The sequence below is a fragment of the Blennius ocellaris genome, assembly GCF_963422515.1.
Source record: "Blennius ocellaris genome assembly, chromosome: 9".
Taxonomy (NCBI): Eukaryota; Metazoa; Chordata; class Actinopteri; order Blenniiformes; family Blenniidae; genus Blennius; species Blennius ocellaris.
This window is the reverse complement of record NC_137658.1, coordinates 6706286-6827290: the sequence shown is the minus strand read 5'-3', so window position 1 is coordinate 6827290 and position 121005 is coordinate 6706286. Positions and strand designations below refer to the sequence as shown.

At 42.8% G+C, this 121005-nt stretch overlaps 12 protein-coding genes across 14 annotated transcripts; 9 read left to right on the top strand and 3 right to left on the bottom strand.

The window, feature by feature from the left end:
• Nucleotides 1–6282: 6282 nt before the first annotated feature.
• Nucleotides 6283–26418, bottom strand: slc16a2 (solute carrier family 16 member 2). Its single transcript, XM_080502767.1, has 7 exons — nt 25992–26418; nt 16488–16632; nt 15160–15649; nt 13140–13283; nt 10890–11118; nt 7685–7951; nt 6283–7576 (listed from the first exon to the last, which is right to left on the bottom strand). Exons 1-6 carry the CDS (start codon nt 26413–26415, stop codon nt 7701–7703), a joined length of 1683 nt encoding a protein of 560 aa, XP_080358893.1. The 5' UTR covers nt 26416–26418; the 3' UTR covers nt 6283–7576; nt 7685–7700.
• Nucleotides 26419–36362: 9944 nt separating this feature from the next.
• On the top strand, nt 36363–38259 carry LOC308134285 (LRRN4 C-terminal-like protein). Its single transcript, XM_080501953.1, has 2 exons — nt 36363–36467; nt 37121–38259. Exon 2 carries the CDS (start codon nt 37123–37125, stop codon nt 37912–37914), a length of 792 nt encoding a protein of 263 aa, XP_080358079.1. The 5' UTR covers nt 36363–36467; nt 37121–37122; the 3' UTR covers nt 37915–38259.
• Nucleotides 38260–38935: 676 nt separating this feature from the next.
• Nucleotides 38936–41097, top strand: LOC308134979 (thiosulfate:glutathione sulfurtransferase-like). Its single transcript, XM_080502842.1, has 4 exons — nt 38936–39062; nt 40358–40486; nt 40572–40734; nt 40881–41097. Exons 1-4 carry the CDS (start codon nt 39050–39052, stop codon nt 40933–40935), a joined length of 360 nt encoding a protein of 119 aa, XP_080358968.1. The 5' UTR covers nt 38936–39049; the 3' UTR covers nt 40936–41097.
• Nucleotides 41098–44157: 3060 nt separating this feature from the next.
• top6bl (TOP6B like initiator of meiotic double strand breaks) lies at nt 44158–48408 on the top strand. Its single transcript, XM_080502496.1, has 8 exons — nt 44158–44185; nt 44275–44470; nt 45186–45309; nt 47055–47213; nt 47332–47453; nt 47786–47896; nt 48007–48105; nt 48219–48408. The coding sequence occupies exons 2-8, from the start codon at nt 44288–44290 to the stop codon at nt 48264–48266; spliced, it is 846 nt and encodes a 281-aa protein (XP_080358622.1). The 5' UTR covers nt 44158–44185; nt 44275–44287; the 3' UTR covers nt 48267–48408.
• Nucleotides 48409–49537: 1129 nt separating this feature from the next.
• Nucleotides 49538–55174, top strand: pola2 (polymerase (DNA directed), alpha 2). The gene is made up of 18 exons (XM_080502762.1): nt 49538–49817; nt 50348–50469; nt 50570–50655; nt 50750–50807; nt 50925–51034; nt 51184–51383; nt 51495–51583; nt 51735–51887; nt 52199–52261; nt 52349–52400; nt 52571–52689; nt 52788–52826; nt 52911–52984; nt 53102–53210; nt 53322–53428; nt 54496–54552; nt 54651–54777; nt 54873–55174. Exons 1-18 carry the CDS (start codon nt 49733–49735, stop codon nt 55023–55025), a joined length of 1803 nt encoding a protein of 600 aa, XP_080358888.1. The 5' UTR covers nt 49538–49732; the 3' UTR covers nt 55026–55174.
• Nucleotides 55175–59552: 4378 nt separating this feature from the next.
• zdhhc24 (zDHHC palmitoyltransferase 24) lies at nt 59553–63477 on the top strand. Its single transcript, XM_080502247.1, has 4 exons — nt 59553–59574; nt 59709–60086; nt 60770–61047; nt 61353–63477. The coding sequence occupies exons 2-4, from the start codon at nt 59782–59784 to the stop codon at nt 61643–61645; spliced, it is 876 nt and encodes a 291-aa protein (XP_080358373.1). The 5' UTR covers nt 59553–59574; nt 59709–59781; the 3' UTR covers nt 61646–63477.
• A 6563-nt stretch (nt 63478–70040) lies between these two features.
• LOC308134657 (sodium/potassium/calcium exchanger 3-like) lies at nt 70041–77346 on the top strand (the record flags this gene model as incomplete). The annotated part of the gene is made up of 16 exons (XM_080502429.1): nt 70041–70149; nt 71809–71885; nt 71971–72045; nt 72316–72400; nt 73063–73166; nt 73248–73322; nt 73483–73508; nt 73585–73638; nt 73854–73990; nt 74261–74343; nt 75159–75426; nt 75786–75952; nt 76033–76147; nt 76309–76421; nt 77055–77120; nt 77236–77346. The coding sequence occupies 16 exons, from the start codon at nt 70041–70043 to the stop codon at nt 77344–77346; spliced, it is 1665 nt and encodes a 554-aa protein (XP_080358555.1).
• A 2952-nt stretch (nt 77347–80298) lies between these two features.
• On the bottom strand, nt 80299–88214 carry LOC308134726 (zinc finger protein ubi-d4-like). 2 transcript variants are annotated; one of them, XM_080502500.1, is made up of 11 exons: nt 87928–88214; nt 86310–86470; nt 86076–86183; nt 85675–85874; nt 85106–85198; nt 84661–84745; nt 83995–84129; nt 83282–83413; nt 82426–82538; nt 82227–82308; nt 80299–81946 (listed from the first exon to the last, which is right to left on the bottom strand). In XM_080502500.1, exons 1-11 carry the CDS (start codon nt 87957–87959, stop codon nt 81861–81863), a joined length of 1227 nt encoding a protein of 408 aa, XP_080358626.1. In that variant the 5' UTR covers nt 87960–88214; the 3' UTR covers nt 80299–81860. The 2 variants fall into 2 exon arrangements, with proteins under 2 accessions (XP_080358626.1, XP_080358625.1); XM_080502499.1 differs by having other exon boundaries at nt 82227–82538.
• A 2058-nt stretch (nt 88215–90272) lies between these two features.
• Nucleotides 90273–97020, top strand: LOC308134656 (high-affinity choline transporter 1-like; the record flags this gene model as incomplete). The annotated part of the gene is made up of 8 exons (XM_080502428.1): nt 90273–90456; nt 93684–93797; nt 94134–94289; nt 94849–94997; nt 95197–95340; nt 95756–95909; nt 95993–96210; nt 96463–97020. 8 exons carry the CDS (start codon nt 90273–90275, stop codon nt 97018–97020), a joined length of 1677 nt encoding a protein of 558 aa, XP_080358554.1.
• Nucleotides 97021–97910: 890 nt separating this feature from the next.
• On the top strand, nt 97911–103786 carry ttc9c (tetratricopeptide repeat domain 9C). 2 transcript variants are annotated; one of them, XM_080501866.1, is made up of 4 exons: nt 97911–97986; nt 100578–100902; nt 101803–101985; nt 102641–103786. In XM_080501866.1, the coding sequence occupies exons 2-4, from the start codon at nt 100599–100601 to the stop codon at nt 102796–102798; spliced, it is 645 nt and encodes a 214-aa protein (XP_080357992.1). In that variant the 5' UTR covers nt 97911–97986; nt 100578–100598; the 3' UTR covers nt 102799–103786. The 2 variants fall into 2 exon arrangements, with proteins under 2 accessions (XP_080357992.1, XP_080357991.1); XM_080501865.1 differs by having other exon boundaries at nt 97924–98095.
• A 203-nt stretch (nt 103787–103989) lies between these two features.
• On the bottom strand, nt 103990–115950 carry LOC308134655 (uncharacterized protein). Its single transcript, XM_080502427.1, has 5 exons — nt 115458–115950; nt 115303–115373; nt 108067–108286; nt 106764–106988; nt 103990–106573 (listed from the first exon to the last, which is right to left on the bottom strand). Exons 1-5 carry the CDS (start codon nt 115594–115596, stop codon nt 104073–104075), a joined length of 3156 nt encoding a protein of 1051 aa, XP_080358553.1. The 5' UTR covers nt 115597–115950; the 3' UTR covers nt 103990–104072.
• A 3133-nt stretch (nt 115951–119083) lies between these two features.
• Nucleotides 119084–119857, top strand: map1lc3cl (microtubule-associated protein 1 light chain 3 gamma, like; the record flags this gene model as incomplete). The annotated part of the gene is made up of 4 exons (XM_080502426.1): nt 119084–119194; nt 119270–119325; nt 119423–119529; nt 119668–119857. The coding sequence occupies exons 1-4, from the start codon at nt 119137–119139 to the stop codon at nt 119855–119857; spliced, it is 411 nt and encodes a 136-aa protein (XP_080358552.1). The 5' UTR covers nt 119084–119136.
• Between the last annotated feature and the right edge of the window lie 1148 nt (nt 119858–121005).

The following is a 121005-nucleotide window of genomic DNA, read 5'->3' as shown; positions in this document are numbered from 1 at the left end:
TGTGGCCACATCTCCAAGTTTCTATTGTTACGAAGCCAGTTATGATTTCATGACGGCAGAAATGTTTCACAACTTAGGGTGGGGGCTCGGAGGAGGTGGGGGGGGGGGGGCTATCTGGCTATCTGTGATGAACACAACATGTTTGTGTCTGTCACAAAAGTTTTCTGTGTTAAGTAACACAAGCTGGTGAAATGTTGCTTCGCTATTATTTTCCATCGCTTCCGAGAGACGGGATTTGTTTATAAAGCTTCCCCGTGTTCATTGAACGCTTAAACACTCTATCAAAGTATAAGTTACCTCAGTAGTCAAACGTTGCTTATTGACTGTGTACTTAAATTTAAATTCAGGGGACTTGCTGTAAATTGGCTGTGGACGCCTGCCTAAAGGTTTAACTAATACGTGGATGGCGACCTCTACTGGATAATATACAGCATTACACTCGTCACTGCGTCTGGAAACGGTTAAATCCATACATGTACAGATGGGAAAACGTGCAAAAATCCATACAGATAGGAATCTGTACATTTCTCTAAAATACTGAATGAATATAGACCTTTAAGGAGTCAGAGAATTAATGCTGTTTACATGATTTGTTCTTTTAATAAGAAGAGGGTCATATATCGCTATAGATATTTTAATTGGTTGTTATATTTTAAACAATAATAATAGTTTTTGCTGAAAATGGTAAGAGGACATTAAAAATCACAACAACAACAACAACAACCTAATGTTCCTAAATGAAAAGCAATACCCATGTAAAATGTAAAATCGATGGTGAGACAGTTAAATTGGGCATCTTGCATTTAGTATTGCTTCGCCAATATGAATACCTCAAGTATGTCATGTTATATAGATCCAGGTCAAGTCTAAAAGTCAGGATTGAAAGAAACTGGAAAAAAGTATAAATGCAATCAATATTGAATTATGTGAACTCTGAATAATGAATAAAAGGATGAATTAAACAAAGACAATCTGCTGCAGACTCACATAAAATCTAATTTTACACTGTCTTCACTGTATTATTTTATGCTGTGTGACCCATTAAGCCATTTTCAGTGTTTATCACCTGAAACCAGCAGAAAGTTTTACATACTTGAGTTTTGTGAGCCAAGTGACTTGAAAGAGAAAATAAAATTCCTCTTTGTTGAATATATTCACACCTGAGAAGTTACATGCATTGCTAGATTTTTTTTTTTTTATATATATAATGTCCCATTCCACCATTTGGTAAATTATATTGTGTGTTACATAACATAGCAATAGTTGTTGATTTTTAGAAACATTCGACCCTTTAATAATAACAAGAATAATAAATAGGTGCATAGATACATATCCTTACAGTGGTGCAGTGGTTGTTCTTGGGGGGGGTTAGGTTTCAGGGATTTATTTTTATACCCACACTCAACTAATAAGACTTAATGTATGTTTAAAAGTATAATTGTGGCCTGGGCCAGACAGCTGTGATTTACACTGTAAGAATGTTTCCAGTTGGAGTGGCTTGGGAGGCATCCTCTGTGGAATTCATATGTTCTGCAAGCATGTGCGTGTTTCCTCCCACAGTACATAAACATGCAAACCCAGGAAATTCTTGCTATGTGACAAGAGTGCAAAGCAGGTCACAAGTCAAAATGTCATGTATGTCTGGTTTATTCTTCACCCAGTTTTGCACTCTTCAGCCAGTCATCAACAGATTTTGTTGAACTTTAATCAGTAACGAACTCCTCTGAGATGAATGTAGTGAAGTATGACATTATCCTGCAATGTGATGCAAGCAGAAGCTGAATTGCACAACATTTGACAAGCACAATATCGTCGCAGTTTCAAAGGAGGTACTTATTTTTCATAGGCTGCACTAATACCATGGCAATGTTCTTCACTGTATTTATTCTAGTTTGTCAAAGATAAAGGCTCAGGGCAAAACTCTCCAAGTGAATCATTCTTGTGCACAATTGGTCCCTATATCTATAAGGAGCTCCGCTGCCGGTTATTTGTCGAGGGAAGAGTGGACTTTCAAATATACAGCATGATTGGGTGTGAAACACCGAGGTTAAACAGGGGAACGAGGAGTCAAGGGAGGACTTAAAGTCTCAATGAACTCTGCCATGTTGCTGTGGTGATAATGAGGAGATTACATGTTTGAAGGAGCGGTCGGCATGTCCCCGAACAACAGCAAAGTATTACGTTTCCCTTTGACTCACGGTGTCTTTATGCACTCGAAGGGCCCCGAGGTTAATCTCCAGCATGACTGCGAGTCTCAAACACCTGCAGTGTCAGTTGAGGATTGAAAGTAGAGAACTCACAAAGGAATTGGCGGGCGATGACAGTGTGGGTTGTCATATTACATCTTTATTGTTGGTTTAATAGAAAAGAAATGTGCCTCTTTTGATACATATTCAAAATTACGACAAAAAACACAAATATTACATTGATAGTTTTTTTTTTTCTAGCAGCATGACTCAAATTCAGATCTTGTGACGTCACTGGCCTTGTTAGATGCAAAAAAAAAAAAATGAAAAAAATAGAAATTAGTTGTATATAAGAAGGTAGGGCAGATGTAGGGAAGTGGTGGGAGGAAATAGAGGTATAACTGCAGTGACGTTATGGGGGGGGGTTAAAAATGGAAAGGTCAGCAGAGTAACCCACTGAAACATGACTCGTATATCACGGTGTAAGGCTGACGGAATCCCCGGGCTGAACGACGCCGCAGGACCACACACACACACACACACACACACACACACACACACACACACACACACACACACACACACACACACACACACACACACACACACACACACACACACACACACACACACACACACATACACATACACACACACACACATACACACACACACACACACACACACACACACACACACACGATCAACATGTGACCTGAAAGATGTCAACGGCGAAGACAAATGTGCACAAATACAGCTTTCATTAACAAATGGTGCATTGAAATATCCATACCGTAATCAGGCGTGACCAAAAAGAAATGATTTAGAAAAATTAGACACGACTGTTTTACCGGCAGCGGAGCTGTGTTTCTGCAGATCACAGCTCAGGATTTTAAATGTACAGACCTTTAGCTATCCTGTTTCCAAAATATTTTTTTTTAAGATGAAGAAAAAAAAAAACCAAACAAACCACCAAGCAGAGACAGAGAAATGGCACATCACACATGCAGAAGAAACAAGGCGACTTCAACTCCCGCATCTCAGATTTTCGGCAACTTATTAGCAACACATACAAAATGAAGTTGAAGTCACCGCCCAAGCAAATAAGATCAAATGGTTCAATGAGGGACTACGACACATACATTGTTCATTCCATGCAGCACAAACATGTTCGGTTTGGACGCCTTTCGCACGTTTTAAAAGAAGAGATCCGCGAAACTAAACAGTGGGTGTCAATGTCAATCTGCATGTCACAGTCAAGCAGATTTCTTTTTTTACAAAGCTAAGGAATTTCCACCATTTTGACAGTGAGGTAAAGCTAGAAGTCCAACAGTTTTTCTAAATGTAAAAAAAAAATTAAAAAAAAAATGGTCAAAGTAAATGAAGTCGTAGTGTTAGTGTACAAGCATACAGAGTTTGGGTAACATACGAGGGCTTCTACTGTAGGTTTCGCCGCGAAACCGCAGGCCACAGCGTCGAGTGCTACAAGTAGACAAACGCAAACTTGGGAGTCCAAGTGAACATTCGTCATCACAAATCATTCAGGCTTTGGAAAGTGAAGCGGTCGCAGGAAGCGGACCACCATCCCAGTGATGCTGCATAGATGAAAAGAACTTTGTTTTTTCAGCAGACACCGTGCAACCATCCAGGTGTAGTGCATCATTCTTCATTCATTCAGTTCCTTCACTTGTATAAATTATTCTTAAAATCGGAACAGAGAAACCGACTCTCTTTCCAGTAGTATCACTAGAAAAGTAACAGCAAAACAATTAAACAAATACGGTTATTAAAAAAAAATAAGAATACAAATTATGCTGATACATTAAGTTTTTCTACTTAGGTCTACAGTAAGTTAATTTAAAAAAAAGGAGCACCCAGCTGGTTCTGACCAGAAACTGAGTCAGGCCATCTCAGATTTAGAAAAATATCATCTGAGAAGGTTATTAAGAAAAATTAACAGTCCATAATGAAATAGAAAAAATGATGCGTACAAAACGAAAAGGTCTGGGGGAAAAAAACCAACAACAACAAATCACTCGGCAGACTTTGTTTTTTGTTTTTTTTGTCTCAAATGTAGACATAAATTATAGTCTGGTTTACAGTGGGCTCTCAGCTTTCACTCAGTATAAGGCAGTTTAGTTTACTGCTGTGACTCAGACATCTCATGCCGAGTTCTTAACTCTTTTTCTAAATCTCTTTATATATATATGTATATATATAGAAAATGATGATAGTCAGCTGCAAGCTAGAAAGGAGAAAACAGTCAACACAAAAAAGTCATCAACACTTATATTCACAGTTAATAAATCAGAAACACTAAACAAGTCTATTAAAAAAAAGAAAATATGTGTTGAGATGGATAATATTTGTGCACGCAAACACAATCAGCCTTTCACGGCTGAAAAGGTTCTCCAATATGGCTGCCAGAGGGTGTAGACCTCTGTAGTAGTTTCCATTCACTCATTCATTTTGCCAGATTGTGAGATTTTTAAAACACAGGCCAGTTAACAGTAGACTTGTAACAGAAATCTAAATTAGTGCTGCACAACAGCAGGATTTTTTTATTTCTGTTAAAAAATAATAAATCAAAAAACAACAACAAAAATTTGGCATCTTTACACATGTGCAGATGCTATTTACATGATTGATAACCAGCTATTAAGGCTTTGGGTTTCTGATTTCCCATTCAGGCTTCACAGAAAATCATCTCCTGCAAGCTTTCGTAACAGAACTGTAACACGTTTTTATATTTGGGCTTAAAATATGTTGATTTCTTTGAATAAAGGGCTTTTTGTATTAATGTATTCATCTGAAATAAGACTGTGTTAAATTGTTAGCTTATATGGCTGGTAAATGGACAATTCACACAGTCCATACTTTATTTACCACTACCTTTTTTTTTTCCTTTTTACATCTGCTAGCAAAAGCTATAAGTAGCATCAAAAACTCTTTGCACTGCTCTTCATTAAACTAGTGTCATCTACAATTTGGCTTTCCTACATGCATATATCATCATATAGATCAACTACACTGCTTATGGTGTGCCTTTTCTCGCCACTTCAGGTAAGAGACACTTAAATAACTGCATTTCATCTCTCTCAGACAGGGATAAAGATATTTTATATATAAGAAGCTATGGTAAGGACAATCAGTAAATATGTAGGAAGAGGTAACAGACGATAGGAATGATTGAAAACAACAAACGGCTATGAAGGCAGAATTATGAGGACAAATAAAACCCACCCTGCACCAACTGTTCATGTGACTGGAAGTTTGACAATTAAACAGTTTTGTGGTACCTAAATAGATCCTAAAGACATTTTGGAAGAGGTGAATGCTAATTGACAACATTTGGCAGCTTTGTGGCTTTCAGACTACAACAAAAAAAACCCAAAACAAAACAAACTGCGCAAAACAGTAAAAAAAATTATAAAGTCATGGAGAATGTCAATGTAATGATTTGGATTGCTGAGAATCGTTTACTTACTGAGGTATAGCTGCATGTTTCCCATTCAGGTTTGTCCTAAAACGTAGGCCTCCAGAGAGCTACGCACAGCAGTGAGGTTTGTGTAGCTTTGAGACTCTGAAGTGTCGTAACATAGAAAGCAGACCGGATAATGGCAGCGAACGCCAAGAGGAGAGAGCGCTGAGGAGGAGAGCTTGGCTGGAAGCCAGGGAATCTCCTCTGCCCAGGTCCTCCCCCCCCCCCCCCCCCACCCCCCCCCCTCCTCTCTGCTGTTCAGTTATGCATATACCCCACACAACACAACTCAAGACGGTCGATTATTGCAGCTCCGCTCCACATCTGTTCATTAAAGTCCAACGTTCAAGAGAACTTGTAATCTAAGAGTGCAGAGGTAAGCGGTCCAAATGTTTATGAAACATACCGGTAGCTTCAAGTTGTCCTTTTAACGAGGGACTTCTAAGGATGTGACGCTTTGCTTCATTACTGCTGACACAGTGAGTGTCGCCCTCACACTGAGACTAAATCTAAAGCAGCAAAATGACTGGATTATCTGAGAGATGGCCTGATGAGGGCATGGACCCCCCCCCCCCCCCCCCCCCCCCCCACATCTTTAATCTCAGTAGTTCCCTCTCATGAACATTTTAATAGAGTAGTTCCATGTAATATAACTTCTACTTTCTAGTATCAAAATCCACACGTGCTCTCCCTCTTCCACGCGCATCCGCTCACGCACACACTCACTTAAAAATAGGAAAAGTTTCCAATTAACAATAGAAAAATGCCTTTTATGAAGATCATAAAAATCTACGCTATCAACAGCCACCAACCTCCAGTAACAACTGCATGATCCCAACTGAACGCCGCGCCCCACATGACTCACAACCCCCGTCGTCCCGTCATCAAAGCCGTAGCAAGCTGTTTATGTAGATTAGCTGTGAGCACCCGGCTAAAAATTTCATCGGGCCAATAAAACCCGTCAAGTTCACCGATTATAAATAGACATTAAGGCTCCATATATTCATTAAAAAAAAAAAAAAAAAACAACTCGCATCAACTCTGAATTTCTAAATCCAGACAGCAAACGCTCAACTCCTTCACTCTTAACTGCATGAGTCAACATGCAACATGCTCCAAACGTCTACTGCGAATCATTAGCAGGTCAAACACGATCAGGGTTCTTTGCATATATCCACCATCTTCTGTCTGTCACGTTTGACACTCAAACCGTGAGTACTGCCAGTCCGAAACATGGATGCGGTCACATTAAGATGATTGTGTCTAGTGGCTCATCTATCAGAGGAAATGTCGGTTACGTCCTGTGACATTTACAAGAGATAAGTTTGTCCTGCAGCCGCGATGCGGACAGTAGAAAAGAGGTGAATGCGGCAAACCTGTAAATCGATGAAGGCAACTGAGTTTGAGAGTGTGTTTTGGCAACGGTAACGAAACAATTGTGTCAAAATAATTCGATGAATGAGGTACTACATATAGAAATTGTGAAATTTATCCCATCACTTGTTCATCTGACTGCGTTTAAAATCTAAAAATAAGTGAGCACTTTTTTTCTTTTTTCCAACAGCCCTAAATGCAAGGCTACGCTGTTAATCCATCATGTCTTTGTTTAGTTTTTCTCTGGGAAGTGTGTGCTACAGAGTCCCGACCGACGCAACATATTTAGTCGACATTATGCTGTGCTTAACTTCCCCATATGTTTCCGTGATCCAACGCAGCTGTGCCATCTTTTTAATCCTCTCTGTGGCATACCACTTCCTTTGCATGACAAAAAGCAAACATCCAACGGGGGTCTAGGACGAGGGAAAGGTTGAAGTTCAGCCAACAGATTGTCCGTTTGTCCGTAGTGGAGACTTCTAGTGAGGGAAAAGCCCAATCTAAGGGTGACAGAAGGTGCTGGTGGGCAGAATCCCTAAAGAAAAGGGGAAACAAAAACAACGAAACAAATATGAGGCACGTGTGCATTGTGAATATTTTTAACGGGTTTTTATGATGCATGATAAATATAAATGCGTGTAACCTTCGTAAAGTGTGACTCAGATGTGCGTCTCCACGTCGGTGTAACCAGGCAGGATGTCCCCGTTGGAGCAGCTCTTGGACTCGCCGGCTGATTGGCTGGCGGGCAGCATGTGGGCAGTCGTGGACGTGTCCTCTTGTGACGCCTGGCATTTCTGGAGCCTGCGGTGTATTAGGGGCACAAAGAACAGCACCACGCCCCCCACCATAGGAGGTACCCCGGCCAGGGAGAAGGCCACCGTGTAGTTCCCGAAGTAACCATGGAGGAGACCTGTGGAAGGCAGGGCACATTCTTACTGTTATTCTCAGACAAATATGAAACACGAGTTCATCAACTTCAAAGAAAACAGGTAAGAAAAACACAGTAAAGGGAGCAGAACATCTCGTGAGCATTGACCTCTTTTCTCATTGACCGTAAAGTGTATATTATGAATTGTCTTAAAGGCTTTAAATCATGCTTCATATTGTAAGGATTTATGTGAAAAGTCCAACCAATCCCCAAACCCACAAGGAAAGGTTCATTCACATCCGTTGGACTGTTATTACAATACAACACTGAAATATTAACTTGCATTGAGTCTATTGGGAGCCATACATCCTCAAATGGCTCCATTCTGCTGGTTCTGAAGTCAGAATTGAAATCTGAAGGCAACCAAGATTTTCAACTTTTAAGTTTATTGTCATAAATATATCAGAAACCATGTTTCACTCCCCAATCAAATTCTTCCACTGCTGCCCACAGAGCATGCCAACATTAAAAATAGCAAATACAAGCGCATGTAAGGAAACTCAGATTTTTAAAAACTATGTTCAATGTGAACAAAACGTTGTGGAAAATGACAAAACCTCGTCTCTGGAACGAGCTGCCTGAGAACGTAAAGCTTGCAGGATAAAGTTTGATTTAACAATTCAATACAACACTTTTCCAGACTTATCTTCATTTATCATCACTGCTATCAGATGTTATGGTCCTGAAGCTATCCACTCTGTTTCGTTTTTTGTTTTGTTTTATTGTTGATGGTTCGCAGTTTCAAGAGCTAATTGCGGAGTTTGCCTGTCAGCCACAATTTAAACACATAGATTTTAATTGCGATAAGTGTAAGTGTGTGTGAGCGACTGTCTGCCTCTCTGTGTCGTCTGCCCAGGCGCCCAGCCATTACAAACCGAACTGTTGAAGTCATGACCATGATTCGTGTCTTTAAATGTTTCTCTTTGTAAATGTACTTTTACATGGAAAACTTTAGTTTCAATTGTACATTTATAGAAGACTAATATTTATTTTCTCATTTCATCATCGTCTCTGTGGCTTATATCTCCCTCCTCAGATTTTCTTATTTTTGCAGCATTATCAACACCGAATGTGCGAAACAAATAAGATTTGTGAGTACTGGTTTTATGCTTTGGTCCATTCTAATAATGTGTAGGTACACTGAAGAATCAGCAGCAGTGACACAACCACTATAATCTACTCAAATGGTGTGACAACACTAAACAGTAACAATAATTCTGTTGTTTTTTTTTATATACATCAACAATTTATCAACTTAGAATCACCTCTCATCTCCACTAACAAATGGCTCCATGTCCCCAGCACTGCGAGTCAACAAGGAGATTGTACCGTATAACACGGAACTTAAACATCACCCTGTCTGCGGTCCATAGATCCACATCCTATATTTATCCACACGAGCAAAAGCAAACAAAGTGCAGCACAGTGACAAAGCAAGGTCAACAAGTTTAACAAGCCGAGCGTGTGACAGGGGGAGGAGAGGGAGTGGGGAGGGAGTAGGGGGGGGGAATGCACTTACAGTGTTGCCTCTTACATATGCATTCTTGCTCAGGAACTGTACAGGCTGTACAGAACATGGTGATAAAGTGATAATCTCATTCAGACAAAAGCGCTGCTGTTTTTATTTTAGAATGGAGTGTAAACATTTGGGGGGGATTTTTATATAGTAACGCCAATAATGAGAAAAAATGAAACTACTGTATATGCCTTTATCGCCAGCACTTTGCTTGAAAATAGGTTGCAACAAATAGTGTGATCATTCAGCTGATTACCCGCTTTAGGTTGCGTCCCACTGGGACTGGATGCTCCAAAACATATCATATGAGAGAGGTAACAAAGACTGACGGCACACAAGAACTGTAGGAAACAAAGAGGCGGTTTGCCTCTTTATGCTTCACTTCCCCTAAATGTTTCTTCTGTCTAACTACAGCAAACGTTTTTATTAAAAGCTACAGTCATTCTTCCTTCTAAAGGTATTGTCTAATATTATACAGATCCGGAATAAACTACATAAACTACTACTTTTGTTTTTTGTTACAACAATTTTCGAAAGACTTGCAGAATAGCTTTCAGAATACTGAATCATAGACTAATAGCGGTGTTACTAATAACCAATATCTCTGTTTTGAGCACACAGAGCGAGCATGAACGTTCATATAAGAAGTACATCAAACCTCTGATTTCAGCTTGCTGAGGCCAAAGCCAGTGGATGTGGAGAGTTGTGCGAGTTTGGCAAGCAAGAGCCAAGAGATATCTGAGTCATGAAATTATTGCTCTACCATTAGTGCTCTTATAGGGGCTCCTGTAATGCAGGCTGAGGCCACAAAGGCCAGGAAAGAGCTGCCAGGAAAGCTAAGTGTTGAGCTGTAAAAGCCGTGCAGTTACATGTGAGAGACAAAAGACGTTGTAAAAGGGAGCGTGCAGGTTATTAAATTAGTGCTGGTGTACACACACCAGTTATTGAGGGGCAGATGAGAGGAACGTCAGTCCTGAAGGGAAGTGAGCACTGAGATCTGACTGTGTGTGTGCTTTTTTTTTTTTTCCCCCTAGTTCCCAGAGACAACATGCAGCTGTTTCTGAATACAATCCTCCGTACCATCTACGTCGCTGCAGTCAGGCCTTCACTCTCACATATTTTGAGTCAATCGTACAAGTTCCTTTCTATGAAATGACCCTCGGTTCAAATGTAATTCTGTGGGCAACGGTGTCGTCTCTTTATGTTCTTGGTTGCCCGGGTGAGCAGAACATTTTATTATGGCTATAAAATCCTGCCCATCTGTTTTTCTCTGCTAATATCAATCAGCTTTTAGTGTGTCATTACTGCCAACATCCTGAATTTGGCTGCAATGTGCCAGATCACTGTGAGTTCACGTGGTATAAATCAGTGCGAAAGAAGGAAAATAAAAGTGTGTTTTCTCACCGGCGATGGGCGGACCCGCTGTCATGGGAAGAGACATGAGGCCCAGAAGGTAGCCTATAGCCTGTGACGCCTGCATGGGCCCGACAAGCTCAAAAGCTATGGGAGCCATCATGGTGAGGAAGCATCCGTCACACAGTCCCAGGAACACGCACACGGCCACCAGCCCCTCGAACACCGAGCACTGAGGAATCATCATGGACATCAAGCCGAGAGCAACGAAGGACACCACCTGAAACAGAATGAGGCGGAATGAACCCCTGAATGTCTCGTCGCTATTTGCTGTACATTTAAATTACAGTGAAAGAAGTGTCTGAAAGCTGCACGTTGAGAAATAAATACATCGTCTGTTCTTAGATGGCCCGTGTCGTTTGTGTTTTTAAATACAAGACAAGCCTGCAGGCCAGAAAAAACGTTGCTTGTGCAAGTGAATTCGCCTTTGACATACTGTTAGGGCACTATACTGTTAGGAACTGAATTGAACTTTCATTATAGATGTTTTGATGGGCGAAAGAGCACAAAATTGCAGAAGACGCATGTTAAATGAATTGAAAATCTTAAATCTGTCAGATGGTTTATTTCAGTATTGTGGGTGTCTGTAAAGATCTGCAGAACTCTCGACAGTCACATAAAGCTGTGGGTTTTTTTTACTCAGCTCGAAGTCCCAGGCAAAAATAAATAGTGTGATGTGATCCTCTCTCGTGAGAAAAAGACTAGAGAGTCTGAAAGAGCTACATGGTGCAACTATTAAACCATCTATACGTTTCAACTCTTAGAAATAGTGTTCAATACTTGATAAAAGTAGAATGTCTTTATTGTGACGTAATATAAATACGACTGACCAGCATACTTGTTTTGTCTGTATTTTTACAAGCAATCTAAAAAGCCAATGTTACCAACGAAGCTTAAAAAAAACCATATATGTTTATACCAAACAGACCAGCACGTCTCTATCATACATGTATGACAATTTGTGCTTACATTTCAATTAGTCCGTGACTCGGTCTCTCACCGCTGATGTTAATCACGCTTGATTGCCTTCAGAACATGCACAGCGAGCGTGCTAGTTCTGGTCAACACAGCTAATGGATAAGCTGCGTGATTGCATTGAGCAAGAACAACATGTACAAACGCGAGAAACAACAAACTCTGTCACCCTTTACATTGCTCTCAGCAGCTGCTCCATTTTGAGACGGTCTGACTCACATTTAACTGCAGCGATTAAGTTGAATAATAAAGACAAATGTGCCTCTCTAATCGCAAACACCCTTTAATTTCGCCCAAGCAACACTAAAGTCTTTGAATAAATATAATTATATGAACAATCATATTTTTCAGTGCCGTAGCACTGTTTCAAATTGATTGTATAACACATAAAGAGGATTACATTAAATACTGTGTTCATAAGGAACCAGCGACAATAAGTCTTTATACTTGACCCCAAGTATTATTTCAGGCTAAAGTCTTTTCAGTTTACAAATTAACAAGAGCATTATGTGGACATGTATATTAAAGGTATAGTAGAGGATTTTCTTCTTCCGGGTGGATCATCAAAATAACTGGTCCTCCCAATTGTCAATCATTCTGGTGATATATGACGTAAGCCCGTCGTACGTGCCCGTCCCTGCGCGCAGCTCAGTCCACACGGTCCTCATCAAGCCGGTGGCCGACCCGACGCATTATTCTCGGACATTTTTACACAGTTTCACCCCCTCTGGTGCAAATCTTCTTGTAAAGTGAGCTTATGTGAGCGATGCCTACTTATGACTTGTAAACAGAGCGTGCACGAGGAGAACTGGGCTCGTGCATGTCTCTCGCACGCGTTTTAGTAGGCGCTCCGTCTCGGGAGCAGGTACAGCGTTGCGCATGCGCACTTTTTTCAAACGGTGGAGAGGGCGGTTCTTTCCTAAAATTCCTGAAAATCCTCCTGTATACCTTTAAGCAAACACAAGCTTTAAAGCAGAGAGCTTGTTTAAATAAAATCTGAATGAGTAATCAAGAACAAATGTTACTGTGGAGTGAAATATGTCATTGTTTATTTGTATGGAGATGGGTATGCAGCATAATGCCACACTCGAGCATCTCGAGGCATTAGGATGCTACAGCAACAGCCAAATGATACAAAAGAAACAGCAAAACTCAAGGGGATAAAAGTGTGGCTCCTGGCAATTTTAGAAATACTGTACAACTTCAGCCCCGCACCCACACACCATTTTAAATTGTCCACATTTTTGTGTCGAGTCATCCCTTCACCTGCATGTAGATCTTCATCAGACCGGGAATGAGGTCCCCGATCTTGCCGAAAACAAGACGTCCCACCCCAGATGAGGCTCCAATGCAAACGAGGAGCACCCACTCCTTCTGAGTCTCCTTGAATTGCTCCTTCACGAAGTAGATCTGACAGACAAAGAAAACAAACGATGTCTTAAGCTGCTACCTGTTGTGCTGCTTGAGAAAAACAGAAAGTGCTTTAATGGAAAAGACATGGTGCAACCTGCTGGTGATTATTTGAACATATTTTTCCAATTGAGTCAATAAATTTTGTGAAACGACAATAACAAAATGTCTTCATCCACAGACCTTCGAAACAGCAGGATAGGAAGACCCATCGCGTATGAGTAAGACCCTCCCACTCTCCTCTGGTATGACCCCCCCCAAATCAGATCCAAAACATGAAACCACCCTCTGAAGTCTTTCCTGAACATACCGGCCCTTGTGAAATATTTGCTCTGCTTTGAAGGGCTCTACACTCATCAATGGCCATAGATTATGCATGTTTAGGAATACAGAGAGGCCATACAGGAGAGGTTTCCTGAGGTGGTCGAGCCAATACAAAGACCGGGGCTGTGTTTACATCTGGGCCCGAGCCTGAAACAACAGGCCTGACAGAGGGAGGCCGGAGCTGGAACATCCGACATCTGGATAGAGGGAGATCAACTTCACAGCTCAATGCTTCTGCTTTACACTACATCCCCCATCTCGCACTATCTCACACCAAAGCCGACCATAGGTCAAGCACAAACTTTGCAAACATGCATTTTGCATCATAATCATTACAGAAAGCAACTTGGGAGTGATTTAGCTTCTCGATTCATCACTATGTCATGATCGTCCTATTCAAACTTTGCAGTTCAACTCTTGCCATAAAATACAATATCAAGGATAAACAAGCTGCATGGTCAGATTTTTTACAATGGGAGAAAACAGCTATTTGAGCATATAAAAGTAGCATTATTGTCTCTCTCAGCCCATGTTGAGGCTTTCAGGTGTTTGACTGACAATAGCTGGCAGGCTGAGCCAAGGCACTGAAACAAAAGACAAAATATACAAATCAGCGCTGTTGCTTTAATCTCACAACGGTTGGAAAGTGTTACGTTCGGTGTGGTAACTGTAAATGGTATATATATATATATATATATATATATATATATATATATGTGTGTGTAAAAATTTAAAAAAAAAAATATATATATAAAAAGTCTGCCAGATTGAAGGTGGAAGTTCCAGCTTTATAAAGCGGAGAGTGTGCTTGTATAGTGGTGTGGCTCAATTCAAATAAATTCAGATTAAATAAAAAGAAGACAGAAGGCATCTATAGGGAGTAATATGGTTCTCTTTGAAATATGATTATCTTTATCCTCTCCAAGGACAACAAACCTTTGATTTCCAAAGCAGATATGGAAACCGCTATGGGAAAAGATTGAAAACACTGTCACACACTGTCATCTTCTGAAAACCTGGCAGCCAACAGACAATCCCAGCAGTTATCCTCACATAACCTATTATCACACTGAGAGGAACAAGCAAGACAGGGTGCCGCTGCTCAATTACGCTGCTGACATGCATTCCATTGTCCTCTTTCTGAAAGGCCCACAGAAATCGAACGGCATCAGACCACCTACAGTGCAACAGCACAGCTCCAGCATCAATCTTCTGCTCACTCCGCTCAACAAGCCAGCTAAAACATATAATTTTATATCAAACACATCATTATATACAGTAGGTTCCATCAGTCTCCGTACTGTCATTGTCTCTCTGTGAAGGTACCTATATTATCAATGGAGTTTCAACATTTCAATCACACAACAGCAAAATATTACATAAATGATTGGTAGTTTGCCAATTAGGCAAAAAAAAAAAAAAAAATTGATTTTCATAAACATAGTTATTTACTTCATAGAAGCTTTCACTTACGTCTCACAGCAATTCTAAGAAACACATTTCTAATCAGTATAAACACGTCAACAAAAACATACCAAATAAATGTTCTTACCAGATGAACGTATGGCACAAAGTAGCCCAATACAGCTGTGGCGACTCCAAACGCCCACACCCGGTACGTCACGATGTGAAACACACGCAGGTTGAAGTACTTCCGGACCGTCACCACGGCCCGGTTCCACTTGCTGCCACCCTGTGCAGCCTGAGTTTGGGGTTCGCCAAATCCAGGGCTCATACCCGGCGGGCCCATGCCTCGTCCGGCGGGGAGCAAAGGTTTAAACGTGAGTGCCAGCAGGGCCTGGACCAGCATGAAGAGGCTGAGGATCTGGAAGGTTCTGCTAAGACCCAAAGGCTCCACCACCTTCTTGAGTAAAACCGGGAGTCCCATGGAAAAGAGGCTGGCGCCGGCAGTCACCACGCCGTTGACCAGGCCCAGGCGCCGGCGAAAGTAGTGGCCGAGGATGACCAGTGAGGGTTGAAAGGCAAAGGAGGAGCCACAGCCGAACAACACACCGTATGTGAAGTAGCGGAGAACCAAAGAGCTACAAACGGAGTGAAAAAAAAAGAGTAAATGGGGAGAAAGAGTAAAAAAAAAGGCTATTGCATAAATAAACGAATGCTACGGAAACATTTATTTAAAAAAACTTAATTACACAAAACCTACTTGTGGTTCAAAAGTTAGCAAGAACTCACAACATTCAGTTTGATTACTGCAGTAAAGGTTCAGCAAATGGTTTAAAATGTAAAGTTTAACATCATCTGAAGAAACTGAAACCAGTTGTTTAGTTATCTAGTGTCTTTTTAATTGTTTCTATCAAAAGTAAATGTTTCCCGCTCAACCATGTAGTGCAGAATAACCTGTTGGACTCAAAGTCTGCTCGCGTAACTTTACAATCGTAGTCCATATCTAAATCTTAAAGGAAAAAAAGCAGTTATAAGCATTCTGTGGTTTCAAAGGGAAGCTCCATAACATATGATCAACAGGTCAAATGATGTCAGAGCTGATAACTGTTTCTGAAATGATAAAATATGGTGGTGTGAAGAAGCGTGCTTATCAGATCTAGCAGTTCAGAGAAAACTAGACGCGTAGTGGTGATGGTGCATTGCAGGTTCTATAGGTACCAAGTGGATTTATAACAAAAGGTTGAAATACGCTACATTAATTTTGATCATCAAGATAAGATCTATGTTGTTACATCATTGGCTTGTCTCTATAAGAGTTTTGTAAAGGTCATGTGCGTTTTCTCTCGATTTCTGTTTGAATAAAGACAAATTGATAAAACAGTATCTGAGTTCCACTGTTCTTAGTTCTATCCGAATCGTGTCCTTCACGCAACGGAGAGTCTTTTGCATGCGATTCACTTTAAAAACATGTCTTACTTTGCAAACGATGTAGTGAGTAGCCCGATGAACGCCAGCGATGCCCCACCAACGGCGGTCTTCCTGCAGCCAAAGTGGTCCGTGAACATGCTGACCACAGGTGAACAGAAGAAGATCATACCCATGGCCAGGGCGCCGACCCAGGCTGCAGAGGAGAGAGAATCCATCATCAGTAACAGAAAAAATACTACAAGCAGTAAAAGAAGGGCAACACAACCTTTTATTTGATTTATGGATATGAATTCCCGTAACATGAATTACCCCCATGTTGCTATAAATCCACATACGGATCTATATTACGTTGTGTGGTGGCATTCACACCCTAGCTATTGAATTTCTTTTTTTCATAGAAGAAACCCAGCTTGTTCTGCCATGAAACTCCTGTTACACATCATAAAGCGGAAACGTTGATCTTAAAGAAGCTTTATTATTCTTATTGTGAACCAAAATCTATGTTACATATACTGCTAATAAAATGCCTGTCATGACTATTGACTTTGCACCAGATTTGGTTTTTATCTGCATTGGTAATAATTGAGTAGAATTAAAAGGGCAACAAGGCATGCATCCCTTTACTCTTGTTTGGCATGACAGTCTGCATGTGTGCCATCTGGCAGGCCAGTCAAAGGTAAATGTGGACTTCATGTTACATCTTGTCCTTATTGTGCCCTGTGGGCACAGTTTAACACAGACAACCTGAATACTTTAATGTCATATAAATGTCATGTTTGCAGAAGCTGGATGCAGTACTCAATAATTAAAAAAATATTTTAAAAAAACATTTTTCTTGTGACCATCATGTGATTTTGTTATTAAACTAAATCTGTTACTCTTCTCCTAACTGCAGACATGAACCAAAGCGGATCATTCCGGTATGTAGTGAAATATTCAAGCAGTGTTAAAACACAACGGGGCAGAATTGAGACACAGTGTACCCTGTAGCACAAACAGCTCATGTCTGGGTCCAATCTCCAAGAGACCAAAGGTAGCCGTCATGTCTACCACTGTGTGTCGCCTGGAGGTCACACTGATCCAGCAACTCAATGGAAATGAGACCGGAAAGACTGATAAATATGCGATTGGACTGACTGATTTGTGGAGTGACACATGCACAAGTTCAAAGACTCTGCAAGTTCTGCAACACTACTATTACACAACACGAACGGAAAAAAGAAAAAAAAAGTCTTTGTTTTGGAGATTCACATTCTTTCCTATAAATGTATACATTCACTGGTACATACAGTCCACTACAAAGCCAAATTCTGAATAGTGTGAGGGTGGGCCTGCACCACAGTCTTCCTATGGTTTATTTGTCCAAGCGGAACATGGGGAGGGAAACGCGCTTGTGTGGTATGTACTTCTTGAACTCAGGCCATTTTATAGCTTTCACCTAAAGGCGCGACATCCACAGAAAACAAATGCAAATGTTTTTCAGATCTCAGCCAATATAGCCGACATGGAGCGAGTTTTTTGAAGGGGGGGGGATAGACCATTATTTGTTGTTGGATCTTGCTGTTCCTTCCCATTAAAAAAAAAAGTCTCTGGCAAAACTACATGAGATCAGTTCCAAAACTATTTGAAAAGTCCAGTGATTTATCACAAGATGATTTCACACCGTTTTTGTTACACGTTGGAAAATCCCCCCCAACCATGCAAAAGAATTTTTAAAAAGCAATGATTATCTTTGTACGAACGTCATGCTTACAATGAAAGACGATAAGATAAAAAAGTGATGGCGAAAGTGGTAAAGCAGGCCGTGCTTTAATGAACGAATGAATGAATCTTTAGTTCGAAAATACAATGAAACATTTAGACGAATAAAACAAAAAAACAAAAGAAACAACTTACTCCACTTAAGTCTCCATTTGCATGAACGAAAAGGAGCAGCGAGAAGTAAAAACTGATTTAGTCCTGCCCCTCACGGACTCCTATATCCCGGTCAACAACCCATGACGAAGGTTCCTTAAATCAGATTTAACACCAGCAGTTGCACATATGTTTGCAATAAACTATGGTACATTCGGATTCAATGTTCTCCATTTAACAAGCAAGACCTCACAAAGATGAACTATTGAACCACTCGAGAATCAGTCCTTCATATCGTCTTTTAAACTGATTTTTATTTGACATTTGTTTTATCTCCATTCCTAATTTGTTCCACAGGTGACTCAGAAAATATTTCTGAGTAGCGTGCACTTTGTGAATCTTGAAATTTGACTTCCCTCTAAACTCACAACCACTCACTGTTTCACAGAACAGCCCAAGAACTTCTGACCGAATTGTGTTGGTTTTCATCGGGATGTGCCCTTCTTGTGCCTGGAATCTAAGAAATAACGGCAACGTGTTTGAGTGCTGCCGCTACTGGGATTACTTTTACCATCATCAGGTTTTTTTTTTCCAGCATCTCATGTTCTCGCTTATTGATGTAGCTCTCACATGAGACCACCAGCAAACCTTTCTGTGCCTTGTCCATTACCACATGGTCCAGAGGGTTTTTCTGGAACGGCCACAGGCACTTAACTCGTTCTCTGCTCGCCACTGTGATCTCTCCTCCATGAACTTGTACTACATGTCCCACCGTGGATGACGTCGCCTCCTCAACCTTTTGGAGTTCGTCAGAGAAAATCTTGTTTCTGTGTACGCAGCTGTGAAACGCATCACATTGGATCAAGTATTTCATGCTGGCATTATGAGTCCTGGATCAGAATAGCATGCTCTTTCCGTACAGTTCAGTTTTGACTTTATATGGAGCCGCATTTGATGTGTACTGGACTGCACTCCTGTGAAGAACATCCTGGATGCGTCTGCTCTGCAGAGTAGAGCACATTATCTAGTTGAATAGCTGAAGAAATGGGTTTGAAAGAGGAATGACAGCATCCAAGGCTGAGAGCCAGAACCAGAAGCTTTCATGTAAAGCTCCGAGGCTCGATTATAACGCAAGTATCTGCATATTTGTCTGAGCCAATAATACATAGACGAGGTCTGATTTAAGGTCCAAAGTGCATTCAGTGGATCAATAGAACAGTTCTGTGTCTCATTACTTCACTGTGTCCTCTGTATTTTGGCCAAACTAACCCGCAAACCCCCTTTTCCCCTGCCCCTGACACAAGAAAAGGTCTGTGAATGGGCCGAGTGAAGTGGACTCATTAGAGGGGATTAGGTCTAAACACTTTCAGACAAAAGGAAAAGAACACAGTGAAGGAGAGAGAACCGGACTGGGGGGGGGGGGGGGGGGGGGGTAGCAGTAGTTACAGGGCTAAACAAACCTCCTTCTCTCTGTGTGATAGATGCAGTCTGACAGCGAGAAACCAAGAGAGAGAGAGAGAGAGATGCTGGAGGTTTAAAGGAACATCCAAATTCAAATAAGGGATTTGCCCAAGTTCAAGAATTGTAGTTCATCAGAAACTCCTGTCTTCAAAGAGATAATATAAATGTGGATAATATAATGAATTCTCAATAAAATAACAAAATTAAATAAAATAAAAAAAAACTATAGTACATATCATCAATGAATGACTTCAATGACTACGTCATCATAAAACTTACATTTTTAGAAATAGTCCTTTTTATGTGTATTACAATATTAGCTGGGAGTTTTTATATTTTCATCTGATCTTTTTAATACTACTGCAATAATGTAATTTATTGATGTACTGCCAAAATGGTATTATATTGGCAAAATAGTTAATTACATTATGGGTTGCTACACTGGTAAACAAGGTGTCATTTGCACATGGTTCTGCTTCAATGTCTGGATAAACAGGATACTGACAATAGAAACATGCCTTTGTAAATTATTTGAACATGTTTTTTTCTTTTTCTTTTTTTTTATTTAAAACCAGACAGTGTTCTTGTTAGAATTGCTTCTGCCCTTTTAATTAAACGTCTTGTGAAGCACGAACAAAATCTAATTCACATCCTCTTTATCAGATCTGAGCAGAACCAAGTCGTTTGGAGAGATGGCCCCCGCGGTACACAGGAAAAACTTTATCAGTCACACTTACGTCACAAATATGTTTTTCTTCTAAACCCATGTGTGCCAAAGTGATAATTAAATTAAAAAGTGTCACTGTCAAAATGTTTTCCCACAAAAGTGTTTGGGAGCAACGCAGATATAACAGGAAGTATTTCTTCCTCGAGACAATACAACACGGTGTGTATGGAAACGTTGCGGGTCCTCGCTGTTTAAGCAAACAATGGCCATGTATATTTTTGAACTATCTAAGGAAACAAGGACATACAGGACTATACCACTGACGTGGACATCACTCCTCAAGGCCATGTGAAAGCAGATGCTGGAGCTGGACAATGATGTGTGATGGAAAGGTCACTTGGCACAGAAAGTATGAAAGGCTGATAAAACACTTAAACAGACATTTAAGCCTTAGCTTGGAAACGTTGATTCCCATAATATGAACAAAAAATGACCAGAATTCAATTTTGTTTATAGTAAACATTCTCCAAATTAGAGCAACTTCTTAATATGGTTTCAGTAAAAGATCGACTGAACACTTTTGATTCACTCCGTCGCACTATTCATTATGTGATTATTTATCTAACTCGCAGCTACAGGCATATGTTTGACCATGAAGATCTGTCATTTGCACCACTGTTATAAGCAGTGCTATTGTTTACACTGTTATATAAATCTAATTTCATATTTCTAAGTTGTATTTCCCAAGAGCAACTAGTGATCGAACTAAACCGAAGGCATGTTTTGCCCATGTAAGTGGTGAGCATGAACAATTGTCATGTGAATCACGACTCTCGTCAATTAGGAAATAATAGTTTGAGAGAGAACAAAGTTACAAATCATAGTGTCTATAAAAGGTTGGCTAAGGACTAACGACTTAAAGGGTTGGCTTACAAAATTCCCAGACTGCATTACCAGCAAGTAGTCCGCTTAGCATTCACTTTCACTGTGACTTAACAGTGTTTCGTGAAAGCAACTGCCACTGGCATGTCTGCATAATTTAATGTTTAGTACATTCCTGACTGCGAGTTGTTTACCAGCTGTGATTTTGTAGGCTCTTCAGGCTTATCGTTCTTAATTCCTCACTAGGTCATATTGAATGAATGCATTCAACTGTCATGGCACTGCTCTTTCCACAGCTGACATTAAAAGAGATTATTCTATTAAGAAAAAGAAAAAAAGAAAAAAAAAACACTGAACCTTGTGCAGAACGTACTGAAGAAATACAATGAAAAGGCAATATTACACTGATTGTTTGAATAAACAACTACAACAATGTGTTGTAGTTGTGCTTTGGTACACACTTTTACAAGACGAGAAATCATTTATTGTAGAAAATAAACAACATTTATGTGTGTGTACGTGTGTGTGTGTGTGTGTATATATATATATATATATATAAACCTGTCAGACTGTATTTCCTGCTGTTATAAATCTCCAAATTGAGATGTCATCTGAAAAACATTGCTTCTGGTTATGAGAAGGACAACGCGCCAAATCCACATCGTCATCTGGAAGGGTGAATCTGCCAGAAAGCCTTTATATTAAATGCATATGTCTTTGGTGTTGAAATGAACTCGCATTCGGGTTCGTTCACTGGCCTCATATTTAAGATGCATACGACATGGGCTCTGAAAGACTGAAAAGCTGCACGCATCAATCTCCTGCAGATCGAACATCTTGGCATGACAGGTGTATCTTCCTGTGCCGTGTCATTACAGACTACAAGCTGAAATTCAAGAATAATTAATAGGGAAAACCGTAATCCACGGTCCTTTATGCCCAAGGATTTTTATGCAACTGAGTGCGAGTGTGTGGAGCCTCTGAAGACGGATCCAACCTGAACCTGTTCCCCTGCACTCTGGAATGCTAAAAATGCCACCCTGCACCTCCATCTGCCAACATGGGATTTCTCGCTGCTCAGAAGATGCCGGAGAAATCTCAGGGAGTAAAGCGGAGCACTGATTAAACACAACAATATATATGTGATTCAAACTGAACTCTTCCTATATAAATCATGTATTGTTGTGTTTACTCTGTTGATAGTTTTCATTTGATGTTTTTGATGATTATGTGTACTGTCTCTTTAAAAAGACAAAAAAAAAAAAAAAAAAAAAAAAGCTTTGGCTATACAAATATTAGGAGCATGTGTTTATTTTAAGTGCCCAATAATAATCCGAAAATCTTTTCAAGCCCAAAGAAATGTCAAGTGCCGACATCTCTCCGGTGCCTTTAGGTTATAAATACCTGCTAATATGTACAAGTGGATTCATCGTGACAACTTACCGCATTCCACCCCAATACATTTTGATGGCTGAGCAAAATAACGGGCAGGGTTCAAGGTTGCAAAAGGACAACAGTGGTGTGATCAAACAGACAAATAAATGATTGCAGCACAACCTTGCAACATTTCGAGTCTGTGTCGATATTTGAGTTTTAATGTGTGTTTCTGCAGTTGCCATAGGCCACTTTTGAAAATATACTGTAAAATTTAGTGTGTGACAGTGGACAAGTGTGGCACATGTGTTATTAAAAATGTTCTTACAGGACTGTTGGTGATATGTGCCAGGCTTATCAACGTCGTCAAATGTCTTTTCAGCCATTTCATGGACAACTTTAATACATAAGTTGTGTGAAATGGCTCTTCTTCAGTGCTACAATAGCACTTCAAAATGAGCGTGCCAGGTATAATCGCCGTGCTGCGTTTTTAGACAAGGTAATGAAAGTTTAAAAAAAAGAAAAGAAACTAATAAGGACTGAATTTCATTTTTCCTCAGGATTGAATTCAACTGAACATTTAGACACAATCAGGACACAATGTGCTTCAATGAGCTTCTGATTTTTTTTTTTTTTGTCTCATCACAATATCTCCCGCTGTTCTGTCTCACACATGCTGCATATAGACAGAAAGCAGGCACGTAAATGTAAAATTAATACCCCACTCACTCAGTCCCTTTCTTCTGTCCCTTCACACAGTCCCAGGTTCTGCAAACCCGCAGTCGACAAGTGCTGCATTTTGAACTCCCCTCGTCAGGTTCAGCGCCCCCGAACACTGTCCCACACCACCGCACAAGGAGCTGCTCACTCCCCACTGAATGGAAATACAAGCACTGTTCTTTGTTTCTCCCATTTTTGAAAGAATGCTGTGCTGGACGCCTGCGCTACATCCACAACAATCGCCACATTTTTGCTGTTGTGTGTGGTCCCTTCAGGAATAAAACTGGCTACCATGCTGTAATCGTTTAAGAAAACGAGACCATCTGTGAATCCTAACCCCCTCACCTCTGCCTCAATACATTGTGTGTGTTCCTACATTAAAAAAAAAAGGGCAGCTCTAACCCCCCCACATACTGAAGGGGTATTTTGAAAAGCTCTTGTTTACCCCTCAAGGCTTAATAAATAACTCGCAAAATGAGCTCAGCAACACCTAATGAGAATCTTGTAACTGATATTTAACCATCTCCAGTCTTTTCTTATTGCCCAATCCCCCCCCTGTGGTCCTAAACTTTTCTAACTATTGAAACGGCTTGCCATGTTTTAAATGGTTTACAGAACTAAGTGACTTTAACTCTTTCCCACAAACCCCCGAGACTGGATCGTTCAAATACAGACTGTACAACATATTGCAATTGAGCTGTTTCCCCAATGTTTCCCTCTGCTGCCGAGGAGAAAGATCAGAACACGGCCTACTCACTTAATCTGTTCTCATAAGAGAATACACCAAGAATTAAATCCAAAGAACAGCTGGATATGAAATCCTTCACAAGTCCAAAAAAGGGGGGGGGGGGACAGATGAGGAAACCTCTTGACAACAACTGCCCTTTGTGGATGCAACATGTCAGGAATAAGTCTGGTTTCAAATGACTCGTAGAACACGAGTGAAAAATCATACTGTAGATTCATGATTGTCATGCTTTGTGCCGCACAAAAATGTGAATGTAATTCATTGCCTGCAGACACAAAATGTGCTTTTCTGACAAGGTGCAAGATGCTATTAAAGATATCTACCGGTGCTTACATAAACAAAGACGAAAACTGGGTTTCAGTTTGTTTTCTTTTTCCCCCTCTGGCTGTCTTCACACTAATAATACTGAAAGGTACAACTGTTCCAGGTAACAGTGTTTGAACAATCATCCATTTACACATTCAAACTAACTGACTCTGAAGCTCAATAGGGAATACATTTTGAAAAATGACCCTGGACTTGGTGAGTTTAAAAAAAAAATGTTTTTAAGTTCACTGAAATGTGGACAGATCATACAATGAATGCATCCAAAAATGTTCTATCTGAAGAAAGAAGAAGGAAGAATAAGTCCTGTAATTGTTAATTAACTCGGGAGCTTATAACAGGATTAAAACTGCCGAAACCAATTTCGTGCATTTTAGTACCATTTTAAGAGAAAATATTTTGACACTGACCCAAACTGCAGTTTTGTCGTTTTCTTTTCTTTTTCAACATGCAGAAAATATTAATTTTAATTAGAAAACAAAAGACATTGATGAACTACAAATGTATCTGCAAATGAATTGTCATATTCCTAGAAAGCAACATCGTTCATTTTTATGCAAAGGATAAATTTCCTCTTCTGCTCTCTATCCAGCCCCCACCCACCCCCACGCCCCCATTGCCATGCAACTTTATGTCAAGTGGCAGAAGTAAAAAAATAAATTAATAAATAAAAGTATAATCTTAAAATCTCCTGGTGAAACCTCGTGACAGAACCCTACACAGAATGATTTGATAAAAATGCTTAAATTACTCATGAAGCCAGACTCAATGGCCAACAACAGTTGCATTGTGACATGGTTAATGGAAGTTCCTGGAATTAATGCGTCACAAGGCCTTTCTTCTTACACTGTATGTGGGAGTAACAAAATCGATCTCCAATCCAAAAAAAACAAAAACGGTTTTGCTATTTTTCTCATCACGTTTCTCATCATGAGTTCCTTTCTTCAATTCTGATACAGAATTTGCTAAAAAGGTAATAAATCCAAAATTGGACATGCCACATTCTTTTTTTTTGGGGGGGGGGGTGGGGGGGGGGTGTACTGCCTTTTAAGAAGAATCTCCAACTTGATACCCTTGGGGTAAAAGACCTCATCAAAAGTCTCTTTGTTACAAACATGCATTTGCTGCAATGCTGGTGGAGAGCTGCTGCTGGTGAGGAGGCAGCTCAGAACACCACAAAGTAACTGAAAATAACATGCACATCTTACACGCATGGGGTGAGGCACACGTGTCATATAATAATATGTTCAGTGCACCGATTTAAGTGCAAAGCGATCCTGCGTGAACTCGCGAGCTGACCCACATATGCGCCATGCGGCAACGTATGGCTTCACGTATGAAATTGGAGACATGACATGATCACCAAGTGTGTTTCTTTTGTCCTGGCGTTCCCCTGACAGCGGCGAGCGTGAACCGAGCCCGCATCCTGAAGTGACTCCATCCGCATCCACCACCAGTTGATGCGTGCCGTTTGATCCGGGGGGGGGGGCTCACCTGATCAGACAGTCTGGCTGCTACTCACCCACTTTGAACTGCGATGTCTGGTCGTCTGGGTCCGTGTGCTCCTTCACCAGCATCGTGTGCAGGATGCCGAAAGAGTTCTGGATGCCGAAGATCGACCCGTTGCACCAGGTGGCCGCGAAAACCACCAGCCAGCCGAAGCCTCCCTCCGGGGGCGCGAATCCGCCCCCGTGGCCGTGGTCGTCCGCCTGCACCCCCGCCTCGGAGTCGGAAGCCGGGGACGACTTGCAGCCAGCCTCGATCAGCCGCACGTCGCTGTCTTCCTTCGAGATTTTAGTCTCGCCGCCCGCCGCGTGTTCATCTTTTTTGCCGTCTGAGTCCCTGAGAGCATCTCTCTGCTCCATCCGAGGATCCGCAGCCGGCTGCTCCGTCTGGGACACTCCGTCGGACGGCTGCGCTTGGCTGTCTAGACCGTTGATCCCCATGCTGTCTGGTCCGCTGGAGAGGTTACTGTGGGCTCCCGGCGCACACGCATGGGATATAGGTCACTGACATAAGAGCGCCGATTTGAATAACTGATTTGATTGGCTATAGATCTGTCAAGCGTGCAGACCGGACGGTCCTTTACGGGTAAACGAGCCACCTACACTCCGCGCGCGGAGACAAAAGTCCTAGAGCGTCAACTTCTGTGAATAAAACCTGCGCGCGTTACATGCGCGTGGCTGTCTACCAGCAGAACCCCGCACACAACACGCACACACACACACCTTCTCTGTAACACGCGCAAACTGCAGACTTTACGCCATACATTCACTTCTCCTGGCTCCTCGGTGCCAAAACACGGCTCAACCTGAGAAATCGTCTGCTCCGCCTCAAACTGCCGAGTCGTCCTGTCACGCATGCAGCTCCCACAAAATAAAAAGTCCGCAACACCTCCCGTGCTTAAAAACTATGGCCAGGCGCTCCTCCTCCTTCATGTAACATCTCGCCGCGGTGGAAGCGGGACATAGGTAGGCCTGTGCGGGTCCCGTGGGCAGTCTCCGTGTTCCTTAACTGTCAACAAAGCCCCAGCCGTCATTCTGCCTCTCGCCCCCGCCTCCTCCGTCAGGCCAATGGACGCCGTTTGGAGCCGAGACCGACCGAGCGGCTTCGTGTCTTCTTACGGAAAGACCCGAGTGGGACCCGAGTGGGATCCGAGTGGGATCCGAGTGGGACGGGACGAATCACAACATCCTGTCGTTCAAAACAGACATCCGCCGCCGCCGCCGCGTTTCCGACTAATGAGAAGAAAGAGTGCTCACTGCCCGTACACACTGAGGATGTATCTGATACTCATGAATGAATGAATGAATGAATGAATGAACACGATTTCCTTAACAGACGAGTAAAACGAGTATTTAAGCAGCAGTTAAATAAACCCACCTGGTTTAAACCTGCAATGTCCGGCTAACTTATGTTAGTCCGAACATTTGTAACTATCCTAATAGAGGGTTAATAGAAAAACTATCAACAAAACTATGATTTCAACTTCACTTTCTGATATTCACTGGGACAAAAATGTTGAGCAACAAAAACGTACTCATGATGACTGCATTGGGGTTAGAAATATAAAACACATCTGGAACAGTGAAATGAAACACAGATCATGATTTTTTTTTTATGTTTTGCTTCGTGACCATTTTTATGGTCATAATAATTAATGATAATACATTTGTAAAGCACTTAACACTACAGTTGCAGTCGACAACAGATTAATTGGTAAACGTGACAAATGATTAATCAAGACTATGAAATACATCATAATAATATGCAACAAATGTATAACTGTATTCCCAGAAGGTATAAAGCCATTCCATCTATTTACCAGTCGGTTATGTTCAATCATATAAAACCAGATGAACAAGATGAGTTTTTTATATGAATGCTCCAGAGTGTCTCAAACCTGTCCCTGCCTTGTGCAGAGCTGGAAAACCTATTGATTTGATTTGACGTTCAGAGAAATAGGTCTACAGGAGCAGTGGGGAAGATGAACAGCAGTAGCGACAAAATCACCGCCAAGTGGCGCTACACTTCTGTGTAAGCGCTTAACAAAAGATAATAAAAACAGAATCAGAGCTTGTACATGTTTATGTTTATCACATTTCATTAGATCATTCATTATATTGCAAATTTGACTTCATTATGACCTCCCTTGAATATTGAGGATAAGGTTAAGTCATACTTCGGGGTATTTACACTAAACTGACATGTTCCAATAGAGCCACTGTGTAAACAGTCTGAGTAGATTGGTGATGGAAAAAGATTTATTTAGGTGCTCCAGTTTCATAAGCCTTCTATCTGAACTGTAGTTTTCTTGCCATGAAGACAACTGAAATCTGTCACAGGTGTCACAAGATGTTTAATACGACGGATGTACACATTTGTGTAACACCTGTGGGGGGAAAAAAGCAGAAAAAAATGTTCCACATTGTCAAAGTCCATCAACGTTTATTTATTCCTCATGTGTTGCATTGTGAAAATCACATATTGATTCGGTTTATTTATATTAAATATGTATGTTTAAAATACACTTTTCAGACAAAAAAATAGGTCTACAAAATAGATAAACTTTTTTTTATTTCTTAATATTAATATGAAGGATGAATTTTGTTCATGGAAAAATACAAACCACTGAATGATTGATTCTTAAATAAAATAGCTAATTAGATTATATGGTGTGAATTGTACTTGAGTGTGAGAAGAAAAGAAACCTTCTTTATAAGGAATGACATTGAAGTTGCGGTGCCCATAAATCAATTTGTTATTTCCACCTCCGATGTTGAGAGCATGTCAGGCGGTCATGGCAAAATGTTATTTTTCAAATCACAGTTTGGTATTAGACATCAATCCATCCGTCTTCTACACGGCTCCATCCAATCCCAGCTGAAGGCAGGGACTGGACACCCTGGACAGGTCACCGATCCATCATGGAAACTTCACAAAGAACCAGAATAAAGACATTGTCACTGTGAGGCAAAAGTGCTAAACACTGTAAGGCCTCATGTTCACGTTACAAACATTCAACAGGGACACAGCTAAACATCTGATTTTATTATTGGCATAGTATTCCCCCTTGGTGTAATCAAAGAAAAAAATCCTTCTGGCTTGTTTTTTTTTTTCTTCTTCTTCTTCTTTATAAATACAAACAGACTTTTTATGTTCCGTTCCCACAGAAGAAAAAGTTTTGATATCACCATTCATGGACAATCGCTTCAGCAGTGAGGATATTAAAGTTAAATCAAATTTAAGACTGTTATCTCAAATACCGGCAGTCGTACGCTGTATTGTTGTGTTAGTAGCGGTAGGAAACGAGGCAAACAAATTGTTTGGAGCTGGGCGACAATGATGACACAAAGAGACAGAAAACGCGCCAGAAAGATAAGTAATACATGTCCTGTAATCATTCAAGTATGCATTGGATTCAGGAATGTGAGACTTTGTTATCCACTCAGGCTGCTTCATCATCTCACGGCTGTTTTCAATTAGGCCCTTGAGGGTTCAATGCACAACAAGGCCCACGTCGGCCCCACAGCTGGTTGGCGGCTTAAAATAGCAGTTCGCACAACTTCACAGTTTGATCATACGACTACGCTCAGATTCCTTTAGAATGAAGTGGGAATGAAGAGGCGACGGGGGTCAAGCCCGGGGTAGTGCTTCCTGTCTCGGCTGAAATACTTTAAATCCTCAGGAGAGGTGTGGGTAGCAGGGGGATGAGGCCCACACATTTCTGAGCTCAAGCCCGAATGAACAAGTGAGTAAAGATGAAAGTGGAGGGGTTTTCCGTCTCAACCGGCTCAACAAGTATGTTTGCCTGGATTATTAATATGTTGTACAAGTAATATTTAATGAAGCACCCCCCCCCCCCCCCCCTCCCCTCCCCTCCCCACCCACCCCTCCATCTCTGCACTGTCTTTTGAACACATCTGGCACATGGGGGTGGCGCTTAACATGCAGGTTGTCTGACACGTGACAAGACGCATGCTGCAACACGCTGCAGCTGGTGGGAGAGCCAAGCTGCACTGGCAAGCAGCTAATTACTTCGAATAGCATGACTCACCCTCTGTGGCTCCCTTTATTCCTGAGGGACCTTGGAACCACAGCAACACAACTTTGACTGGCTGCCTCGACACAGACAGCAGAAAGTCGTGTGGAAATACACTCCATCTCCTTAGTGATGCCGCCCACTCCAGATATACCTACTGGGCAGTTTACTCATCGGCACATATAGGCATGTTGAAAGACACAACAATGGACTTTATCAGCGGTACAATCTGTACTCACTGTGTGTCTCACTCCCGTGTTGCGCCTGGTTTCACCTGAGAGGAGATTACATGCATTCCTCCGGGAGTCGCCCACCTTCGAATCATGAGAGGCCGAGCACTCTATGCTCATATCATTTCATCAGATTTTCCACAGGGAGAATGAACCAAATACACAAAACTTTGCGTTTTGATTCAGCCCAAATAAATGGCAAAACTGACACACTTGACATGGACTGTTAATACTGACGTGTTCAGCTAAGGCTGCTATTTTACTAGTATAAGCTCAAGCATAAGTATAATCATCACATATGTTAATGTATAAAAATACAACTATATAATGGAAAATCTTCATCCATTCATCCTTCTTTTATACCAATGCACCCAACTCAGGGTCATAAGGAACTGGAGCCGATCCCAGGCAGCAGACAACGGAGCAGAGAGATATAAAACCTCACACACGCACTAGTAAGTATAAGCGATTTACAGACACCAATTAGCCTTAAATGTATGTGTTTGGACTGAAAAAGCCATGCTCAATCAGCTGCAATCATTTTACAAAACTGAACAACCAGAAAAATATGTGAAATCTCAACATGTTGTTTATGATCTCCTGGTGGAAAATACTGTGAAATGTCCTCATTCTGACGCCCTCGTTTTATCTCTTGATTTCATCGCAGCCAAAAATGAAATAATTGACTTTGTGTTTTATCTCATTCTCCAGTCCTTCAAAACATCTCCTATCATATCAAACAAACGAGGAACAGTTTTAAATTTTATTGAATATTTTTAATTGATATTTGAATTGTCATTTTTACACTTCACAAAACAAGTAATTCCTAAGTTGTTATGTTTTCGTATTCGCATTAAATCTTTATGGATGATTTGTCGTCATCCAAAGACCAATCGATTAGATTTTGGGACGTTAACGGCGAACTGTTCCCGAATAAATTTCAAAAAACTGCGAAAGTTTCCCACACAACGCAGATGAGTGAGGCACCTCATGGAGGAGTTCAAAAGAGATCGGCATCTGTTGCCATGGAGATGCTCCCTGCTCCGCTAACTTGGTTCCGCAAACAAATATGGCATTGGCAAAAGTGTCCGTTGTAGTTTATAAAGAAACCCTGAAACAAATTGCCCACACTTTCTTGTTTTTGTCTGTACAATTGTGACAGTAACCGAAGACAACAAGTCTCAACCGTTGAAATACGATTCCTCTGTAGAGACATTGGCCACATTGGTTCATGTTTCTGCCTGTCCATTCAGCTTTCCACACTTTACCAAAGAAATAACTCATGCATGCATCTCAGACTGTCTTCATATGTAAGTCACCGTAACATTTAATTATATCTGTCATCAGTAGTTGAACTCCCACAATGTGTCACTGACTAAACATGTCGGTAAAATACTCCCTTGACTCCTATCGTTTTGTTTTTAGACTTTTCCCATTCAAAACAAACAACATCTGTCAGCATTTTCACCACTTGAGCTGCTGGTGTCAAAAAACACACCTTGAGGCAAATTAAAACGCTTCTTAGACCAGACTAAGCAAAATTAAACACTTAGTAACTAAATTGTGAGAACATTTCTGCGACGAAAGAAAACTTGTTCGCAAAGTTCTCAGAGACAAATTGTGTCATTCAAGCATGAATGTTGAAATGAATCACTCTGACTTGTGATATTCCACAGCAACCTGTACCACCCAGTTACAGGCGAGCCGCCGGAACTTATCAGCTGCTGACGTTGCGCGGGGACAGACGGGCGGTGGAAGAGATGTTGTCTCATGTAGCCAAAACATTATGCAGCTTAAAACCGGGAAAAAATGATGAGAGATGAGGGGAAGTACTGGCCTTCCCTATACATCAGCACTTAAACAATATGCAAAACCAATGCTATATTTTTTAGTAAAGTGCACCATGATATTCATTTGTTATGAATTTAATATATATGTTGGAGATGCAGTGCGCACAATGATGTATACATCTATAATTGTCATTACTGTTAAGTCTTCTGTCCAATACTATGTGTATAATTGGAGGAGCTTATTTCTGGATGGATGGATGGATGACAGATAGAAGCAATAACTTCCGCAACGAGACTCATAAGAAAGTTAATGTTTTGCACATTTAAGGTTTTTTAGGTTTATGAGCGGGGTCAATATCAACCAATCCGTCAAATGCAGGTGGGGAAACATGAACTCAGCTAATCTCTCATCCTCGTTCTCTTTTGTAGTCACTCAGTCTGTTTCGCCCTGTACATCCATGTCACAGTGCAACAGTGAGGAACTCCAAGTCTCACGAGCACTCACTCAATGTGGGATTATTTATTTGTCATGAGAATTTGTTGATTTTGGGCACAAAGCTCAACTTTTTCACTCATGCAACGTTTTTGTTGGGAAATTCGATCATTGTCGTCTGGTTTAAGGCGATTATAGTGTAATCATTCATTACCAAATTTTACCATATTTACAAATGTCAAAGACGACAAGTAAAATATATCACTTTATAAATTAACACTTCATTTTTATATATTACAATTATAAAATGCTCTCTCTCAGAATCTAAAATTTGCGATCAGCAAAGCTGTGTATGCACATATTTACTTTACTCTGTGTACAAGTATTTACAAAGCATTCAGGTTTCACGCTGTTTCACAAGAATGGCTTAGTTACATGCCAAGACAGTTTATCACTCGCATGTGGCGTGTTGGTGATTGTAAATGTTAAGACTTGAATGCTTTGTAAACAGTTGTATTAAAAGGCCTGATGCATACATAAACTCCCATAAATTTAGGAAATTAACTTGTGTGTGTGTGTGTGTGTGTGTGTGTGTGTGTGTGTGTGTGTGTGTGTGTGTGTGTGTGTGTGTGTGTGTGTGTGTGTGTGTGTGTGTGTGTCATCTCAAGTGGACATTTAAAAGGGTTATAAATCTTGTTTTGGTGGTAAATGACCTAAATTCCCAACAAATAATATGCAGCTAATGTTGTGTAACTAGTAAACCTTGCTTTTGGAAAACTACAAAATCACAGAGGAAAAGTTTGTGATGAGCCACGTGTGTTATTAACTAATAGTTAGCAGATATCTTTCAGGCATTAGAAGCGGCATATATTTAATTTTGCATAATGAACCAAGCCATTAAGCCATCATATATATACATTTTTCAGGCATCAAAGAAAATTCAAAAACCCACCAATTTCAGGATTAAAAAGCAAAAATGTTAATATACATACCTGCTTTGGTTTAGTAAACAGATTTTGGTAAAATGCCTTTTTCTAAATGAACATTTTGGGTCCTCACTTTAATGAAAGCTACAAAAAGGCAAAGAAAAATGTATTGAGCTTCTCTATACACAATGGCAGTGTGGTATAAGTGTGCACCTTAAACAAGGCGTAAAGCATTAGAATAAAACATTTAGTAGAAATAAAAAAATTATTTGTATTATCACATCAAACTTGTTGAAATGTTTAGGTCAGACTGAAAGTTGGTACTTTATGTAAAGCTTTTAAAATCAACAAATGACAAAAGTATTCCAATTTTAACCCTGAGTCAAAAGTTTACAAAAAAGATTACTGCATCAGCGAAAGTCAGAGAGGAGCATCAAGTCTTTCGTCATTCGACTGTAATGCTACCTTCAAACCCACGATCTTCGGCAGAACTGATATGTGCAGGAAAGCTATGATTATTAACTCAAAAATCCTGGAAACATGCTTACCCAGGAACTGAAATTGGGGCGTGACATCATCAACATCTGGGATTATAATCTGCAAAAAAAGCTCAGCCTGCTGTAGGAAGTCAAGTTTTATTTTTCCGATGAGTCTGACTTTGCCTCTTACGCAGCTGTGCAGCCGCACAGAACGGGAGAAAAAGGCCGTGTGTGCGTGTCACTCCACCCAGAATAAAAATATTGGTTGGAGTTTTATGAAGCATCTGCATAATGAATGGATCCAAAATGTTTAACTTTATCGCTGATGTTTCTCTGAAATGGTATTGTCTTTTATTTGCACTGCAGGGTGATTTCCAAAGCGTTTACTTTTTTATGATCTTCGTAATGAACAACAGGCTTTGACAAAGAAGTTGTTATAGAGGGCTGATCATTTCTCCCACTATGAGTCACCCGTTATCCAAAACAAGCCGTTTTAACGGAATCCGAAATAATCTGCTTCATCAAGATCAGTAAGCGGCTCACAGTTTACAGGCAATGGCACATTAAAGTATATGTGTGTGTGTGTGTGTGTGTGTGTGTGTGTGTGTGTGTGTGTGTGTGTGTGTGTGTGTGTGTGTGTGTGTGTGTGTGTGTGTCTACAGAAAAGCTTTGCTTATGTTATCTATAATACATTTATGCCGATAAAGAACTTCATCCAATATCACATTTGTTTTCATAACTGAGCACTCAGTACACAAATCTGTCCTACTTTTATATTGTAACATTTAAATCAGTATGTCTTCAAAAAGTTTCCCGAAATGTTTACCCCTTCAGCAACAATCTATGTGCGCTCTGTCCTTGTCCTGCGCAATTTATCTTTGAATTAATATGAAAGTAACAAGACACAAGTGAACTTTCTCACAACCTCATCGAGCTATAACTTTTTCATGTACGGTGCCTTGGCGCCGAGAGGAAAGGAGGTTATTTATTCCCCTGCTCTCGGTGAAAAAGCCAACGCCGTTAAGCCTTTAAAATATTAACAAGCCTCTTCATTAGGTACATGTGTACATTCAAATGATTCCGCACAACAACACTGCCATAAATCCTGCCTTTACTGAGGTAATAATGTTCATTTCTGATGTTTCAAAGCAACAACACCTTCATTTTTGAAGCTGTAGTTCACTATTGTCCCGATCTGGTATAGATTCTGATTTCATCATAACCTTTATTTATCCTCCTAGATGTCACTTTCAAGGGTTACCATTCTTAAATAAATGATTTTATTGGAGTGCCTCACGAACAAACACATCATTTAAAACACTAAAATCTGATCATATGAACAGCTTGCGGCATCGTGGTTCGCAAACTCACATCAGCAAGGGGAATGTCCCATTTCCAGTGTGTGTTGGGTTTGGCATTCTATGTAGAGTTTGTCTGTTCTACCTGGGCATGGGTGTGTGTGAGTCAGGCTTTCTGTGTCCTCTGTTTAAAATGGTGAGGACGTATCCCGCATTTCACCCACTGTCAACCCAACCCAAGTTGGATAAAGCAACATAGGAGATCTATAGAGCTGTTGAGAGTTGTATCTTGTATATTCTGACTTAAATCAGTCCTTTCCTCTTCCTCCACATGTCTCGAAAAGAGCTGAAAATCTCATTGGAAGTGTTCAGTATCGGTTTATAACGTAACATTCTCTCTCCAACTGAACAAACCAGGTCATTTCATTTAAACACTATCTGAGGCCTGGAGGCTCCAGGGATGTCATCACGATGTTTACTGGTGCAGGTTAAGTAAATCTTACAAGACAGAAAGCAGACTCCTGTCCCTGTACTTTTCCTTCCGTCTGTGCCACTTAAATACTTTAAATACTTTGCCAGCTTTACCCCATAAAAGGACAAGCAGGGAAAGGCACCCTCATCTATCCCCTCTGGCTCGTCACAATTGGGACTGTGAGAGGTGAAGGGGGTCTATAATAAATACACATGTGTGCATTCTTGGCCCCCCAGACGCAAAGGCTCGCACAAACATAGACTGAAGTGACCCTAAGTCCCGCTTGTTTCCACAAGAGCACCTGTGGAGAATGCAGGAAGTTTAGCTTTATAGAGAAGTAATCAAAAACAGCCTCCATTACCTAAAGATTACACAAACACATAACTGCAACAAGCACAAGCCTGCCTTCTGCTGCTGCTTAACACATTAATATGCTGAACAGCGCACAAGCACATGGTGTCTCACCCCCTCCTTTTCCCCGGCACACATTTAAACAGAAATTCCAGACCCCCCCACCCTCCAAAAAAAAAAAAAAAAAAAAGACAGAAAAGAAAATACACAAAAAAAGCAATGAGGGTCACTTGAAAGCCCTGTTGAGAAAGAGAAGATGGCAAGAATTGAAAAAAGACAGAGCATGAAAGAGTAAAAGGGGGGAGGGAGAGGCACTGAAGGGAGAGAAAGGGGGGGGGTGTTGAAGAGGAGGAGGGTCTGGCTGAAGGAACTTAAAGACGGTGAGAACTGTGAAGAGTCGTGAGCACACAGTTCCAGCAGCCAGAGCGGGAACAAAGCGCAGAGACGTGTACAGAAGGATTCTCCAGCATCAACCAGGTACCGTAAACTATTTTTTTACCACTTTAGATACATTTGAGCGCTTGGCTTCTACGTGAGATGCAGAACAATGTACAGGATTTATTCTAGTCGGGGGTTTTTAAGGGGGACATGGAAAAATATGTTCTGACAGTATAGTTGATTTCAGCAATGACCCAGAGTGTAAACAGAACATCCATTCACCCTTTGTCTCCAGTTTTGGGTTCCCACAGAACTTGTCTGGCTTACGGCCAAGGGAGAATGGACGTGCTGATGAGGTCACCCCAAAAGTTGTATTTCTTCCTGCAGCACTCAGCATTTATTTATCTAAGAGTGTTTATGAGACAGAAACTCGGGCAGTGCAAAGAGCTGATTACACACAATGGGATTCCTGAGTAATAAACTGGTAAACAGCACACGACTGCTTTGAATGTGCTTGAAAAACAGTTTCACTATCTTTTACAGCATGTCTTCTTTTGGAGAGATTTAAATTACAAAAAAATACAAAATTAAAGTTATTGATGGATATTGTTGCTATATGTGAATCTTTGTCATCATAGTAATTTGATGTCAAAACCACTCCGAATTAGACGTGTGGGCTATTTGTGCTTGTGCTATGACTAATACTTCATTCATAACTCATTCTCATCACCTCCCATCATTTCTGTCCACAGAGATGATGTCACTTCTCAAGAACCTGGCAGCACTTCTCCTATTTGTCTCGCCTCTACTCCGCTTCCACCTCTTCACCCACGCTGCCTCCACTTCCCCGCCCGTCACTCGTCCGCGGATCATATACATGACCGGGCTGGGATTGGATACCGGCGAGAACTATGACGACGACTATGCCGACACCCTCAGCTCCCCTCCAGTGGTGGTGGCCTCCATGAGGACTCCGCTTGGTCGCGGTGAACCTCGGCTCTGCGACTACAACCCCTGCTTGGAGAATCAGGAGCCATGTGCTCATCTCTTGACAAAGACGGGGTGCCTCTGTCCCGGCATGAGTGCAGCCGACGTGCGTCCCCAGCCGCCGCGCATCCAGGCACTGCTGCCGGTCCGCGAGGGGGAGGGCCGAGGAAAGGTGGAGGTGCAGTGGTGTGCCCCGTCTTCCGTGGTGTCCCGGTACCAAGTGGTGGTGGAGGGACGCGACGGCGACCCTCTGGAGTTTGGAGACGCTTTGCGGCGAGGTCTGGTGGGATCGTTGGAGGCGGGGACGAAGGTGTGCGTGGAGGCGGTGAACAATGCCGGACATAGCGTTCCGACAGAGTTCTCATGTCAGCGTTACGACCCTCCAGTGTCCACCGATCATAAAATGTTGGTCGGGATCATAGGCGGTGCTGTTGCCCTCGTTCTAATTCTTGTCATAGGAGCCGTGGTCCTATTAAAATCTAGAGTTTGCCGAAAGGCCAAAAGAGACTCGACCGATGGACTCGGAAATCCTTCTTACAGCAGAGAGGGAACACTGTGATCCAGACATGGGGGCAAGGACAACAAATACAAGTCACAGTGGACAGGCTCTGTGAAACAGGTGATCACAAACTGCTCTGGAGAGGTTTTGAAACTGTTCATAGGATTTTTTTTTAAACTCTTGTTTCAAAGGAAACCTGATGGTACGAAGAGTGGTTGCACTTATGGGTTAACACTAACAAATGATTAATTCTGTTATTTCAGGGTTAGAGAACTCCGGGTTGATTTGCTGGCAAATCAACCTCAATAGTTTTATTGGAGGAACTTTTATTTTTAATCTGTCATGACCGAAGTTATTTGTATATAGAATAATATTTAGGATTTTACTTGTGACTTATTTTTCTAATAAAATTATTTTGATGAAAATGTTTCACGTCGCAGTTCAATTGTTTTTATTGTTTGTTGCCGTTTTTATATGATAATATATAATAATTGTTGAAGAAGCATCAACAAAGACACACAAATATTAACGTGAATAAATAGTTAGCAAATAATTTTTTATGTTGTTTGTTTTGAGCAGTGCTGAAATTCCATTATAGTTACTCTCCTATCTATCTATCTATCTATCTATCTATCTATCTATCTATCTATCTATCTATCTATCTATCTATCTATCTATCTATCTATCTATCTATCTATCTATCTATCTATATATCTGTATTTCAAACATATAAAGAAATAAACAAACAAACAGCCCCCCCAAAAAATAAACATCCAAATTAGTAAAGATCAATATCCAAATTGCATCTTTGTCATAAACTTCATTTCTACGTTATTTGGGAATTATCTGATCCAAGTGATTATTTAAATTAATATCAAACTCATTCATTGAATTTGGGACTTTAACGTAGTCAGTTCGAATGAATTAGTTTGATCTTAATCTGAATCATTACATGGATCATATAATTCATTCAAACCGAGGACTTTCAAGTCCTGTCCCTACGATTGGAAGGTGTAAAAACCTCCCCCACAACTCCATTGGTTCCATACGAGTCTTCCTGCTTATGTCCCGCCCTCGATCGCTACATCTCAGCCGTTTGACACTCATCTGTGTACGGAAGAAGGTGTAGTAGTCCTTTTTTGCAACATTCCTATTTACCAGCCATCGTACCTGGCAGCTTCACACATTGACCTTGATGGCGCAGACAGGTGAGTCGCGTTGACAAACTGTGTATCTCGGACTATTTTATATTTGTGAATGAACTGAAAGACGCAGGCTGCAATGACTCCATGTGCAGTTTTTTTGTGTTTTTTTTTAAATACGCCTGTATTTCAACCGATGGATGGTTTTACGGTTTGATTTCCAGTCGTTTGTGTTACCATCACACGCACCTGAAACCGATTTAAAGAATAAGAATCTCCCACTGAGGATATTTGCAAGTTTCGCAGGGTCATTCTGGGTGACTCGGCAGATCGTTATAAGCCAAATATGGTCAGACCGGAACTTACCTGTTCCGGGTAGGATCGGTTACCCTGGCAACACGTCTCAAGCCAATCCGTGTGTTTACTAGTACAATTAATCACCTTCATGACCCGACTTGCCACACACACACACACACACACACGAGGGAGCACGTTTCTGCGGAGGAGTTTTTACTGAAAGAGGAGGTGGTTTCGTACTCGGACCTTTTGAAGTGCCCATTTCCAAATTTGATAAAGTACTGGAGTGAAACTGAAAGGCACCCTTTTGTTTGGGTGTTCTTTTCAACAGGTGAATTGTAAAAAAATGCTGAAATCACACCATTTCTATTGAAATTTACTTCAGGCTGGTGTTGTGACAATAAATGTATTAGCGAAGTAAAATTAAATGTTGTTGGCCACAAATATGCACTAGTCATAAGCAATGTTTGTAAATTATTTCCACCCGGATATATTGCAAATTGTTTGCTCCATTTGTTGGAACGTTTTATTTTGTCATCACATGCCTTAGTTTAGTGGTTTTATGTCTTTGTGGTTGTTGTTTTTGTTTTTTTGGCCTGAGTTTAGTTGAATTGCGTTTCCTCTGATGTGAACCCAGATGTTGTCTTCTCATTTTACTGATTTTTAGCTTTATTCTATTGTAGACGTTATGCGTTTCCTTTTGTTTTGCGCAACATTTGCACAAGCAGTGTGCTTGTGCAAATGTTGCGCAAAACACATGGAAAGTTGTGTCCGCCGCGGCCCTTACTTAAAATATGTTCAGTATTTCTGGGATGAGACCAGGGGTCCCATGACTCTTTAGGCATCTAGACCCACACACGGCATGCTTGTTCAATAATCTGTGTCAAATTACTCATGAACAAACGCATATAAACAGTAGTTGCATTTCTTTGAAATATAACAGTTGGAGCTACATCATGTCAGTGTGAGTTAATACTTGAAGTTTAGCCAGGGTTTGGAGGAAGAAAAATGACTGGTTCTGTTTTATGGGAGTGTTTTTCAAAGCCTTTATATGCTTCTCTCAGACACGAAGGAGATCTCCTACGAGGATCTGAAAGCGCTTGTGGGAAAAAGCCAGAATCTCTTTCTGGTTGACGTTCGGACTCAGGAGGAAATCGACAAAGGACGTATTCCAGGATCCGTCCACATTCCAGGTGTGTATGCTGTACTGTATTACACGTTTGTGGTGATGTCCTATTAAAATGCTCTGCTCTCATCTTTCGCCTTCTGTTCCTCCAGTTGACACAGTCGATGCTGCTCTTGCAATGACACCAGAAGACTTCAAGGCCAAATATGGAGTCGCCAAACCACAGCTGGATGCGCCAGAGGTGGTGTTTCACTGCCAAATGGGCAGGAGAGGGGCCACTGCCACAAACAAAGCCTCTGAACTGGGATACGTGAAGTAAATACATTTTTCTGTGCTATATATTATGCAGTCACAGGTTGTATTCCTTTTAAACACTGTACAATATGTATAAAACCCTGAATACTACATACCATGTAAGAATGACAATTCTGACCTTCATTTCCGATTGTTTTCTGTTACAGCGCACGTAACTACACTGGAGGATACAAGGAGTGGTCTGAGAAAGGAGGAAAGTGATGCGGGCCAAAGGACGACGTCACATATTATTAAATATACGAGTAATATTAAGCACTGACGAGCAAAACGGACTTTTGAAGTTCCTCATACATTGTTTTCATACAGCCAATCATTACATTTTTCTATGTTTTAATAAATATGAACAAATTAAATTGTTTACTCAGGAAATGTGTTTGTGTGAATTATTTAAAAGGATTTAATGTAAAAGAAAATAGTTTCTTTAATGAGGCTAAACTTTTGGAACTTGGGATGGAGGGCTGTTGTATTTTCCCGTGTAAATACAAAAGCCAATATATTAATTTTAGAATAGATATTGAAAACTGGCAGCCAATCAAGCTTATGAAAAAATATTAAAACTAAGGTTTTAAAAACAAGAATAAAGTAAAAACTTAAGCTCAATGGAAAAAAAGTTTTTGAATTGAGTAAATGTATACAGGCCTTATTTTTAAAAAAAAAGTGAGTGTTGGCAGTGTTCAGGAAGTTAAGAACTAAAAGCTCCTTCACCTTGTTTCTTTTGACTGGGTGTGTCATATTCTACAAGAAACTCTGACCTGTGTTTATGCAAGGAGAAACATATTTCAAGTGTAAATACTTTATAGTAATGCATCATATTTTCCTCTATGGACTCTCATGGATTAGTTCCCCGTATTTGCTTGTGAAGGAAGTGCTTTGTCACAATTTGGCCCCTTTATAGTGATTTTATTTTTATTTTTTTTGTTGTTTTTTGTTTTCTCTCAGTGTAGTGAAAACAATGATAGCTATCTGAATGTATTGTTTGTAAACATGCCCAGGATTTTAAGACTCTGCACAATTTAATGAAATACCAGCCACACATTTATTATTATTATTATTATTAGAACGTATATTAATTTCCTCCCTGGAAAAACATTACAGAAATGCTAATCAGCTGAGCAGCACACAGGTGTGCGCTTCATTTCCTCTGAACAGCAAACAGGACGCGGCTCTTCGAGCTAAAATGCTGACAGAAATACGGCAGGTAAACCTTTTAATTCGAGTTATTTCAAGCTTCTTTTTTTGCGAATGTTGGCGCCGCTCAGAAGAGTCTCTGGCGAATTGGCGGTAGTCAAATTCACGGGGAACGCTTTGAGGAGGTTTTGAAGCAAGCTTAGCATAGCATGGCTAATAGCAGGCCGCGCTCACCTGTGCAGGTGCTGCGGCTCGTGATGCTGATGTGGAGACTCAGACGCCACAAAGGTCTGAAGACGTCTGGAGGTCTGCTGGTTCTCCTGTGGACTGAAACCAGAAACTGTGTCCCAGTGCTAAACTGCACCGGTAATCTGCAACTTTCTTCTCTTGTTTGAGTGCGCTAAAGTTACATTTGTCAGCTTTTCAGATGGAGGAAAAAAAAAAGAATCCAAAAGCTTTAATATTGATCATTTGGATTCATTTTAGTGACTGAAGGCTTTTCCAAAGTCCATTAAAATATTGTGTTTTTAGATGCATTATTTTTTTCACCCTATGTAATACAGCAGCAATACCATCAATATTAAACTCGTATATTAAATGCTTCATGAGGTCATAAAGGGTCGAGATAGATTATTACTTTGTCCTTAATTTTCCAGAGGAAATTATAAACTATAGAGTTATAAATGGAACCGACACACAAGGGTGGCACAATCAAGGTCTCCATCACCATGATAGTTGTTTTCTAAACAAAAGTACCTGCAATTAACCCTTTTAAATGTCTGTGTGAAATACATTTCACTGTCATTAAATTATGGAAAACTTGAATAAATCCTGATCTTGATCAGTCATGTGGTGCTGAATCTTGATTTTTCTTTTTTTCTTTTTTTCTCTATTTCAACTCAATTACTTCAAACATTAAGATGGAAGCGTTGCAATCCCAAGGCAGGATTCTGCATCAATAAATGCAGTTTATTGTAACCTCTGGACTTATATTCTCGGACTGTCGTGAATTTCGTGTTCTCAGGGGGCCACTTAAAATTACACGGGGAGCCTAATTTGTTCCGCAGACCTTGAGTTTAACGCATGTGTTGGCACATTAAATGCAGCAGCCTGGTCGTACAACGTGTTGTACAGTGATCTGTATGTGGTGCAGTTGCAGCTGCTGGTCCCTGGTGTGCGCCTATCCAAACGAAAGCCCTCCAGCACGGTATGTAGACACGCATATCTATCATCACCCTCCACGCTCCATATCAACACTTGTTTTTGTTGCACAAGTCCTCTCAGATTTGCAGGAGAGCTTGTTTCCCTGCATGAGGTCATGTTCAGAGCCGGACCCCGAGGAGCTGAGCAGCTTCGCCGATCTGTACGGCTCGCTCCGATTACTTCTCTCCTTCCAGGTACAAACAACAGTGATCCGCATGTTATATTGGCCTGAATTGTAGTGATTAAACTTGGAGAAGGCCTTTCAAGGTCTGTTGTAATCCATTAAAGTGTCACAAGATATTTGTGGAAACTCGCATCACATGTCCGGCCTTAATGAAACAAAACTACCCAGATGTCGGCTAATTGGCCGACATCAAAGAAACACCAGAGCTTTTTTTTTTTTTTTTTTAGGAGTGGGTCATAGTCTTGAAAGTTTGATGTATTTCAAAAGCAATGGAAGTGGATTGTTTTCTCCTCTTATCTCCCACAACGTGCAGATGAATGATGGAAGACGTTACAGTTCAGAGTGGCGAGCTCATATCGAGTCGTTCCTGCGTTTCTTCAGTTCGGCTAATGCGTCGGTATGAACACCATCCGTTTCTCTCTCTTCTGTTGAAGTAGTTAGCAAAAAGTTTTTTTTTTTTCTTTTCCACAGGTCGAGATCCACCTTCGGTTCAAATTCAGTGAACTGACATTACAGCCAGAAAAGAGGTATATGTGCAACAGCAGCACAAGTCAGACTTTCAGTTTTAATTAATTTGACCTCTGTAAAAAAATTCAAAAAAGATTTATTCAGAATGTATATTTGTTTTCCTCTTAAGTTTATCAAATGTGAATGTCGAAAATGAACCCGTTACATAAGATTATGATGTATTTAGTTTTATTATTGCGTGCAGTGTTTTGCCATTTACTGCAAGAAATTCATTACAGGATCAAAGAATAGCTGAGTCAAACTCCACAGGGTTTAGTGTCAGTCATACTTTTATGAGACTGATGGGCTGCGGTTTTCTTTATGAAGTGCTAACATTGTGTTTATTTCCCCCCGCAGAGTCAAAATTAAAAAAAAAGTTGTACTTGCGGACCAATCGTCACTGATCCTGGATGTCAAGTGCAGTACAGAGTGACTGATGCGCATTCTGAAGCAGTTCTAGAATCGATACCTTTTGATTGGTCTTTGTAGAGACTGATGCTCTCTTCCTGTGTTTGAAGGCCTCCGCTGTGGATGAGGACAGGATGCTGGTGTCATGGAGGACACCCTGTCCTCGGTGGCAGCTTGCCTCTTAGCATCCCGCCACAAGCCATGGATCAAGGCCTGTTCGGGGACCTCAGTGTCCACGTCGTTACCCTCCTGAGCCCGTGTGTGGAGCAGTACCCCAATCTGCCGACACGGCTCACTCGCATACAAGTATCCTTTCACGGTTTTACTGCAACTCTTGTCCTCGATGTTTACAGACCGAATATCTGCGGTGGAGCCGAGGTCAGGAAATGGTTGATCGTTGTCCCTCAGAGTGCATACAAGAGATCCCGTTGCGTCTTCAACCTCATCTTCTGTTTTTCATGTCGGGTTACACTTGAACCAGAACTCGTTTTTTTAAGACGCGTAATCCGACTCCGCCGGTATTCAGATGTTTATAGCTGTGCTCAGCAGCGTCTCTAAGGTGGAAAGAAACAGTCGACCGAGAGCAGAAAGTCCTTCATGAATATTGTTAATATTTTACACATGAAAAGTGCCACAAATACTTGTGTTACAAACAAACAAAAAAAAAACGTGGGAAACTGAAGAATCGGAGCATGATGTGAGCGTAAATGTCCAATTGTCCGCTTTGTGCCGGTCCAGCATCCAAAATAGAGCTGGTGAGAGGGGGGTTTCCAACGCTATCCCATCATGCAACAAGCTTATAAAACTGCAGGGACAGATCTCGAAAACAAGAGTTCAGAGAGTTCTCTTCACACTGAATTCTAGTCTGGACCTCAGGCCAAGTAAATTCACTCTTACAGGCAAACGTACAACAAACTCCTGGCAGCACTCGGAGAACACATTTGAATTCGGTGCTTCACACCGTGATGAGGTGATTTTTTCATCCGAGTGTTACGAGGCTGCCTTGACACGTCCTGTCCAGTTGTTGGTATTCAGCCCCAGTAATGTTCCGGTCTCAAGCCCCTCTGGCTTTTTCCAAACCCTCCCTGCCGCTCTGGACTGTCAGGAACTGGGCCTGGGCAGAGTTTACTGCTCCTCCTTGAAAGGTAAACACACACACACACACACACACACTTCAATACAAAAGCTGTTTGAACAATAATAAGTGATTCGAATCGCTAACGGAGGTCCAAAGTCCAGGACAGTTAATCCTGAATCAAAAAACACGGTGGAATATACAAATCTTGAATGCATTATCTCTTGGTTGTTTTGTTGTTGTTTTGAACTGCAGATAAATAATATGTACTGCCGGTGAGCATTTGTGAGAGAATGAGTATATTTCCCTCCAGCTGCTGTTGAAAACTTTAATGGCTCACATAAGGTCGTAATTGGAAGCAGAGAAATGGAACAAGGGCAGCGGGAGTAAAAAAAAAAACGACACAATAACAAAAGCCTTAAAGAGAGCACATATGGAGCGAACAGACCACAGCTTTTTTTTTTCTTCTTTTTTTTTGCTGTCACTGCTGTAAATCATCGTGTAAATTACGTTCATGGGAATTTAATCTCCATCTCCATGTGCACGGCAGAGATTCAGCGGGGTGAAATAATTGACAGACTGACACAAAGGGGAACGGGGTCAGTGCTGCAGCTCATGTAAACAGGCTGCGTTGCATGCAGAATGCAATAACACAATAATGCAATTATCCTATAGGTGAAAGGAAAGAAAATGAGTATTTATGCAGGAGGTTAGCTTGTTGGGGGTATTTAAATTCAGATTTTATTATTTTTGTCTCAAATAATAACCCTTGGCTTCACTCACTATGTACATATTTGTATAAAAGTCAGTGATGCGTTCCGAAATGTTCAAAAAGTAAAGTATCTTGTCTCAGTTGTGTAGATGTTTGTTGTTTATTTGTGAGAGTGAATTAAAAGTTTAATAATCTTCATCCTCTTCATCGTTGCGTCCACTCCATATATATTCTAATAACATCCCCAGGACCGGGAATAGATAATTACATTCCTTCAGAGACTAATTTCACAGATAAGAATAAATTCCATTGAGCTCATTTGTTAAGCAAAAAAATATTTTTTTGTGGATAAGTCTTCCTGTAATCTTAGGTTATGTTTTTTTTTAAGGTGTCAGTGTTTATTACAATACAGAACCCTTAAAATCTTATTTGGGCGAGCTGATCTGACGTCAAACGTCAATCTTCAAACTATTAGCAGTCGGTAAACTCGACGTTTGCAGGTGCAATAGGAAATAACGGTGTTGTGCAGGCAAAACATGCACTCCGAACTTCTCTGGCGCATCCACCCATCTTTTAAAGTGCTTGATCCAGTTCAAGGTCCCGGGGGAACCGGAGCTGAGTGCAGAGGCAAGTCTTTCATAACGCCTGGGGGTTTTTTTTTTTTTTTTTTTTTTCCTAGTGTGGAAAAAATGAATCATAACCATCAACAAACCCACACGTCTACTTTGATCAGGAACAACTATATAAGAAGCGCCACATTGCATCCTTTATCAATCTCGGTCTGCCGGAGAGATTTACTGCCACAAATACTTTTGACTCAGTCTGACATGGAAAACGAAAAACTCACACGTGGTATCATGGTACTTTGACACACAAAAGACTGGAAACCACAGTGCGTAAAACCAAATGATATAGCAAGTATTCACCCCACCCCAAGGTGTGTCTTCCATTACCACAGCCTCAAGAACGTGTCGTGGTTGCTTGCAAACCGTCAACTTGTCAGACTCTTTACTCTTAAAACTGGACATTATCTCAAAGAATAACATTTTCTTTTCTGCTTATCGTTTTTCACTCTGCGACGAATGTGTGGACATTCCCTGCAGAGCTGCCGCACGGCGGTGCCACGGTGTACACAGTGGAGGCAGAGACCCGGGACGATCCCGAGCCTACGTCAAGTCTTTCCTCGATGCCGCAGAGTCTCCTGCTTTTCCTCTTCTTGCAGCACAGCGACCCGTTCACCTCCCAGCTCACCGACGCCGTGGGTGAGCATGGACCCACACTAAACACTGACCACGGCCTCTATTCCCCATTTCTTCTGCTGCAGCCAAGCCCTGTTGGCACTACAGCTGCCAAACTGGGATGTCTGGGCTCTTCTTGCAGCTTCAGAGGTGTTGATCGAGCGCCACCTGGAGGATATCCTGAGCAACAACAGAAAGGCCGTGGCGGCGGCTCTGCAAACTGAGATCAGGAAATCACTGGAAGCAGAAAAAAACAAGAAGATGGTAGGTGACACATCAGAAGAGACATTTTTGCCACTTTACCAAAACAGTACAGTTTACCATATACCCATGGTTAACGCTGGCTCACAAACTCGACACGATTTACTTATATGGAGATAAAGATATATACCACATCTGTCACCTCAGACTGGAAGCTACAGGCTCCTGTGCTAATGGAAAATACACAGCCCTACTACATTTACATTGCACTAGTAGTACCATTAGCTGTTCAAAAGAAATCCAACCTGAAACCATATACACAATATATACCCAGACAATAGTTGGGAATTTTTTTTTAAACCCCATTAATGTGCATTTGTGTTTTAACATGTAAGAACCAGAAGAAGCTGCTTTCGGCCGCCGATGTGATTGTGAGTTCGACCATCAGTATTATCAGCTGCAGCTCCAACCTGGACTTCAGAACAACCTGTCTGAACCACATGAAGGTAGGAGAAACAAACCAATTGTTGGCGGCGTCTGCAGTCGGTGTGTGTTTCAGGGTATCGGCAGTCAAGCAAAGCCAGAGGAGCTTGTTGAAGCTGTGTGTGTTCATCAGGTGTGTGACACTCGTGACTTGTCTTCCTCCCTGCGGGAGTCGCTGTGGAAGGTGACCTCATGGAGATTTGTTCCCAGGAGCGGATGCTACACTGCACAGGTGAGCGGGATGTTTGCGTTCCAGCAACAACCGACTGCTCTTGCAGCAACTCGCGACGGCTGCACACTATAAATACTGAACCGTGAACTCTTATGATGTCTTTATGTCGACAGATGGACAAACATCCTGAGAGGGAAGAGCAAACCAGAAACGAGATGTGAGAGTCTGCCTGTTGGAGGAAAAGGTTGCGGGTGCAGTTCATGCTGAGATAAATACATTTATTTATAATGAGCAAGGATGGTATTAACTATTTAAAAGCTAATGTTAATTTAAAGTGTGTAGCCTTCCTAAAATGTTTTTGGGACAAACGGTTTAGAATTTTGTTGGAACATTTTGCACAACAGGTCATAGTTCTTGTTTGAACTATGAAGTTCTTGTTTGGTTATTTGTATACTTCTTCATATTTGTGTTTCACTAAATAAAGCAGTACAGAGATACAGTACTGTAAACATGGGTGGATTGTGATGTGTGTTGCTTACTGGCACTGTGAGCCAGCGCTAAAGGCAGAAAAAGCAGGTGGGAAATGAGTTGAGCTTCAATAACTACACTGGTTAAATAAAACAACAAAAGTGCATTTTCATCACATCAAAAGACACTTTCAATGTTGGTTTAACAACCTTATGTTACCTTTCATACAACGTTTATGTGTAGAAGGGTATTAAGATTCTTAAAAAAAAAAAAAAAAAGCTTTAACATGTTAGAATATCATGAATATCTGTAGTTTTCACATTTCTTTATAGAATTAGGGTTTTGTAGTATTTTGTAATATTATTGAAGCCAAAACAAGGAATTCAGTTTGAGTTTAAGTGGGTTTTTTTCTTTCAGTTAAGGCCAATATATTTTTCCCTTTAGTGCAGAGTTGTGTAGAATAACAAAACTCACGACATCCAAACAGTAATTTAATATATAATTACCATATTTGGATTTTGCTAATCTTTCTTAACTGTGTTTAAGACAAGAACTAAGAACTACTAATGATGGGTTATAATCTCCAACAGCAGTGAAGAAATGTATGAAATTAGTTGGAAATTTTCCACATTGTACCCCACAAGAGCGAAGGCTTTTAATTTGTCAGTCCAATTCTAAATCCAGACCATATATTGTATTGGAAATTTTTCAAAGTAGGGAATGAGGTGCTTTATTTGTGTTCAACCTCACATGGCTGTCGAGGTCAATGAGGAGACAGTTTGGCTAAATAAAGCAAACAGTTGATTCTGTAGAATTTGATCTTAAGTACGGACTGTCAGACTGTAACTCAATTCTAAATGAGGGGATTTTTCATAATTAATGAGCATGGAGTGGAGAAATGTCTGATATCCAGCAGATGGCAGCATTACGTCTCGTCTGCCTCATCCGAAGAAGAAACTTGTTCCACGCGTGACGTCACTTCCGTCCGCCAACAGTGACAGCAAGATTTTTCGCGGTAAAATGAAACGAGCGTCTGTTTGTCGGTCAGAGATTCTCCAGTTTCTTACATCCCGCAGCTGAGCCGTAGAGTGCTGCTGTGTCTGGGCTTGTCAATATTACATGATGTCGGTGCGTTTGTTGTGAAGTGAGAGCGAAGCTAAACGTTAGCTGCTAAAGTATCTCAGCAAAGTCTGCAGCTCCCAGTGTAAAGACGAAAACAATGGCTGCAGTGACCTCGGAGAGCCTCAAGTCAGAGCTCGACTTGTTCGGCATCGCCTGTACGGAGGACTCGGTCCTCGACAAGAGTGAGTATCCAGCTCAGGCTGTATGGATATCTGAAGTGTGTATTTAATGTTCTGCTGTCAGACCGCAAGTTAGTTTCCACCTGCTTAAGGTATTAAATACACGCTCCCTTCATCGGGGAGTAAAATACATCTTCCAGGGACAAAAGTCTTTTTAACGTTGTTTTTTCCTTAATATTCGACTACTTAGTTATTTCCAAAGGGAACTGTGATGAAGTGAAATGCTTGTTTTGGTTAGACAAGTAGTCCACAACCAAGTGTTTATTGTTATGTTGTGTAAAATGAAAAAAAAAAAAAAAGTCTAAATTTTTAAACTGAAGAAGCTTGAACTGTTTAGACTTTTTTTTTTTAATGACAGCCCATGATTTATTGTTGCTCATTTCACTACTTCCCCCTTTCATTGCATGCATTTTTGTTACATGAAAGTTGAATTACATTACTATTTCCAACCATTTATTTGCAGCACCACAGTTATGTTGTCTCAGTGTAATGAGCTCTCGCATGCTTCCCTTCCTATTTCCACCCTGTCTCAGTGGTGGAGCAGTGCATTTGCAACAGAATGCAGGCTGATGAGATGCTGCTGGAGTGGGTGGCCTACAGCAACACAAAAGGACTGAAACTCACCATGGAAAACCTTGAGCAGTTTGAGCACGAGGTAATCACTGATGTACTCGCAATGCCTTTCAAACATCCTTGATTTCACGCTGGGTCTTTCATTGCAAGTGTGTCATTGACGGTCATTCATTTCTTGGCAGGTTTTAAACAAAAGGAGCAAATCCAAACAAAGCTTCAGAAAAGAAGAGAATCACAGAATCATGGATGTCCACACTTTTAAAGACATGTATCTTTTATTATAAGTAATAATTCTTCTTTGAATTTCTGTGATTACAGTTCTGCCAGGGCTTTTAATCACCTTAACTAAGTTTCCCTCCCAGAATCAAAGCTGAGGAAGAAGAGGAAAATCTGTTTGACTCCTACTCAACTCCTGCAAAGGTAAGCCGAGTGGAACTTTTGTTTTTATGCAAAAGCTGTTGTACTTACAAGTACTATCAATATCTTGCTGATTAACTGTGCTCTCGTCGTATTTTATAAATTTTTTTTGTCACACAGGGCTCTCAGAAACGAGCACTAACCACCCCAGAGCATCCTCAGTCTAAGAGGAGCGCAGCTCTGTTGACCAGCCCCGGCCTGCTGCTGTCTCCAGCCAGCTTCTCCCCCAGGTACTAAACTGCACCGCTGGCAGTCCGTTAAACCATCTGTTTCATTGAGAGCGATGCGGATCCTATATTATATAACTATTTGTGCTGGCGTCTTTGCAGTCTCGCCTTCATGATGCAGTGATGCGCTCTTTTTCTTCTGCCTCTGCAAGTGCGACCCCGTCACAGAAGTACAGCCAGCGGGGGGGCAGAGGAGAGGTGGTGGTTACGTTTGGAGCCGTGCAGGGCCCCCGTTGGATGGGCAGGAAGAACGCGAGCGCAGACGTTCGTCTGGAGCTCTTGGAGGCTCCCGAAGACTCCCTCCGCAGCAGCTACAAATACATGTTCCAGAGGCTGCGAGATATTCGGAATGGTAGGAACAGTCTGCATACGTGTGGATGAAGCCTGTAGTACGAGAGACAGAATGAAGTGGTTAATTGATCGGTACACATTGAGTGCTTCTGCTCGTACTGTTCGTTTCCAGTGTTGACGGAAAAGATCGAGGAGCTCGGAGAAAACCTCCGGTCTCACTTCAGCATCGAGGAGTTCTCCCCAGTCTCCCTCCCTGCTCAGGTACACACACCTTCCATCTGTCCACACGAGCGAAAGAACAAAGAGAGTGAAGACGAACGTTCAGTGAAAGTTGCGATCAGTATTTGTATGTTTTCTCGGGATGATCTACTACTTGGCAGTTTACGTTGTGTCTCCTCTCCATCTCCCCCAGGACAGTATCACGGTTATGGGTCAGGTTTGCTGCGACAGCAATGGGAAACTGAACGCTCAGTCCGTCCTGCTGGAGGCGGGACCAGAACAAGGCGGCCAGCAGGTACCGGTGGACCTGTCCGAGCTCAGAGAGTACTCGCTCTTCCCCGGTCAGGTGAGCTGAAACTGTAAACTGTCTGCCTGCCATTTCTGCTCATTGTTTAGTCATCGTAGGAGTGGTTTAACGTGTACGTGTGGTGGTTTCTCCTTTGCCTGCGCACTGAGGTTAGTATGCAGCAGGTTATATGCCCACCAAGAGTAACAGAGCATGCCAAGGACCCGGGCTGGAGGTTAACCCGGCGTCTGACCGAGAGCTCTGACAAGCAGCAGTTACCTTCAGCATAGGCCAAGTGTTTCTGGATTGTACTTTTCTATCCTCCCGCCATCTGTGTGCAGAAGAGTCATCATCATATCGTTTGTCTTCAGGTGGTGGTGATGGAGGGGATGAACACAACGGGGAGAAAACTGGTGGCCTCCAAACTTCACGAGGTCCAATAAAGATGTTAACCGTGTCTGAAATCAGATTATTTTGCCGCTTTGGGCTTTTAAAAACAAACCTGATTGTTCTCATTTTAGGGGGTTCCTCTTCCTTTTTACACTCCCGACGTGAAAATGGAGGCGGGTGACGGTAAGGAGCCGTGCTGGTTGCACTCACAACTTTTCAACAAGTTTTCAACACGACAGTCCTTGTTGAGTTTGCAGAAAGTTCTCTTTCAAACTTTATATAGGGTTTTAAAGGTTGTATAATATTTCTGTCCTGATCAGGTGTGACTTCACTTTATTCTTCTTGTCATTCAGAGCCATTAAACGTTCTGGTGGCTTGTGGGCCGTACGCTCCCTCCGACAGCCTGACCTTTGACCCCCTGCTGGACCTCATCGGTGTCATCGTCCGGGATCGGCCCGATGTCTGTCTGCTGGTACCGCGACTCTCCCATCGGCTTTTGAAATCCGGAGCGACGCTTATATTTGTGCTGTCGTGTGACTCCAGATTGTTTCCCCCTCGTTCTCTCTGCAGCTCGGCCCATTTGTGGATTCCAAACACGAACAAGTTGAAGTAGGTAAAACAAAAACATGGCGGTACAAACTGAATCTCCTCGTGAAAGAGTCTGAACCTTCTCTGAACCTTTTCCTGAAACAGAAAGCAAAGGTGACGGAGACATTCGAGGCCATTTTCTCAAGATGCATCGAAAGCATTGTGGATGGCACCCGGAGGTTAGTCGCAGTATTAAAGGAACCGGAAATGATTAAAGGAGCTCCTTCAAAAGCCATGTTCCATTGATTATAAGTACACCGCAGCGCTCAAGTAAAATTCATGTTTCCTTTCCGCAGCGTCGGCTGTCACCTTGTCTTTGCGCCGTCCCAGAGAGACATCCATCACCACTTCATCTACCCACAGCCTCCGTTCACCCTCCCCAACCTCGCCAAGGACCAGGCGCAGGTCAGACACGCGCCTGACCGTCACCGCAGGGTGCCGAGGCGGCGTTTGAGTTCGCGATTTGGCAGGTCCACATTTCTCTTCTGTTGAATGTTTTCCTTTGTGCTTCTGAAGCGCGTCACGCTGGTCCCCGACCCCTGCACCCTGCTCATCGACGGCGTGACCTTCGGCCTGACGTCCACCGACATCCTGTTCCACATGGGAGCCGAGGAGATCAGCTGGTGAGGAAGCCGGCAGTGACTCCATACGAGACAAACGAGGTGTTCAAAGGCGTATCAACAAGGTTCAGGTGTCAGCGGGAGGTCGGCAGGACAGTAATACAATGTGAACAAGACAAACTGAGACAATAGAAAGCAGAGATTGATGACAGGTAAGATGTGTTGGCGCACACAAGGACGGGCATTAACACAGGAAATATGAGTAAAGTTGATACGAGGACACAGACTAAATGTCTGTTTAATCTAAACCTAGCGCACTCAGTGATAATGTACCTTTTTTTTTTTTTTTTTTTTAAACCGATTTGCAGGTTGTCAGTCAGATTTTCAAGTACTTAGAATTCAGCTCCATCTGACTTCATTTTCATGAGTTTTTCCTTGGAAAGAAAAACATAGTTTGGATGGGAACACTGCCACCTAGTGTCTTCAGAGTATTAGCAGCTTGTTGCCTTTGCAAAAAAATTCAAATAATTGGTGGATGAAGGAGACAAGGAACTACAGATATAAACTTCACAGTTGGACTTGTACAAATTTCTTCCTGGCTCTACTAAAATTAGATGTTTAAAAAGTCTCGATGCAGTAATGCCTGTATTTTCTTTTGGGAGTTTTTTCCTGTGGAGCTCAACAGAATCTTTTTGAAAGCAAAGTTAGTTTAATTATCTCCATATTCTGCTTTGTGATTGATAAGATCTCGTCCCGTAAAAATACATATAACCAGTTCATATGATCAAACCCAAATCAGGTTATCTTCCTTTAAAATCTGGAAACAGTTGATCACTAAATGTTTTCTATCCTTATTGCATTAAGGACAAGCCTGAGGAAAGAAGACTTCAGAATCGTATATTTCATAATATTGGCGCTATTAGAAATTATTTTATTTGGTTCTTGTGATCAGAATATTTTTTTCTTTGTATGGTGCGATTGACTATTTCCGTGCATTTATTTTTCTGCTGACCAATCTTTCCAGGTACCTACGATACATAGATTTTTACTTTTCTTTATTAATTCAAATGATGTACTTTCTTCAAATTTCAGTAGTTGATTTCTGTAATTGGGTGTGTCTTGTGTTGCAGCGGCACCGGATCAGACCGGTTCTCTCGCATCCTGAAGCACATGTTGACCCAGAGAAGGTACAAAATATGAAGAGTCAAACTCTCGTTTTTTTTCCTCCTCTTGTTTCAAGTCTCAAAGCAGTGGTGATCCTCTTTCTTCTCTCTCTCCTCCCCAGCTACTACCCGCTCTACCCCCCCGTGGAGGACGTGAACATGGACTACGAGAAGTTTCAGAGTTTCGGTCAGATGCCGCTGACCCCCGACGTTCTCATCGTGCCCTCCGAGCTGCGCTACTTTGTGAAGGTGCACGACTCCGGTGTCCTCTTGAGGTTCAGGTTAAATACTTCTGCATAAAATGTCTTTGTTTGTTTGAATGTGTCTTTCAATTATCTCCTCAGGATGTCATCGGGTGTGTGTGTGTGAATCCCGGGCGGTTGACCAAAGGTCAGGTCGGCGGGACTTACAGCCGGCTGCTGATTCAGCACAGCGCCGCATCAGAAGACGGGACGAGAGTGAGTCCCTGCGCGGCCGCTCAGGTGGTGAAAATATAACGACAATAAAGACTCCAATGAAATCTTCACCCAAAGAATGGCAATTTAACTATAAAACATTCACTTTTGTCTTATTTTGGATTATTTTAATGCTTCAAACTTATTGAAGTGTTTTGGTCGTCGACTATTCAACAATTGAATAAATTGTAACCGTGTGTACAGTTTTTGTTCATTTTTCTACTATATTTGTTGTTCATTTGGTTTGAAGGTGAATAAAAAGACTTTCTCTGATCTCGTGTTCTATTTGTGGCCGAATAGCAATAGTGTCCTCTTGTGCGTTTGTTCTCTGGGGTTTTTAATCCATAATTCACCTATCTTTAATAAATACAAGAAATCAATGTTTTTTTTTAGGGTGGGGGGGTTATCAACAATGCACAGCAATACTATATTTCCAACAAAAACCAAAACTAACAGGTTTTGTGGTTGTATCATTTATTGTTGAGGTAGTGATTTCATTTCAGTCATAAAAGTGATCAAACTCATCTGAGTCACTTTGGTGGTCCGACTTGTATTGCTTCACGTGAAAAACCTGCGTTTTCTCACAAATCTCTGAAAAGAAAAGGGGAAAAAAAGCAGATTATGAATGAACTTCTTTACATTTAATCAAATGACTGATGGCACTTTACCTTCAGACTTTTCCTCTGATTTCTGGTTGTTTTCTCTTCAAAAGGAAGGAAAAAAAAACATTTAGAAAATAAAATGACAACTTTCTGATGATTATGGACAATAAACCGCGCTTATCTTACGCTTCATTTCCTTGCTCTTGAGGTGCGAGGAGGGTTTCAATGTCGTCGCCACTGAGTCTATTTGAGTCCCCATCCGAGGATTGTGCTTCACTTTCCTCTTCCTCTTCATGTTCTACCTCTGTAATAACACGCATCTGTTTTGGCCTGGAAAAGAGGCTCAACTGTGAGTCAGGCGGCTTCATTTTCAGCAAATGTCATTAAATCCTTGTTCATTTTGAAGAAACTGGCAGAAATAGTGAAGTTACCAAATATAATCACTCGCCCAATAAAGGTTTAAGCAGTTTTGTTGGCTTACCTTTTCTCCTGCGGTGAGATGATGCTGTCCTCTGAATCTCTGTCCTCCTCTGAGTCTCTTGTGTCGCTTCTGTGCTCCTCTTCTTCCTCACTCTCCTCCTCTTCCTCTGACTCCTGTTCTTCCTCCTCGCTACCTGCATGCACGTCTTCATCGGCCACTTCCTTCCGAGAGGAGACCGAACCAATTTCTATATTCTCAGGATCTTCATGCCCTTGGGCGTCCTTCTCATCCTCGTCTCCTGTTTCCTCTTCTTCATCATCTTCCCCCTCCAACTTTCCGTCTTCTGTCTCTTTCTGGCGGTCCTCCTGATCTTCAGTAACTTTTCCAGCCCTCTGATTATTCTTGTCTTCTTCCTCCTCATTTGAGCCGCTTTCCTCCGAGCTGCTATACCCCTGCTTTTCTACTTCCTCTGCAGCCCCATTTTCAATTTTTGAGCCGACGCTGCCTGATTCCTCTTCTTCCTCCTCCTCCTCCTCCTCCTGGGTTCCAGAGTCCTCTTCACAGCTCTGTGATTTGTCATCAGGATATTTACTACCCACTTTTTCATTTACCGAATCTTCTGTCACACCTGGTACATGCACTTCAACTTGCTGACTCTCCTCACTGGGACTTTCTGAGTCTTCTCTCATGGCTCTTGTCCCTTGTAATTCCACTTTCTCTGTTTTCTCGGGTCCGGGATCAAACCCCCCACTCCTCATCTCTGTGGAACTGCTGCTGCTGCTGCTTTTGCCTTTGTGTGATGGTGCATCAGTGTCAGAGCTCTGTGCTGCTGTGACTGGAGCAATTACAGGGGAACAAGAAGTTGTTGACGCTCTGTAAGAAGAAGGAAAAACAAGAATTATGAAGGCCAAAATTAACTGAAAAGGCAGAAGCCATCCTGCCTCTTCAGTGATTGGGCCATAAAAGTAAAGTCAGAGTTCATGTAGACCTTAGAAATGTGTAAACTGGGTGGAGTGTTGAGAGGAAAGTTGAGCCAGTCAGAGTACTCAGACAGGAAGGACAGGTTTTTTGCAGTAACAAGCCTGGATAAATGACTTACACTTGGGAGCTGTGTCTGTCCGAAGAACGCCGTGTCTTCCCTCCTCTCTTCTTCTTCTTCTTGGATTGTGCCAGACTGGAGTCTCTGCCGCTCTCGCTGCTTTCTGCATGACCACTGGACAGACGAACTAGACGCACCCAGACAGACTGCATGAAAAGGACAAACTCGCACACACTGTCTCGACATACAAAAGGGCCTGTTTCACTCTGCTCTCACCCGGTTTGATGTCTAGTTCCTGGGAAAAACGATTGTTCCTACTCCCTCCACCTCTCTCTCTCTTGGAGCTCGAAGTTGTGCTGGCCTCATCCTTTCTGATAGTCGATGAAACCCTCCTTTCAGGCGGAGGCTCCCCCATGTTGAAGTTCCCCAACAAGCATTGAGAAGCTGAGGCGATCCCTGCTCCGCCAATAATCTGGGACAAGAGGTGTTCAGCCTGTAGAAAGGTCTGGGTATCTTGTATGGGCCAGGGTTCATGATGACTTGGTACCGGCGGGGAGTTGTGATGAGCAGATGGGTGAAAATGTGGGAAAACGTTCGGAGAGAAGAGGGATGGTGGGACTTGAGAGGAACCGAAGGACTGATAGGGTGATCTGATAGGTCCAGCAAGCTGAGGCCGACTGTGGCTCAGCCAGTGTTCTCGGCTGTAGTGATGCTGCTCTTGAGGTGCTGCTGTGTTTTGGAAATCAGAGAATAAAAATAAATACTCCACGCCGCAACACTAAAGAGTAAATGTTCTTCAATTGAATTTCTTGAAGAAGGGTGTCAAGATGAACAAACCTTGCATCGAAAAAGGTTGATCTCTCAACTCTGTTACTTCATTTTTCTTTAGGTTTGGCCTCGAATGGTCTTTCATCCCCTGCTGAACACAGGGTCCTATGTTAACACTGATATCATAATTTGTCAAGTATAATCTCAATAGAAGCTGAAACAGCCACAGACACTCTGCCCAATCATCACTCACAACAAGCTGTATTCTTTGAAGAAATGTCTATATTGTACCTTTCCAAGTGCACTTGTAGTCTTCTCCTTAAACTGTTGCTGCCAGTAGGGCCCATTTTCCTGCAGGTACTTTTCATACTGAATCTGTAAGGGTCAAAAATGTGATCGTCATTCACTTTGCTACAACTAATGTTGGATAAAATTATTTCTTAGCGACAAAAATGGATGCGTGCATCTGTGTGTTTCCTGAGTCTGTGCACCCGAATCAGCTTCATGCCAGCGTTGCTGGCCATCATGTCTTTTAGTGCATCCTGGGCTTCATCAAACTGCTGCAGCAGCTTCCTGTTCTGCTGTTGGGATATGCGCTCTCTCTCTTTCAGCTCCTTCAGGCGCTGCTGCAGGTTCATCATTCTGCTGGGGGGAACACATAGAAATAAAAATTTAAAAAAAAACAAGTCCAACCTTGTTTTTGATCAAACGTTCATCATCAAAAACACAATAAATTGCATGCAGTATTTCCCCAGTACATCTGTTCAAATCTACAGTTTAAAGGTAATCTCATCATGGATCAACAGTGTTTCTAATGGTTCAAAAGTACAAACTCCCCATATGTTGCTTCATTGGGTCTTACCTGTTTTTTCCACCAAGCTCTATTTGTTTTGTCAAAGTCTCTTGCCCTCTGCTGATCAGATGCCCAGGACACAGTAAATTCTCCTTGGGAACAGCCACGACTGCCGGTTTTCAGTAGATGCAGAGATTAACAGGGATTAAACCCTGCATACTGAGGGGGAGGGACGAGAAATACAGGGCCAATCCACATAAGGTTTATGACAGTGAGTTTAACCAGAAGTGAGAGTGATTTTATCAGCATGCAGATTGAAAGAAAAGTTATGGAAATAACTTTAATTGGAACTGTATTGCCACATATTACAATTATTTCTCAAAGCTGACATCAGGAAAAAGCCAACAATCTTCAGTGAAGAAATTCAAAGATCCAAAATTAATCACATAAATATAGATCTGAATACTAACTTAGAAGTGATTTTATTTATTTGTCATGCAACTATTCAGGTTTTTTAGACATGTATCACTAAAATGTAAATCAAAGTGGGTGAAATTATTCGAAACTAGGCTGAATAACAATGTAGTGGTTTGAACGCTCACCTCAAAGAACACTCCTGGTTCGAGTCTGGGTTTTATGAATTTTTAAAAAATAAAAACCAAAACATTATTTTGAGGCTAATTGTTCCCTCTAATTTGTCCTTAAATGTGTTATCTTACTCACTCGGTTGGCCCTGTGACTGTATATGTAATTAGAAAATTGTACAGGAAATTTAGTGTGCCTAGTTAATCGTGACTCGGAGAAACAACTGCAGAAAATAATAATAAGTTAATTTTAAAAAAGAGAGCAACGTCAAAATAAAAACTGTTATTTTATGACGTCAGTGATGGAACTTTAGTATATTGTAGTATTCTGATCCGGACGTATTTTCATGCGACACCTTCCAGCGGACGTGAAGCGCTCGACAGGTAGACGCAGTGTTTACATTGAGTTACTTATGATACAATAACACAACGAGGAGATATTTAGAGGGTAATTGTCTGAATCCGTTTGATAATTCTGTCTTGTTGTTTGCTAACTGGCGGTTATTTGGTTGACGAAGGTATCCGCTGTGCGCCCGTGAAATCCCTCCGCTGTGATTGAAACCGAGCGGAGAGCCGGACGGACCCTCCAGCATGACGAGTTTGGGCAGCAGGTTGTTTTGCAGGCTGGAGAGGATGTGTTACCGCCTCCCCGTCGTCCTCAACACCTTCCTCGTCTTCTCGATCACCGGGGAGGTGAGCTACCTGGTGATGGTCGAGGCTCCCCTGGAGCCGGACCAGCAGAAGACGGCGTGGTCCGCCTGGTGGAAGGGGGTCCACCTGCTCAGCCAGTACTTCATGCTGGGGAACATCTGCTGGAACGCCCTGCTCTTCTACAGAACCAGTCCCAGCATCAAGGGGGTGTTCCTGGGCGGAGATGGCATGGGCCAGGGCTGGAGGTGAGACAGGACTTGATGTGAGCATGTTTGCATGTTCTCCCTGAGATTTCCTCCCACAACCCCTAAAACACACGTATTTATTGGTGACTCTACAATTATATGTGAGTGTCGGTGGTTTTCTGTGTGCAGCCTGTCCAGGAAGCCTCCTGCCTGTGCTTGGATCGGCTGACTACCACCCAGAGACCACGTTTGATCAATTAGTAACAGGATGACTAGATAATGCCTTTGGTGGCCAAAGTACACTTTTTACTTGAATTATCACTTAGAATGTGGGCTGTATTGTGCTTGTAAAACCGTGAAGAGTTCAGGCAGTTGTGAATCATTTTGCAATACAAGAATGATTAAAAAAATTAATAGTTTAGCATTTATCTGTGGAAGAGGTTGACTGGCGTACAAGACCCTGGATTTCAGCCTCATTTAACCTTGTTTAGGTCAAATTGGACATAAACTGTAAACCAGAAAAGCAACTAAACAACCTTTCACTACATTATCAATTGAATAGGAATTAATGTGTATAGTTAGACTTGGAAACATCTTTAATTGCAAGCTTCTTTTCCTTACTTTTGTTTGCATCCACTCATCTTTTACACCACTTTATCCTGTGCACTGGAGCCAATCCCAGGTCGAGGACATCGTCCGTGCTACAGGGATCTGATATATACTCACGTTTTTTTCTCACACAGGTACTGTTATACATGCGAGACGCACACTCCACCGCGCTGCTCCCACTGCTATGACTGCAAGGTGTGCGTGCTGCGGCGAGACCATCACTGCGTCTTCTTTGACCAGTGTGTGGGCTTTCGCAACTACCGTTACTTCGTCTGCTGCCTGCTGTTCATGTGGTCGGGTCTCCTGTACGCCACCCTGATGAACGCGGAGGTCTTCATCGTCATCTTGAAGGAAGGCGTGACACTGCACAGCGTCCTGCTGCTGCTCATACCCTGGATCATGCTCGTTTCAGGTACGGCCCAGTTCGCCATGCGCTGCTCGTCTTTCTTTCCCAACAGCTTGTCTTCCTTTGTGTTGTCAGACCGAGCTGCTCTTGTCTCACACAGTGCTACGGGGCATGGTGTGAGTTTGTGGAGTATTTATCTCCTTATCCTCAACTTGATGAATTTAGTCTAAAGTAAAACTACCATTGTATACAAACATAATGATCATTGTCCAGTTTGTAAAGTAGAGTGGAGGTATCATCAGTGTTTGGGGCTGCTTTACTGCTTCATAACACTCACCGTGACCATGATTGCCCCTGTCTGCCGTCTACAGGTCAGGTGTCGGCACGGGCCTTTGCCTTCGCCTTCATCGCCGACACGTGCGTGGTGGGCTTCCTGCTGGTGTCCGCCTTCTTCTTCTTCCATCTCTACCTGCTGTTCCAGGGTCAGACCACCAGGGAGTGGTACTCGTCCCGCCGACCCTACAGCCTGGGACTCCTGGGCAACCTGCGCCACACACTCGGCGTCCGCTGGTACGTGTGCTGGCTCTCTCCGCTCATCTCATCGCCGATCCCCGGGGATGGAATAAACTTTGTGGTCACGGGATCGCTGGAGCCCGGCCGGTAACGGCTGAGAGCCCGAACAGGCGGCGGATCTTCACTTGAGCGGTGGTGGTTAATGTTAGCGTGAGCATAAGCGGCGGCGGCAGGGAAGCTTACCTCGGTCCAGGAAGAGGTCGCTTGGGATGGGAAGAAGCTTTGACAGCACGTGGTTGTTTCACTGTTGTGACTACTGGTTGTAATCCTTTTACTGCACTGAGACAAAAAAAACAAAAAACTGGGGGTGTTCTTTTACCGATGCATTGATCTCAACCTGAGGATAATCTCAAAACTCACTGAGGGTTGTGGATCAAATAGTAATGAAGGGTTAGTTTGAATAGTGATCTAAAGTACGTATTGATCAATGCTGAAACAAGAATGTATTTTTTGTCGTTGTTAAATCGACATGCACTACACGAGTCCTGAAGCCATGGGACACACTGGGAGTGGTGAAGATGATTTCCTACGCCCCCCCCCCCCCAAAAAAAAAAAAACACCTAAGCTGCCTGATTCTGTAGTACAAGTACACTTCTTGCACTGTTTGAGTTGAAACCACAGGACTTTCAAACACAAATCGCTGGCCTCGTATTTACTGCTGTGCATTAGCTGCTCTCATTTTGCTCTTCACGATGTCCACTCCGAAACTCCAGCTGAGATGTTCCCAGTGAGATCTCAACAAGTACATGCAACATACCACAAGTGACACGTGAGGTGTTAAAGTTTACAGACTCGCAAGAAGTCATTTTGGTAAATTCGGTGTTGAAAACCACTTTTTTTTTCTTTCAATACAGAGATCGAAAGTATCGATACATAAAGTACTAGTCTTCAATATGACGTTTTTAAAACCTTGCAATTAATTCTAGTCTGGTATGTTTTATTGTATCGAGAGTACCACAGCTATGGAAACAAATACATTTACGACCAGATTTTCAACCTGAGCGTGCATACATGAAATACAGTGTGTGTGACGAACATCGGTAAACCTTTTCTAAATTAAAAACCTTTCTTACAAATTGAAAAGAGCATCTCTTCTGTAATTTGTGGCAAAGCTTTACATGTTGGCTATATGCAGGTCCATGAGTTTGTTAAATAAAGGTGGAAAAAAATCATTTTTGGTTACCTAATTATTTTTCATTGCCGTTTGTTGTAAGAATTATTCAGTATTGGGTTTTTTTCAATACTGATTTTGAAGTTTAAGATTCTGGTTGTGACAATCTGACGATTCACTTTACACATGATTTAGGTAGTAAGCAATGCTTATGTGTCATTGTGTAGTGCATTCTAATGGAATGTGATCAATACTGTTTATCGACATACTTAACCATTTTTCTACAAAAAAAAAAAAATATATATATATATATATATATACATCCTATATCGTTGAAAAATTGTGACCAGAATGGATTGACCAAATGAATTTATCATGCGACAGGAAAATATTAAAGTTGGGCTTTTATGTACGTTTTTGTTTTCTCCAAATGTTCACCTGTTTTTTTCTATATGTCACCTTGTCCTATGCTTTTAATTTAGAGTGTGCTTCTCATTTCGGGATGACCTCATCATCTACAGCGTTGGATGACAACTTGGCTTGAGTCATTACAATTGAGATTTTCCTCTTCATGTCACTTTGTGCTTTTACCACTTTAATTTTCTTTGCCTTAAAGAAGTGAAAATGAACAGCCCTTTGGCTGATTTGTGCTTTTTCTTTTGTTAATATTTTTAAATTGTTTACATTCAGGAGTGTTTTCCTGAGCATAAATGCCTGCCTGATTTTCTTTCTGTTGGTTTTCTGTGTCTGATGTTACTATTTGAAAAAGTTTGACGGGACCTATTGAATACTGTTTTATTATTGTGCATTCTGTAACGATGTGGTGTAAGCTTCAGTGTAATAAATGTATTTGGTTTTCAGAAGAGCTTTCTGAATCTTAAGTGATTTTACACACAACACTCAAAACAATACAAGTTTTAAAAAAAAATCACAAATATCTTTGGGCCTTTTTAATTAAAAAAAAAATAAAAGTTTTTATATAAAAACTAGACATCCGAAACTGAATTCACTCAAACCATTTTTGTAATTGATAAACAAATGATGCTTCCTGGAGCGATCAGACGATTTCCTACTTTCCCAGTGGGAAATTCCGAGTTTACCAGTTTGCAGTGTTCCTATGTATTTATGTCACTTAGTAGATATTGATGTGGGACTAGTTTAAATTTGGATACTTGTCTTAACTTTAAAACTGAAAGATGTATGTATTTATTTGTGACTTTATTTATGCATAAAGTCAACGATTACTGTCGTACAGTCCAGTTGTTGCCATGGCAACGGTCCTCCTGTAAAATGAGCCCTCTACCATGCTAACGGCTTCTGTTTCGCAGAAAAACCCGCTCACGAAGTTTCGGTTTCACTTATACTGGTAAGACTCTCTTATTGATTCTATTTCGTTGCCGAAACAATCAGTAATCCTCCATTAAGCGAATTTGTATTTGCCATGAGGTTGCGAAGCTAATGCTAAGTTAAGCTAGCTGCTCGTGGACACGTTTTTAGCAAGTACAAATATTTACAGCTGCTTCTTAAAAAAAAAAAAAAAAAAAAAAAAGTTAAATGTTGAACAGGCTACAACTAAGGTTTTTATTTATTTAGTTTTTAAATATGGACAAATAAAATGTTTTTAAAGTTGTCACGTGTTTCACTGCCCTCAGCTCGAGGATGCAGTGAACCAGCAGCAGGAATGGAGGCTGAAAGTCTGTGAGTGCTTCTCTCTGAAATGTACCTGAACGCACAGGTAAGAAGTGATGAGTTTACCTGCTGGTCGGCATCTTGTGTGAGCAGGTCGTCGCAGGAGATGCTGGAGAAGATCGCTCAGCTGGACTACAGTGCCAGCCAGCTGAAAAGTCTCAATGCTGACATGAGACACTGGCTGGATGCGGCTGATGACGAGATCTCACTGCTGCGTTCAGAGAACGACAGCCTCAGAAAGCAAGTGGCTGCGTAAGTCATTCATTACCTGTTAATGCCACAGAAACGGTATTGTCCACACAACATCTTACAGTAATTTTTTTCACCACAACACCACAGAACAGCAGGGTTGGGCTTGACCTTGAGCGTGGAACATCTGGATTTAAACACTATGTGCAGTAGAAAGATTATCCAGGCAAATTGCATTGACTGCATGTCAAAGAAAGCATGTGGACAGACATTTCTCCGTCTTTAAGCAAGTATGTAAGCTATAGAATAGAACTGAACACGAAGCTACTGCTGTATTATGCAACATTATTTTTTTCTGTTTCAATATAATTGTGTATAATTAATTTTTGGGAGACAATAGTTGAAAACAAATTCCCGTAACAACTTAAATAATATAAAATAAAGTACATTAAATCCTCCAATGTCCATTGCACATGTTTAATTGACATTGATCCTAAAAAGGCTGCACGGCCCTTAACCTCCTAGGACCTGGCGTCCACATATGTGGACAGCACATTTTCAGTTGTCTAGACCACAATACTAAATTTTGTGCTACAAAGTCCTGGTGTCCACTTCTGTGGACATCACTCTGCCACTTGGTGGTGGAATAAGAGTATAACACATTACAGGTTAGATTCAAGATGGTTGACAACACACCTTGAAATTCAGCCGGCCACTCCCGATGCAAAAGTTGACCGGGTAAAAAATTTAAAGAAATTTCATGGCTAATTCTTGTTCAGATGTATTTATAAGTGTTCAATGTTCGCTTCTGAAGTGAAATTAGACAAAAGTTTGCAACTATAACAACTCACCATGCTGTTAAACTTGATGTACACGTATGTGGACAGGAGGACTTAGTTCTGATAGTTTTGTTGAACATGTCCACAAAGTGGACAAAGGGATTGAGTTTTTAAATTGTATTTTGGGATGATTTTGGTAGAAATAAATAGTTTACTACAGTACAAGCAGATATGGTATGTTTTATTAATACATTTACATAGATTTTTATTAGATTTCTGTCATGATTTATTTTTTTGAGAGTTCTATTCTTCATCACAACTACTGGAGTTGCTGGGGTTAATTGGTGGAGTCAAGTCAGAAGTGGAAGATTTGTTAGACATCGATGATTCCATGGAGGATGCTGATTATCAGCCCCCATGACAGGAGCCAGGCAGCAGTGAGGAGGACAGTTGTGGGTGTGAGGACCCCAATCCTCATCCTATCAGAGGATGTAAACGTCTCCGTTCGGAATATCAAGGATATCGTTTGGATCGTGACAATGACAAATCAGGCACTCCCAGGCGTCGCTCTTGGGCACAGCAGGATGAGCATGATGTCTCAAGCAATGTCTCAGAAGAGACAACGCCAGGACCAAGCCATCAAGCACAGTCCAAGAAAGGACATGGGCTGTGATGGGGGGCTTCTCCGCTAACACCAAATCAAGCTCAGTTTGAGCATGAAGAGGACACTGTGGATGATAGAGAAGGCTGGACCCCACTGGACCACATGGAGCAGTACATTGATAAAGATTTGATAAATGATTGCTGATTGCTCCAATGCTGTATCACTGGCCAGAAGTTGAGACTCAGTCAACACGTCAACTAATGAAATCTCTAATTTTTTTTGGTGCTTCTATTTTGATGTCTTGTGTCCAGTATCCTGCAGTCAGGATGTATTGGTCCAGCACTTTGAGAATTCCTGCCATCACAGAAAAGTTCACACATGACAGATTTTTCAGACTGAGGAAATCACTAAATGTGGTCACTGATGATGATGTTCCAGACGTTCTGAAAGGGTGTGATAAATTCTGGAAAGTGAGGCCTTTTCTGAACCGCATTCTGAAAGGTTGCAGGTCCCAGGCTCCCCCAGAATGTGTTTCTATTGATGAGCAGATGATTCCATTCACAGGAGCTTGTCCATGGTGACAATATCTGCCAATTATGGGACAAGAAACTGAAAAGATATGTAACCATCTCGTGACCAAGTGTTATTCATGAATACAACTCCAAGATGGGTGGAGTTGACCTTGTCGATAGAATGATGAGTGACGATAGCATGAATGGCCATACAAAGAAATGGACACTGTGGATAGGCCAATGCTCTTTACTGATCTGGCTTTAGCCAGCAGCGGGTTACTGTACCGTGAAGACCTCAGTGTATTTGGTACTTCAAAGAAGAACGTCATGCAGTTCTTAAAATTTCAGATGGAAGTGGCCATAACCTTCTAGGGTCAGCATGACAATGACAACTCTGACTTTTGTTTTCATTGTCATTTTATTTTTGCACTGAGCAAAAATGAGAAGTTATTTATTTTGGGGATTTTGCGCTGAGAAAAAGCACACAATCATTGTTTATATTTTTGTTTTTGCACTTAGAAAAATGGACAATAGTTTCCTACTTTGGTTTTGCACTCAGGAAACAATGTTGCCATGTTCAGGTACCAAATATAGAGTTTTGTACATCATTACTCAATTGTGACTTTATTGTGTTTTATTGTAATATAAAACGAATGTCCACATATGTGGACATCATTTTTCTCAGAAACTACATCATGTAATAAGATAATTCTCTGTTGTAACACTCATCAGGTCCCAATAAGCCCAAATAGCAAAGAGAAATTAAAATTGAATGCCATTTAAGAGTCCGGGTCCTAGGAGGTTAAACAATAGATTTTATGAATGAGAGACATAACTTGAATGAATGGATTGTATTTGTGAGCGTGTGTGTCTGCAGCCTGGACAAGCTCATCAATGAAGTACCAGAGGAAGAAGCAGAGCCTTGCAGGGCTCTTTGGGTGGATGACTTCCATGGAATTCGAGAGAATGAGGAAAAGATTCGTGAACTGGTGCATGACTAAAAGTTTTACTCCATAACAGTTGATTCACGAAAACAAACAAAGAAGCACTGTTGGTGGATGTCATTCAGCTCCATCAGTGAAATTACCTCAGTTTACTCGTCCTGTTTCTGTGCATGCGTGTAGGAGAATAAAGCCAAGATGCTGAAGGAACAGAACGAGATGCTCACTGAGCAGGTAGACGTTTTTCTCGGAGTGCAAGTGTTTGGCTTTTGTCCAGCATGTGTGTATCAACGAAACGTTTTGAACGTTTCAGCTCAAAAGCCTCCAGCAAGAGGTGGACCAGAACCAGGAGAGCGTCACCGACGTCAGGACGGTTCCACTAACCTTCCAGGTTAACAAGTAGAATCATTTATCTCAGGTCCAGTCGTCTCATCGGTCGCTTCAAACCTGCGTTGTCGTGTATTTCTTCAGTTTGACTTGGAGGAGGCTCAGCTGGGGCTGCAGCACAGGGATGAGGCTATTGATCAGGTACAGAGAGAGGAGCAACAACGGCATGCAGTGGCTGAGTGGCGATTTGAGAAATGTCACATTGACGTTTCACCTGTGTGTGTGTGTGTGTGTGTTTTGTCAGAAAAACCAGCAGTTAAAGTATTTGGAGGAAAGCTTAGAGGAGTGCTTCAATGTCATCAAGGTGAAGATGCTCTCCTCCACTGCGTCAGTGCTAATCTCTGTCAAAAGTGAGCATGTAGTGAAATGCATTCTGCTAGATTTGCTTATTACAACATTGTAGATACATCAGCCGGAAACTCTTACCAGATGTATTATATCTTAAACTTTCTTTGTTCCCGGCACTGTTTGTAGTGAATACATGAGCTCACGGTTTGTTTTATGATACCGGCTCTTAATGGAGCAGCAACCGCTTATTGATATATTAATTAACATTAATCTAAGTTTTTTCTTGTTCCTCCGCTCCAGGACTTGAGGATGAGAAACCAGGAGCTAAACATGCAGAGAGAGGACAGACTGGATGAGAGCTACTTGTAACCCTGACACACTGACCCTGTCAGCGCAAATCTGGACTTTTCTTACATGGCGTGTCCAACCAGCTGTGTGCCGTCTTGTTTTTTTTTCTTCTCTTTTCAGTGCCATGCTGAATGATCGGACAGGAGAAAGTGAAGGCTCGTCCAGTTCTTCTCTTTCTCTCGCTGAGGAGATTCAGCTGACGGCGTCGTCAGCGGAAGTGAAAACCAGCGCCACCGACTCTGCAGATCTTCCACATGTAGGACCTCAGATATGTCTGTTAGGATGTTTTCAGAACCCCCCCCCCCCAAAAAATCTATAAAAATTCACTTGTATTTGGTTTTCTATGCAGTGTACCTGATAAAGTAGGTAAACAAGTGTAGATTCTAACTCCACAGCTGCCTTCACATGTGAAACACATGTGACTGGAGACATGAAAACCTTTGGGTTGTTTTGCCCGCAGGAGGAAACTGAGCCCGAGATGCAGCCGACGCCTCATGTTCCCCCTACTGACCTCCACACTGACAGGTACTTTATTTTCACATCTGAGAAATCCTCTTTTAGTTTCATACAACACTCATGTTTGTGTCCACGAGCATGTGGCTTTACTATTTCCTGTTTACGTCTCTCCCATCTGGTTCCCGTGTAGTGGAAGTGGCGAGGACTGCTCTGAGTCGACCATCCTGAGCGCACGGCTGTTCCTGCTCCTGTGTGTCCTCGTCGTCCTCACTTTTATTGTCCTGGAAAGCGTGTCTCTCCTCAACACCCTGTGGAGCAGATGGCACCTGATTGTACAGCCCTACTGGAACATTCAGTATGGCACCTTGCCTCCCGTCTGATCTGAACAGAGGCTCCATTTAATGTCCACTTTTGTTTGTTCAGACATGATCTCAATTAGTGTTCTGAGGACCACAAATAAAAACATCTTGGTTTATAGTCATTGTGTTGATTGTGAAAAAGAAAATACTAGCGTTAGTGGTTTTCTAGATGTATATTGTATTTTTAACCAAGATTCATCATCAGCATTTACTCTAGCTTTGGTGCCCAATGTCTGGAAGTGAAGACATGAATAAAGAAGACCACAAACAACAACATCAACACAACAACTAAAGTGGGGACAACGCAGGAAAAAATGTGCAGAGGAGACCTCCAGTCGTCTCTCCACACATGTGATTGAGATTCCCCTTGAAGTCGTGCCTCCTCCTCCTCCTCCACGCCGCCGCCCTACCCTCCTCCTCTCCGGCTGGGAACAACGCCTCCTCCCGGGAGGAGACCGCCACTGAAAAAAACCCCGCGTCTATATTCCAGACAGGAGGTTTTTGCTGTGAATACAGGAACATTTATTTATTATTATTATTTATGCGCGCGTTAGTGTTTCGCAGACAGTTTGTTTTGGAGGCTGAGATGCTGGCGCCGGGCCGAGCCTCGCTCCTCTCTCCCCCCGCGGATGGAGCCTCCTCCTCCGGGAGCAGCTGAGAGATAGAAAAAAAAAAATCGGCGGAGGACCCGCAGCTGGACGGCTCGATCCGGTCCGGAGACAAGGGAACGTTAGAGAGGAGGAGGAGGAGGAGGAGGACAGACGGAGGAGGAGGCCGCATGTTCTGAGCAGTGCAGCCGGCGGAGAGGCGGCGGCCGGCGGGGATGAAGGCTCCGAGGAGACCGGGGCAGACGCAGCTCCTCCCCCGGTTCTGCGTCTGTGGGGTCGGTCTGCTCGCAGCCGCCTGGATCTTTCGCTTCATTGATGCTGCAGGTACCTCCAGTACGAAATGGAAGACTGCACCCTGGTCACTTCTTGTCTGTGTTATTTGTGGTGTCTATCGCCCCTATTTGCAACATTAATTCGTTTAATTTACCAAATGCAGTATAATAAAGTTAGTTGCCATGCTGCAGCTGTAGGTAGATAATAACATACAACATAACAAATAATGTTTCCCTTAATTGTCTGGTCTTTTTTTTTTTAAGGCTCCCGTGTTTCATCTGTGGACATCTCCTTATTAAAGAGAGAACACATCCATCTGAAAGAAGGCAATGAGAGTGACAGTGTTTCCAGATCTGGTGAGATTTTCCAAACATGTGACACACACACACATGCACACACCTGCACAAGTAAGACTACAAACCTGTGTAGATATTTAATGAAAATCTCTGTTGTGCTTTGTGACACAATTATCTGCGTGTGTGTGTGTGTGTGTGTTTTAATTTGTTTTTGTGCATAGAGACGGTGTGAAAGTGTTGCCACCTCTTCTCTGTTGACCTCCTCTCTGGTCATCCTCACGCTTCTTCCTTCAGCCTTCACATCTTGATGTTTGAACACAGTCGGGGCCTTTGAGGGACCCAGTTGCTAGGAAACTGAACGCTGGATTTGTTGTTGGATGTGGTGCTCCCCTGGAGCTGTTCAAAGAGGCCTGGCCTGTCGTGATGACCTGCTGATTAGTCACCTCTCATCAGCAGCTCTCATTACTTCTGCCTGTGCTGGGATCAATTTAACACTGGCAAAGAAAGAGGGATGCTAACTTATGGTTTGATGCTGAGATGAATAGCTTTTTTTTTTTTTAAGGCAAATTAAAGAGATCACACAAACAAGAAAATTCAGCTACAATACAGAGAAAGAGCCTGAGAAAAATAACCATGTTGTGGTTTTCAAGAGCATTAATTACAACAGCGTGATTTTTGATTTCGGTGTCTGAACTGAGCCATACGAAAGGTTGTCAGACTGTCATTGCACATCTGTGTCTTCACCGTGACACGTGATTTGTGTTTGTCTGGAGCGGTACGACGTGGCTTCTGTGCAACATCTGGACCACTTTGGTCACAGTGAGATCTTTGCAACCTTCATCATTGCTGGGACAGTTGTGAAAGTGATTCGGGAGCAGCTTTACAGAAGACAGAAAGAAAAAAAAATCCGTGCAGTGAATTGTGGCCCTTATTTGTTGTGGCCCTGGCAGTGCTGGACAACAATCCTTCTCGGATGGCATGTGACTGACTGTGATGCATCATCTAACTCAAACCAAACTGAAGCGCCTCTCGACTTTATTCCTTTTGGATTTTGGGAGAGCTGAAAAATACGTCAATGAGTATCGGGTTGAGAAAACTGGTGCCTCAGTCACAAGGCTGTGGCGCAGCTTTGATGGGGGGAATACAAAGTCAGATTCGCATGCTTGCAGATTTCACACATGCCATTAACAAGCCGTTCAGGGGAAGAAGAAAAAAGTTATCATCATATTGCTGTGGAAAGTTTCAGCCTGACCTGAATACAAAGATGTTGTATTCACTCTCAGAAAAATCAAATATGAAATTATTTTTAGTTTTCAGCTCAAAATCTGTTATCAGGACATCTTTTTTTTTTCTTTCTGTGAGGCTCCTGAATGTAATTTTCAACTGGGTTGAGCTTTGTGCCTCTCCTCCGCAGCTGTCAGTGAGTTTCCTGAAGACATCTTCAGTATCGACCAGAGGCGACACGGAGCGGTGCTCCTGCATGTTCTCTGTGTGAGTACCAGCTCTGTCTTGAAGCCAAAATCAACATTGAAGATGTTTTGTTAAAACTCACAGGCGCCTCTCCTGCACCTCGCAGGCCGTCTACATGTTTTATGCCCTGGCCATCGTGTGTGATGTTTATTTTGTGCCGTCGCTGGAGAAAGTGTCAGAGGTATGAGCTGGATGCAAATATAATGTATAATGCAAATACTTCAGGTTCACCATGTTAAAAAAAAAAAAAATGTCTCCCTTTGTTTGGTTTACTTTCTGTGCACATCAACCTTTTTCATGATTTACTGTACACTCTGTTATTATTATTAATATTTAACATATATTTCAATACAATGGGTGTTTTTTGCTGTAACAAGCTCTTGATAGACAGACTATGTATTAAAGGATCGGTTCATTTTCAATAGAAAACGTTTCATCTCTTCTCCTCCAGAATCTGCAGCTCAGTCAGGATGTTGCAGGTGCAACCTTCATGGCTGCTGGGAGCTCCGCCCCCGAGCTCTTCACCTCTTTGATTGGTCAGTAATGGCTGAGCCCTTTGATTCCTGCACGGCAATTACCTGCAATCACATGCCCATGATGTTGAGAAGTTAAGAGTACACGGGCAGTTTCAACCATCAAGCATAGAGTAGGCGAGAAAAAAAAAAAAAAAAGTCACGCAGAGCATGTTTTATTTTGCTTGATGGTTCGTCCATCTCTCGACTGAACTACTCACACTCATTACTGTGCACCACTTTCTCTCAACTGTGTCAGAAAACATGAAAATAAAAGAAATACAAAAAGAGGAAACAAAACAAGTGAATAAAATCTTTGAATCACTTTATCATCACAAACGCGTCGCTATACTGTGATCAAATATGTATTTCTACTGTCACTTTTAATGAAACACATGACATACAGATAACTCAATGGCCTTGGAACAGTTACAGTATCTTACTGTGGAAACTTTGCTCCAGGACGTCCGTGTTTTATTCTGAAGAAGAAGAATAAAGGGTATAAAAGTATTAGATTGATTCTAGGCCATCTAAACAGTGACGTACTATAAAGCACAGCAGCCCAGATCTTGAGAGTATGAACCAACAGAAGAAAGAAGTTTGTGCTATTAACAAATACAGAGAAATATCCATAGCTTTTGCAACTCTTTTCTCATGTTCATTGACTTTTGCTTTTCATGTTCCAGGTGTGTTTATCACAAAGGGAGATGTTGGTGTGGGGACTATTGTGGGCTCGGCTGTCTTTAACATCCTGGTCATCATTGGTATCTGTGGCATCTTTGCCGGGCAGGTATGTATACCCTGTAGGCAGACGTAGTCTCTTCCAATTCCCGAAATGCAGATTTGACTGAATTGCGTCGTCTCCCCGCAGCCCATCTCTCTGAGCTGGTGGCCTCTGTTCCGTGATGCTGTCTTCTACATACTGTCAATAGTCGTGCTTATTCTGGTGAGGAATTCGCTCTCGTGAAAATACTGTGACTTTTTAAACTGTTTCCCTCTTTAGATTACTGAGAACATCCCATCCTGTATGATCAACCAGTAGGACTTCAACAGAATCCTCATTAACTATCTCATCCTTGTTTATTTTTAATTTTTTTTATTTTCAGGTGATCTATGATGAAAGAGTCATGTGGTAAGACGGATGAAAAGAAAACACATTTTGTGAACAGTTTGTGAAGCTGTGTTAGAAGACAGTGTGTTTGTTTCAGGTGGGAAACGATCATCCTGATCTCTATGTATGGAATCTATATAATCATCATGAAGTGAGTTTTTTTTTTTTTTTTTTTTTTTTTATTTCCTTGTGTCATATATTGAGATTTCTCTTCGATTAAACCGCTGCACAATCTTTTATCATTGGAGACACTACACTCTCTGTGTGTGTGTGTGTGTGTGTGTGTGTGTGTGTGTGTGTGTGTGTGTGTGTGTGTGTGTGTGTGTGTGTGTGTGTGTGTGTGTGTGTGTGTGTGTGTGTGTGTAGGTTCAACAGGTCTCTGTGCTGCCTGGTGGAGAGACACTGCAGCCGGGCAGGTCAGCCGTGTCTCAGCACTCTGCGACGGGCGACCGCTGTGGGCAACGCCGCGGACTGCGACAACGACATGGTGCCGTTGAAGCCAGGTGCAACAAATCGTGTTTGTTGGTGTGCATGTGTACATCCAAAATCTCCAAGGCTTCCCACCAGACTCGTGAGCCGTGTTCAGCAGGCCTCCCGACACAGTTTAGGCTTCCGGTCGGTTCCATTTCTGTCCCCAGTGGAGTCTCACGGCCTGAAATAGAACTAGACCACATTGATGGACAAGTTCTTCCACGTCATTTCTTCTTTTTGGTTTCTCCATGTTTTACTCTTTCCCCTTCAAACTTCAGTTGTCCTCTTCGCTCCCATCACAGACTCGTGCGTGGTGGCCGGCCAGGACTCGGCGGTGGTGGATGAGCTGCTGAACCTGCACCCCCACCAACTCACCTTCTCAGAGGCAAGCCATCCGCCTTCTCATCTCCCCGCATCCCCACCCCCCCTACACCCCCTTGTGGAAATTACACAACAGTGTCAGATTAACGCCGGGTGTTTATGTTTGAATAATTACATCTTTTTTTTCACCCACAACCTGTCACGGCTCACACAAACATACAGGAACAATAGAGAAATGGTCATTTCAGATGTGACAACGCTAGAGCCAGAAAATCTAAACAGTCAGTCGAATATTAAAGGAGTTCAACAAGTTGCCACTTTAGCAATATCAGGCAACATGAAGTCACATGGTGACGACAAGGCCATTACTAATATTTATAAGACAATTTGGGCTGAAACTGAAGCAATGAAGTCGTCAAAAGTTTTCTTCTTATCTATACAAAGTCGTCTCCCCCCTTTATAATGCAGCTTGGTGAACGATATACACATGCATAGATAGAGGGAGAGGGAGAGGTCTAATTCATAATAATATCCCAGAAACAAAAGGAGTCACAAACTCAATCTCCAGATCTGCTTCCTCGCTCCCTCGGCTCCCCGGCATGTCTGCTTGCTATTTCCAGTGCTGAATTAAAGTGCACCTGCCATCGCTGTCTCTCCTCTCTTTTATTCCTCCGGTCGGCGTTTCTCAAACTCCCTGTCCTGAATGCGAAGGACCTGCCCGGCTGCCCGATCACCTCTTCTTCCTCTCCTCATATTCTGACCCTCGCTTGAATGAATGAATTTCCATAACGCCTGCTGCTGTATTTCTCATATCATCTTGTTTCCTCTGGGTTTTTTTAAAAAAAAATTTTAATGTCTCCACTTTGACTTATCCCACAGAGGCAGAGACTGATTCGGTCCCGGGTGAGCCCAGAGGAGGGGGGAGCCGCAGGGGAGGAAGGTTTGGGTGCCGCGGCGACGTGGGGGAGGGAGAAAGGAACGGCGGCTGAGGGAGACAGGCAGCCGCCGGCGGGAGAGAGGGAGACGGGAAAAGAGGCGGGGGGAGATGCAGGTGGAGGAGGAGGTCAGCCTAAAGAGGAAGAGGAAGAGGAGGAGCAGGAGGAGGAAGAGGAGGAGAACTCTCCTTTCAAACCTTTTTACATACCAGGTGAGTAGAAAAGTGAAAAGGAGAATTTGATTATTTCAACATGGGACTGGCGACAAAGTCGTGGGGTATAAGTCTTATGAATAAAGTTAAATACTCACAATAAAGTTAGACTATTTTAAAGCAAAAAGTAACATACATCAAGAACAATTCCATAAAGTGACATTGCAATAAAAACACACAACTGTACAACACCAAGTGAAAATATATATTTGACAACAATAAGCTGTTGTCAAAAACCTTAAAAAGCACTTTGGTTTCCACTTCACCTCTTTACCAGGTTTATTTTAATCACAATATAAAACACAGACTCACAGACACCAATGACTTTGTGTTTGTGTCCACGTGTGTGTTTCTGGCAGACGGCTGGTGCATGCGCCTCAAGTGGCTGCTCTCCTGGCCTGTGAGCGTCCTGCTTTACTGCACCATTCCCGACTGCAACCTGCCCCGCTGGGAGCGCTGGTACCTGCTCACCTTCCTGTCCTCCACGCTGTGGATTGCCCTCTTCTCCTACCTCATGGTCTGGATGGTGGGTGACGGGAGAGACGCAGCAGCGACGGAACGTGGACAATCGGGACACACGAGTGACCTCTTTTTGTCTGTGTTAAGGTGACCATCATCAGCTACACACTTGGAATCCCAGAGGTGATTATGGGCATCACTTTCCTGGCGGCCGGCACGAGCGTTCCCGATTGCATGGCCAGCCTCATCGTCGCACGACAAGGTGGGTTTAATCCCGGTTGACACGTTACATTCCTTTATGATTCAATTAGGATGATGAGTATGTAGATATTATTGTGATCCTCATGGAAAAAGATGCCATTCTTCACCCTCGTGCTCTCCTTTGTTGATCATTTGTGGTCTTACGTGTATAAATCTATGCAGGGATGGGCGACATGGCCGTGTCAAACTCTATCGGCAGTAATATCTTCGATGTGCTGCTGGGCCTGGGCTTCCCCTGGGCCCTGAGGACCCTCATCGTCAGCTATGGATCAGTGGTAACGCCCGCTCCTCTGGAACCCCACACTTTACACATGCTGTGTGTGTGGCTATTTCAACTCCTGCCGTGCTCGTACTTTTGGTCTCATGGCGGTCTTAGTTACACGCCATCTCTTCTTTTTAAATGTCCTCAATGTCTCGTCCACATACAACTCAGAAACACATGCAGTGTTATTATATTCTATTCTTTGATATAATATTTTCTGTAAAAATGACTAACCGAATTACAAACTGAATAATGAAAACTATTTATATACGTATTTGTAAATGACCTTTACGACTTTACGACTGCGATACCCCCGTCCGGCCACCAGGTGGCCGCAGCCCACGCTTTGAATCGCTGATCTGTAATTGTAATTTTCTAATGTTTTGTGTTTAAAATCAGAAAGAAAAACTCCAATTGAGCTGTTATCAGTATACAAAGACTGTGTAATAGTTTATTTTTTTAGTGTCCCCCTTTGAAAGATTGTTTGCTGTCCACTACAGTGAGGCTAAAGAGCCGCATGTGGCTCCAGAGCCATGACAGGCAGACACCAGGAATAACCCTCTGATTTGAAAACAACTGACACAAAATACCAGCAGCAGTCCAGTTTTTAAAGGTTGAACGCAGCATGTTGATGTTTATTTTTCAGGTAACAATTAACAGTAAAGGTCTGGTGTACTCGGTGATTCTGCTGTTGGCCTCAGTCACTCTCACTGTGAGTAAATCTCCACAAACCCTGATTCAGAAACGGCATCCGGCAGGAAATTAAGTTTCGCCTTTTATTCCACATTGGGCTGCAGTAAGGACACACTGTGTTTCCCCCTCCTCAGGTCCTGTGTGTCCACCTGAACCGCTGGAGGTTGGACCGCAGGCTCGGATTTTGTCTCCTGCTGCTGTACGCCATCTTTCTCCTCTGCTCCGTCGGCTTCGAGAGTCTCTAAAGGATGATGAAACGTCAATTCGTACCTGCTCAGTAGAGTCATTCCAAACCTTTGATGGGGGTACTTTCCTACCTGAACCATAACCCTCCTTTTCCTTTTTCCTTTTTTTTTTTTTTTTTTAAATTCATTTACTGTTCTTGACATATTTGCCTCTTTTTGTAATAAGTAATGATTGTTATTTATTACTTGTGATTGATTCTACTATGAGCATTTTAGAAAAGGTGGAGTCTTTTTCGTATTCAACCCTTAACCCTGCTTTGTCTTCGGCTGCTCGGCAGATTGTCTCAATCCATCTCACTCTGTCCACCTCATTCACTGCGTCATTAATCTTCTCTGAAGTCTTCCGCTTTTCTTGTCTGGCAGCTCCATTCCCAACATCCTCTCTCCAATACATCCACATGCCCAAACCCTTCGTACCAAATGTAGCGACACTTCACCTCCACCTCAGCGTCATTACAAGTCTCAGTGCTGTCTAGTAAAGCTTTCCCTTCACTCCTGCTGCTATCCTTCAGTCCTGTCACTCATCTCCATCCACTTCGCACTGCCTGCCTGCACTCCTTTCTTGTCCTTTGCATTTTTAAACAACTTTAACCGCTCCAATTTTACTCCCCCCCACTCCTTGCACCTTCACTTTTCATGCTTCTCTCCCTCCCAACACGTTTACCTGAATCGAAGTAACTCCGGGGAATTCAGGTATGAAATTACTATTTATGTATAAAGGTATGAAATTAAAAGGGTACGAATTGACCATCACCACGAGAGGACACACACACACACACACACACACACACACACACACACACACACAAAGCCAAACGTGTTCCACCTTCACTGTTGCCATTAATCAAATGTACGGAGAGGTACGGTCTCTTTTCATTTCACAGCGGCTGTACATGTTGGAGCAGCGTTGCCATGACACCAGCTGCCTGAAAGCAACATTGTTTACCTTTGATAAATTAGTATTTTACATAGTTTTGTACCGAAGCACCTCCAGAGCAGACCAGAAATGATGCACTGTCTCGCCAACAGATTTATACAGTATTGAATTTGTATTCTAAAGAGATGATTATTGTATGTGAAACCCTGAAGTGTGTTAAGTTTACTTATTATCACTTTACAACTGCCACAAGCAACCTCAACCACCAGATGATTTTATGTGTGAGTCTATGTAGTTGCTTCTCGGTTTGTGCACTCCCTTCATGTCCGGGTTTTCATCCCACCTCTGTGTCTTTAGCTGTAAACAAGCATGGCTCTCCATCACGCTCCAGATAATTGCACTAAGCCACTGTTGTCTTGGCCTTGTATAGAAGATAGGCCCCGCCCCCTTTCCTCCTTCCCACAGGCTTCTCAGTGCAGGGATCTCATGTTTTTTTGTGCTGCAACAAAGGTGATTATATGCTAAAAGTTGTTGTTGAATGTGTGTTGTGGAGAGAAAGTCCCCGAGTGCAATAAAATGCTTTGTTCTGTGAGGAGTCTTTTTTTTTTTCTTCCCTGTTTATAACTTACTCAATTTAAATTTTATTCATTTGCACTGTGACACAGTTCATGGAAGACGTCGTCCTATACTGAAGGGCCTTTTCCGCTTCCCGTAAAATTATGTTTTCTTACAATAACCATTCTCTCATTACGACTCGGAATATGTGCTGTAGTGGTTCACAATGAGAATGTGATGAGTTTGCATGTTCCTCCTGTCCGGTGCATGGGAAAGAAACGAAATTAGGCTCAATGAGAAAAGTGAAATTCCATTTGCTGATAAACAAATCCAAATGATTCAGAACTACAATGATTTCGCAGTGGCGTTTGTTTACCACTCTTGCCGGACTGCGAAAATGGCCATAGTTCTTTTAGTTTCACTTTGGATGTGAAGCCCTGTTAGGTTCAAAACCTGCAAGAATGAAAAGAGAGACAACCCCAGTATCGAGAGCAATAAAGAGTCAAAACAATAAGTCAGCTTGTACAAGGACAGAGAAATGAATTCACCTCAGGAGCTGAAGTTCACCGATCTGCCACGATCTTCATTTCTCTGCCCAGTTTTATTCAAAGTTAGAGTAGGCGGTTACATTTTCATACACAGACAAAGCAGGTTAACACTGGTTTCCAGGCCTGTGTGTGTGTGTGTGTGTGTGTGTGTGTGTGTGTGTGAGTGGTTACACTTCTATATGGTTCACACAGTTGAAGCAGGAGTCTCAGATAAGACGTACCCCGGCCCAGAGGCCAGAGACCTTGAAGAGTCTCAGAGTGGTACAGTTTCAATAATACAAAGACTCGTGCCCTTGCAGGTGTGAAACAGTGAACAGTGGTTATAATAGACATGCATGAAACAACGATAACTTACAAAATGTTAATTCCCATTATATCAAGTACTAATAATAAACATAAAGTACAAATTTACCTAACAAGCCCTTCTTTAGAATTTGTAACAGATCTGACACAGTGTCATCCTGTCCTAAGTGTTGAAGCTGAGAGGTTTTCAACCTGCAGCACTGCAGCAGCAGGGACGGCGCTGGAGGGTTAAAGGAGCTATCCAGGTGCTGAAAACAAGCGACAGTCATCAGCAGAGGTTCATTTGTGGTTGTTGTGGCAACTCTTGAGGTTGAATTCTTCAAGACTTAGGGTCTGGTTCAGTATGAACTGTAGTTATAACCTACGCTGCAGAATCAACCATCTCCAACACCTGAAGTAGAAGTAAGTGCTTTGGGCCACGGACCCGCTGGCCGAAGCCCCTGCTGCAACGCTTTATGGTTACAAACATCAGGTCTATTTGACTAAAATAGTGAGAGGAAGTGGTGCAATTCATGTCTCATAAAACTTATAAAATGTTGAATTCATAACCTTCAGACTTCTGTGGAAATCGCAGATTACATATACTCTTTTCTGCTATTGAATATCTGCAAAAACAACAGTGGACAGGTAATTCAAAGTGATTTTTTTTTTCTTTTTTATTGTCGGGCTAAATCAGCATCAATACCAAAAGAATGTAAAAATAAAAATAGTACAACAAAGTACATCATCTTACAAATACTCATAATGGAGGTCTGACATATCAGAAAAGAAAATCAAATAAATTCAAACATGTCACAGTCATAACAAAAATAGAAAAGGTCAATACAGTACATAGAATGCATCAGGAGCTATATATTGAAGTGTCTGCTATACCATAGACTTTACAAAATTCTACTAGAAAATACTCCCAATACCAATGGAATATCAGGTAATACAAATTGTGTAAAAAAAAAAAAAATTAAAAAAAATACAATAACAGAAATAACACTTGTGATGCGAGTGTGTGCATTCATACAGGTGCAATCCGCATGCAAATCCACCTCAGTGTGACAAATGATTAAAGCAGCTACAGTTTGTTAATGACGGAGTGTCGTCGGATAAATTGCAGTGGTTTCACATGATGTGAACAGATGATGCCACTGCCAATCTAACGCTAAAACGCCGTGTCCTCATGGTCGCGTTTCGGACTTATAGTGACCTAATATATGAGGCTATGGTCATTTTCTGCAAAAAAAAAAGGAAGAGAAAAAAGAGAGACAGCAATGGCGATAAAAACTAAGCTTGCCTTCACTCCACGTTGATGGTGAAACAAAAAGATGACATCACACTAAAGTGTTTAGTATGATCTGCTCAGTTTTGTAGTGTTGGGATGAAATGACTGTGGAGCAACATAATCAATTAGAAAAATGGCTTAAAGAACAAACAAAACAAAACAAAAAAAAAACAGGAGTTATGTTACCACCTCAGTGTGTCGGACTGAAGAGGATTCACGGTCCTGTTGGTGTCGTGTGTATTTCACATGATGGTGGATCTTGGCACTGACCCGTCCTCTTCAAAGGATAAACACTCCAATGGATCAGACATACATACACAGACAAAATGCCACTACGAAAGCCCACTAGTAACCAGAACAATAACAATAATAATATCAATAATTGTAATAATAATATTTCTTGACCGTATATGTGGTGACGTCTTCCTGTCATCACTCTCGGGGAGTAAAAATAGAGAATTTGGCAGAAGAAAAACTGTTTGTCTCGACAGTCCGCGGCTGTGAGTGTGAAAGGGTGCAGATAGTTAGCTTCAATGCTAATCCGTTGGGTTTTTTTTTTCTTTTCTTTTTTTCCCAGGGATCGCTCATGGAGATAGACGTTACTATGGTTACAGCATGAGCTCTGCCACTGGATGTAGCGTGCGTGTGCGTGTGTGTCTGTGTGCGTGCATGTGTGTGTGTGTGTGTGTGTGTGTGTGTTGGGTCCTTGCAGGCAGGTTGGTTGTGTCGAGTCGACCCCCCACGTTGTGTGGTCGGGGGTTCTGAACCCCCCCCAGTTGATGCTGTAGATATGAAACTCTTCTGAAGCTGACCGGTCATCTGGCTCAGCTCCATCTCCGCGCTGAGAGGAGGCTCTGACGCTTCGATAGGGGGGCGGGCGGTGGTGGTGGTGGTGGGGGGGGGATGCTGGGTGTCATCGTGTTGTGAGGGGGGGAGGTTGGAGGTGTCGAATGTGATGTCACTCGGGGGTGGAGCTCTGGTTCTGCTGGTATATGGAGGCTTTGTCCTTGAGCAGAGCCAGGCACAGGTGGCAGCTCCAGCTCCCTGGAAGGCAGAAAACGCATTAAAACTGCCGTCAATCATCACACCGCCCTCGTCGCTAAACTGTGCAGAGTTTCACGCCGTTAGAATCTTCTTTGTGCCGTTTAAACATTGAAACGTCCACAGCGGTAGGCTCCGCAAATCTAAATCTGGACACGCTGCTGTGGGACACTGATAAGAGCAACGTGGGACAGATCCTATCAGCCGGGTGAAAGCCGCTTTGAGCCGGCGATATCGGCGGAGCGCCGGCATGTGATGATCCTCCTCTGTCGCGTTATCTTACCCTCAGGCGGTTCGGTCATGGGGGGAGTTAGACAATACATGTGGTAGCCTCGGTCACAGTCGTCACAGAACAGCAGCTGGTCCTGTGAACACACGTCATGCGCTCCAGTTAGTGTTTTTGATTTGACTTTTCCGTTTTTGTCGCAGTTTGTTGAGCGCCACCACGTTATGCGACTGGACTTTTCAACAAAGAGGCTCACGTCATTCTCGGAGGTGCCGCACACGTTACAGCACTTGCACTCGATGCATTGCCAGCGGTACGTCTTCACTGCAGCCATCATCACCGGGGTGAACTGCAGGCACGTCGGGTGGCCTGCAGGACAGAGCGAGAGAGAGAGAGAGAGAGAGCGTTAAACATCTGGATGATGCTGCTGGGCGACAACAAGGTGCGGCAGTCGAGACTGACGCAGGGAATGTTTCCTCAAATTAAATCACACCTCGTAAAAAGGAGATGATTACTACGTGAAAAGGACTCAGTCACATTTACGACGGGAACATTACCTGGTGATAAAGGGTCAATCTTCCTGCCAAAAGACATATTTAACATTGATTTGTTTAAAAGCAAAGCACCAGAAATCTGCCCGACTGACCATCCAGCCGTGGACTTGAGTCTTTTAGGTATTTATTAAACTGGAGACGTCTTTAGGACATACTTGTATTTAAATATGTTTATTCATGGTTCAATCAGCTTGTGTTGAGTATTTTTTCTGATTCTAAAGAAAAAATCTAAAAAACTTTTATATAAATTGCTTCTGAGCTGACGGAACTATTTCTAGGCGGCGTTTATCACAATTTAGTTCCACTGTAAAGTACAACTAAACTTGATTCTTTGCAATTTCCTGTATAATTACATATTTTGCATTTTGATCCCATTCAAATGCATTTCACTGGTATTGAAAACAAAAAAATCGCATCATATTACATTCTTGATGAAAGAAGTACCTAAACGCTGCAGGTTTGATGAGTGGAAATGGTGGAACTTGACGGGGAAGAATTGGTTTGTGTGAATACTGACCCACACACACCTACGTGTGCTGCAGAGGAAACGGTTTGTACCTGAGCGTCCGCAGTCTGAGCAGGAAACCAGCTCCTCTGACTGGCCGGTCTTCTGGTTCAAGGTGGAGTCTCCCAGGCAGAAGTCGCAGTAATCGTTGGGCAGAGCCAGACCGTTGGGACCCTTCTTAGTTGCTGAGTGGATAAATGAGTGAAGAAAGTATTCAGTGTGTGTTTGCAAGACCCAAATTCCAAATGAGAAAGACGAACTTGTTCATATTTCCTCCATCAGATTCATACGCTGTGGCCAAAACCTCTGTGTCACATCTGTTTTTGTTTTTTGTTTTTTTTAAACTGACGAATGAGTGATAACTGACAAAACACACCTTGTCTGTATTTGCTATCACGGTGACGCGTGCAAACAGAAAATCAACATCGATGCGGTGAAATATATATTGCAGGGGAAAAAAAAAAAAAAAGATGGATGATATGCTTGAAAATAAAAAAAAAAATTTAAGAAAAAAGGAAAAAGTCAGGTGCCCCAACTGTGCAGCATGTTTCAGTCATAATCATGGACACTAATCCCAAAGTTGAGATTCAAAATCATGAAAATCAAAAAAAGAATAAAAAATTAAAAAATGACAAGAGTGGTGGGGGGGAAAGAATGAGAGCGAGAGACTTTCCTCAAACAATCACACACATGCTACACAGCATGCAAGCACTCTTTCCTCCCCTCTCTCTCCCCGTCTCTTTCTCAGCACTAGAGAGTGACTCACTCTTCTGCTCCTCAGGCTGGCGAGGAGTGGGTGGTGCCTCGATCTCCTCGCGGTCCTCGCCCTCCTCCTCGGCCAGGTGAGAGTGTGTATAGTGGTAGCTCAGGCCGGGACGGTTCTTGTAGCGCTTCCCACAGACTGATACACACACATACGGTCATACAAAAAGTGTTACAGTGACGGCGGCTGCTTCAGACAACCGGCCAAAGAGGCCCAAAGTGGAAGCGCAGGTGGAATTGCGCCATTTATCGCCCCCCCCGCCGCCAAAAATCATTTCGTTTTTTCGCTTGATTAAGAAATCGACGGACACGCTGGTAGCAGAGTCATTCAGCAGAGGCCAGCATTTGCACAGTGGGGGGCCAACAGGAAGTTACAAAGCGCACAGGGAGCAGCATATCAGCAGGAAAAAAAACTAAACCAACGAACAGGAGGAGGGGGAAAAAAAAAAACAAACAAAAAAACCCAGGGGGGAAAAAAAACGAATCCAGAAGGAAAAATATTTCAATTGAAATCATTATCAAACGTTAGTTCCAGGAGGGGTCTTTCAGATCAACCCCGTGCACGGCAGCATGGCCTTGTCCTTTGTATTTCAGGGAGAAAAAGCCAAAGCCCGCCTTGCTCACATGCATCAGACACACAAGAGACGCTACAAGCGAAGCTCCTACTCACTGTCGCAGGCGTACGGTTTGTCCCGCTCCTCCAGCGCTGCGGCGGCAGCCTCCGTTTTCTTTTTACCATTTTTGTCGCTTCGGCCCTTGGAAACACCGGACAAGTCAGTACAAGTGAAACTCAAGTTGAAATGTCTTGTCGATGGAAGGATTACACTGGGAATATTTGACGACTCAATGCCTTCAGGTGAGTCGTTCTGCAGTGTCTGCTAGTATTTGGGAAGATTCTACCAGGGACTGCAGGAACAGCACAGCACTGCCCCGCCGCCCGGTTCCTCAAGAAACAACCCCCGAATGAGTACTGAAGTTAGTTATATTGCAAAGGTTGACAACTTCTTGAAAATGAATTCACATAAGCCGCCACCAGGGCTGAAGTCAAACGCCATCCCCCAAACTCCATTCGTCGATGAGCATCCTGCAAGACTGTAAAACGAAAAGACACCTACCTTGGACTTGCTTTTCCCTCGCCTCTTGGGCGTCTCATCCTCAAAGTCTTCATCGTCCAGGTCGTCCAAGTAGTCGTCGTGGTCGAGGACCCTCTGAAGAGAGAAGGTCTGGATCAGTGAACTGTATGAGATGCATCGGCCTTTAATTTAGACTTTAAAGCGAGAAGAAATGAACGTCTACTCTGAAAATCTAGAAGTTAGAGAAAACTTCTGGAACTGGATCGTTTCAGATTGCAAAGATAAAATAAAGTGCCCTGTGACTGTATATTTTAGTAGCTGCATGGATAATTGGAAGAAAATTAAGACTTGTAGAAATGGTATATATCATCAACAAACGCATATGATTTGCTTGTATATGTTTCAGTGGTGACTCAAGATTGTAAAAAAAAAAAAAAAAAAAGATGTCAGATAATTCTCGGCTCGACTGTCAACGCTCTTACACATGAGAGATCTGATCTAAACTGTCTGGTGCCGCAGCCGTGTGGGATTTGCCCTTTCAGCATTATCACACTTCACGGGCGCCGCTCCTGACAGGCAACATTAGCGTTCGGCCAGCTCTCAAGTCTGACCTTACGGATGCGCCCAGAGGACGTGTGAGTGGCGGCCGATGTAGCAGGAGGCTCCACAGTGGCCGCGTCGTCCTCAGAGCCGCGGAGGTCCGACACGCCGCTCCTCCTGTCCAGGGGCTCCCCTTTCAGCAGCGCCTCCAAACTGCTGCCATCCACCGCCCCGAGAGCGTCTCGCTTCAGACCCAGCTCCAAATCAGCAGCTTGAACCGGGAAGAACCGCAGCATGAGCAAGAAAACAGAATCCAAATATAACAATCACTGACACACACAACCACTTCCTCATACTTAACAATTATTACACATATCTTATAAAATGCAAGAGTATGGTTTGTGTAGAAAAATTTAAAATCCAACCTCAGGAAGGTGTTCGTGTAGAACCGTTTGTTCACTGAAATTGTTACCTGCTTTCAGAGTAGGGAAAGCCAAGCGGGGATCCTCAGGGGGATGAGAACGCCGTTTCTTTCTCCAGCGACGAGCTGGGTAGGTGTACAGCTGTCCAGGAGCTACACCTAATGTGACACAATCACACACACAAACCCACCCCCCCAAAGCAAACATCAGCATTTGTTCATAGGATTTTAAAACGTAATCTTTGTTATGTCATCAAGCCACAAGTGAAGATTTGAATTGTATACCTGCACTGCGGTGTCTCTTCTCCATCCAGATGTAGCAGTTGGACTGAGCCACGCCGGTCTGCGAGTCCAGGAAAGGCATGAGGATGCTGCGCTCCGCGCACAGGCGAGCGTTGTAACTGTGACACTGCTCGATGGCATCTCTGTAATACTGCTCTCCCAGCCTGAAATGTGGAGGTTGGACACTAACAGGTCAAACAGCACAGATCAAGACAGACAGGTTAATAATTTATGTGGAGTAATTACGGCGAGTAATAAAGTTAATTAAATAAAATGATCAACACTACAGGCCGTTCATACAGAAAGCATTCATCCTGTTCGACAATAGTTGCGATTCATGAAATCAACTCTGGTGCCCACTTGTAACAATTCAAATACATTTTAATAAGAGAGAAAAAATACACAATGTCAAGCCAATTTCAAGTGCCTATAATTCCATTAATAGTATCCTGACTAGTAAATAAACCGGTAATTGTGTATATTTGCAGCTTTATATAATCACTCTTCCCAAATTATTTATATTTGCACAGCAACTTCAACAAAGTAACGGAGTGATAAATTGAGCACAAGTAAATAAATGAATGAATGAAATCAGGAAACATTATTGGAGTGAAGTGACACCCAGAAATAAGTCAACTATCAACTGATAGGTGTAGCTCAAAATGATCATCCAATCAGACTAAATAAATAAATAAATAAATAAATGAACAGAATGGGAGAAAAAAAACAATCAAACAATGAAAAATACAGATGCAAAATAAGGGAAAAGGGTGGGCAAAAGAACAAACTGCAAAACCCTGGAATCAATAGATGTTGGTGGACCCTCAGCACTGTGAGCCCTTTTAAGATAAGTTAGCCACAAAAGCGTAGGTGAATATGAGTGAATAGCTCTCATTAATGACCTATTATTTACTTATATGCTGTAACGTAGTCGAACCGTGCGAGACCCAAATGTTGTGAGAGAAGGACGTTATGACAAACACCAAGACGGCCATCTTCGACGTATCTAACACGAGTAATGGATGTTGCCTTCCTTCCTCACGGTTACAGTATTTATCCTGAGCTTCACTCAAAACCATTTGTCGCATCGTCAGACGCGACTGTCGCCCCGGGCTTTGGTTTAACTTCACCACATGCGACGTGTTCGCGGGATAAAGGCAGCGTGGCTCTAGGAGCAAGTCGGTATTAACAGAAAACGACGGAGGACAGTCGGAACAAAAGGTTGATTGTTAGCGAGTCTTCCGTCACAACAAAGCGCCCGCCAACCTGTCAGCTCACCGGAGTATTAACTCTTTCCTCCGACTACATGCGGAATAACGATGCCGAGTGCGGAGCCACTCCGCGCGCCGAGCCCGAGTGGCGGACTCGGGCAGAAACCGTGGCTAAATTCATCTCCGCGAAGGCTTTTTAGTTCTCTTAATATTTGCCCATAGCTAACGAGCTAGCCGTAGCTCATTGGATAACGTTATTCTCTTGGGACAATTATTGTAGGCAATTCGGAACCCGGGACGCGGCGCGCGCAGACGCTCGCGCTTCGTGTCGACGCGAAAACACGTCGATGGAGCGCACGACTCCGTGTAGCTAGTCCCCGAACTCTGACGATAAATAAAGGTAAACTTACACTTTCACAACACTGTCGACGGCCGCCGCCATGTTTGCTTATTGCGGTTGTGCGAAGAGCCAGTGCGCAGGCGCACAGACGTCAGTGACCGTGAGCGTCCCCGTGCGGTGAGAGGGATGAACGTGCACGTGCAGTGGAGCGGCCAATGGCATCAGGCAAGATGGCATTCATTTGGGTCAAGCTGCAAAACTTTAAGAACGTTTCGGTGTGCCTTTCAAAATATGAAAATCTTAGATTTGTTTCCAGTCCTAAGTATGGCTCACTCGGGAGATTGTCAATGTTTTCCATTGACACACACATCTTGGAGCTGAATGAGACTTACTTATGTTAATGACGAAAAAATTCTCAATATTAAATTAGCTTCCTTGCTGTAACAGTTTCGGAATTTCTCAAAATATGTCTTACTATTCACAGAAAATGGCCTCTATTCCTTTTTATGTCCTATATGTATCAACATAGAATAGAATAGAATAGAATAGAAAAGAAATACTTTATATAAAATCCCAAATAAAGTGTATATTATATAGTCCCAGCAGCCCCAGGGTGGTGGCCTGGAGCTGCTGTGCTGCTGCTTCCAGTGGCGATGTCTCACAAGGTGAGTGGCTCTGCCCGACACCAATTGAGACCTTGTTCAAAAAAACATTTTTTTTAATCTAATTTGTTTTCAGTATGTTTTATATGTTGATTACATAGTGGACTTGGGAAGAACTAACTAGATCGATTCTGTTGGGAGAACTTGCTTGTAAACCCTCAGGAGACAAAATACACAGGAATCAGACTGAAAGCGATTGAGAAATTTAAGAAAATCTCAATAGTTTATTGCTAGAAGAGACAAATGTCACAGTACAGCCTTCGCAGGATTGTTCGAGGAGTTTGCCCAAAACAATCTTCAACAGATCAGCCTTTCATAAAATGAAATAAACAAGAATTGTTTTAAGATGATGCAGATGCAAGTCTGCACTGCAGGCGATGAAGCTTAAAAGTGATACGACAGGTCATCCATTGGAACACAGACTGCAAAATTCACACATGATTATTTATGAGAAAGGCAATTTTTAATAATGTATTTTTATAGGCTATTTTCCTGCTCAGACAAAGCTCTGAGATGCCAAAGTGGCTAATTATAAAAGTTTTAAAGAAATCTGGTTTGTTCTCATAAAGAGTGATGTGTAATTTTGCACTCTGAGATTCAAGGATGAGCTGTGTCAAAACTTTTGGAATCTGTGTGCTCCTTTTGGTAACATTGAGTCTACAGTGCAGCAAGCATGTTGATCTTTCCCAAAACAATTCAGCTGTTGAGAAGGCGCCGTCTGACTTCACAGATTAGACAAACACCTGGACAATCATGCAACGGTTGAAGTGTGACAGTGTCTCTTCTTGCAAGAATAATGTAATAAAATGGTCTTAAACCTTTTTCGAATCGCGCTCAGTGTCTGTCTTCTGTCTCGTTGAGGTTTTTGTTACGAGGAAATTCTTTACGTTCGGTAGTTTTCCCATCATTAGTTTGTGTATTGTCATTTGTGTCCCCCTTGTGTCTTAGTTGTTTTGTGTTGGAAAAAAACTTAGTTATCGTTGCTTCATGTTTGTGTGACGGCCTTGGGTGCTGTCGCCAAGTTGGCAGATTAAGAACATCTTGTGTGTTGGTGACGCCAACCGCACAAGAGGTTCTTAATCTGCTATCTGCCCCCCCCCCCCCCTCGCTGTACATCTGTATATGCCTATAATCAGTTTAAGCCAGCTTGATAGCATAACCCTGACACAAAGTTTTGTAACTGCCTTCTGAGCTATCACTAAAAGGAGGCAGACAAGAGTGTAACTTCGAAGACTTCTGAGCGAGCTCTGAGAGGTGAACTCGTTGTCTTCCCTTGCTGCAAGTGGCCTGGTTATTTCATTATATCACTATATATACTCCCTTGTGGCTCATTTTGGGAGCTCAGTTTTGTTGTGTTAACATCTCAGTTTGTTAGATATTTTGAGTTTGTTTTGTTGACCTGATTCTTTTGTCAAACGAAACTTAATTTGTACTTTGTATTTTCTTTGGGTAAATAAAACCCTTTTTACAGAAAAAAACCTGTTTGCCTTGTTGCCTAACTGTTTGCTCCCTGACAGACACACACTTCAGTTTTTACTAACTACTTCACTGGGTGTGTCATAGCTATTGGGAACATCCTTCCTCGACGGCCAAAGCTGGTGGCACATTAAAGATTTCATTCATTTGGAGTGCAGTCAGCAGCAACGGCTTGTCCTCATTAACAACAGTAACCAAGGTGGGAAGGAGCTGAGACAAAGGTCAATTTAGAGGTGGCCGGTATATCTGAACAGTCAGTCACTCGGGAACCGACACGATGAGCCTGAACGTCCCGGGACTGGTGATGATGGTAGTGTTCTACCTGTTGGTGCTGGGCACCGGGTTGTGGGCGTCGAGGAAGTCGAAGCGGGCGCAGGAAGGCGGGCAGATGGACCAGACAGCGGTCACCCTGTTGGGGAACCGGGGGATCAGCCTGGCGGTGGGTGTCTTCACGATGACAGGTGAGTGCAGCGGCTCTGCTCTCACCTGAGAACAGCAGCTATACTACAAGTACTCCTCCCGCTCTTTTTTCACTTCATTACTTTTCCTTCTATGTCAATTCATATTAATATTTATTATTATTTGGATTTTCATTTTCTTTGTGATTAGCTGGTTGATTTAAAAAAAACAAACAAAAAAAAACCATCATGTGTGACAGTCAGATGCAAAAAACCTTTCAGGAACGTTTTTGTGTCTTTCTGCACGTCAATGCTATAATGACTTTGAGTGTGTGAAGGACCTAATTACACAGAGGGTGACTTTCTCCTATTGCTTTGCGATCTCAAAGAGCACAAGTATTGTCAAATGAAATCAGATCTAATCGGTTTTTACATACTCAATCCATTTGGTCCTGCTCCTGTCAAAGTTTACTTTTTTAAAGCAATTTAACAAGCTAATAATTTCCTCTCATGGAACTGAAATATAAGTTACAGGTAAACACGTCAGACCAGACATGTCACAACAGAAGGAGTCCAAGGAAGAGGAGAAAAGCGCAGGCTGTATAATTAAGGATGTCGCACATTTGACGTCAGCAATATTCTAGGCAAGATAACATGATGAAATAACCTTGAGTACAAAACTATAAATGTCACACCAGTTAGGGGACTCTATATATTTTTTTCGTCTACAGCTCACAACTTCCATAAATATCTTAAGAGAACAAAAGAAGACCACTTTAATCAAACTAATTTTAATAGATCTTCCATCCATCCATTTTCTGCCGCTTATCCGGGGCCGGGTCGCGGAGGCAGCAGTCTGAGCAGAGTTGCCCAGAGTTGCCCCTCCCTAGGGAGGCGTCCGGGGGGCATCCGAAACAGGTGCCCAAGCCACCTCAGCTGGCTCCTCTTGATGTGGAGGAGCAGCAGCTCTACTCCCTGGTGAGCTCCTCCCTGGTGACTGAGCTCCTCACCCTATCTCTAAGGGTGCGCCCAGCCACCCTACGGAGGAAGCTCATTTCAGCCGCTTGTATCTGGGATCTCGTTCTTTCGGTCATGACCCATAGTTCATGACCATAAGTGAGGGTAGGAACGAAGATCGACCGGTAAATCGAGAGCTTCGCTTTTCGGCTCAGCTCCTTCTTCACCACGACGGACCGATACAACGTCCGCATAACTGCAGACGCTGCACCGATCCGCCTGTCGATCTCACGCTCCATCTTTCCCCCACTCGTGAACAAGACCCCAAGATACTTGAACTCCTCCACCTGTGACAAGGGCACTCCACCGACCTGGAGGGGGCAAGCCACCTTTTTCCGGTCTCAAGTGACAACCACTACTTATGGCAGTTGAAGATCTCGCAGATCGAGCGACGTTTCCTGCGTCTCACCATCCCGAGTCCGGCCAACGGATTGTTTTGCATGTGAATGTGGGGTGTATGCCCCATTGCTTTCGGGGCCGTTGGAGGCACAGTTAGAAAAGTACGTTTAACGGGACGATCAGTTGAACACCCTGTTTCGGAGCAGCCGTGGCTGGAAGAACCTGTTAATGGGTGAACAAAGGGCTGGTCTTTTAGGGGAGGAGGCGTTCGATTTTCTTCAACAGTGTGAAAGCAGAGGGGGGGGGGGGGGGGTCTTCCAATCTGCTCAACAACGTGCTCGTAAAGTTTCAGAACGATTCCTGCAGCGGCTGTCTGACCAATCAATCCAGTCAAAGACAACACATCTCCGTGGAGGACGTCAACGACTCATTCTACCAGAGGTACTTCTTCACGATGAAAAGAAAGCTCTGCACCCCACGATTCGTTTCCAGCCATTCAACGCCTGCTGACCATGCGGAACATCCACGTGGACGACGCCACAGTCCGCACCGCCACAACAGCCCTGCTGCATGAGCTGAGCGATTAAGAGGAGGTGGACCGTGAACCTGAGTGCCCTGAGCATATCAGAAACTTTTGAAAAAAAATAATTGCGGAATGGACTGAAAATAACAGCCATGTAGGAGTTTACCATCTGTTGAGTCTATACGCTTTGTTTGTTGATGTGATGAGGTGTCGTTTGAAAAACAATTCAAACATAAATATCTTAAGCGACTTGAAAGGTTTCTACTCTTATTTACTGCGATCTTGACCGTTCGATTTTATATTAAGTCTTACATATTTTAAAGGTTAAACTTTAGATTGCTTAGTGGTTTTTTGGGGGGGGTTGCACATCATTTATGCTTGAAAAAATTTTTTTTTTAATGTTTGATATCAACATGAAAAAAAACAAATAAAAGGTAGCTTTCAGAGTTTTCATTTCATTCTGTTTGGTGGAAACAGTTGTTGAAGGATGGCCGAGGCACATAGAATGAAAAATATTTATTACGGATCCGCCATGGGGTGTGGAGAGGTTGAGACAAGTGCTGCAAAAGGAAACGGGAAAGAAAGCAGAGGCGGAGAAAGTGCAAACGTTTTTATCGGAAGACGCGTACACACTGCACAAACCTGCCAGAACACATTCTCCACGAAACAGAGTTTTAGTGTCTTGGCCTCTGAATCAATTCCAAGCTGACCTCTGTGACATGCTTGGCCATACATAATGACGGGTTGTTTTTTTTCTTTTTCTAAAAAGGCATACACACACGTTTTGAAGAATAAGACGGCTTGGGAGGTCATCTGAGTTTCTGAATCCATCTTTAAAGACAGTCAAATCCCCAAAAAAGCTGCAAACAAATTCTGGAAATGAATTTTTTAACAAGCATTTCCAGGCTCTGACGAATAAATACAAAATTAAAACCTCGTCCAATAGCTACCCGTCTCCAAAGATTATATCAAGAGCATCCGCATTGAAAATAGAATGGAGCTCAACCAGTGCGTGGACTTTGTATATGGAAAAAGCATCATAAAACTCCACTTTAAACCTGACGCCTCAGTAGTTTAAAAAAAAAAAAAAAAATGGCACATGTGGATTTCAGCCACTATGTTTATCGTTTTGTTAATTACTATGAAAGTCAAGTAGGGTGAGCCCTCCCTTGTTTCTATGGAATGCCGATCATGTACGGGACGGGACTTTCAGTTGACCTCGATCTGTCAAAATGAGTTTGATTTAAGGGTTCTTCTTTTACTCTCTAACTTATAAGATGAAAAATAGCAGAAAGTCTGGCAATCCAAACGTGCAAGTTAAGATTAAGACGTGTGCATTTTACCTAATGTGTGTGTGTGTGTGTATATATATATGTGTGTGTATATGTGTGTGTGTTGCTTCCTGCTGCAGCTACATTTGTTGGAGGGGGCTTCATCATGGGCCTGGCTGAGGCAGTATACACCCCGACCATGGGACTGATGTGGGCGGTCATGCCGGTTACAGCCGCCATATCCTTCATTGTCGGTAGGCCAGACTGACAAGTCTACCACAAGTCAACAAACACACAAACAGAGCAGGTTTTGCACTGGATGATGTGGAATGTATGTCACGAGGGAGCTACAAACATTTTACACCATTTGGTTGGAGGTCAGAAAAGAGAAAACTGACATTTTAAGACACAGAGATTCAAGTGTTAATTTTCAGTTCGGAATAGGATGAATTTCCAGCCAGTTCAAACACGTTTGGTTGTATAACTAACTGAATTTTTTTTTTATTTTTGTTTAGGAAATGTAATGTAACTGTGCATGCAGTAATACTCCGTTGTACAGATCTGTCTCTTTGTGTCAAACGTATTTTAAGGTGGACTTTTCTTTGCCAAGCCAATGCGAGACAAACAATATGTGACAATGATGGACCCGTTCCAGATCAAGTATGGAACCCTGATCAGTGCCGTTCTGTCTGTCGCACTGCTTATATCTGACATCATTTGGGTCACGGGAACTCTCATTGGCTTAGGTGAGTGACCCCGACACACATTTTCTCTAAAGGTAGTTTTTGCTTTCTTTGGAAAATTTGCCAACAAATGGGGAGAAAAAAAACTTACCACTATTACCTCAGATGAAAAATCCAAATTGTTCTGCTGAACTACAATCCTCATTATTGAATGACAATCTATTGAGCTTCAGTTTCCATAACAATTGTACAATAGAATGTGTTTTGGTGAAACAGCTCTGCTGTAAAATTCCGCTGCAATCGAGTTGATCTTTTTTTTTGTTCTTGTTCGAGATTAAAAGACCAGTTTTGATGGACCTGTTTATGGAACAGCTCTGCTCAGCCTCAGAAATGAACACGTATGAAAAATAAAACATCTTTTACAACCACCGGTGAAATTGATCATTCCCTTTAAGTCCGCGTTTTTAGAAGACCTGTCGTCATCGATCAGCTGATGAGCACGGGGTTGTCAGCATTATGAAACTAGTGACAACCACTACTTATAATCAACCCTGAGTGCACGTAGTGGCCTGGGATGTACTGATCGTGAGCCACGCTGTTTATGATTGTGTTGCTTTTGTAGGCGCTACAATCAGTGTGATCCTGGATCTGTCCTATGCTCTTTGCATTTGGATTTCTGCCGCAGTCGCCATCATCTACACCCTAATGGGAGGCCTCTACTCTGTGGCCTACACAGACATCATACAGCTAACTCTCATGTTCTTCAGTTTGGTGAGTTTCTCATTTTGATAAAGCTGCATTACAATAAATCCCTCAGATTGAGAGAAAAGTCCCTTTGGAGAATACGTCGTCAATATATTTTCCCGCAAAAATTATGTTTTGTTAGTGTTGTTCCTCAAGTGAAATCAGCCAACTGGCCAATGTTTTGTTTTTTTGTTAGTAGCGTCATGTTGCTTGTATCTTTCTGCAGTGGCTCTGTGTCCCCTTCATCTTGATGAGCCCTCATTCAGTTGACATCACCAAAACAGCCTTTAACTTCACATACCAGGCCCCTTGGGTCGGTTCTGTGGGAGAGGACAGGCTGTGGAGGTGGATTGATAACTTCCTAATATTGGTAAGGGCAACATTTATTAAATAGTAGTGTTGTTGATAACAACTTGAGTGATACACACTGAAGAGTAAAGCACGAAATAACAACAGTGATGGTTTGCTGGACTGAACTCAAGTGCCAAACATAATTGAACTTCATAGAGACAAGAGCTTGCACAGGAATTCGTCAGTAAAGTAGTTGAGTGAAATAGTAACCAAGAGCTCAACTCTGGAACTCTACAACTGGTTCCATGTACACAATAGCCCACAAAAACCTATTTAGTTATGAATATATCTAATTTCCAAACTGTAGTTAGCATTTAGAAAGGATTGCTGGTACAGCAAGGCCTTACTTTACAGTTATTCTCAACACTGATATGTCACTGATTCAAATGCACTTCATTTTGAAGTCAGTTGTCTCTTTTCTATGTTTGTTGAAGGCTTTTGGTAACCTTGGTTATCAGGACTTCCACCAGAGGACCCTGTCAGCCCTGTCCTCTGAGACAGCCAGGATCACGTGCTTCATTGCAGCTCCCCTCATGTTAATACTTGGAATCCCCTCAATCCTGATCGGAGCAGTTGCAGCTTCAACAGGTGCAGAAAACGGAAGCAGGACAGATTAGAAATGTGAAAATATCCACTTGTTGTTGTGTGACATTTTCATGTTTTGGCATCAGACTGGAACGCCACCTCGCATGGTTCCCCGTCTCCATTCGAGCGTGGAGAAGCTGGTCTGGTCCTGCCATTGGTGCTCCAGTATCTCACTCCAAACTACATCTCCATCATCGGTATTGGAGCCATTGCTGCTGCTGTGATGTCCTCAACCGACTCCGCTCTTATATCAGCCGCTTCTATCTTCACATCAAACATTTACAAGACCATCCTAAGAACAAAGGTTAAAGTTTTACTTCACCTGACATAACTTCAAGCAGCCTTGTGAAGTAAATGTACACTCTCTCTCTCTCTCTCTCTCTCTCTCTATATATATATATATATATATATATATATATATATATATTATATATTATAAGAATAGCATAAATGTATGGGTTCAGCATTCCCTGGTGAATGACAGGCAGGAGAAGTTATATATCAAGGTTATGTTAAGTTCCCATATGTTTGTTGTTTTGTTTGTTTTTTCTTGCAGGCGTCAGATGTCGAGCTGCAGTGGGTGATCCGTGTGACGGTGCTGCTGGTGGGCCTGGCTGGCACATCTCTCACCTTCCTTCACAGCAGCATCATGTTTTTCTGGATTTTGAGCACAGACATTACTTACACCTTCATGTTACCCCAGCTGATTTGCGTTCTCTTTTTTAACATCTCCAATGGCTACGGCTCTGCGGTGGGTTTGCTAGTTGGATTACTGTTAAGACTGCTGAGCGGCGAACCTTCTGTGGGGCTGCCCGCCGTCCTCCACTTTCCCGGCGGCACATTTGAGCACGGCCTGTATGTCCAACATGCTCCAGTTCGGACTATCTGCATGTTGTCCACATTCATTGCCACCCTGTTATTCTCCTACTTGGCCTCTCTACTCTTTAACAAAGGAATTTTTCCTGAGAGGTGGGATGTATTAAAAGTGAAAACCGACAAGCGCTCACAAGAGCAGGTGACGATGAACAACACCACAACAAAAACAGAGGAAGAGGAGAATCACAAAGACGAAAACGAAACAGAATTGATGTTGGTCAACAACGTTCTGGACTGAATATTTATATCCGTAACAAAACTGTTGGTGGTTGCACTTTACGTAACAATGAGTGTTATTCAATGGGATGGTCGAAGGGCTTCCTCGTCTGGCTCAATGCCTGGAGCTCCAAAATATTTTAGAAGTGTTCCTGCACAGTCAAACCTCCTTAGGTTTTTAAGAAGAAAAAAAAGATCATACACGTATAATCCTATTTCACAACTGTGAAGTTGCAGTACTAGATCAAATTAAAATTAATCTTTTATCTTAAACATTGTAATGTTCAGTGTCCCTTTAAAGCATGTACCCATATACAAAATCTGCAGTAATTTACACATTGTACAAGTTAAAGTAATAAAGGTAAGTTAAATATTCAAAATGAAGATTGTTAAAATCGCAAAGTCATGCTAAAGTAATGTTATGTGTAAAATCAGTGAGAGACCATTTCTACTGAAAGATGACAGAGCAGACAACAACAACACACTCCCCAGTCAATCAATCCCATGGCAGCAGACAGTCTTTTCATACGTGACATATTATAGATATTGACGTTTTATATTAACACTGAATCTGAGAACAGCTTCAAGAGAGCATTTTTTTTAATTATTGTTATTCGTTTTCCACTAGCATGTACAAGATGTGGCAACAGCATAATGTGAAATATTTAATTTGCTGCTCCATTCTAATACATGTGTGAGGTTTATAAGATTTTACACTTGGTATTTAAATGTAGGGATTATATAGGGCTAAGTGACATTAAGGAGATTTTTTGGTGTTGAGGTTATGATGCATTAAAATGACTAAACATGTAGATGTTTGTGTATTTGTGTGCCTATAAGTAGTTGTAATTCGTGGAGCAGCCTTGAGGGGGCAGTGCTATTTCAAGTCGTTGAAGTGTTTACTTGATTAAGGGAACGAGGAAGCTGCAGCAGCATGATTATCAACAAGAAGTAGCTTACCTGCTGGATAACTCTTCTCCGGGGCCAGGTGAGGTGATGCTGTGACGAGCTGAGAGTCACATTACAACACACTGACCCGTAAAAGGAACGTGCAGAAGGACTGGAGTGGGGATTGCAGGAGGAGTTTACCCGGTTTGGTAAGAGGAGAGGGGGCGAGGTTAGCCACTGCTAGCAGGTTAGCTGCCGTGAAATGTGCTACCGAGTCGCGTCGGTTAGAGGTAAACGCTCGGCTTTATTTCGGGGTCATTCAAAAAGTGAAAATACAAGCAACTTTTAATTGTTTTTAAGTTAGTGGACGGTGGATTGGCCAAAGGAAAAAAAAAACATCCAATATTGCTTTAAACAGGTTTTGGTGGCATGTTGGTGGACAGTCGTTACCAAGCAACAGAGAAATGGTTGACGTCCCTGCTTCTTCCTCGCTCTTTAAACTGCTGTTTAGTTAACTTTTTAAGTATCATGTTAGTATGACGACAATTGATATTTATTCTACCGATCTTGCCTGCGTCTCTTCTTTTACGACCTCAACCCCCAAGAGTGTGGGTGCTTTGTTAAACCCAATGGAACTAGAATGCAGGGAACATCAGACATTATCATCAAAACTTGGGGGTGACTATGTTATGAAAGGAGTTTTACAAACAAAACACAGAGATGTATACATGTATATTGCATACGATTTACAATATTACTACAATTTCGAAAAATGTTCCCCAACATAGACTAGTGAAGAATTTAAAGATCCCACTATCTACGATATATCAGAAATTAAAATAGGCACGATTCAGTTGTAAGATATCGCTCCATGCGTTCAGGAACAATTCCGAACATCACTGCCTGTGAGCACAGATCATTGTGCATCTGACAATGTTACATCGTGTCTTGCACAGAAAAAGCTGTTCCATGAACATGAGCCACAAAAAAAGAGAAAGCTGTCTTCTTGTGGTCAAATATGATTAAAAGTGAACATCCTGGGTATTGCATATTTAAGCAAGGCTATGCAAAACTACATGACATGAGTTTGTGGGCTGAACTGGCTCTGCTTGTTGTCCACAGCCTTCACAGATAATAAAAATATCGCTCATTATGAAACAAAAAGTCCTGGAATGAAGGCTCGGTACTTTTGGACGGCTAGAGTCTTACATCAGAAAATTATAGGACACAGTATTTCTATCAAACAACACTTTTCTTCATAGTCGTATTCCAAAGAGGACTGGTAAATATCTCTCCCACTATCTGAAATGTTAAATTCTCTTGATAATCAAATATATTTTGGGGAAATGTCCATAGTTTTTTTTTTTTTTTTTTCAATTTACCTTTTGGGGCTGTACAACATTTTTTTAATGTTAATTGTTAACTGCTATTACAACTGCCAACAATGATGTTACATGAAAGCAGGTCTGTAAAAGCTGGTTTGGGGAATTCTGATTTGTCATCATGTAATAGTTTTCTCCTAATCCAAGTAACGCTCACCTGCCATATCATTATTCAGAAATATTCATTTGAACAGAAAAGGGTTTTACGTTCAGTGTTATTAAGCTGAACTTCATTCTGACTTCCGTATTAGTACACACAGAAGCGTTTGAACGTAATGAAATAATCAAAAGCAGCCAGTCTTCTGCTGCCAATAGTTTGTTGAGCTGCTCAGACGTTCATGGAGAATATCATAAGAATTTCATTTATTCACTTGATGGTTTGTCACATTGATTTTTGACTGTGATTAAAAAGTTGTATATAATATGAGAAGGTGTCAGCTTCTTAGGTGCTTCTTTAATAAAACTTTTTTTTTTTTTTTTTAAATCAGTTTTAAATGAAGAAACGGTCGCCTTGAAAATTGTTCGCACTAGTAAATTATCAAATGAGTTACTCTGCACCTTATACTACATTAAAATGTTACTCATTGTTGCTTAGTGGAGTTCTCAAGCTACAGTTTTACTGTCAAAATAAATATGGTTCAACTGGTTAATAAGCTCCTGCGGTGACGGCAGGATGCATATGTACTTCATCTCAGTACAAAAATGAACGTAAAAGCTTGACACATGGCTCTCACCAGTACAGACTGGTAAATGTATTCAAATGACGTTATTCCTCACAAATTGTGATTCTGTTTTCGTTTGTGTCATTATATTCTCTCAATTAAAGCCAACTTTGAATCTGTAGATTTGATCACTTTTCAGGATTTCAGCTTGTACATATTAGGAGCCTTTTTGTCTGTGCTCAAGTTTGCTTTTCTGCAGTCATTATTTTTTTCTTGGAAGCCATTAAATGTACTGATGGATGCACAAAGGGATCATCTTTTTAACATCCACATGGTTGGAAAACGGCGTTGAACAAGTACAAGGTTATGCAAAAGCCTCTTAATTCGTATCTAATGTAAAACTATCAAAACTGAAAAGAGAGGGCTTTACAGTTAAGATGTGAGAAGCTGAGAGAAAAATGCATCTTCAGGTTACAGGTCTGCAAAAAGTGAACGTCAGAACAGCAGCAGGTGACGATTTGAACTTGGACCAGCCTTTCATAGTTTTCAGGTTCAGTTAGATAATAACCGTACAATACACAAGTTTAGTGGCGTATTACCTCAGTGTATGACGTGTCCTTGTTTTTTGGTTTGTTTTGTTTTACCAGACAACTCGCACCACTGCTGAAATGGAGCACGCGGGAGCAGAGGGTGGTCCGTCTGAGTCTGGACCGAGGCCTCCTGAACACCAGCCGGTTTGGGCTTTACTGGAGGAAGCGTCCCAGATGAAGAGCGAAGGCAACGCTTTCTACAGGGAGAAGAACATTCGCTCGGCCATCGGCCGGTATCACCGCGCTCTGCTCATCCTGCGAAGCCTCGACTCCGATGTGATGAAGTCGGTGAGGAGATTTGGGCCCGAGACGCCGGCGCTCACGCCAGAGCAGGAGGATTTACTGAGAAACACACAAGTGGACTGCTACAACAATTTGGCTGGTAAATAATAATAATTACACCCATGAAAGGTCCAGGGGCCTCATTTATAAAACGCTGCGTAGGATTTTCCTACTAAAAATGTTCATGCGCTCAAAAGCTGAAAATGGTGGGCACCCCGAAGAAATTGGGATCAGGAAAACGTGAAAAGGTGATTCCCGTCCACACGAGTGGCTTTTATTAGGATTTACAGCCATAACGTAAAAATAGACTAAACTGTATCACATATGTATAATAATAAAATCTATAATTTCTTTATTTTTCATGTAACCCATTGGTAAATCATCTCAATTGCATTTTTATTTTTTTATTTTTTTGCATGAGACTTTCCCAGAGAATCCACTTCCACAGTGCAGCTGTACACACAGCTGTTACCGTGCTATTTATGTACTTACTCTGAAATTAGACTGATCGTTAACCACTTTGTCACAATTGATAATCGGTTCTGTCCAGCGCTCTGTATCATTTGAAGATGAAACTATGACATAAGAGCATCGTGCTGCTGATTCAGTTCTAATGTTCCACTAAAGAAACACATCTATACCACTGCAACTTGGCTGTTTATGAAAACGTGGATCTATAAGTTCGATATTTGAAGCTATTAATTGTGTGAGCTGAATCTGGCTTCAATTCTCCACCTCAACCATCAGCGCTGTCTGGTTCCCCGTCTCCAAAATGTGCGTGCGCAAAGTTCAAAGTTAGATCTCTTTTATAAATGAGGCCCCAAGTATAGAAATGCCAAAGCAAATTCTGTACTCTTTAGTGTATTTAATGTACTGTTTTCAAATAGCAACAGCCACTCGATACTTTTGTTTTTGATGCATTTTTCTAGGTGTCGTCACCAGCAAATTCTGTAATTCACTGATGCGCCAACTTGTTGTTTTTTTTCTTTCTCTCTTTTAGCCTGCTTGCTGCAGAAACAGAGTGTTGATTACACTCGCGTGTTAGAGTACAGTCTGCGCGTTCTGCAATGGCGACCCGGCAACGTTAAAGCGCTGTACAGAGCCGGAGTAGCGACTCTGGAGGTGGGAGATGCACAGACAGCCAAACAGTACCTCACTCAGGCCTGCAAAGGCCAGCCCAATGGTAAGAGCAAAGCCTGCACATCACCCATTGATTTAGGCCTATTAGAATGATAATTTATTCATTGACAGACCTACATTTGTAAATAGTGTCTCGCACTCGGCAGAGAGTGAAAGCCGCTCTCCAGGAGCGTTCACTCCGTCGGTGTTAATGCAGGACACGTTCAGCTGCACCAGCCCAAGAAACACTTTGGCAGCATTCTAAGCCAAAAATACCTGTTTACTGTAATTGCTTTTGTCGCCGTAAGAAAAACGGGTGACGAGAGGTGTGAAAATACACTTTGGGCCGAAAATGTGTTGGGTTAAAACAATATTTTCTAATTTTGATTCCAAGGGAGGAGAAATATTCCTCATTGCAGGTTGAGTCATTATGAAATGACTCAACTGCATCTAGCAGGGACAACAAAACACACATTTTGACCTTTGTTCCTGTTTAATGCTGTATTCATTCGTCATTCTGGTAATCTTCAGTTAATTTTTGCAACACCGAGTGAGTGAATCGTTACTTTGTCACATGGCCGACCTTCAGCGAGAACTTCAAACAATATTTTGTATATTAATTCATCGGCTGCTCATCCTCCGAGCCCCACAGAGCATATTTGAACACCTGTGCAATGAAGTTATGACTTTCCCAAGCTAAATTTAAACCTCTCGCACAGATGCAAATGTGAAGAAACAGCTGCAGAGGGCTGAGGAAAAACTAAATCGGGAGCAACAGAAGGAGAAAGCCATGTACGGAGGCATGTTTTCCTCCAGCCTGAGGGACGGCTCTGGAAAGGGGATTAACCAAACCAACAGAGCTGGCGAGGAAGCGTAGCCCGCCAGCTCCGCCTGCCAAAACGAAGCCTCAAACCTGAGACTGTCCAACCTCACTCCATCACGAACTGAAGAACACTGAGTGGTGTCAGCCACGTTACCGCGTCTCCCTTTTTGTGCTCGCGATGGAGACCGCAAGGATTGTGTCAATACAGCAGACCCAAGTAAGAAAGCGGAGATGTTGCTGAAAATAAAGAGGGGAGGATGGAAAAAAAGTTAGTTTCCTAGCAACCTGGAAAATAAGAGAGAGTCTTGTACAGCTAAAATGAATAAATAAAGGCAGTGAAAGCTGAAGAGAGTACATTTCTCCATTTCGGTTACGTGGTTTTGTTCAATGTTTGTCACTCCCGTATTTCTTTTTTTTCTGATTGATTGAACCAAAAACATTCAATTTAGGTATTAGAGGCAATGTACGAGTTTAGTTACTGCTTTATTTCATTTGTCAGAAGCCAAGAGAAGCCACCAATGTAATTCAAATCACTCATCAATAATTTATTCATTCAATATTTATTTCAAAATCCTGAGCAAAATATCAAGTTAAAGAGTATTTGCTTGGTTTTGGTCATTGTCTGGCCAATATGATTGTACTTCGGAGAAGCTATTGCCCATAATCAAGAGGAACATTCTCACAATAGCTATTGTCACTGAACAGGTCACAGAGCAGCATGCAGAGATACACATTCATACACATCTTCACAGATTGTTGGACCGTTATGCAAGTGAGCTTCATATAGTTAGTAATAATGTTTTATAATCTATATCTTCAATACTCTATTTTACAGCCACAGATGGATGTCAAAATAATCCTCCTTTTGCAGGAATCTTCGAAAGTATGTAAAACAGTTATTTGTGGCTAAATAAAGATTCTGGTTTCCACCTGCAGAGTGCGCTGTTGACTACATAGGAATGGCTGTGTTTCGTATTATTCCAAATCAACGACAGTTGTTATAATTTTACACATTTTCTTACCGTTTTGGACAATGTTTTTTTTCTTCTTTAAATGTCCTCAAACATTACTAGAATGGATGATACAAATAAACAAATCAATAGCAGGTTTTACAGACTTTATGTGCCTGAGAGAAACTTCCCATCATGGTGATGAATAATAAAATGACCGTGGTGTTACAGAACCAGTGCATGTGTTTGATCAGTCCGTCACAACCGAAAACAATGGCACTTTCTTTTACATCAAACATAATACTAAGAATCACTGGTGTTTTTAGTCTGATCACATGGAAGATGCGTCTACGGCGACATTCATTTATTGTACAAGTGTCACTTCTTGGATGGCTTCCGCCTGAGACTCAGCGACCTCATGGAGCCGAACATTCTCCTCCCCAAATCCCTCAGCGATTTGGAGCGCTGGAGGGGCATCCGCGGAGGAGGGGAGGGCGAGAACGACGGGGAGGAGAGCGGGGAGAGGGAATGGCAGCTCCCTTCCAGGCTCTGGGAACGCGAGAGGTTAAAGAGGCTGGCGGTGGAGGACAGGCGTTTGTCGTCCTCTCTCGCCCTGAGTCGTCTGACCCCATCGTTTTTGCCGCTCCCCATCCCGCTGTGGCCGACGTCCAGGGAGGAGACCCAGTGGGACCGCCTGGAGGGCTCCTCGTTGTAGTGATGGGGCACCAGCAGGCCCTGGGACTCGCTTCTGAACAGAGCCCTCCTGGAAAGCCTGAGGCTGGAGCTGCGTCGCTCTCCGTCCTCCTTCCCCCTCTTCTTGGAGAAGATCGGGGAGGTGTCCACTTTGAGCTTCTTGTCACTGGCGCCGGACGACGCCTTCATCTTCCTTTGCTCCCTCCTCCAGCTTCCGATGCTGTTCCTCCTCCAGCCGTAGCCGTACTCGGCTCTGTCCATCTCCTCCTTGTTGTTTTCGGACTCTTTGCCCCAGAGGCGTCCCTCAAAGCCTCTCCAGCGTTTGTTGGAAGGTTTCCTGGGTGTCTGGGACGATTTCAGCGACTTCTCTTCGTCGCCCCAAACTGAGCTGTAGTCGTCGGCTCTGGCGTAGCTGCTCACCGTCGCCGCTCTGACCAACTTATGGGAGGCGTGCTTCCCCCGGTACAGTCCCTCTCCTTCCGCCCCCTTCCACTTGCTGCCTCCGCCGCCGCCTCCGCCACCCTGACGCAGTGATCCGCCTCTGTTTTGGAAGCCGCCATGCTCCACGGGAGAGGTCCTGGTTATGGTGCGGGGAAGGGAACATTGGAAAGGCGCATCCCTTCGGAAAACCGAGAGAGGGGTGGCACCCAGGGGTGAAGGCTGGAGAGGCCGTGGGGGAGAGCGGCCCCGCGGGGTCGGGCGGGAGGCGGGAGAGGATGCCGTGGAGGAGGGGAGGTCAGATGAGTAGGGAATTTGCTGGTAGTGACAGTGTGAGGAGTAGTGAGGGGAGGGGACATGGATGGACTGGTAAGGGTGTATCGGGCTGCTGGCGTGTGAGAGAGGAGGGGTGACGCTGCACTGAGACTGTGGGGAGTGGGTGACGCTGAGAGAGAGCTGTATTGGTCTCTGGGGGGTGAGTTCTGTTATTCGACTGTACTCGTGGTCCGCCTGGGGTATCAGGTGAGTTTTGCTGTGCCCCCTCACCTCACCGGCAGGATCTGTTTGGAAGCAGTCTATGTCCAACTCCACACCTTGCTCCATGAGTCCAACTACGACGGCCCGGGACAAGCCAGAGAGGCGGGATATCTCTCCCACCATGGGGGAGTCCTCACTGAGCTTGGGACTGGAGCTGGGCTCTTGTATCAAGCTGCTGCGCTGGGAGCCGGGAGCGGACCCGGCGTTCGTACCAAACACTGACAGTCCAGTCTCAGGCGGTGCAACAGTGCCCCAGTCTAGGGAGCGGCAGAAGGCTGATGAAGCGAACGCAGCACTGGCTCCAGACCCCGAAGGCACCTCCAGGGAGCTGCGGTGGTTCAGGCTGCTCGGACAAGTTGAAATGCGAGGTCGTGATCGCAGCGCTGGAGTGGGCGTTGCTGAAGTGAGGGATGAGGCAGACGCTCCGCAGCCTCCGTTTTTCGGATTGTCCACCAGCCCGCAGCTGGAGTTTAAACCAGGAGTCAGGTTGAGGTTGAGGTTCAGATGCAGATTTATGTTCAAGTCTTCGCCGGTGGCTGATGGAAGGTTACCCAGGTTGATTGAGTTCCTGGTGGCTTTTTTCCCCGTGGCACTAAGGCTGACCCTGGCTGAGTTCCCTAGCAGTGACTTACAGGGTGTGATGCTGCCCCCTGGAAGGGTGGAGGGTGTACTGCGGCTCTCAAAGGCAGAAAGGGACTGGGTGGAACCGTGACTTTTCCCTGGAGTACAAATACCTCTGTGGGTCATCAGGCCAGAGGTGGCAGCTGAGGCTATGTCACAGCTGGAAGAGGTCACCCGACCGTGGTACTGGCGAGCAAGCCGAAAAATGTACTGCTCCAACTTGCTGAAGGAGGGCGGAGAGGGACGCTGCTGAGGTGGGACAAGAAGAGTCGGGTCCACATTTGACTCTTCCTCATCTTGATGCAGTCCCTCAGGACTCGTAGAGGCTGATTGTTCCTGACTTTGGGAGGTAAAGAGCGGGCTCTGGAGGGCGACGGCGTGCAGTGGGCTGGGGTAGGAGTACACTTCTTTGGTCCGGCGGGACACCAGGTCTGTGCAGTAGCGAGGGTCAAGCTGAGGCTTTGAATGCAAAGAGGAGGAAGGGGACGCAGGATTGAGAAGGGGCACGAGGGAAGAAATCAGCGAGTCGCCAAGTCCAGAGCAAAGGTCAGACAGAAACCTCAGACCGCTTGATTCAAGGTCACTTTGGACTGTAAAAGACAAGAAAAGAACAATGTTAGACAAAACATGTTATCTGAGAGTATCATTCACTGAATATTAACATTTAGATTCAAGACCTTGACTCGAGTTCACAGTCCAAACAAGGATATGAATGTTGTTGTTTTTTCCCCTCCTGATACTGAAGTTCTTTGCACGTGTCTGTAGTCTGGTGCAGCTCACCTGAAACAGGGGTCTTTTCAGTTGGTTCAGAGTCGTCCCGGCTGCTTTGTGGTGCGGTCTGCGGTAACTGCGCCACACCTTCTGACCACAAGATGTCAGCGGGCAGCGGAGCCTGCTCCCAAAGCTTCAGCGGTCTGGCCGTTGGCATGGGCCCTCCATGAGCAGCTTCACTCGACACCGAGTAGCACGAGTCGGACAGCGAGCTTCCACTCACCGAATAGAAACCTTGACAAAAGTAGAAGAAACAGCCCGCATGTGAAAAACAAGCATTCGGCAAATCGTCTATAATCCAGACCTCACAGCCTTCCTGTGAGTTTGAAATCCCCAAATTCTCAAAAAGCAATAGAATTTTTTGCATTTTATGTGGTTTGTTTTTGAAAAATAGAACAATTGTGATATTTTCTCAACTACGTCTCTCCAAATGTAACCATGTGGTCATTTGTTACAATGAAAGCATATTAGAAAGACACTAGGAAGTGTTTCAGATATATTTTTAAATATAATTTTACAACTTTTTAAACTCAATCCATCAGTCGTTTACTAGTAAAAGTTGCTCGATGTAGCTATGCTTGTCAAATCAACATGAAACATGAAGCAAGGACTTCAATAATTAATAAATATTGCAGCTCTTCAATCAAAATGTCACATAATCTACATTGTCTTTAAATGTACCAATATAGCTTCAGTTACACTTGTTTTTGTAATCACTTTAAAGCTGGGCAGTAATTTCACTGCGTAGTGCTGAACAATGAGGAGACATCGCCTACAGAAACTCAAACTTCATTAAAATTCCTGAAGAAGGGCGTCACAGAACAGGTTCCACTGTTTAAAGTCCGGCCGTCAGCACTTTTGCTGCAACAGCATCTCCAACCTCAAGAACTTAAACGGCAAAATCAAAAAAACTAATGTTATCAGAATAACTCTGAATTTATTTTGCAGAAGCACTGCCTTTGGGGTATCAGGCTTCGGCTTAATTATTTCCATGCCAAAGAAAGTGAGGAGCTTTTTCTTTGGGGGCGAAAAAAAAAGTATGTAGGAGTTTGATAACAAAGAGAGAAAAAAAAAAATGTTCTTGGAGTCACAGGGAGTACATTTTCATAATATCTGTGAAAGTTTGGAAATGAAAGACCGAAACAGTGACGGCCAGTAAGAAACTGAGCGAGGGCCTGCATGCAAACAAAAGGAGCGCGGGTTAATGTTTGATGGGAATTCTCTCGAGGTGAGCTGCGGTTGCGAATGAGGTGACAAACTGTTGGTGATTGCACAGGTCGGTGTCGTTATCACGCTTTGGCAAGCATTTTACCTGAACTGGGCCTGGAGTCGGTATCGAGGTGGACTAAACCACCGGGGTCGGGGGTCGGGGGAGAGAGCAGCTCCGACGGAGCGTCCCAGGACAGAGTGGACCAGCGCGAGTTGCTCCCCCTGCCAGAGGAGAAGTGAGCCGTCCCGTCACCTGAGTTACCACCACAGTCCTCCGGGCTGCTCTGACAGGCCAATACTGTCGTATCCGAGGGAGAGGGAGCCTGAAAAGGAAATATGTGGTCTTTAAAAATCGTAAACAAGTCGTGTTCACGACGCAAAATAACACATAAAACTAATCGGAATAAAACAGGGTGAAAATACAAAAGCTTTGTGGTTAAGGTTCAGGATTTGATTGGCCGTCTCCTTAAAACTGCTGAAAAGAAATACAATAATAGTAATAACGATGATTGATTTGGACAGTGGATTTGTAATTTAGTTGGACCTGATGCTAATCATTGATTTACTGGGTCAGAAGTCACAAATAAAAGCTTCTGGGACAAGTGATGCAACTGTTTTGTTCAACTATGCATAAATATTCCACTGTCAATAAAAATACTTCTGCCAACAAAAATCCAAGTGAGGAAAATGCAGTGAACCACTACGACAATCTCAATCCAGGCTAATACTGTAGTACATATGTCTTTGGACTGTGGGAGGAAACTAGAGGAGCAAACCTATAACGTTTAAGTGCAATCTCGTAAAGTATAAAAGAGAGTCACGAATAGAGATAAGTTGCCTGGAAGCATTGCACTTGAATGAATGTCCTCGGTTGCTTCACAGCCCCGACAATATAGACGCTGTTTGACAAACGCCACTCTTGAACCCCCCCCCCCCCCCCCCCCCCCCCACTCCTCTTCCTGCGTGTCTTTGACATGACGGAGGCATGAGTACAATCGTCTGAAGAGACGTTGGTGGACTGTATGGCCGTGATATCATTTACCAGGCACACGCTTGGACCACATCACGTCACACTTACTGGAACAGTCAAGCATGAAGACTCACCCACACACACACACCCAGACACACACACACACAAGAATAACAATCACTCCATCAAGTTAGCAGAGTGCCTCCATTTCCCAGATTAGCAAAGGCTCAAAAGAGAAACCCCCCTCGTCCAATTATCCTCCAAATCTCCCCCACCCACCCACCCCCTCCCACCCATCTCTCCAGGAGAGCAGCCAAGACCTTTCTTTTGCATTAGTGGGATCGAGGCCGGACAACAGGAACACTGAGCGCGTCTGATCAATCCTCTTGTTACCGAGGAGACAATACAGGTAGTGACTCACTGCTGGGTGACAGCAGAGGAGGGGGATTCAGAGGATAATGGGAGACGACAGATGACGTAACAAAAGAGAAGCCAGAGCAGCAGAAAGAAAAGAAATGGGAGGGGGGGGGGGGGGGGGGGGGGGGTTTATCTGTGCGATGGTGTAACTTGTTTTTAGACACTTCATCTTCCTGGAGAAAAGTGTAAAGTCCCTAAAATTCAAGACGTCAAACAAGGCCTTCCAGAATATTACCTGGTGATTGTGTTCAGACCAAACGTGGTAAGCTTGCGGTGGGTAAACAGTTCAGGACTTTGACCCATCTCTTGACCCCCGACCCCCCCCCCTCCCCGTTCGGGATCCTGCCCCCTGTGTTTCATCTTTATGAGTCTTTAGTGAGTCGTGGCTGAGTGGGTGACCGGAAACAAGCAAGAGGGACAAAAAAAAGAGACAAAAATAAGCGAATGAGTCACATAGCGGGTGAGGGTGAGGTAAGCTGAGGGGGGGGGGGGGTGTGGGTGGGGGCAGCGGCGGTTGCCGGGTGCGAGAGAAGGGCATCTTGAAGGACCCCCACCTCCCCCACACTGCCCTCAACAAATAATCCCACCCTCCATAATATCCTGCGAGCCAGCCGCCCCCTACTCACCATAGCTACAGCTGCTCTCTCTCTCTCTCGCTCTCTCTCTCTCTCACTATCGCTTCTCCTCCCACACAGACCCACAACAGGCTCGGCAAAATGTTTTAACACAGCCTCAACACATGCACGGCGTGACTTCCACTCATGTTTGAGTCGCTGCAGATTTCTACTTCTGCCCCCCCCCCCCCACCCCCAAAAAAAGAAGCACAAACAGAAACAAAGTTAAGGATGTGGAGCACTCTTTAAAAAGTCTCTTAAAATGTGTAAATGTCAGCTCAACTCTCTCCCTGCAAGGAAGATGCATTGCACATTGCAGGGTATCATGTTACCCAGTGACCAGGGGCATGATCAAATCATAGGAGGCTAAACAGGCATGAGGGTGGACGTCTGCTTGGAGCTCTGTAACCTGATATCCCCTCGCATTACGGGAGGAGTGGAGCCCCTCTGGAGCAACGTGTAGAAAATGCACAGGTCGATTGGATAATAATACTACAGTGATCGCAGCTGCACAAGCAACACACACTCCCCCCCCCCAGTAATAGGTGCATGATGTCATCTGCAGGACAAAATTGCATGGGTCTCCACGTTGGGGGAGCAAGTTGCTGAGAAGAAGTACCTTTTTCACTCCTCAAGCAGGACAGCGTTTTGGGGTTTTTTTGTGCAATGCATTATTAATGTGGTGTGGAAATTTAAAAGACGGCCCACGCTGTGCGTCTTCCATCTCCACCACTGAGCAGATTCTGCAACATGTCAGGTGGATCTCACTCACACATGAACGTATCAACGTTACAAGAGGTTTTTTTTTGTTGTTTTTTTTTTTTTCTTTCTTTGAGCTCAGAAACATCCCCAGGCAAAAAAAAATCAGACAAAAGCTGTTTCACTCTACAAGTCGCAGTAATAGCTCTCCATGTAAGACGATGCTTTCCAATAGGAAACCTATTTTGAAGATGGGCTGACAGCAAAGGGAAGCACACACACACACACACACACACACACACACACACACACACACGAGACTGTTGACACTGCTTATTAACACTGAACCTTGCAATTAACTTTATTACAGATTGAGTTTCTTGGTGATTGAAGAGTTGTTTGATATCCGAACCGGTGGAATGAAAGCTGCAGCTCCTGTTTTTGATCAAAGATATTGATTTTTTTTAGCATCAATGGCATAAATGACAACTGTGTTTCCTCCAACACTGCTGCAAGAATGTAGCTTGTGATCATCAAAACAGCCACTGTCTGTTCATGAAACGACACACTGGCTGCATATGTGAATTAAGGGACGCTTTCCAACACTCTCGCCGGTTCTCCCACTCTTGTTTTCCGTCTCCTTCAGGGAGAATATTTATTTTTGAACACCGACTGGAAACATGAGCGAGGGACGACACAGGCCAACAAGACATTTTTCCAGTTCCACAAACTGTGAAATGATTCAATTAATCAAAACTTCAGTTTTTTGGTTGTTTTTTTGTTAATATTTTCTGAAAAAAATCAGTTTGTGCTTCACAAATTCAGGGGTTCATCACATGACTGCAGTTATTCTAAACAGGACAGATGACACAGCGTGGCCGTAATCCCAATCTGACAGACTGGATTTACCCTGAGATAACTCTCAGTTATTAGACAGAAAAAAAAAAAAAATAGGTGAATCACATTTCATGAGTTTAATCCCAAAATGCAAAAAAAAAAAAAAAAATGACCCTGCAGAACAGCTACCAAATCCTCTGGTTATAAACTTGTTTGATTTTTTTTTGAAAGACAGAACAACCTGTGTCTGTTGTTTTGTTTGTTTGCTTTTCAGACTGGGATGGCAGGTGGACTTTTCAATCCCGAGTGGTTTAATCCCCCGTGTCCCTCCAGCCACGCACCTAAAGTGTTGAGCATCTTGCAGGGCAGCTGTCAGGCATGCATGAATGTGACTAACACATGTAAAGCATCTTGTGTGCTGAAAATGTAGTGTATAAGTAAACAGATTTACAAGTAAGACCTCCAGATTATTGGTGAGCAACCTTGTCTCATGGTGAAGGAAAAGTTTGGACTTTGTATTTTACACTTTTTTTTGCACGTTCTCCTTGTGCATATATGGGTTTTTGTAAATGCAATCGGACATCGTCCAGCAGTCCAAAGACATACGTAAAGTAATTTACGGGAAGGAGCAATTGTGCGTGGCCATCTGTGCCTCTGTTGTTGAGCCTTCTGCCCGATACGAGCAAGGGCCTGTTTGTTTCAGCCCACGACAACCAGAGGTCAGATAAAGCACATCTTCTTTTTTTCTTATCGACTTAGCTTTGTCTTCACTGGCTGCAAACAATTAGTTTCCATTCATGTCCTTTCGTGTGAGTTAGTGCGGCCTGACAGGGTGAAGAGGGCCAAGCGCCAGCCTGCACGGCTCCACCGGCAGCTTCCCTTCAGAGGTGAGAATGAGCAATGCTCTCCACGGGGGGGGGGGGTGACAGTGGTGATGCTGATGGGTGGGCGGTGAGGAAGGCAGCACATTATGAGACACACTTCCATGCAGATAGATGCCCTCTCTCTCTCTCTCTCTCTCCGATGGGACCGTAACTTTCTATCCATGCCCTTGCGGAAGCAGTCTCGTTATTATTTCAAGTGTTTTGTTTTGTTTCCCCCTCCCCGCTCTCGGCTGCAACATGTTCAGATTTTGATATCATCCCATCAAGTGGAATACACCACTCGGCGAAGGTGACCTCGGCTGGAGCCTGTTTCAGACACACGATGTATTAATACGCCGCGGGCCTGGTGACTAATACCACTCACTGGCATCAGAAACACATTCACAGGGTAACAGTGTGAGCGCCAGTGAAGCATTTGAACTCTCGGTAATGCATGTTTTCTACGGAAAAACCCTAAACAGCCGTGGACCTCGAACACAACATGAACTTGTCATTTATTACATTCTGGATATGATCCAATGCTAATCTGCGCTCATGCAAAATAACAGGGCAGCTCCTTAGAACGTATTCATGCAGTCTTCTGCAACAAAGACTTATGTGGAAAGTTATTACTATTAGTTAAAATGAGAAGTGCGAAAACAGAAGAACTGCTCTTGTACTCAGCTTTAACTACCACTACTAAGTTATATTATTGCTTGTATATAATGTACATATAAGCAATGCATGCAATACTAAATGTGTCATAGTAATTTGTAATTCTATAGATTAGAGAAGGAAGTTCATAACCAGAAGTTTGTTTATTTAATGCCACTTTCAACGGATGGACGTCGGGGCTTTAAACTCGTGCCAGAATTCTGCTGGCGATTCGTTGCGGCGATCCTGGCGGGAGCAGTCAAAGACATATGGCGGCACAGTTTTAAGTAATACCGCAAAGTCATCAAAAAATTGCGATTGCAATATGATTTTGTGACATATAAACAGAGATATATGGATTTCATGTGTTTCAGCTTTGGAATTTGTCCTTCCAAATAACTGCTCCTTCTCTTGAAACCAATTTTAAACTGATACATGGCCTTTTTAGGAATTTCTATTTATATAGTTATGAACTTTGTTGGCCTTTTCACTTGGTTTTTTTTTGTGCATCTTACCTCTGACTTCTTGCTGCCAGAGACGATTTCCTATTGAGACAATTAAGTGAAATGTGATATGTTATCAACGCAAACTGGTGGAATAGAGCTTCATCTATTTGGTCAAGTATGTTGACGTGCAGAGCATCAATGCACAGTGCAGGACAAACATTTTGAAATGTGCATATCGTGAAATTTGATGAGAAACATGTGATATATATATATATACATATATATGTGCATATAGCCCCAGTAAGAACCCACAGTAATCTTATAACCAGGACTTCTATTCATCAGCAGTTGAGCAGAAGAAGTTTTACTTTGCTGCTCAAAAACACGTCAGAACTGACAGACTTGTGAAGTAAAATCCGGCCAAAAGTTAAGCTGTGAGTCGGTTTGCTTGAGCAGGTGAACAAAAGCGGGGCTCCTGATCCTCGTTTAAAGAGTCGGATTCCTTCCTGAAGTTCCCTTAATTTGAAATGATGAGAAGATAAAGTCAAATGAGAGTGGAGGATTAGCCGGTACAGCTGTCAATGCAGTGATCACTTCACGCTGGGAAGTTGTTGTTTTTTCGCAACTTTGATCAGAGCAGAGAAGATTTTGTTACTTTATTCTGTCTCCAAATGTGACAAACCCCTGGCACAGCAATAACTGTTAGTGGTACTGTGTGTATTTTTAAAATAGAGTTGTTGTTTTGGTTTTTTTCAACATTCAAATTTGGCAATTTTCAGACATGTGACCAAATCGGCACATTTATTACTACTCCACACAGACTTTCCTACTAAATAATGCAAACCTACTATATAATTCTGTGCGATGCCGTTAAAACACAAAACAAGTCCCCTCCTGATTATTTTTTCATGATGTTTTGGCCTAAAAGGTGCAATTCAACTGCAGTAAAGAGGGACCCTCCATGAAAAGGAAGCAATTAGTTCTGCTTATGAAGGCTGGGATGTTTCTTTAAACTGAAGCTAATTGGGGTTTTTTTTTTTTTCATTATTTCCTCCAACCAACAAAGTATTAGTTGTTATAATAACTGAATTAAAATGTCTAAGATGGAAATCCCATTTCTAATGATGTGACCTTTAGTTTTATTTATGCTCTCACTTCTATCAGGTTTTTTTTTGTTTTTCTTTAATTAATTTGTGGGTTCAAATTGTCAACAAATGAAGGCCCGGACCAGCTTCAGGCTTTAGGATGGGACCCGTTCACACGACATCCTCATGGATTACATGTCAGCACACATTCCTCACATTCTCAGCACAAAAGGACCTGCAGTATACATTTCAGGACAAGTTCGAGGAATGGGGTTCTTTCTATCCGAGGCTGGGTTTGAGGACAGTCCCTGGGTTTATTTTCGGGTCTGGGTCACTCAGCAGTGAAGAATTCAGAATACCGGCCATTTGCCCCCCCCCCCCCCCCCCCCCAAAAAAAAAAAAAAAAACAACAGACATCAGTGTGTTTTACTACGTGCACCTGCTTGTTTCCTGAGTAACCTTGAGGCAGGGCGCACTGCCAGACGGGAGCTGGTTCCCTGACCTCTGTGACATCTGCTCCATGTGGCGGTCACACATAATAATGCCCGGGCTGCACGCTCGGATGGTCATTGGCACCATCTCAGTCACAATTGGCCATTCAGCTCTCGGCGCAGCCGCGCGCCGCCGCCGGGCAGCGATAGAAATCTGTCCGCGCGCCGCAGAGGGACCGGGCTCGTTGGCGGATCACCATCAAACCCCCCGCATCCATATTTAATAACCCCGTCATGTCGAGATCCCGGGCGCACTCACTGACCTGTTGCCTGCGGGACGTCGCAGAGCCACGCTCGGGGTCCGAAGTGGCGCTTTCCGGGGTCCCGCTGCCTTCCTCCTCCTCCTCCTCCTCCTCTTCCTCCTCCTCCTCCTCCTCCTCGGTGCTGGTGGCCGCGGGGTCTCGGTCCTCCAGAGCACCGTCCACCCTCTCCAGGTGTCTGCACCGGAGCACCTCCAGCTCCAGCACCCCGGCCAGCGTCGCCTTGAGGCGCTCCCCGATGCGGACGCGCTCGGTGCCCGACCAGAGCGAGTTCACGCAGCCGCGTCGGGCGGCCATCCCGGTCCACCCGGTGCAACCGGAACCGAAGACGCACCCGCTGACCACCGCTCTTTCTTTCGTAGACGAGAAGGGCTGAACGGGCGTCACGGGCGAGCGGCACGGGTCCGGGCGACGGGAACGACCATTGCGGCACTTTGCGCGGAGGCGGCGTCGGAATCAGACCGTAATCCCGATGTCCATCTGTAACGTGCCATGCAGCTTCACGCGGCGCACTGGCACGAGACTGGAATTAATGAATCTAGCAGCAGACCGAGGAATCGATCAGCCAGCCGCGTCTCATATGAGCCCAGGAGAACGGATCCTCCGATGACATCCCTCCAGTTTCTCTCCTCACTTGAAGCCGCGCGTCCGGCGGAGCGTCAGAACGCAGCGTCCTCCGGCGAGACAATGAGACACAAGCGGAGGCTGAGAGCGTTACTGCGTTACATGTGAGCGCAGGAGGCGGAGAGGAGGAGGAGGAGGTGGTGGTGGAGGAGGAGGAGGAGGAGCCTCTGCGCCGCGAAGCTGCATGCAGATTGGACGGACAAGTTTTTCAAAAGGACGCAGGAAAAAAAAAAAAAACTAAATTCCCCTGGAGTGTCCAACTTCAGTGGGGAAACAAAACAAGAGGAAACCGCAGAAAGGAAACTAACATTTCTCACATGAACCACTGACGAAAAACTAGTACAGACACAGACTATTAGTAGTAGTAGTAGTCGTAGTAGTATTAGTATTATTAATAATGATATTTCTTTGCAAAAGGCTCACACTTAAGTGTCTAAATACAAAACAGTAAAAAGCATAAAAACACAGTAAAGATAATTAAAAAAAACACACATTAAACAGTGATGAAGTACCGAGATGCATCATAACACTGCTGCTTGTTGCACTGGATTTCTTTTGATGAATTTATTGCACTGAATGTTTATTACTACATTCAGGTTGGATTAAAAGTAGATTAAAAACACATTAAGATCCAAACTAACAATATAAAATAAAGAAGATACATTCAGATGTTCTTATTGTGATTTTGGTAAATAATAATACTGTGAACTTCAAGAACGTTTCGCCAATAATAGCTTACTTTAATTAAAGGGAGATTTCGTGTCGTGATATGAATTGCTGGATAACATTTTAAGATTGAGATCTCATTTTCAATAAAAAAAAAAACACAGGCAGCTGCTTTGGACTTCTAATAAACAAACAAACAAACACAAAACAAACTTTTTTTTTAAACACACATTTCACTTTATTTAATTCAAGGTACTTTTATCTTCCGTCTCTCACTTTGAAACCAGCCGTCATTCATAACTGTAGCAGTTCACCAGCTGTGACGTAGAAAATAGAAAGTGTGTGTGTGTGCAGTGGAAATAATGACTCCCTCTGTTCTCTGTGTGTTTCCAAACCCATTGTTTATAACCTTGATTTATTTCGAGCTCGATCACAGTAAACCTGGAGCATATATTATTTCTGAACAGCAGCGTGGCGGCCTGCTCAGTCCACTGGACGGACTAAAAATAAAGCTGCTGGGTGACACAAACACAAGGCAGAGAGGATGACAGCAAGGAGGGCAAGGCAGACAATCCAGGGCCAGCTGGTCAACAACTACCTCAAGTCCTCAAACAGATGACTTCTTTAGAAAAGCTTATAAAGATTATTGTTTCACTTTTCTTTTTCTTTTTTTTGAGTCAACTAAAATCATATGTAACATAATTACTTGGACTGTGAGCGTAAAATGTCTGGAAATATTGAAATCAAACTTGAAACATTTCAAACAGAGCAAGTTGCAGCTGCTCTGGGGCAATAACAACTCACAGCGCAGAGAGGGACACCGTGTTTTTATTAACATTATACATGACACGTCAGAGTAATAACTTTTAAATTAAAACAAAATGGGAACACAAACCAATGAAGTGAAAGGTCACAGTTTTCATTTCTGGTAAACACCCAATATCAGTTTTCACAGTTATTCATGCACTACTCGATTATATCTGTTAATATAAGGAACTTACACTTGCAAGTGTGGCAGGACACTGGATATGTTGCACCACTTTCTTTGTGCAGAAAGCTCAAAAACAGCCAAATTAAACCTTCTCATCTGTGTTTCTCACGTTTGTGGCCATGGTAGATTATCTTTCATGCATTAAAAAGTATGTGGATCAGAACGGATGGTTACAATCCGCAATATTACCATAAATTACGATTGGTCCTTTAAATTGATTCATAATGCACTGTTTACAAAAAAAAAAAATCCCAAATATGTTAATTGCAAAAAGGGTTTAGTATATTTTCTCGACTGTTGCTGCGAACTCAACTCACGTTTCCGCCTTTTAACCTGCAGGGGGCGACCTTCACCTACCGGAGAGCGGATGGTCCGGTTAATGTTTCCACAGCTGGAGTCTGCAGGACCTAAAGAGAGAAGGAGACACCCTCCTCATCTGAGACAGCTGGAAATACATTTAGGTTTATCGTGAGCAGGCGTGCGCAATAATGGAGACGAACTTGTGCAGATCAAAATGCACAACGATTACGTCGTAAAATATAAGCTTTGGAAATTTGCAGAGAGTTTGATCCCTTTGAGAGACAAAGCTAACGACTAAAATCCTCTTTCGTATCGATCTTAAAAAGCCATACATGCACATGGACCTTTACCAGTGTCTAATCAGACTTTATGTTCAGGGAAAGAATTGATAAAAACTCACATTTCTACTGCAGCAGCTGTGTGTGATACAAGGAGACTGTTTAGTCTGTTCGCTGTTTCCAAGGTGAATAATAGAACACTAACCGTATGAGAACGGCAGCTTATCAGACAAGCGACCTTATTTGGAAACTTCCGCTTTTTCTTCCCGTTTCTTCCAGGCATTATACGGCACCCGTCAACAGGACGGGCCTCTACTGAGGGAGACGTCGTCTCTTTGATTTGCAATGCTTCCATCTCTATGTCAAGTCGCAACGTCAATCAATGACTTGAAGATGTGAGTATTTGGGTCGTCATCTTGGTCTGTTGTTTTTACAGGGGTTAACGCAGCAACTCTTTGCAACTGGTTGTTTTATTAGACAGGGAGGTCAAAAGGTCAAACAGGTTGGTCACAAGATGTCACAATAAAAGGGGCCTGAGTGTGAGAATTTAGGTCATACGTTCCTTTTTCTTCGGGTCGAGGCTCCTCATGACTCCCGTTTCATAATCTGGTCCCGGCATCACTTTGTAGTACGCCTGTTCCCCTCGCTGTACGTGACAGTGGCGCCGATACCACAAGTGGATGTGAGAATGCTCAGCGAGATAACTGGTGAGTGTGAATCTATTCCAAACCAGCAAAGTGGACACACACACACACACACACACACACACCAAGACGAGGAGTGTGCCTTTGTTTGCTGGTGTCACATTGCGACTCCTCCCATCTGCACCTCCTATAAAACGCCGGCGGTCACATCAGCCCGGTGGGGTTTGCATTGACTTCCACCCGAGGGGACTTCGCAGTCAGCCCGGGTCAAGACCGCCACGCCGCCTCCATCCACGCCGGCCTCTGCAAACCGCCCCAGAGCAACACAAGTAACATGGCTCCTTTCGAGAAATCTATGGAGATGATGCCCTTCAAGCAGAGGAAATGTCTCGGTAAGACCTCCACGCGCCGGCCCCACGGTGGCTTTTGAAACTGCTCCTTAAATAAACTCTCCGTTTCTTTTTAAGCCACAAGAAAAGACGAAGTGTGTAATATCCGGTCTAAATTCCCCAACAAGTTGCCTGTGAGTTGCTTTGACCTCTGCTAACGGGAACGCCACCTCGTCCCATTTCTGTGTGTTAATTTGCCACCAGCTGATCACTGCTCTCATGTGTGTCTAGGTGATCGTTGAACGCTACATGCGTGAGAAAACCCTTCCCCTGTTGGACAAAACAAAGTTCCTGGTTCCTTTCGAGCTCACGTTGGGTCAGTTCCTCTGCTTGCTCAGGTAAATCACCCACATCTCCTACCTTTGTTTTCACCGTCACTATTTTCCTCCCTCAGATTGTCTCATTGTTCTGAAACAAACAAAAAAAGAAAGAAAGAAAAAAGCCTTCCAAAATATCTTTTTCCATCCGTGTTTCAGGAATAAGATCGACCTGGAGTCCACCCAGGCCCTGTTCCTGCTGGTCGCAGAGAAGAGCATGTCCTGCATGTCCTCCAGCATGGGGGAGGTTTACACGCGCCACAGCGACGCGGACGGCTTCCTCTACATCACCTACGCCTCACAGGAGATGTTCGGGGCGTGTCGGCCGACGGACAGGCCGTCGTCCTGAGCCCGACAACGAACTGAACTGTTTCAGACACCAAACAAGAAAACTGGAGGACAAAAAAAAGAAAAAGAAAAGAAAGAGGACAAACTGAGCCAAACAAAGACTATTTTTTTTTTTCTCTCCCAGTTTTGATGTTCCGAACATCTGCCTACCTCATGAAACATCTCTGGACTTTACTACGCAGAATAATAATCTGTGCCTTTCCCCTCTCTCTCTTTTTTTTCTTTTCTTGAGGAGTGTGGATAGAATCAGACTCATGACTTCCCGTTCCCATGGCTTTTTGATCGGATTTTTATCAACAGATAAATAAGTCTCAAAATAGTAAACCTGAATTTTTATTTTTTTTAAATAAGCATAGTAAAGCTGTACCTTTTCTGAACATTTATTTCCAAATTCAACAGGTTTTACAGTATAAATTTGTCATTTTTGACCAATCCTGCCGTCTCTGCCCGACAAAAATGGGATGAACATTTTAATGATTTAATTCTTCTTTTTGCGCACTTACTTTCCATTTCTCATTGCTCTTTTTTGGCGGGAAGGTGCAATTTCATCCACATTTCCCCTCACGAAAGTAAAAAGAAGGATCCCACAGATTCATCGGATGTATTTTTTTTGATGTTATTCTGGTTTGATCTGTATCCAGTACACCAAAAAATAAACACCCCTTGTAATTTATTGACTTTGTCTCATGTTGGCATCAGATATTTTACCTTGCAATATCAGGTTACACCATCAGCTGGAGGTCACATTATCCGTATCCATATAATAGACGTATATGTTTAATATCACATCGTCAAACTTTAAAGTCATTGGGTCTGGAGTTTATTCCATTCCATCACAAACGCCATCTTATAACTCTTAGTTGGGTTTCTTGTTGTGCCAAGATGTCTATACTGAGTACATATATACGTCTATATTGAGCTTTGGTGCAGTTATGACTGACTTACAAGTCAAATCTAATGATTGCTCAGGTTTTATGCACAGGCAGGCGCTTCATTCCTCACCTGTCTCTGAGAAGTGACACTCCCTCCCTCCACATGACTGTGTTATATAAACCCGACCCAGTCAACTCCCTGCAGGGGTCAGTGTGTCAGAGGACCACAGCGGCCTATTCGTAGCTCGAAATAGGACCAAAAAAAAATAAAAGAAAA

Excerpts from the sequence above, each read along its gene's own strand:
- slc16a2 (XM_080502767.1), bottom strand. The coding sequence starts at position 26,415 with ATGGGGATCAACGGTCTAGACAGCCAAGCGCAGCCGTCCGACGGAGTG. Across the intron at positions 16,633-25,991 it reads GACATCGCAGTTCAAAGTGG|CCTGGGTCGGCGCCCTGGCC; the intron begins GTGAGTAGCAGC and ends TCTCCTCTGCAG. Across the intron at positions 7,952-10,889 it reads AGCGGGTCCGCCCATCGCCG|GTCTCCTCCATGGTTACTTC; the intron begins GTGAGAAAACAC and ends TGCCTTCCACAG.
- LOC308134285 (XM_080501953.1), top strand. The coding sequence starts at position 37,123 with ATGATGTCACTTCTCAAGAACCTGGCAGCACTTCTCCTATTTGTCTCG.
- LOC308134979 (XM_080502842.1), top strand. Across the intron at positions 40,487-40,571 it reads AGGATCCGTCCACATTCCAG|TTGACACAGTCGATGCTGCT; the intron begins GTGTGTATGCTG and ends CTGTTCCTCCAG. Across the intron at positions 40,735-40,880 it reads TCTGAACTGGGATACGTGAA|CGCACGTAACTACACTGGAG; the intron begins GTAAATACATTT and ends TTTCTGTTACAG.
- top6bl (XM_080502496.1), top strand. The coding sequence starts at position 44,288 with ATGAGGACAGGATGCTGGTGTCATGGAGGACACCCTGTCCTCGGTGGC. Across the intron at positions 45,310-47,054 it reads TTACTGCTCCTCCTTGAAAG|AGCTGCCGCACGGCGGTGCC; the intron begins GTAAACACACAC and ends CATTCCCTGCAG. Across the intron at positions 47,214-47,331 it reads CCAGCTCACCGACGCCGTGG|CTTCAGAGGTGTTGATCGAG; the intron begins GTGAGCATGGAC and ends CTCTTCTTGCAG.
- pola2 (XM_080502762.1), top strand. The coding sequence starts at position 49,733 with ATGGCTGCAGTGACCTCGGAGAGCCTCAAGTCAGAGCTCGACTTGTTC. Across the intron at positions 50,808-50,924 it reads CCTACTCAACTCCTGCAAAG|GGCTCTCAGAAACGAGCACT; the intron begins GTAAGCCGAGTG and ends TTTGTCACACAG. Across the intron at positions 52,827-52,910 it reads CCAAACACGAACAAGTTGAA|AAAGCAAAGGTGACGGAGAC; the intron begins GTAGGTAAAACA and ends TTCCTGAAACAG.
- zdhhc24 (XM_080502247.1), top strand. The coding sequence starts at position 59,782 with ATGACGAGTTTGGGCAGCAGGTTGTTTTGCAGGCTGGAGAGGATGTGT. Across the intron at positions 60,087-60,769 it reads GGCATGGGCCAGGGCTGGAG|GTACTGTTATACATGCGAGA; the intron begins GTGAGACAGGAC and ends TTTCTCACACAG. Across the intron at positions 61,048-61,352 it reads CTGGATCATGCTCGTTTCAG|GTCAGGTGTCGGCACGGGCC; the intron begins GTACGGCCCAGT and ends TGCCGTCTACAG.
- LOC308134726 (XM_080502499.1), bottom strand. The coding sequence starts at position 87,959 with ATGGCGGCGGCCGTCGACAGTGTTGTGAAAGT. Across the intron at positions 83,414-83,994 it reads CCAGCCTGAGGAGCAGAAGA|CAACTAAGAAGGGTCCCAAC; the intron begins GTGAGTCACTCT and ends TTATCCACTCAG. Across the intron at positions 82,539-83,281 it reads CTCAGACTGCGGACGCTCAG|GCCACCCGACGTGCCTGCAG; the intron begins GTACAAACCGTT and ends TCTGTCCTGCAG.
- ttc9c (XM_080501866.1), top strand. The coding sequence starts at position 100,599 with ATGGAGCACGCGGGAGCAGAGGGTGGTCCGTCTGAGTCTGGACCGAGG. Across the intron at positions 100,903-101,802 it reads CTGCTACAACAATTTGGCTG|CCTGCTTGCTGCAGAAACAG; the intron begins GTAAATAATAAT and ends TCTCTCTTTTAG. Across the intron at positions 101,986-102,640 it reads CTGCAAAGGCCAGCCCAATG|ATGCAAATGTGAAGAAACAG; the intron begins GTAAGAGCAAAG and ends CCTCTCGCACAG.
- LOC308134655 (XM_080502427.1), bottom strand. The coding sequence starts at position 115,596 with ATGGCCGCCCGACGCGGCTGCGTGAACTCGCTCTGGTCGGGCACCGAG. Across the intron at positions 108,287-115,302 it reads CGACGTCCCGCAGGCAACAG|GCTCCCTCTCCCTCGGATAC; the intron begins GTCAGTGAGTGC and ends TTTCCTTTTCAG. Across the intron at positions 106,989-108,066 it reads CGACTCCAGGCCCAGTTCAG|GTTTCTATTCGGTGAGTGGA; the intron begins GTAAAATGCTTG and ends ACTTTTGTCAAG.